Raw genomic sequence first — 144,179 nt, forward strand, 5'->3', positions numbered from 1 at the left:
ACAGCCATGGTCTGCCCCTGTACTGTACAAGGCAATACAAGTCACATTCCAAATGTCCACGTCAATGGTTGTATACGTCGGAATGAACAATGTTATCAACATGAAGATCAGACTAAAAGCTACGTATTTATAAAAGTGTTTTCCTGGTGACTTCTTTAAAGAATCAATCAGTCACGTTCTACTGACGTGTCTGCACACCTATGGTAACGCCACGTCACCAAGAAAACAAACATTAAACAGTTTAAGACGGTCTACATTCATATTAAATATCTTCTCTTTAGCATTCTAAATAAATCTTTCATTATCGCATACCATTTGGGACAATATGAACGTCACATTTCAACTACCAACGATACATATTCTTTCGTGATAGTCATTAGTCCCGGAGGACTGATTCCTATCTGACGAATATAGTCAAAACAGGCTATTGTAACATCGGCGTGGAAACTTAGATTCCAAATCCGTTGTTACAAATGACAAAAATTTGGACATGGATCACAATCATGCAGAAACACCAAGACGTGCTAACGATGTAGTGAACAGGGTCATGATGGGATTGAGAGTACAAAACATCCTAATTGTGTAAAATGTAATGGAGAACATTCGGCTTCCTCTAAACAGTGTCCTGTATTCCAAACTGAGCACAAAATCATTAAATTGAAGCAAGAAAAGAATATCTCTTTCCTTGAAGCTAAACGCCTGATACATGCAAGTCAGCCAAACGCTCTCCCTCTGAGGGTGAACTCATATTTTGGGAGTGATAGTGATAATGAGTGAGAGACAGAGAAATATATATCTGTCTGTCTGTCAATCTATCTATCTATCTATCTATCTATCTATCTATCTATCTATCTATCTATCTAGTACTCATTTACTAACGTTCCACCAAGCAAAAACTTCGAAGTTTACAGCGCATTCTAATTCAAATCCTCAAAGCAGAAAGTGCAGATATTTGGAGAATAGGGGTCCCTATGTTTCCAAGCATGTACTACTTGTTGGATTATTGCAACTCACTATTACAGATCCTTCTCGCCATTTTTGCACGTTTGCTTTCCTTCTGTTCCCAAAAAGGAAGCATTGGCAGCTGTGTTATGGTCAGAAAAAAAGACCAAAACTGATTGTGTAAGTTTCAATGATCTGGCGAAGGTTAAAGCAATTGATCCTCAGAAATAACATACGGATGCCAAGTGAGCCCAAGACATGACTAAAAGCGAAAGTAGAGCAATCAGTCAAAAGAAATTCCAAACCAAAAGCAGCTGATTGTTTCCAAGAATTTCAAAAGAACTGTTAGTGTTTTTACAGAATGTCTACTAATGTAACTATCATGAGATTTTGAATAAGCCACATCCATCCTCTACTTAGAACAATGTGTTTCGTTGATGAACCACACTGCAGGAGAAAAATAAGCAGTGTTTTGCCCCTTTAGATATTATGGGGCCTCAGCGACCCGTCGAGTCGGGTGAGGAATAATCACCCCAGACACTCTTTAAATTGTATGGGTCCTACATGACCCGCATCATCTGTTCCGTTATAATCAAATTAACGCCTAAATAACTTACTTACCACTTATCATTGACCAGTATCGTTTTGCTTACGCGTGCCCAACAAGTTTTTGCGGCACATGTATGAAATTTCATTGATTTTTGGGCAGTGGTTAATTAGACATCTTTCATTAAGTGTGTCTGAGTCGTGTACGAACCACATTCAACGGCGAAGGATAGTGTCCACCTCACTCCATCCCACCCCAACCCTCTTAATAAGAAAACTTAACTACGCCCCTGACAATTCTAACCCAGATCTTCATGGGTTGAAATGCTGGGAGTGTCGGATCACAGATCAACAATACGTTCACCTCGATACATGTGCATGTATAAACCCTAGAGTATAATACTCGTGTGGACGCTTTTACTACTTTGTGTATAGGTACACCAGGAGCACATATCCAAAATGTTTGGAGCAGGTGTCAAATGTAACTTTGAACAAACGCCAGAGAGAGGTCTAATCCTTCAGATATCTGTTCCACTGGATTTCCAACAATTTGGCAACGTGTGGTTGGCTTCTATTTAAAAATGAAAAAAAACCAGAGTTTAGGTACAGTTGTTTGGTTGGGGTTCAAGGTCAAACGAATAAAGCACGTGAGGCTTTATTCGACATCTTTACACCATTCACTGTCAGTATCACCATCAGATGCATTTGATACATATCATACCACCAAGCTGAAACTGTGTTTATCAGTGTTACAGTGTTATCGGTTACACGTTGTACGAGGTGCATTGTTATGCAATACATGTATTTAGGTAGAGTGCTGGGATGTACAAGAGAGGACCCTTGACATGGAGAATAATATAGAAAGATCTGCCTCAGCCCTTTATTTATGTGTATAGGACGTGTGGCAGTAAACTGAACATGGTCAATAGTTAGACTCGTCTTCCATTCCTCACACTTCTTGCATTACCGGAAGAAAACCTGAGGTTGATGAGGGTTGATTTGAAACAGATCTGTCTGCATGTCAACATGGCGTATCTGGTTATCTTGTTCTTGTGGCGCAGCTTGTGGGTTCCAGAACCTTGTTGCCCAGTCTTCTGTGTTACCGGTCACTGTGAGGCGCAACCATGGACACATTCTATTGATCACTCTCGTGGTAAATGTGGTCTGTCACCACCACACAATGGCCTGCTGTTTTGCCAGACGTCGAAAATATCGGGGATGACTGACTAAATATGTGGTAATTATCTTTTTTATGGATAATATATTCGAACCTCCATGAGTAATAATTAACTAATTTGATGTGATGTTCGTCCTTCAATAAATTTAGCAAACATTTCAGAATCTGCAACAAACCTGTGATGCACCCAGGCTCACTAAGTGAAGTTCATCAGCGAGGACAGTTGCTTTCATGTTGAATAGTGAGGGTGTATGTCTTGGCCTGTCTTTTGTAATTGTGTAGCATAAGCAATCACAGGCCCTCAAAGGATTGAAGATTTAAAAAATATTGTTTTTCAGAAGACTCCAAATACTTCCAAGCACAATACATCATAATTATGTATTGGACTGCGAAGCATTTCGAAAGTCAGTCCGGTGTCATCTCTTATTGTTATCTTGCAAAAAAAAAAAATCCTCCAAAAGACTCTCAGTAGCCTGAGATCTGCTGACCTTAAGTCGACAGTGTCAGTCGTTATTAAGTCTACTTGAGGCCACATAAGCAGTGCTCTGGTAATTTTTCAGAGTGTCAGCCCAAGGAGCAAAGCCCTGACAGATACCTGTCTCCGACCACTTCAGTCATTTGGAGTGAGTGATGAACATGGTTTTATGCAGATTTTAGCAATGTTCCAACAATATCACATGGGAAGACACAAGAAATGGGCTTCACACATTGTACCCATGTGGGGGACTCAACTGGATCTTCAGAGTGATGAGCAAATGGTTTAACCACTAGAGTACCCCACTGCCTCAAACGTTTTTAGCAGCCAGAAAGACTGCTTTTGGGGATAACGATGAACCATCTTATTCTCTTGACCAAAAAGGACAAAAAGAAACATCTATAGGGGATCAATTGAAATAAAATGTCCTGCAATATATAAAGCAAACGCAACACAATTAATCTTAAAATTTATTTCACATGTTAAGTACTGTTACAACTAATATTTGTATGTGTCTTTTTGTTGGAACATGTTTGACTTTCACCAGCTACACATCACAGTTTCTTCAGAAACTGGTGAATGGTACAAGTTTGCAGGCAAATTCATAATCTTCAACAAACTTTTTGAGTTTCTGCAAGATATGCTCTCAAAAGGTTCTGTTACTTTATGACAAAGTATCAGATGCAAGTTTAAGAAAAAACACTTTAATAAGTTACTGTTGAATATTTGGATGAAACTGAAAAGCTAAAATGACTATAGTTCACGATCATCATTCAGTAAGAAAATATGATGATTAATAAATGAAAAATAATGAATAGCATGCCAAATACAGTTACATGATCTGGAAATACTGATCATACTCACACTTGCTTGAATCAATATTATTTACATGAGTTGAACCAGCACATAGTCATGACATGAGCACAAACTGGGGAGCAGAACAATAAACTTGATAAAGAGGACAGAAGACAGCCAGCACTGGTTAAAAACACAATGTTTCTCTCCCATAATAGTGGCACTTGATAACATGTTGCACTGGAGTATGTTAAGGTCCATTACACGCATATCAACACAATGATAAACACACAGGCTGTACACACCATGGACTATCAGCTGTATCATGCCTCAGTATATACGTATCTACTTATCTATATATTAAAATCATACGGTCTTGCAAATGCACTTAGTTGTGGATCCAACCCTCTCGTTGGAAGGACTCTGAGAACATATTTCACAAACTACAGATGCACAAAACAGGTGTTTCTGCTATAGTGAAACCTGTTGGCACCAATGACTCTATGTTTGATCCCTGTAACTGTAAGCATTAGAACCATGACATATACGTCAGACTTACAATCTATTTCTTGAGCAGCATAGTGTAAGGCAGGCACCACCATGCCCTGCCACATGTGAAAAAGATGTATTATGTTACAAATAGCCAAGATATCATCTAATACTGAACCATATCTCAGAAATATGAATAAATGCACCATTATCAATATACATTACTACTGAGACAAATTTGCACAATTCCCAGTTCCATCATATATACAACAATGGTTTATCTGTGATGTCCCAATACAGTCTATAAGTCAGTGCTGGGTTGTTGTTTAACTTCCCGTGAGAAGTCATCCTTGAAGAAAATAAGTCACTAAAATTCCAGATCATGACAAAGACAACAAGGAACAACATATACATAAACAGATCAAGATATATCAATTGAATTGCTAAAAGCAAATTGACAATACTTGGAATATTTGATGTAGTCATTTGATGGCAACCAACATAAAATCATTGGTGGTATGAACTGCTAAGTCTGCATTACTGGTTTCATATTTTCACTCAAATGGAAAATGTACCTCCATGAAGGTGAAGTATAAAAGCAACACACACTCCTGATCAATGTCTAGAAAAGCAGAACTGTTTTATCTCTCTACCTACCTTGAAACCTCAAAATGTCACCCTTGAAACCTCAAATCTCTCTACTCCTGTCTGTTCTAAATACCACACACTGAGGCTGAACATATTTTTCCCTGAGATTACAACTGTGTAGCAGACTCCGCTTCAACAATCCATGCCTCCTACAATGAATCAGTCACAGAGGCACAACAATTCCTTCAATGAATCAGTCACAGAGGCACAACAATTCCTTCAATGAATCAGTCACAGAGGCACAACAATTCCTTCAATGAATCAGTCACAGAGGCACGACACTTCCTTCAATGAATCAGTCACAGAGGCACGACAATTCCTTCAATGAATCAGTCACAGAGGCACAACAATTCCTTCAATGAATCAGTCACAGAGGCACAACAATTCCATCAATGAATCAGTCACAGAGGCACAACACCTTCAATGAATCGGTCACAGGGGCACAACACCTTCAATAAATCGGTCACAGAGCCATAACAATTCCTTCAATGAATCAGTCACAGAGCACAACACCACCTTCAGTGAATCAGTCACAGAGGCACAATTCCAAGTTGTAGACACAGAACAGCATTCATTGATGAACAAATGTCAGAATTATCTGCCTACAGTCTATTTCCTGTGAAGAGAGAAAGATGATATGAAAATATAATATACTGGATTAAATCCTTAATATCTAATGCTTTTAACATTTACAGAATGCAAGTCTTGCCAAATACACTATGACGAATTAACACTTCTGTTGCTAGGCACTAAATAAGATACCTCTCCAAATATCTACTGCATGCCATTCTTGACAACTTCCCATTTGTGAGCATGACCATATTTCACATCCACATTAATAATCGAACCACATCAACTCACCTGGTAGGACAAAGAAAGTCATTACCAATAAGCTCAACTCATTTTCATATTGTTTCTTGAACACCAGTCAGGTGCACATTTGGCTGTGCTGTAAGGACAGTGGATGTGTTTATGTCATCTGCCAGGGATAACTGAGTGATAAGAATGCCAATCAAACAAATCATGATAACTGTGTGAGTGAATAAGACGCTGCACTCTACAATATTCCTGCTACATGGCAACGGTCTGTATATAATCAAGTCTGGACTAGACAATCCACTGATCAACAGTGTGAGCATCGATCTACCCAACTGTGATAGAATGACCAGCTTGGGGTCACGAACCTGAGATGCATCTTGCAGCTGCATACATCTGCAGCAGTATTCCTCTACAAGTCAAAGACATTCTAGTTTGAAGCTGTGGATGGTAGGCTGGCTTCAACACAGATGTTTGTGTAACATGTTGATCAAACTCAAGACAAACATACATCAATACCTGATTTTAGTGGTGTCATTGTAGGGGTTTTGTTCTCCTTCGTGTGTTGGAAGGCCTTAGAGGGGTCAAACTTGGGGCGGCACTGGGACTGGGAGAGTCTGTCTTCGCTTCGTCGCTCCAGCTGCCTTTTTTGTTTACGCACCTGCTCTCTCAACTGCACAACCTCCTACACAGCACAGAAGGCGTGACATAACTTTGAATAGGACATACTGCATCAGGGTTGGTACAGAATTGCAAGACCAAAATTTAAGGCTTTTTGAAGGCTTTTATGGGCAAAGTTAAGGCCAGTAGGACAAGCAATCATATAAGTAAACCTAATGCACATAAAGAAACAACTTCTGAGCACTGTGAGCGCCATACAACCCATGTAAAGAAAGGATTGCCATGCAAATCGAAATAGTGTTACACATTTCAGGATATTTTCTTATTGAAACAAAACCATTCTAACAATGATGTTAATTAGGCATGTAGAAATAAAAGAGTTAAGGAATGTGTACATCATATGAACTGTGTAAGATGTGACATTTTTCTTGTCTGTGACAGAGGTACTACGCTGGCTGGGTGTATGGAACTCTGGGTAGGAGTGTGATTACTGTGAAAACTGTGGAAATACACAAAGATTTCTTCCAAGGGAAGTAACTCCAAAACAATGTTGCATCAGACACACACACAAGAAAATAAACAACCGCTACGAAATTTACAGCTATTTCAAGGTTATTCTGTCTTTTTCCAAGACTTTTTAAAGCAAAATTAGATTTTCAAAACTTTTCAAGGCTAAGTGACCAAATTCCAGGCTTATGAAAGATTGTACGAACCCTGTTCATGTCAGCCAGCTTTTGTAGCTTGGTACATCATTAGACATTCATCCAGAGTTTATCAAGTGGGACATTCACAGAGGCAGAGAGGGCATGTATTTCCATACTACAGAAAACGATGTGTGAAATAATTACTTGAGTAACACTCCATAAGTAAAGAGTGATTGTTACAGTGATAATCAACCTGCTGTATACCAGTACAGACCTCAGGCGCAGGTCAGTCTAAGCAAGAGACTTGAAACCAGGTAAGGTGTAACACTTTAAGTGTACCTTCAAACACAGCATGACCTTTGTTTCTCAGCTATAAACAAATACCATACCCTTGGCAATAGATTTAGGCAATGTCCTTGGCCCACCTACACAAGCCCTTTGAACATCATAATGCACATACCATAACACGGACTAGATTAAATTCAGCACTGACATACATCTGTGCAATGAAGAGGACCAAACCTTTTTCAGGGAGTTGTTTTCCTCCTTGATCTTGACAATATGTTTGATCTTCTGTTTCTGATTCTGGTGGCCGAGCAGTTGAGCATACTCAGTACTGAGCTTGTTGATCTCCGCCTGGGCATTGGCACTACAACCTGACAGCAACAGGGTAACATGTTTCCATGTTTACAAAAGTCTTATTCAAACATCAACTTGATGCATCTGCCAACAGTATTTGATGGGCCATACAACAATGTTTTAATAATTCATGGAAACATCATTGATAAGATTTGTTCGTTCAAGGCTGCAATCGGCAATATGACAACAGCCTGTAAATGATTGAGCATGAGTCACACAATCCTGTGATTGATAGTGTGAACACTGATCCATGAAGCATGATCTCCTACAATAAGTCACAGAAGTGAACTGAAGATGTACTGGAGTGTATGATGGTGTAATGAAAGGTGTACCAGAGCTGAACTGAGGTGTGTGATGGCGTACTGAAAGGTGTACTGGGGTTTGTGATGGCTTACAGAAGGGTGTACTGGAGGTGTACCAGGGTGTGTGATGGTGTCCTGAAAGGTGTACTGAGGATGTCATGGTGTACAGAAGGGTGTACCGGAGGTGTATGATGGTGTACTGAAGGTGTGTGATGGTGTAATGAAGGGTGTATTGATGTGTATGATGGTGTACCAGAGGTGTACTGGGGGGTGTGATGGTGTACTGAAGGGTGTACCAGAGGGGTACTGGGGTTTATGATAGTGTACTGAAGGGTGTACCAGATGTGTACTGAGGTGTATGATGGTGTACTGGATGTGCACTAGGGTGTATCATGGTGTACTGAGGTGACAAGAAGAGGGCAGGGCCTCAGATAAAACATTTCCTGCATCTCCTACGATTACAAAGGAACCTATGTGGCCTGTTCCAAAAAACATCATAGTGTGACAAGCAACAGAGGGCTAGGGACCCATTGTAACCAGTCCCGCGACAGTGTCTTACCTAGTAAATACTGTCTCTCTGCTTCAAAGGCATCTATCTGATCAATAAAAGGTGCAACCTTCTCCTGGAGTTCCTCGTACAGTGTCTGCCACCTGGTAACATATCAGGGTCATGGTCAAGGTCATCAGCCACTGACAGCTCTAGCAGCTGCCTTTGCATTTCAGAAAAACATCAACCACAATGGTAAGCACTCTAGTTGGCATATAAATTGATTTTTCTCTTATTTAATGATACATTAGGATAAATAGCTCTCACAGTAAACTGTACACTGACTGACGGCCAGGAACAACAACTTTGATAGTATGTGGTTTACAGACAACGACTTACTTGTGTATTTCCTGTGTGAGAGCATCCGTGTCTGCTGTTGCCTCCTGCTCTTCAAACTGCTGCCTCAGCACTTCCACCTGCTGCTGATGCTGATCCTGCATTTGTTCCACATCCTGGGCGAGCAGGTTGTACTCCGACATGCACCTGCAACACATGAACAGTCACAGTCTACTTTCTTGTACTCTCCTACTCAGGATGTCATACCCGTCACTGAGAGCTTACTTCCCCCACTGTCAACAGCCTACTGTCATATTGTTAGTAGTACCCGTCCCCTCCTCGCTGAGAGCTTACTTCCCCCACTGCCAACAGCCTACTGTCATATTGTTAGTAGTACCCGTCCCCCTCCTTGCTGAGAGCTTACTTCTCCCACTGCCAACAGCCTACTGTCATATTGTTAGTAGTACCCGTCCCCCTCCTCGCTGAGAGCTTACTTCCCCCACTGTCAACAGCCTACTGTCATATTGTTAACAGTACCTGTCCCGCTCCTCGCTGAGAGCCTGCTGCTTCTCCTGTAGGGACTCCATTTTCTGGTCTTGCGCCAGCTTAACAGTCAACAAACTGGCAACTTCACTCTCTGCTGCCACCAACTTATTCCGCACCTCATTCAACGCCTGCGTTGACGTCACTTTGATGCTGAAACATCAACAGAATGAAAGAATCACTCTAAAGTCACCTAACAATAAATAATAATATGAGAAATTTGTGTAGCACCTTACATGACTTAACATAAAACCACTCTAAGGCACTTAACAGTTTTCAAAGGTGACAGTCTATTGCCAAGGGGTATAAACATTTTTAAATAGATGGGTTTTGACGTCCTTTCTGAAAAAGATGTATGAATCAGAGTCTCTGTTTGTGGCTGGTAGATTGTTCCAGAGAGTTGCTGCATCTGCCACCATATTTCACTGTTGTTTTGGGTACAGTGATGAGTGAAGCTATTTGGGACCACAGGGATTGTGTCAGTCGGTATGGTGTTATAAACTCCTGAATGTAACACAGAGCTGGCCCATGCAGCACCTTGTTTGCATATGTGAGCACCTTGTGCTGACATCGGAAGTGCGTGCGTGTGCGCGCGTGGTGTCAGGTTTTGCTTGACTCAATAGGCGCTGTTCCCTAGTATTAAACAACAGCAAGTTCATTGGACTGCATTGTTCTCTGAATGAGGACACGTGGCAGGTGTGACTGCTTGGTTGATGAATGGGTTAGGACTGGAAAACTCTCCAACATTCATAGACAGTACTAGTAAACAATTGCAAAATCCACATTTCAGCTATCACAAAGGAACACACTGCATTCAGAGTCAGCTTCCTTAAGGTAGGAGTGAGTCAGTGAGTCAAGTTGGCCTTGCCCTCTGGTGAGAACAGTTTGGCCAAACATGAGCTTTTAACCCATTAGGTATGGTTGACCCTTTATTAGTGTAAGCCATACAAATGGCAGAGACAAGCCACCTTGAGATGGTTTGCTTGTTCGCTGGCAGACCAGCTCTCCCCCTGCAATAACAGCAGAACAACTGTTTATCTTACAGGATATCAGCAGTTCGTTTGATATAAGCTCTGAGAGTTTTACGAACATCTAAGACGTGAGCACGTGAAAGAGAGGTACCGGACAGGGGAGGCTGCATGAGCGCAGGTAGCTTGATAGGTGCTGTAACATGAATAGTGGACAGAATCGGTCTAATACTGACTCTGTCTTTGTGAAAAACAGTCAGAGCAGGATCCACTGACATTGCATGAATGTTGCCTACCCAGTGATTGAAATAATTTTTCAACTCATCCTGACAGCCGGGCTGGTGGCCCATAAATGTTGCCTGCATATATTTTTAACTTACTTTTTTGCAATAACTTACAAAAACGCCGCCATTTTCTAACAAGTACAAGCGAGTAAGTATCACTCTCTTGGATTGGTTCTTATTGAACCACGTGACTACAGATATCCAATCATAGCGTAGCTTACTGAGCCAGCCAGTTTTAGTGTCCTATTGCTACCTTCAGTGGCTGAAGAGTTGTCCATGTATCATTATGGAATATACTCGTAGCTTTCATTCATCTTTCTTAAATCAAAATATGACATGACAATTAAAATGGAATGATCGTCCTGAGAGCGAACAGAAAGTAGGTCAATCTTAAAAATTTCAACCAGACAATCAGGCTGGTGGATAGAATTTCCAGGCAGCCAGACTCCAACCTTACGTGCCATGGGCAGTCGGACAGGCCAGTATTTCGATCACTGCGCCTTCCCGCCTGCCAGACGTTACCGCCTTCCAGGTTAACAGCTGGAGAGAAACACGACAGCTTGTGAAAAAGAGGACCGGACAGCCAGTCAAGTACGACTGACAAGTCCCACGGGGGACTAATCTGCTGGACAGTTGGACGGATCCTATCCACACCTGCTAGGAAGCGCTGAACAAGAGGATGCTGCCCCAAGAGAGCACCATCGACAGGAATATGAAATGCTGAAATAGTCAAGGAATAGACTCGCATAGTAGACACGGCTAAACTGGTCTCTAACTGAGACTGTAAAAATTCCAGTACTTCAACTAAAGTTGAAGGAAAGGGATCAAGAATCAGACTGTCGACACACCAGCGTGCATAACAGGCCCATCTATCCTCATACTAAACGTTTGTCGAATCCCTCCATGAAGCCAGAATTGTGTTTGCAACAGGTGCAGGAATTCTGCTCACTTGGAGGTGAATCCTGACAGTGGCCAAGCCACCCACTGAATCCTGGGATTCGGGTGCGACGCTTCGTTCTGAAAGGGTAATTGGACGGGAAACAGAGCCAGAAACCTCAGAATTACCGGAAACCAGCTTTGAGAAGACCAAAGCGGTGCAAGGAGTACTAACAGTCGAGCTGGATGGGTGGCAAGCTGCGAGAGGCGGGAACGCTCACAATACCCTGTCCATCCAATTGAGTTGGAAAGCGTCCAGTGTGATGGCCCTCAGATCCGGTATCCAAGAGCAGAACACTGGAATCTGGTTCGTCCCCACCAGAGGCAAACAGATCCACTTGGAACAACCCGAACAACTGGGAGATGTAGCATCCACTTGTGCGGGGCCAGGACACGTCGAGACAGTGCGTGTGCTCGAACATTGTCCACCCCTGGGAGATAAACGGGACACTCCTGCTCATTGAACTGGTCACACCACAGCAGAAACTGCCAAGCCTCTCGTAGGAGGGACGGACACACCGCACCGTGCTGTTTCAGGATATAGGGCATCGCCGTCTGGTTGTCCATCTCTAGACATGCCACACGGCCGCAAACCATCTCCCGAAGTGTTGGGACACTAATCGGACTGCTCTCAATTCTAGCACATTGATGTGCAGGATCGTTTCATTCTGTGACCACTGGCTCGAAACTGATTGACTGCCTAGTACGCCCCCCCTACCCTGTGAGGGAAGCATCTGTCTTGATTGAGAGATCTGGTGAGGGAATGTCCAGAGGCAAACCCCGGGATAAATTCCCTACCACTGTCCACCGCCATAAATGAGGAATTAACCACCACGGAGTGTGGAGAATAATCTCGTAACTCTGGGCATGAGCCAAAGCGTACTGAATGGGTCGCATCCTCAACCGCGCAACAATGTCCACCGTTGCCGCAATGTGGCTAGCAACTGGAGCCAAGTCCGGGGGGACTCGAGAAATTGTAGAATTGAATTTTGGAGATTTGATCCGGAGACAGGGAGACCAAGCCTTGTGCTGTTTCGAACCGTGCGTCTAAGAAGATCAGATCCTGTGTGGGAACTAGGTCTGATTTCTTGAGATTGATAATCCAGCCCATCTTGGTGAGAATACACATTACCGTGAATGTCGCATCTCGACTCAAGTGTGCAGCAAGTGCCCGAAGGAGCCAATCGTTCAGGTATGGATGCCAGCACCTGCCCTGTGACCTGGCCACTTGCGCTGGAATTAGCAAAAGTTTGAACACCCTCGGTGCCGTAGCAATGCTGAAGGGAAGCACCTGAAACTGATAGCATACCCCATCAAAGGAAAAGTGAAGGCACTTTCTGAAATCGGGATGCACAGGAACATGCAGGCACACGTCCTTGAGGTCGATGGACGTGAGCCAGTCGCCTCTTTCTACAGATGAGATCACTGACCGTAGCGTCTCCATCTTAAATGAAGGTACCTGCAACATACTGTTCAGGCCTTTTAGATTTAGAATAGACCTGAACCCTCCGTCCTTTTGGGTGACTAGGAAATAAGTAGAATAAAATCCCTCTTGCTCCTGTCCCCTCGGAACCACATCGATGGCCGCCTTGACCAGTAACGACTGGACCTCGGAGTGGAGCATCTCGGCTTTCTCCGGAGCAGCCGGCACTGGAGTGCAACAGATCCCGGAAAAGGGAGGTGGATCTCGCTTCCACAGCGGTAAGTGGCTCTCAATGAGTGTGGATAGGAGCCAAGGATTGGATGTAACCCATTCTGGCAAGAAGAGAGAAAGGCGGCCACCCACAGGAATGTGCGGCAGTATTCCGACTGCATGATTCAGGGTCCACAAGGGCTCTGGAGGACTTGTTACTGGGAAGCCGGGCCCGACTTCCCTTTCCTCGGAAAAGGCGCCGCAGCCTTGCCCCTACCTTTACATTTACACGCCTGCAATGGTTGCACCCATTTAGCAGTCTCTTTGGCCGGAGCCAAAGGATACGTGGAGGCAAGGACCGAGGACCGAGCGCGATATGAATGAGGCTGCTCCGACAAAGGCTTGGAATCCTTCAACATGGAAACAGCCTCTGCGGCCTCTCAGACTACAGTTGCCGCCCCTGGAGAGAGGGTAGACCCCATCCGGTAGGGCAACGCTAGTAGTGCTTGTTGGGTGGCCGTTGAACACTGCGCCACCGATAACCAAAGAAAATGAAGAGCCATTACCAAAGACATCATCTGGCACGCCAAGGACCTAATGGTGTCCCATGCCAAATGTGACTGCACCTCCATGAACTGCTTCGCGAGGGTAGAGGGGGCGCACTCCTCCTCATCCCAGCTACCATCCATGAGCTGACGCTGCAATACTGCAGTATATGCTGAGTGGACATTGACTTTTAAGCATTGTGGAATTGCTCCTCAAATGAGCGGTAAGCCGATTTGAGAGCCGTGAAGTTAGAATTAAAGGGTGACAACTGACACCCGTTTTGCCGAGGCCATGGAATTGCCTGAGGAACCCCCCAGGGCGACTGACACATAAATGCAGTTGTCAACTACTGGTATCTCCGATCCAGTTCTGGTAGATGGAAACGAGACTGAGAACCCGAGAGAATGGGGTTTACTATACTACCGACAGAAAATAAGGGAACCAAGAAATTGAATGTAGATGACTTTGACTGTGACAGGGTCCGTTATCTCCCAAACGCAACATCCAATGACAATGGAATTTCGCATAATGCATGCCCAGCATGTGCTACACATGCATACAGAAGTTAACTCCTGCAAATGTACTGGAGACGTCGCAATCGCTAATGCCTCCAAGGCAGTATCTCGGTGAAGCAAAAAATGGAGAAGTGTGGGGATGATAGCGGGGGGACATCATTATGTGAAGTTGCCCGGCAGATGGGTAAATCAAAAAGTGTAATTTCACGCCTGTGGGATTAGTACCGTCAAACGGGTGGGGTTGCAACGAGACCTGGGCGTGGTAGACCAAAATCAATGACACCACGACAGGATCGTCTCATTACGTTAATTGCTCTACGCGATAGGTTTAAATCAGCCCCTGCCATCAATAGAGAATTCCACACACTCCTCATAAAACCTCAACCGTTAAAAACCGACTCTATCAAGCTCGTCTGAAAGCAAGACGGCCTTTTAAGGGTGTCACCCTTTCAGCTCTCACTCATTTTCACTGCACTTTCGTTGCTTCTCTGCTGAATGGACGACCGTCCTCAATGACGACAGGTGCAAGGTAGACTGTGAGAATTACCTGCTCTTGGATGTTGGGGCCCCATGTGGGGGCCCTGTAGGGGTGGTCTCAAAAGACAAAAAAAAACCCAGAGTTTTTGTTTTGTAAAATATTTATTGAAAAATTGTTACAACTGTTTACTTTTTAACGCCTGTGCTTATAGCAATGGATTAATCTCTAGAGAGGATAATGTCACAGGGTGGCCTGTGTAGCAGTAGATTTATCTCCATTAAGGGCTTGGGCTGAAAATCCTATCTACTTATAGCTGTAAGAATGTAGAATATATAAACAGTGACCTTTGCCAACCAACTTAGAGTAAGTTGTACTCTTGTGAAAATGACATTTACTCAACCATTTGAACCAACGTCAGTAAATACTGAACTACTGAATAGTTTCCAGTCTCTCCACTAACCTCTGAACATCTTCTGTGAGCTTTGACTTCTCCGTCTGTAGTAACTGCACCTGGCGCTGAAGATCAGTGACAACTGACTTCATCTCCTCGCCCTCCTTCACAGCCTCTCTCAGTGAAGTCAGGTCTGCCTCGGTGGTCGTCTTGTACCTAAATCAGCACAAAAACCCAAGCACATCTAGAGGTTCTATCAGGAATTAGAAGAAGACAAATTTATTCCCAGGAAGTCATCACTGGTGAAAACAGGTTTTCAGCTTCATATCAGATATTTATTACACACGCCAGACAAACGCAACATGTAAGCCACACAGAAAAATGTTATATGACTTGCTGATAGGAGAGCTGAAATCCTAAATATGTTGCTTATTTTTAGGAACTTGGACAAACGTAAGTTATCTTGTGGAAACTTACACTTCAAATGTCTTTGAAAGTGATGTGTTTTCTGCTTGAGCAAGCGCCAGCTGAGATGTCAAGTCAGTCTTGAACTCGTCGAACAGTTTGCGTTCGCTGCGCGTTCTCTCCTCCAGGGCAGCAAATCTCTCACTGCTACAGGTGGTTTCAAACAGCTTCTCCTCTGACAACCTGGATGACACTTCATACATGACAATACAGACAAGCAACAAAGAGTTATAGGGTTCTGAAAATCATTTACTTTTCATGAAATGATGTAATTAAGTCTAAGTTGATAAAAGGTGGTATTGGTGGCAATGAAACAACTCTACTTTTATGGAGGTTTATTTGATCAATTGTTTTCAAAAAACTGTTTTGTCTCCACTGTTTTGACGTAGTAAAACAAATAACAGGAAATAAGAGACATGAGAAATAGTTGTACATTTTGGTAAATTGTTTACTATGTGATTAGGTGTGACCAATACTGGGACTTTGGGACTATTTCGAGACTGGTAACCGATGTACCCATATGAAATTACATGTTTCCCAAGGAAACTGTTCTTGTCACGTTTGAATGGAGATATTTGTAAGAGCACTTGGTTCCAAATGAAAATATGCGGTATCTTCAGTGAAACTTCATCAAATTTACCAAACACGGAGTCTTGACCGAGACTCTAGGTGACTTTTCCAGTCACATGTACTAAGTAAGAGCATGCTGAGGAGAATGTCATCCAGAACACATCCACCTCAGGTACAATTCTTTCCACACACAGATGTATACATCTAAAGATATATCAGTTCCATGGCCAGTCACATAAAATGGCCTCAGTGTACCTGTCCCTCTCCTCCTTGAGAGCCTGCTTCTCAGCCTCCAGCTTCTTGAGGATCTGCTGCTGACTGTTTTTCACCTCCCTCAGTTGGGTCACCTCCCTTTCAGCCTCCACTAGGTGGCCTTGCAACTCACCTTGCTTCTCCAACATGTCCGCCCTCAAGCTGTGGAACAAACCAAATTCATACAATCCTCAATCTATTACTGACACAAGTTCAATAACAAACATAGGAACAGACATATCTGCTGGTAGGAAAGGCACTTTCTGACTAAAATCACAGTAACATAATAAATAAAGGGAACAACAAAAAACAAAAAAGGTGACTTGTGACATGAATTGTCCAGTGAGCTTGTCAAGGTTACTGGGGCCATTGGTATTGGTGTGTAGGTGCTGATCACAAATTATCATGGAGGGTCCTTGGATGGGTGAACGTGTTTGGCAGCTTGACTCTTGACAGTCCCGCAACAAAGCACATGATAGATGTGGTCTCACCTTAGGCAAGTAAGTATGTCCAAACTTGTCTCTGTTCCCCATGTTGTATATAGAAGTGTCCAAAACAGAAGTGTAGTACACTGAAGCAATGTCTGCTATGTAAAGCTGTGTTGTCAATCTTCATGGATTGACTCATCCAGTAACACATTTCCCCATGTCTGCCCTAGATGCTAAACACCCACCTGTTGAGTGCCCTCTCTGTCTTCAGTAGTGTGTTCCTGGTGTCCTCGAGCTCAGTGGTTAGCTCGGCCTGGCTGGACTGTAGTGTGGACTGAGCCTGGGTCAGTGCGTTTCGGGCATTTCGTAGTTTCTCTTTCATGTCCTGCTCACCAATTTCCTTCTCCGTCTCTAGCCTGAAACACCAAGAAATCCTAGCTGATTCACCAAAAAAGTTCACCAGGTACTGCAGCTAATCCGACAACATGCTAATTCACCAGCTCCTGTAGTTACTATGACAACATACTGATTCACCAGCTACTGCAACTATAAAGACATCATACCAATTCACAAGCTCCTTTAGCTACTAAGACAAAATACCGATTTACCAACTCCTGTCGTTACTATGACAACACACTGATTTACCAACTCCAGCAGTTACTATGACAACATACCGATTCACAAACTACTGTAGTTACTATGGCAACATACCGATTCCCCAGCTACTGCAACTGAAAAGACATCATACCAAGTCACAAGCTCTTTTAGCTGATAAAACAAAATAACGATTCACCAACCCCTGTAGTTAATATGACAACACACCGATTCACCAACTCCAGTAGTTACTATGACAACATACCAATTCACAAGCTCCTGCAGTTACAAAGACAGCATACTGATTTACCAGCTACTGCCGCTTCTATGACAACATACCGATTCACCAGCTCCTGCAGGTCATTAGCCTGTTGCTGTGTATCCTGAAGCTTCTGGAGAAGGTCCTGTCTCGCATTTTCCCATTGTTCTTTTTCTTGCTCTCCTTCCTGACTGATGACAACAAGCTTCTCCTCATACTGCTGTCTCTCACTCTCCTTCTCCGCAGCCAACCTAAAGTGATAATCTCTACACTTGAAGCAGGGTTAGCAACAGACGGAGAGTTATAGCTGCTCTCTAGCTCACCACATCTCCCCAGTGACTCCCTGACACTTGAGTGACACCTAGCCCTATGGACACTTGAATGACACCTAGCCCCACTGACACTTGAGTGACACCTAGCCCTACGGACACTTTAGTCACACCTGGCCCAACAGACACTTCAGTCACACTGACCTGTGCTTGTCATAAAAGGCGGAAATACTTGTCGTAAGATGCGACTAACGGGATCGGGTGGACAGATTCGCTGACTTGGTTGACACGTCATTGGTTCCCAATTACGCAGATCGATCGATGCTCATGTTGTTGGTCACTGGGTTGTCTGGTCTAGACTCGTTTATTTACAGACTGCCGCCATATAGCTGGAATATTGCTGAGTGCGGCGTAAAACTAAACACACTCACTGCAGTCACACCTGGTCCTACAGACTACAGACACACCTAGATCAAAAGCCAAAATCTTATCAAAACACTTACTTTGCCACGTCCTCCATAGCTGCGTTGAGCTCCTCGGTGACCATGTTGAGGTTCTTCTTGTACTCTGTCAGCTGGGCCACAGTCTCAACCTTCTCAGCCTTCACAGTCCCCAGAGTCTGCTCCAGTTGGGTCAGCGTCTCCTCCCGGGCTGTGACCTCAGCCTCACTTCTCTCAGCCATGTTCTGCAGCTGTTGCTTCAGCTGCTCAACCTTATCACAGAGCTTGCTCTCAACCCCACGGTATTTCTCTTCAACTTCTTCCAACTTTACCCTTTCTTGCACAAGATGACTGTTGTGCTGCACCTTTAAATGTTCCAGCAGTTGTTCCTTTGCCTCCAGGCTGGCAGTAAGATCCTGCTTCTCAGCGTTCAGTTTGTCTACCTGGCTCAAGAGGTTGTGCTTCTCTTCCAACAACTGAGACTTCTCTTCCTCTAGTTTCTGTATTCGCTCCAGATAGAGCTCAACAGTTTTCTTGTGAGATCCTGTAACCTCAGAAAGCTGTGAACTCAGAGATGACTCTGATCTCTCCGTCTCTGATAACCGACTCTGTAGGGTCTCTATCTGAGATGTTTTTAAAGTAACCTGCTGTGAAAGGCTGTCAATTTTGTCTTGTGTTTGGTGAAGAAGAGCATTTTTTGCCTTGACATCTTCAGTTTTAGAATCCACCAGCACTTGAAGCTCCCTCAAGGAACATCTGGACTGGTCTAATTCAGCCATCATGTTCTCAGCAGTACCCTGAAAACATGGAGGCAGCATGTTCCAATGGTGGAAGTCTGGCCAAGCAATAAGTTTTATCATAACTCTGATGAATATATCTTAAAACTATAACAAGTCACATAGTACAGACTGACATGTCAGCCCTACCTTGGCCTTGTTGAGCGACTGTATGAGATCCTTGTTGGTCTTCTGACTTGTCTCACACTCCAACTGGACTTCCTGTAGACTGGATTTGGTCACCTGGAGCTCAGACACAGCTTTCTCGTACTCAGTCCTGTGGTGGCTCTGCTCCTCCGCTGTGGAGAACAAACCTAGGTGTGGTCATCAGCACCAAATACAATATCACAGCCACACTCAGACTAGTCGAGAACAAACAAGAAGTTATATGGATTATCTTGCTTGTCCATGTTATGTGACCCAGATGGTGGGCTGAAAGTCAAATATTCATCGCTGGATTTTCTGTTTAAGACTGGGTAAAGCAACTGGCATACAGCTGAAACATGTCGAAACAACATTACAAACATGTCCTGTATACATCACTCACCTAACGTCTGCTCCAAGATGTGATATTTCTCAGTCAGGTTGCGGATGTTTATGTTCATCATTTCCTCTCTTCTGAAAGGTAAAGAAGTTCCCATTGTGAAGACAACAGTGCACAAAAGGAATATGGTGCACAATAAGGAGTATGGTGCACAAATAAGGAATATGGTGCACCATAAAGAATATGGTGCACAATAAGGACCAATAAGGAATATGAGGCACAATAGTGAGAGTGAATGAGTGAGTGAGTTTAGTTTTACGCCGCACTCAGCAATATTACAGCTATATGGCGGTGGTCTGTAAATAATCGAGTCTGGACCAGACAATCCAGTGATCAACAACATGAGCATCGATCTGCGCAATTGGGAACCGATGACATGTGTCAACCAAGTCAGCGAGTCTGACCACCCGATCCCGTTAGTCGCCTCTTACGACAAGCTGAGTCGCCTTTTATGGCAAGCATGGGTTGCTGAAGGCCTATTCTACCCCGGGACCTTCACGGGTCATGAGGCACAATAAAGAATATGGAGCACAATAAGGAGTATCTGGCTCAATAAGGAATATGGTGCATAATAAGAAACAATAGTGAGTGAGTGAGTGAGTTTAGTTTTACGCCGCTTTTAGCAATATTCCAGCAATATCACGGAGGGGGACACCAGAAAATGGGCTTCACTCATTGTGCCCTTGTGGGGAATCGAACCCGGGTCTTCGGCGTGATGAGCGAACGCTTTAACCACAAGGCTATCCCACCGCCCCCCAAAAAGAAACAATAAGGAATATGGTGTATAATAAGGAATATGGTGCATAATAAGGAACAATAAGGAATATGGTGCACAAATAAGGAATATGGTGCACAATAAGGAACAATAAGGAACATGGTGCACAATAAGGAACAACAAGGAACATGGTGCACAAATAAGGAATATGGTGCACAATAAGGAATATGGTGCACAAATAAGGAATATGGTGCACAATTAAGACTATGGTGCACAAATAAGGATGGTGCAGAATAAGGACCAATAAGGTGCACAAAAAAGGAATATGGTGCACAATAAGGAACAATAAAGAATATGGTGCACAGTAAAGAATGTGGTGCATAATAAGGAACAATAAGGAATATGGTGCACAAATAAGGAATATGGTGCACAAATAAGGAATATGGTGCATAATAAGGAACAATAAGGAATATGGTGCACAAATAAGGAATATGGTGCACAAATAAGGAATATGGTGCACAATAAGGAATATGGTGCACAATAAGGAATGTGGTGCACAAATAAGGAATATGGTGCACAATAACGAATAATAAGGAATATGGTGCACAACTAAGGAACATGGTGCACAATAAGGAACATGGTGCACAATAAGGAACAATAACGGACATGGTGCACAGTAAGGTATGGTGGACATTTTCAGCATGTATTTCTAGAAAGACAAACTAATGCAGTCCATATTTATATTCAAATGAACTGTCGAAGAGATTTGGGGGATGCATTTGTCCAATGTTGGAAAACACACTATCACTCATTCATCTGACCCTGCTGTGGGATGGTGTATGGGACTCACTCTTCAAGCTGTTCTATCTTCTCCATGTGTGTTGCCAGCTCTGCATTCGATTCAAACGACTGTTGTTCATAGATTTCTTTCTCATCACTCAGTGCAAAAATCTCACCCTTGAGAAACCTACATAAAAGTAAGCGAGTCTTTTACTGCAAAGTAAATTTATTAGTTAATTCAGTAGACGACTGATCCCTGTTACTATATACATGCTGAATATCTGTAAACAAATACAGTGGAAGCTGTCTAATTCGGACACGACTTATTTACGAGGAATCCGAAATGGACTGTTGAGAGTCAAGAGTTAGCTCACTTGACCAGGAGATATGCATACACGGTACTTTTACCATGGTGTAACATGTTTTCGGGGTAATAGCGCAAAAGATGATCATAGACATTATTGCTATCAGTAGATTATCAAAACTGTAATTACGTCAATAAATATCACCTCATCTTGTAATTTAATGTATATAATTTACATATTTGTTAGAATGCTCTGTCGTCCGGTAGTTTCCAATGCAACACACATTTCGTGTCTAGTCCGCAAGCATGAACGCTAGAAGTGACGCTCCATGTTTTCATGTTACTCGCTATTTCGTGGGGTAACGCCCTTGTATGGAAGCGCATGTGATTCAATCTTCTCCACAGAAATCAACAAATACAACATATAATTGGTTCAGGCATTTTGTCACTGATGAGAAATTACTGGAGCATTGTCTTTCTATAACAAATTCGCATATCATCAAAATAACACCGAGTCATGTCAGCTTGCTGAACTTCTTTGTTAATTCCTTTTGTAAATTGTTATCATCACACCTGATAATCCGTCTGAAGTCGGTAATCAGCTAACTACAAAGCACTTCCGCTAATCCGAGTTAATTAGCAATGTTTTCATAATAAATTACCTTGAAGGGCACAGATTTCAGTCCGAAATCCGAGTTACATGAAGTCCGCATTAGTTACCCCATATGTAATGATAATTTAGTTAACTTTTGCTGGGACCAACAATTCGGTCTGAATTATATAGAAAACTGAGTTACTTAGGGTCCGAGTACGACAACTTCCACTGTATTCCATCTACAAGGACATCGACTTACTCATAGAAAATCGTTGAATCATAAAATATGACTTTCTTTCTAAACTTACAGTATAAAATAGGTCAGTGATAAAACACTTGCGGAAGGACATGTGAGTTTAACACAATTTCAAAAGTATATCATGGCCATAAGTCACATGTTTGGGGACATATTTCATGATGTTTCCTTAGAAACACAACTCACTGTTATTGCAAGCTGTCTTGCATGTTTCACATAATGTAGAGTACAGCTGTAGTACATTATGGTAAACTGAGTATACAGCTGTGGTATATTGTAGTGCAGTCACAGCACAGCTCTTGCATAGTGCGGATAAGTGACTGTACAGCTGTTGGATAGTGTCGTACAGTGACTGTCCTGCTGTAGTATATTGTTATACAGTGACTGTACAGCTACAGTATATAGTGGTAGAGTGAGAATACAGCTGTAGTATACTGTGATACAGTGACTGTACAGCTACAGTATATAGTGGTAGAGTGAGAATACAGCTGTAGTATACTGTGATACAGTGACTGTACAGCTACAGTATATTGTGGCACGGTGACTACAGCTATTGTGATACAGTGAGTGTACAGGTGAGTACAGTTTTGAGTACAGTACAGTACAGGTGTGATATAGTTTTCCGTACCTGATGGTGTCTTCACATTCCCACTGTTCCATCCGCAGACGACTCACTGTCAGCTGCAGGCCTTTGTTCTGGGCCCTCAGAGCGTCCCTGGCAACATCGCACAATTCATGGACCAAACATCACTGCTAAGTTAAATACTTCCAGTCATTCTTAGCATACAGAAAACTGAATCTTTGAGGATTTTGTTCCCTTGGGACTTGTTTTGTCCCTCTACATGACTGTGGTAAGCCTAGTTGTGTAGTGCTCACTGAGTAAGTTAGCCCTTTTTACTGTCGTCAGTACCATCAATAATTAAAAGGGGGAGTGAGACACACATGGTCTGGGTACCTGTATGTCTGCAGGGCCTCGCTGCAGGTCTTGGAACTCTCCATGTTCGCGTCCTTCCTCTGCAGATCCTCTGCCAACTGCTCCAACTTGGCCATCGCACCTTCGTACTTCTCCCGCATCCGCATTTTCATCTCATGCACCTTTCTCTCGGTGGTCACTCGGATCTCATTGAGGGACAGCTTGATTTTCTTTGAGAAAACATAGCCACTGTATTGTCAGCGATTCAAACATTATCTGTACATGTAGCATTATTCAATCTATATGACCACAGTCTGCAACGAAACCATCCAGACAATCCAACAGGTGATACTGAGCACCAACAGAGTATGGTGGCATTCAGAAGTAGCATGTGGTCCTGAGCAAAGCACTCAGCTCACAATCAGTTGAAGTTTAGCAATGTTGGACTTGGATGGGTGACCATGTTTGCAGCTTAACTCTTGAGAGTTTCTACTACGTCGGTCTTGGCCCACAACAAAACATGTGTGATACACGTGGTCTCACCTTGGGCAAGTGAGTTTGTTAAAAATTGCCTCTGTTCACCCAACAGGAAATGAGTACCTGGTGAAATAAGTCATGAGCCTATTAACCTTCTAACACCTAACAGGAAGCTTGGGTTATCCAGGTAATAATGATCAGAATGCGCGGTTTCAGCAGGATATCTAGACTGGAAAAGGCAGATTATAAATATTCTCATTGTTGTTATTATTATAATTACTATTCAGTTAAGTGTCCCAAGATCTGCATTAGATCAATTAAGCCACCCTATGCTGGTTTAAAGAAATGTTTCTGAAGTGTCAAACTGTGTGTTTTCAAGAACTGATGCATAAACTGCATACTGAGATAAACCAAATTCAGACAGGATAGATATCTCTGAAGCACTAAATGTGGCTATTATGTGTATTGCCTCTTGAGGAAATATACCATTTCAGCATGTGTAGGATGTAGGTTCTGGCATTACCTGTGTGTCATCTCTTGCCTTGTTGACCTTCTCAAGGAAGTCAAGCTCACCCTTTCCTTCTACCACCGATCTACGCTCTGAAACAAACACACCCTGACATTTAACAAATTCCATACCACATTTATTCCATTTTCATTTTTCTGGTAAATTAATCAATATGCAAATCTTAAATTCTTTTGAAACAGTAGTATCTGAGTGTGTATGGAAAGAGAATTAAAACTAGTTGTAAGAACAGTATCTTTCACAAACCCTTTGCATTTTCTGTAGAATCGTGATCTTTTTCATCCTCAAAGCTTCGCTCTGCAGAAAAGGTGAATAAGCATTTAACTATTAAAGCTTTCTTCAAATAGTGACAAACACATCAAATAGCTAGGAATAACACAGCAATTGTATGTAGAGATACAATTATTCATTAGCAAAGTGTAGAGAAAGTAACCCATTTCCGTTTTCTCTGAAATGACATCATCAAGTAATTCCATAATAAAAAAACTGTCACTGAACTTTTGGAAAAGATGTCAAGTGACCAGTAAAGCTTACAAATTTTGTCATCTGCAATGCTGCATTACACATCCATGTACACTATATGTGTTACTAATCATGACTTGAGAAATCCCAGTGGCTTGCCGAAATTGTCGTTGAGAAACTGCTCACAGGTATGTATGAAATCTACTGATATCAACATGGAATGAGATAAATCATCATAGGATTCCACAGTTTGTACACAAGTATTCACAAACATCACTGAAATCACTCAACAGTGTTGCTTCCAGGGTTGTTTTTATCTTACTTGAATCATAAGTTGATAGTGACACCCACCTAGTTCAGACACTTTGTTGTTGAGCTTGTCTGCCACACATGTCACCTCTCGGAGATCCCGCATCAGAAGGGAGACAGCCTCCTCCATATCATGTTTCAGGCCACTTATCTCCTTGTCTTTCTTCTCCAGCTTCTTCCTGGCATCTGTCAGTTCTGCCTGTAACTTTTCATCTTTCTTCTTGCTGGCTCCCTCCGCCACGGTCACCTACAGTTGACATAAGTCACCATGTGTTATGAACAACGCCTCACTACACCAGGACAAAGCAACACCTGCATGCCCAGTTCATCAGATAGTAGGAGAAGCATAACCAATCGCTTTCTAGACGTCCAATCAAAAAACTCCAATCTCATTCAACAAGATCCAAACAAGTGAGGACAGAAAGCCAACCCAACAATGGTTTTGAATCTAACCACCCCTGGAGAACCAAAACTGACATAATTTCTACCCTCACCAGACAAGTCATCTACTGCCAATCCTGCAGCAACCAAATATCTTCACTCCCTTTCCACTCAGCTGGACCACTTCTATTATACCTTATTCTTCAGTACAGAGTTGCTATGTGAAACAGACCATTTTCTTCAGTACAGAGTTGCTATGTGAAACAGACCTTATTCTTCAGCACAGAGTTGCTCTTGTTGACATCCTTTATGTCCTTCTCCAGCGTGGCCACCTTGGCCATGAGCGAAGTGCGGTCAGACTGGGCATGCTGGAGTCGCCCCTCCAACTTCTTCATGTCTTCCTCCTTGATTCCCAGCTGCTTGTTGAGATCTGTCTTGTCCTGCAGCAGCTTCCTCATCTGACAACAGTTACCATGGTTACTGCACTGTCTCCTTTCTGACATTTCAACAGGAGTTCAGACACTAGGAATTGTGAAGCATGTCTAACGGTGTACAAACATTAGGAACTCTGGCATCATGAGGTCAGCTATCAGGACCTATGGCAAGTACTGCCAAATAACAGCAGGAGTAACAGGCTTAGAGAAACCTCTATCATTCTGATACACTGAAATTTTGCATATTGTTTTTATTTCAAGATGGACCAAACTCAGTTCAAGTAATTTCATGACGTGCATCAATGGAGTGACTGAGTGAGTTTAGTTTTACGCTGCACTCAGCAATATTCCAGTCATATGGTGGTGGTATGTAACTAGTTGAGTCTGGACCAGAAAATCCAGTGATGAATAAAATGAGCATCGATCTGTGCAAGTAAGGAGCGATGGCATGTATCAACCAAGTCAGCGCGCCTGACCACCCGATCACGTTAGTCGCGTCTTACGACAAGCATGGGTTGCTGAAGGCCTATTCTACCCCGGGATCTTCACGGGGCTGCATCATCTTTTCTGACAGATATAAGTATAAGTAATTCAGCTAATCAAATTACTACTTATTCAAATATGGACACTTAGCATATTCAATGGCACACTGTGCATGCCAAAAAAACAGAAGTAATATCTGATACTATCTCCCAAAATACTGAGTCTGTTAACATCTGACTCACCTCTCGCTCGAGTTCCTTGATTTTACTCGACATCATCGTGTCCTCCAGAGATTTCCCCTTCTTCTCCTTCAGGGACTGGAAGCAGAGCGGTTACACTAGCAGCTGAAGTTATACTAACAATGCTAACAGCCAAGGCTATACTAACCATGCTAACAGCCAAGGCTTTACTAACAATGCTAACAGGGAGGGTTATACTAACAATGCTTACAGCCGAGGTTATACTAACAATGCTAACAGCCGAGGCTATACTAACAATGCTAACAGCCATGGCTATAGTAACCATGCTAACAGCCAAGGCTTTACTAACAATGCTAACAGCCAAGGCTATACTAACAATGCTAACAGCCAAGGCTATTCTAACAATGCTAACAGCCAAAGTTATACTAACAATGCTAACAGCCAAGGCTGTACTAACAATGCTAACAGCCAAGGCTATACTAACCATGCTAACAGCTGAAGCTATACTAACCATGCTAACAGCCAAGGCTATTCTAACAATGCTAACAGCCAAGGTTATACTAACCATGCTAACAGCTGAAGCTATACTAACAATGCTAACAGCCAAGGCTATATTAACCATGTCAACCATCCTAACAGCCAAGGCTATACCAACAATGGTAACAGCTGATGTTATACTAACAGGGCTCAGTTTGTGGACCTGAATTTAACCTGCATCAGGTGCATTGTGTACATGTTCACAGGAAAACACCTGACAAAAACAGGTTGCATCCTGGACCGATTACATTCATCAAAGGTGAAACATAGTTGCATATGCTAGTCTGCTTGTATAAAATCTTGGATCTCTTTTGACTGGTGTCATGTTTTAAACAGTCACCTATGCTGCAAGGTCCAATTCACAACTACTGTATCTTACAAGACAAGGGATGGATTTTCTTTCAGGAGCTTCATCCAAATAGATTTGCATCCAAATCGGCTGGTTGCAAATATATCCACTCATCCACAGCCTTTTAGAAAATTTCAAATAATTTAATGAATAACAAAAAAGCCTAAAAGTACACTGTATGAAAAATACTGTCACAAGAAAGACACAAAAATCTTGAGAGTATTGTGCATGAATCAGCAACTGTCAATGTATATAGAAACAACCTGAAAATATCTGGATTAGTCAAACCAGAGACAGAACACAACAGCAAGATGATGAAAGGAAGATACCAGACACACAACCAAAAACATGGTGCAGCTGACCTACTCTGTTCCAGGTCAAAGACTGGCGAAATGTTTCAGGGATATAAAATGTGATGTTAGTGATGATTTCACAGACTGGTAAGTTAATGACTTACTTCTGTGCTGTAAGCATGGGGCAGGGATTTCTTCCTAGGGGTGCTAGAGAACACACCTGGACCAGGATTGTTCCCTGCCAGCATGCTGACACCACTGATGATGCTGCAAGTACTGATGTCAAAGTCTGCTGGGCTGGGACCAAATTCTGTCAACAGAGTACAAAACACTGAAAGTCAGCAGATGCAGTCTGTGACATTGGCAAAGTTTAAAAAATTTTTTTTGTTTTCTAGTTCATTCAATGAAAGTGCTACACTGACTGTATACAATAGGGAGGAAGTTTTGATATTCACAAGAGTCACATATCTTTTCTCAAGGTTTGAACCAGAGAACAGCCAAAGTGTACAACCTTGGAGTGGTTTGGACTACAAACTGGAGAGGCGGGGGTGTTTTTGTTTTGTGACACTTACTGAACATAACGCCAACATTCAGTTGTCATAATCTCTATCACAGATAGGTAGGCATAAGAGCAACAGTTGAGTACATGAAGATGAAAAGGGCACTTATACTTTATAGGTGCAAACTTCAAAGACCCAAGGATCATCCTTAAATTCAAGCACTGATACTGACAAACCTTTAAAAATATATCAGCATGATCAGTGAGATTGGTAACAAATGACACTACAACATAGCATCTCAATCAAATTACACTGCTCATTTATGCATGTATGGATACAGCAGCAGCAATATGCCCTGTACAGAAGGTGATACTCATATGGTAATACACCCGGGACATCAACATCCAAATAGTTACTTACCTTTGTCGGTGTTGAACCGGTCCGATTTCACAAAGGCACCACCTTGTGAAGATTTCAGCTCTCTGGGGTCATACGCACCAACCGGAGGGGCACAGGCTGAAGGTTAATAAAAAATACTTAGAATGCTTAGGGACTTTATAGACAACTTTGATAAGAGTTTCAGTGATTCACTGCATTCAGACTTGATATAGACAAATGGTTGGGGAAGAAGGGGGAGATAAATTATTTTGGTTAATTTGTTACCAGTTTGTGTACAATTTCATATTAATCTGAAATACTGACCATTGGAAAAATCGTGGACCATTTATTGATATGAGAATAGTGTCACTGATAATATCATACACAAATTATTGTGATGAAATAAGGTTTAATTAAAAAACTCACACATTACTGAGTGAGTGAGTTTAGCTTAACGCAGCACTCAGCAATATTCCAGCTATTTGGCAGCGGTCTGCAAATAATTAAGTCTGGACCAGACAATCCAGTGATCAACAACATGAACATCAATCTGCCCAGTAGGGAACTGAACATGTATCACCAAGTCAGCGAGCATGAGCACCCAATCCCGTTAGTTGCATCTTATGACAAGCATTGTCGCTTTTGTGGCAAGCATGGGTTGCTGATGACCTATTCTACCCCACATCTTCACGGGTCCACATATCACTCAAAGTTACCTCTGTTAGTATTATTCATTTATGAGCTGCTTCTAAAATATCCTCAGCACACTGTTTTGTTATTAATCTGCACAAAAATATGTCAAACCACACCAGTGATGTAGGATGTGAAATACGATTTCTTTTTAACTTTGCATGTTTTCTAACGTGGGGGATTCAAACTACTGACATTCAGCTTATTGTGCAAATGATCTATTAACAGTTTTTGACAATAGGCACTATGTCTGGCTAGTCGACTAAAATAAATCGTGTATACATATTGGTTGAAAAAGTAATGAAGGTGTAAACTGTTTTAGTATTAGCAACCCACAGTCTCACAGTAAAGTATACATAAGAGCTTATTCACCTACTGTATGGCTGCACAGCTTATCAAGACATTAAGGGAAAGAGTTCTTTACGTTCCCCCAAATTCTTTCTTCCCAGATTAACAGAGGTAACACTCACTAAGTGGTTCAACCCTATATATACTTAATTTGTTGCATTACGTTTTGTGAATATTTCCAGTAAATATCAGTTTACAGATATTTAGGATGGGCTGAACAGGAGCAAGTCTTACAAGTATAGGCATGAACAGTTGGCCTATTTGAGCTCATTTCGTACATCTGAGGTTATCAAAATCATGTTCTTCTCAAGTTAGTTTGACACGCTGGTTTTTTTCAAATATAAATCTGAAAACTCCCACTTAATGAGACAATTGTGATCAGTAATCCCCTATTTCTCATGATGTGAACAGACCTAGATAGGCAGAAACATAGGGCACATAGTGTATACTCTGATATTAGTATACTTTGGCATTGTCACTTAATACTTTGGCATTGACTGCTTGGGGATTTGTTACAACGTATCACAAAAGTAATAGGTTTTGTAAAATACATGAGGGCATAATAATTATTACTTTGATCGGGATTCGATGCTGACAAAATTGAACCTTAGCTCTCTTAATTTTAAAGTGGCCTTTAGGTGTCAAGGTCTTTTTTTCTGGGTAGACTGGATGATCTGAATGAGAATGTGGTCCGTGGGGAATATACACACCTTTGACCTCGTTGAATCTTTTCAAACTTGCTTTTGAAAACGACATGTCGAATCGATTCCAGCAGGAATGCAACAGATTCTAAACAAAGAAGCCCATAGACACGTCCTACCACAACAAAAATGTTTTGAAGCAACCGCCGCGTTGCACAGGTGCGCTCCTGCCAATCAAATATCACGTCCGCTTATGAGATACTACTACCTTTCAAACAAATCTCAAACGTTTAAACAAACAACACGATGCTGTCCTATGTGTATACAAATATCATCATTTTTCCGTTCACATTCATGAAAATTTCGTATAGATTGTATCTTACTTTTTTCACGTTCACACAACACACAACACACACAATGTGCGTGTGTGTGAGCGTGTGTTAGACACGTATCCAACTTATCTTCAAAAAACTTGATATTCTAAATGTCTAATTGTACAAGAGCATTGCAAAATGCTCCAACTGAAGTACATCGGTTTAATTATTACCAAAGTTACATCATATAAATATCATCTGAAGTAGAAACCATAGATGTCTGTAAGTTAATTCGTCGTGAATTTTGTTACGTAGGTTATAACTCTGTCATGATTCCGAGTAAAGCCTCTTGCAATTTCGTTATTTCTTTTTCCTAAATTCAGAACCAGCCGGATCAACGAAGATTTAATCAAAACGTATCTAGTGTATGTCATGTGTATGCATATACAGCTACAGCTGATCCAAAACATTCTTTATTTTTCGGTGTAATCGGCTTTATTATGTTGGTGTCCATGACTAACATCATGTTTGATGCAACAGGCCGTGCAAAGGGAGACATCTACGTCCACGTCTACGAATCCACCGGTTTTCCACGTCTACGTACCAGTCTGGTCTACGAATTCACTGCAAGCCCGTGCAAATGCATTAACTGTTTTGGCTACACTCCATACTTCAGTGTAAACATTTTAGAAAATAGAATCAGAATTTCTTACGAAACGTCTCAACTGAAGCTCGTGTTTTTATCTTCTGATTTCGAATAGTTGATATGAATACTTATTCTCGATCTTGACGAGACATCGCGTTGGTTGGCGAAGCGGAAGTCAACAGAAGCTTTTGCCGAACGTAAACTTTTCTTAATTTGTCACTGCTGTTTGATAAACAAGGACAGCAACATGCCGGAACGTATGTTTATTTTTCACCTCAACATTGTTGGCATTTAGACATTGCATTCAAATAGAGGTTTTGTGTTTATGTAGTTGTAATGTTCCATGGAGTGGAAATGAAATGATCTTCACACTCCGAGTTCAGAGTTCCATCGGTTGCACGTTGGTTGTTGAAAATATAAAACTATTGCATATAAAACAGTACCCGTTTTGATACATTCACGCATTGAACTTGATCAACAGGTATAGTTATTCAAGTTATATTAGGCCCCCTCTGAAAGTAAACATAGCAATTTATCTTTGTCAACACTTTCACGTTACCGATTACTTGTCTTGCCTTCTCGTCATTGAGCCCTTATTGGTTCTCTTATGGTTAGGATCTGTACCAATACACTTTCTGAAGTACTGACTATGTAGTGTATGGACCAAAGTCAGATGTGAAAGGATCTTACAGTAAATACATAACTTGCACTTTCTTATGGATTGGTATTTAAATAATAGAAATGTGCACCACTGTACAGGCCCCAATAAGTAATGGAAGGAATTATTGCAAATTTGAAGGAATTGCATCTCAAATGTCCACTGAAGAAACATTTTGCAGTGATATCGGTAGTTTAGCGGTAATAACATAAAGACAAGCCCCCATAGGAGACAATGTCGGTAATACTTGAAACACGCTCGGCCATCTTCGGAGATTTCTCAGTTCCGTTCAGTGATTGAGTCGAGTGTGTTTCAAGTATTACCAGCACTGCTTCCGATAGGGGCGTCGTGTTTATGTTATTAGTATAATACCTCTAAACTACCAATATTGCTGCAATTGTTTTGCGAGTGGGCTCCGTTTGTTTACATTTGAGATGCAATTCCTTCAAATATGCCACAATTTCTTCAGTTACGTAGTGACGGGGGCCTGACTAGTTTTTAATACATATATCGCTAGATGAACATCATACGTTTTTGGATAGCAGTGTCTTGACAATGATTTGTGATGTTGTGTCACACAGATATTGTTAGTTGTTGAATTGTGTTGAGTATATGTTCACAAGTGTAATATTTATTTTATTTTATTTGAGAATCTTTAACTATAATATCATATTTGTAAAGTTTATTCTAAATCACATTCCACTTCATAATCTTAACTTTTAGGAATGTTTTGATTCTAATTCAACTTTTGGTTGTGGAATTTTGCGGGTGGTCTGTTTACCATTTTCACTGTCCCATATAACCTCTCTCCAATATGTGAGTACTTTATGCAGTCTAATGAACAACTAGTCCAGCATATAATTAGACAACTTCACACTATGCCAAGGTGTGCTCGACGTCTAGCAGACGAGTAAATTTTCTTTGACACACTGTGGGCTATACAGAGAGGTACAACAGTTTTAGGCAAAAATCCAGCCTATCGACTAGAACAGGTGAACGGATTGCTAACACATACACTCATTTTCAAAACAGCATACTTACCTCCACTAACATCCATTCACTTTATTATTTACCAGCCCTGATACGGAACCACCCTGGTTTTCACCGCTTGGCGGACATTTTGATTGGTGAACTAAAAAGTGGATTCGCACTAAAACAGTTAGCAATAAATTGACTGTGGTTGTGGGGAAATTAACTTAAGGCATTATTTCATCATTTGTAGACATTTCTGGATCCCATATATCATTGGACCATTCATTGAACTCTTAACATTACATTGATTACTCTAAAATAAAATGAATGACTTTAAGTAATTATTATTCGACACCATTATCTTAATGAGTGTGCATGTAGTATACATAATGGGTCTTACGAGATGATAGTTTTCACTTTCATGCACTTAGTAAAGTTGACATATTTCCAAATTAGGATTTTGTCACTGATTCATTCAATGGTCAGACCAATGAGAACACAGCTTACCAAATCGCGAAAGTGGACATGCGCACATACTTTTTGAACCTTTTATCTCGAAAAGGTTCGTACACGAACGATTCCGAATGCTATTTAGTGTGCGATCCCTTCCGGGTGATGCACACGGCGCACGTTACAACCATGACAACGGTGAGTAAACCGTCCCTGAAATGAGTGTTTTTGGCAATATTCAAGGGTGTCATCTTGCGGAAATATTGGCTAATGGTAACCATGTCAACAGAAGCCCCAAAGCGTATATACAGCTGGTCAAATAACTGTGTTATAAACAGATTTTTCTTTGTGGAGAGATCTGTATCGGTAACCTGAATATTTTGAAAGTCCCACAGATCCCTAAATAGTAGCCGTTGTTTGATTGGTTCAATCTATTTAATCGTCTCGCGTTTGATTGGACGGTTATAAGTAGCTCAAAGGTTACCTGACGCGACTTTCTACTAGGTTTTGTTAGACTCAGTGGTGGAGTGTAACGAAATTCAGTGGTTCATTTCCTCTACATTCTACATTTCTACACCATACAATTCCTATCCTTCAGTAATAAAGTGGCGCCATTACACAAGTTACATGATGCCAAAAGAAGACATATTCAACAAATCGGTGAATGTATTTCCAAGATAAGAAAAACTATATGACACACACTCTTGGGATTGTATTTCGTCAAGAATAATTTGATAGTGTTTCATATGCAAGCACATTCACTTCAAGTCCCTCTCCCTGAATGTTAACAGGGGAGGCCCAACAATCACAACAAAAAACAAACTATCACAACAAAAAATGTTTTTGATTACATTTAAGTAAATACAAGTCAGAGGTGGTTAAGTGGGGACACATTCTCTTCCCACAGAGGGAAGTTACAGGTGTAACCTCTGTGGAAAGAGAATGGCAGGGACATGGTACATGTAAGATGAAGACCACACCTCCAGTTTCACGAAACAACGTTAACATCATACGTTCACATCCATATATATAGCTCTATAAACATAATATCAAGTGCCAAGAATCATTTGTGCACTAATTACGCGTTACTCTACATTCTAAAATTCATATCCATACAGACAACTATCTAAACAGAATCACTAATTATAAGCATCACTGTTTGATGGAGGAAGGGTCGTATATTTACAGGTAACTTAGGGCTAGCTTATGGCTATAGGGGAGGGACATTATAGAAGTTAATGCAGGATGTCCACCAGATATTTAATAAAGTTAACTGAAATAATACGGCTCTTCCCCCATTCAAGGGACAGAAGTCTTGCTAAAATGTCGTATATTACAAATCATGTCAGTTTTCGAATAACTTTCCGGAAATATGTGTCAAACGTGTAAATGGCACACATTTTAATAGGTCACCAATAACCTTACATATTAGAAATGAGTGAGTGAGTGATAGAGTTCAGTTTTACTTCACGGTGTTCAGTGATATTCCAGGACTATCGATATGGGCGGCACCAGAAATGGACTTCAAAAATTGGATTAAACAATGTGTGTGCGTACGTGTGTGTGTATGTTTAGTTTGAGAGGATCTTCATCATACCGTTCAATAACTAATGTGAATGTTAAGAGACTTCTTACATGTGCCATGTTCGGATACACCTTACTGCGTGCATTAAGTCAGTATTAGTAATACCATGTCTTCTTTATGATTCTTCAGTTATTATGGACTTTACATATAATGTGTAACAAGAAATACAGAATCCCTCTTTGTGGCTGCTGTCTTTAAGTAACTTGGTACCCATACAAATATCATTCCAAACTTGAACTCATGTCTGGGAAAAAAAACTTTCACATTTGGATAATAAGAACACTGTGCACTCCTATCCAAAACTAAAAACATCTAGAAATGACATTGTGGGTCTCATGACATCTCGGAACCTGAAATGTACCGTCCACACACAATAATATATACTACTAACAGTTTGTTTCCTCTCCCGCCTACTGCAGAGCGTTATAGTCCATTTACATGGATTTCGCTTTTTTGGCAACCTCTCACTTACATATCCACAATGGCTGACAGTCAAGGGAGTATCTATGTTTCAAGACTTGTCAGAAATAAAATGAGTGTATTTTATTGGCGGTAAGTGTCCTGCTTTTATAATGAATGTTTGTTTTATCCAAATGTGGAAATATATCAGTCGATAGCTTGAGTTTTCAGTCTTGATTTTGTCTTAAACCATTCTGCTCAAATTTCTTGTGGAAAGGTGCGTCAAAGAAAATGCACTGGCCATATAAACTCGATGTAGGCCTTGAACAGCCACCCATTTACAACACCTATTAAAATCCAAATGAACTCATGTTCAGACCTGTTTGACTTGTCAACATATAAAGTTATCAATTTTTTAGTTATATATTTTACAGCTGCTCATGCAATAATTAGGATCACAATGGATGTCCTTAAATGTCCAAAGCCCCATAACAAAAAGACAACTTGTATATGTCAGGGTAGAGTCTCTACCAGTAGAGATTGCAATTAGAGTCTCCTTCAATCAATGTTTGTTTTTTGTAACTCAGCTGATAAACCCTCTTGTATCACTTACATGCACATTTTACATGACATGCAATACATTTGCCACTACAGACCTTAATTTATAATGTTGGATATTTACTCCAGACAGGAGAAATGCCAAATGGCGAGTAATTTTAGTGGTGTTTCCACTTGTTATTCCCCTTATAAATTCATTAACTGACCATCAAGTGAATGATGACAAATAACACGTGTATGTTTATACCATCAAATGCGAGTTACAGCAAGGAAGATGTAATCTCTGTGGCGCATGCAGCCTGAAAACACTTATGGGCTGAAACTGTTTTGAGGATACCAGTGGAACATCGTTGTTACATAAGAAATACACATTGGCATTTGCTGTGTACTTGTAAATGCTGTGTACTTGTGTAAATGGGTATAATCAGGTTTTTTTTACATAAGAAAATTTTCAGATTTCTCTGCCAATGGCAAACAAATGGCATGCTACGTGAATGTAGACATTATATTTTCACATGCCATGATTAACTAATGAGGTAAAAAACACAGAAATACGATCAAACTGGATCAGTCACTATACCATCCAGGTGTCAGAAAAAAACTACACTGTTGGGATATTTTGTTACAGTCAGACAAGGAATGCCATGAATATTTTAAAATAATGGCATGTGATGGGCATCTGGCCTCCTCACTTTTTAGGGTGAAGAAATTCTGCTAATGTGGACAGGAGCCCAGTCCCTGTGTTCAGCACGGCTGCTTGGTTTCGTAATTAGACCGTTGGTGAGAAACATTCGCTCAGCATCAGTGCCTTCTTAAAAGAACCCACGAATCCGTTGGTAGATGACCAGATGGTGGCCACACAAATACATGCAAACGCCTACTTGCGGGTACAGCAACATGCAGTAAGCATGGACAAAGTACTGTGACTATGTGACCCAGTCCACCCAGCTGTGAATGGGTACCTCATAAGGATGGGAAAGCCACATTAACTGGGTGCGCCTGGGAGTGGTACTATGTGCCGTTCTGATGGACATCCATTGATCATCCCTGCACCCTTTGCTATGTTTCTTGGATGATGCAAAATGTTTCTTGTTTCTTCTTATCAAACTGTGCTATGTGGTCATCCAGCTGTTTGTAAACCTCGGCCTTCTGTTTGTCCATTGTCCACTGGTCTGTTATGATCTCCTCAGCTGATAACTGGTTCATGCTCAAATATATTGGAAATTGACAATGCAGTGGAGACTCCGAGACTCTACAAGTAGGATTGGAGACTCAACCAGCAGAGACTCCGATTGCAATCTCTACAGGTAGAGACTCTGATCGCAATTTCTACTGGTAGAATCTCTGATTCCACCAAATTGCTGTCTCTACCTTGATGTATTGTAGATGTAATAGTTGTATTACTACTGAGACCTGTTTACACAAGAAATAACACTAGAGCATTGTTCATGCATTCTTTATACCATTGTTGTTACCCTTTTTCACATGTAGTTTACGTGCATACGTACAACAAAAAAACTACTTCTTTGATTTTCGTGATTGACAGCCAATGTCAGTAATAGCAAAGAGAAATCTGTACAGATCGAAAAGAAACATCAAAGAGAGTACCTTTTGTTGTGAAAAAGGAGTCTTTTGAAACCTTTTTTTTGTCTGTTTTTCACACAGACATGACAATCTGACAGGAAAAAATGTGAATATTTGCATAATCTGAATTGCAGACTGATGTATTGCCAAACAGATAAATATGTCATTTATTTATTATAGATATGTATGGTGTTTGTTTCAGGAGAGATGGAGGTGTTCTCCAATCCCCTCCCACCTGTCAATCACCAGCAAGATCCAGATGATGACGATGCCCACCCTCTCACAAATGAAGACTTCCGGAAGATGTTGATGACCCCTAGGGGTGCGTCATCAAGTTACACGGCCACAATCAACAAGGCAACGTAAGTTGTGAATATTTCTGTTAACAATCATGAACAATTTGTGAAAACACTGACCTGTTCCTTGTAGGAAGTTAACATAGGAGCAAGTGATCGCAGTGGTGTGTCATGAGAAAACAGGTTAACACATACATGTTTAATACTATCTATATACATGTATCAATTGCTGTCAAAACTCGGAAGTACCTGGTAGTATCATTATATATTGCCCATGCTGAGTTGATCAGCCATACTCTTGCTTTTTGTCTTCTTATGCTATGTTGAGAAATATAAATATTCGATCATGAGCTATTTTAACACAAAAACAACAGCAACACCAACAGAAAAAACAACTTGGAAGTTTTGGTTCAGCAGGAATGACCTTGAATGACAAAGTGGTGATCATGGGGAACTAGAAATATGTTTTGAAAGCACTGCTGAGGTGTCTGTTGCTGACTATGTATATATTACCATGGTTACAGGGCACTGAGGAAGGAGGAAGATGAGGATGAAGATCCTGCTACCAGGAGGCAGAAGAAGAAAAGGTTGGTATGCATCTTATGAAGATAACTGTTGCTAGTTTACATGTATTGAGTAATCCATCATATTTTCCTTATCCTGACTCATGCTTTTTTGCTTATCTCCTCTTCCTTCCAAACATTCAGTGAAATTTTGAATCCCTTCAAATTCCCTACAATCACTCACCTTGAGACACCTCCCTTTTCCTACCAAAAGCTCTCACATGACCACTGACACATGCCAAACCACACTCTCTCCTTAGTTGCCTGAGCGCCTGAATGCCTTTATTAATCTATATTTTTAACTTACCTTACCATAGGTCTTATGCATATTACCTCAAGCTTCGCTAGTAGAGATCAGACAGACGTTGATTCGCCATTCCCTGAATGGCTACCTCGTATAATCTACGGATGTAGTCACGGAAGTGACGTGATCTCCCTACTCGCGGGAAAGCGAGCCATCCCAAAATTCACTTTTACTTCTAGCGTTCGTCTGATCAGACGTGTTTGTTTCGCTCGGAGTTTTCTATTGTGTTGAATAAAGTTGTCGTTCAACAGGTAGGTATGTCTTGTTTCCCTAGGTGTGTGGTTAGTTAAATTGAATTTAACTTCACTTACCTTGCTACCTCGTGTTGTAAATGTTTCTTTTTTTTCTCACTTCGATGTGGGTTTTCCTGCGTTGTTTGTGAGGTGTCATGGCGGCCTTGGAGGTTCTTTATTCCGTCAGGAATACTTCCTCCATCTGTTCTGCTATTTTGTATGGTATTTCCTCCCGATTTTTGCCGTTTTTCATGTGTTTTTTTGTCCCACGTGGCATGTTTCACAGGTAGCCATGTTGGTTGCTAGCCGTCGCTGTCGCGAGCTTACAGGCGTACCCACTTTAGGTTGGGGGTGCGCTTTTGCTGCATTTTTTATGTAGGGGTGTTTTTCGTTTCTACCTCTAGCGTTATTGTTTTATTTCACGCTTCGGGTATGTTTTTATCTGTTGCAGTTAACTGTGTATGACTCGGCAGTTTTGTACTGTCTGCAAGGGGCAGAAGTCAGCCAAGGATCCCCACCCCTGGTGTCCGGATTGTGCATCGCAGACCTGTTCCCTTGACAGCCGCTGTCAGCATTGTACTAGTCTTTCTGTGGCGGATTTCAAGACCTTTTTAGCTGTCCGTAGAAAGAGGTTTACTCAGCGGAAGAGGAGAATGTCTTCCCCAGCTTCTTCTTTAGGTTCTTTACAGGACGACCCGGAGCTGCCTACCTTTACAGCACCAACGCCGACGTCTGGTTTGGAGCGCTCATCTACGACGCCGGTTCGATCGTCTCCGGAGCCACTTCGCTCGGACGCCTTTGTTGACTTATCCCGTCCGGACGCCTTAGCGCACCCAGAAGTTCAGAGGCTATTACGGTCTCTCCTGACGCCCAGCACTTCTACTAGAGAGCCAGCGCCGACCTCAGCTACTGTGCCAGCGCCCATGTCAGCGCCTGCCTTGATTCCCGAACTAATTTCAGCGTCAACGCCTACGCCTATGCCAGCACCGACACCTACGTCAGCGCCTATGCCCACGTCAGCGTCTACAGCCTTGATGGGGACACCTTCACTGGTTCCAATACCAGCACCTATACCTACGCCAGCGCTTGTTCAGACGCCGGCTCCTGTGCCTCCGCCAGCGCCTTACCGGATCCCCAGGATCTCTCACACGCTATCTAGAGAAGAGGTGCTACAACGTCAGCTAGACGAGGAGCGCGCTCGGCGCTTAGAAGCTGAGCGCTCGAGACGCAGATCATGGTCCAGATCTCCGAGGAATCGGCGCTCTCGTTCTCCTCATCATAGTCGGCGCCGGCGCTCGCGCTCATGCTCACGCTCTCCTAGACGACGGCGCTTCCGTTCGCGATCCAGATCTCCTCGGCGCTCTTCCAGAACCCGGCGTTCACGTTCACCAGAGGCCTCGCGAGTTTCACTGAAGGATTCTTCTACTCGGACGCCTTCTACCTCTTCCACCCAGCGGCGGGAATCGACTTCAGTCTCTTGGGAAGATTTGGAGGAGCAACACTTCTGCCCTGACTATGAAGAAGAGGCAGGTGTAGGCGAGGATGATGGCACCTATCTACCACTATCGGCAGTGTTTGAGTGGATTGCTGACAGGCTACCTGACTGTCCTTCTCCGTCAGTTGATCCTAATAATCCGGCGTCCATCCGTTTGTCCCCGGAACTACTAATTCCACCTCATCCTATGGTGGCGGAGGCAGTGTCTCTCCTGGACGAGGATTTTGCCAAGCTGTCTCTGAATCCTACGATCAAGGCGTCTAAGTCAAGGAAGTCGGATTACAAGATCCACAGCCTAGACTTCACAGATAATGGTGCAGCCCAGGACGACTCACTCAAGCGCTTGTCAAGTTCTTCACTCTCAGCTTATAAAGTGCAGGACTCCAAATTAGCAGCTATTGACACGGAACTCAAGCGTATGCTTAAACCCATTTCGGCGTTAGCCTCAGCTACTTCAGCGGCTGCAGCAGACCTATCAGAAGACAACGCCTCCAGGGTGGATCATCTCACGACGATCTTCCAGTGGCAGGGCAAAGTTCTTCATGACTTACTCGGTCACTTACGTGCAGCGTTGGCTATGACAACTTCGGTTCGCCGCTCCGGCTTCCTGGATACATGTAATTGGCAGGAGGAATTTAAGCGCCAATTACTTCGGGCTCCCTTCACTTCCAAGTTTCTGTTCGCCGACAAGATTCCAGATATTTACAAGTCGCACGCGGAATTAACGAACACTGAAGTCGCGCTGTCTACCTTTGAGGCGCTTGGTTCTGCCTTTCGTGGCAGAGCCAGAGGAAGTGGAAAGAAGCGCTATATTCCCAGGAGGGAATCCATCCGCTCCTCCTTTGGGAGGGGACGGGGCCGCACCAAGGATAATGACACTCAGCGGAAGCCCCAGGAGCGCAGCCGGGACACCCCCTCGATGCCAGGGCGAGGCAGAGGCAAGCGCCCCTACTCTGGTCGCTGAAGCCGTGGATGTCTCCGACTGGGACCTCCCACCCCCAGTCGTACCTGTCCATCCGACTCCAGTAGGTGGGAGACTAGGGATCTTCTGGCCCAACTGGTCATTCCTAGAGGATCCGTTTGTAAGCAAGATTCTGAAGTCCGGCTACAAACTACCATTGGTCGAGACTCCACCGCTGACATCTACTCCCCAGTCGCGGATATATCCTCAACACCAACTAGCTCTCCTAGAGTCCAATATCGACATTCTGTTATCCAAGAGAGCCATAGAGACAGTGCTGGAACCCCACCGCTCCCCGGGGTTCTACTCACCCATCTTCCTGGTGCCAAAGAAAGATTCCGACAAGATGCGCATGATTCACAACATGGCGGTCTTCAACAGACAGTATCTGGCCGACCCTCCTCATTTCCGAATGACGTCCCTAGAGCAGATTCGAGCCAAATTGTCTTCCGGGGCTTGGCTAGCCAGTCTGGACCTACAGGACGCTTACCTACATGTTCCCATACATCCGCGTCACAGGAAGTACCTGAGGTTCGTCTTCAACGGAATACACTACCAGTGGAGGGTGCTTCCGTTTGGCATTTCTACGGCCCCGTGGCTTTTCACACGCATCACGCTTCCGGTTACCAGGTTTCTTCATCTAAGGGGAGTGGACTTCGATCCATACATAGACGACTGCCTTCTCAACCACGGCAGTCCTCTACTGCTACGCAAACACTTGGACTTCTCCACCCGCCTGCTGCATCAACTGGGTTGGATGGTCAACACCAACAAGTCACATCTGGAACCAACTCAAGAACTGACCTTCATCGGGGGATTATTTTTAACAAAAGACAATCTTGTCAGGGTCCCTCCAGATCGATGGCTAAAGATTCTGGCGTTTGCGGATCGAGGTCTCTCTCAACCCATGACCCTCAGAGAGTGGCAGTCTCTGTTGGGTCTTTTGACATCGGCGCAGGATCTTACTCTCAGAGGGCGCCTTATGCTACGGCCCTTACAGAGGTTTCTGTCACCATTCATCCAGATGAACGACCTCAAGTCACGGGTTCTTCTACCTCCACATCTACATCAGTATCTCCGGTGGTGGATGGTAGAATCGAATGTCTGCGTCGGCGTCTGTTTGGAAGACTCCAGTCACGACCACGAGTTGTTCGTGGATGCGTCTCTACTAGGGTGGGGCGCCCATCTGGCGGGCCGAACGACCTCAGGGCTGTGGTCCGACGCCGAAAGGTTGTGGCACATCAACAACCTGGAATTGCAAGCCGTCATTCTAGCAGTTCGCCGCTGGCTACCGATTTTGTCCAACACCAAGCTCCTGGTGGCGTCGGACAACTCCACAGTCGTCTGGGTTATCCGGAATCAGGGCACGACCAGGTCCAAGCAACTTCTAGACCAGATGTTCGTGTTAGCAGATCTGCTAGACAGCAACAGGATCACAATCAGGGTTCGACACATACCCGGCTGCAAGAACATTCTGGCAGACGCGTTGTCGCGCCCAGGCAGACCTTCACCGACGGAATGGATGCTTCATCCAGACGTGTTTCGTCAGATTTGCCTTCGCCACGGGAGACCCTTGGTGGACCTCTTCGCCACCAGCTTCAACCATCAGCTACCAACTTACGTGTCTCCCGTACCGGATCCACAGGCTTGGGCAGTCGACGCTCTATCTCTGTCGTGGGAGGGTCTAGACGCGTACGCTTTTCCACCACCCGTTCTTCTCCCAGAAGTGATTGGCAAGATCAAGCAGACACAGAACCTGAGACTGCTTTTGGTCGCGCCCTGGTGGCCAGCCAGACCGTGGTTCCCCGATCTGCGACGCCTCGTCAGCGGAGATCCGGTTCAGCTTCCAGATTGGCCACACCTCCTTCGTCATCCGCACAGCCAACAACTCCATCCAGATCCGCTGAGATTCCATCTGCACGGCTGGACCATTTACAGAAGGCATTAAGGGCGAAAGGCTATTCCTTGCATGTGGCGAATGCCATAACCCGAGCTCATCGGACATCCACCAGATCCCTCTATGATGACAAGTGGCGCTCATTTGAAAGCTTTTGTGCTCAGAGATCACAGGATCCCATGACAGCTTCCCCACAGTTCGTGGCGAATTTTTTGATGTTTCTACGTAATTCCAAGCATCTCAAAGGGAGTACGTTGGGTACCTACTTGTCAGCATTGAACTCCGTCTTGGCGGTCAAGACGGATCGTCAGATTTCTAAAGTTCCAGAACTGGTTGCCCTGCTGAAGGCGTTCAAGTTGGAGGACCAGAAGGTCAAGTTCCGCCCTCCAGCTTGGGATCTGAATGTTGTTTTGCAACACTTGAGAGGCTCCCCATATGAGCCCCTAGAGGATGCTTCCTTCGAGCTGTTGTCCAGGAAGACGGTCTTCTTACTTGCCCTAGCTACGGCAGCTAGAGTTAGTGAGATTCATGCCCTGGATGTCACACAAGTGCGTTTTGAACAAGCTAGGCATGGTCGAGTCCACTTGGGATTGCTGTGGGACTTCATTGCCAAGAATCAGCTTCCCGGGCAACCAGATAGACGGTTCTCCATCCCGCCTTTATCGACCATCCTCGGACGACATGATACGGAGGAGGAGTTCCTGTGTCCAGTCAGGGCCCTTAGATATTACATCCAGAGGTCTGCCTTGAAGAGACATTCCCGAAAGAGACTGTTTATCCCTTTTTCTTCATCGTGCAAGGGGGAAGTTAATAGAAACACTATTGCTCTGTGGCTTCGTGCGACTATCCTGGCGGCGTACGATGCCAAGAAACTCCCCCATCCGACGGCGAACAACCCCCATGAAATTAGAGCCCTGGCGTCCACTATGGCCCTCCACAGGAACTGTACGGTGCCACGGATTATGGAGGGTTGTTTTTGGAAGTCGTCCACCGTTTTTGCCTCACACTACCTGAGGGACTTGGCTGTCGAGGACATGGAGGGGCTTCAGTCTTTTGGCCCGTTGGTGGTTGCACAGCAACTCACCCAGCCTTCCGCCCATTAGGTAATTGTGTTGTTCTTACCTTTGGTCTTAAGATTAACCTCACCCTCTGGGTGCGTCGGTTTCTCTTTGGAGTTCCCTTGGGTTATCCTTTGTCCTGTTTCCAGGTTTGCCCTGTGACGTTGGCATTGGTCTCCCGGGTCTCCTGTGCATGTGCTTGGTCTGCTGAAGATGTGAAGGTCCTCCGGAGTCCACACCACCGTCCTCTCTGTCGAAGCCATATGCATAAGACCTATGGTAAGGTAAGTTAAAAATTTATTAAAATCTAAATATTTTAGATATTTAAATACTTACCTTACCATAGGGCGGTGACTCCCTCCCAACGCTGGATGCTCCTCCCCACTTTGGACTCATCGGACCTTTCTTTCCTGCTGCCAGTAAAAGTGAATTTTGGGATGGCTCGCTTTCCCGCGAGTAGGGAGATCACGTCACTTCCGTGACTACATCCGTAGATTATACGAGGTAGCCATTCAGGGAATGGCGAATCAACGTCTGTCTGATCTCTACTAGCGAAGCTTGAGGTAATATGCATAAGACCTATGGTAAGGTAAGTATTTAAATATCTAAAATATTTAGATTTTAATAATATTCATCATTATTGAAACAAATATCATCAAAATTTTGTCAGTTATTAAATGTTTTTCACCTTGTTTCAGGTGATAGTTTGTGTATAGTCAACATTGCTGACATCAAATACAATGCTTGACTCACACCTGGGTTTTTCTGTTGTTGTAGTTTCATTTGATTATGCATTGATGTTGTAGTGGTTATACTGTTGTCATCCTATATGCATATGTTTGTACTCTGGCGTGGTGTTCACCTGTATTATTGAATCATAACATGTGATGTTTTGACTTTGTTTTTGTGCGCTGTTGCGTTTCCATTATGGTCACAGCATCTTGTGTCTCTGTCGTCTCAGTCAAAGTCAGCACCATCTTATGTGGCCACAGGGGTACCAACAGTCTTGCTGACATAGTAGCAGACGTCTCCAGTTACTTGAACTGCAGGTCTTCATGGAGTCCGCGCAGAGATCATTTGGTGCTGCTCAGACGTCAATGCAGCAGATCTCTACGGCCTTCATCGGGCTCACTGTTCCCTTTGAGGGTCACTTAACTAGGGGCATTATTGATCCAGAAGTAGGAGATGTCTACAGTCTTCATCAGGATCACTGCTCCCTTTGAGGGACAGTTAACAGAGGGCATCGTTGATCCAGCAGAGGATGATGTCTATGGTCTTATTGGGATCACTGTTCCCTTTGAGGGTCAGTTAGCCAGGGGTATCGTTGATCCAGCAGAAGGAGATGTCGACAGACAACCTGCTAGGGGTTGAAAACGCTACATTGTCTCCTAAGTCCAAAAATGAGATTGTGACAGCTGTCACTCAGGAGCGGTTTCATACCAACACTAACTCGACTGCGCGGACAACTTGGTAGACGTGATCACCCATCGGGTGTATCAAACTGTGGAAAAGAAACAGAAAGCAGAAGCAGATGTCTTACTGAGGCAATGTCGAAGATAGCAGTAGTCTGCGGGATGATGACAAGCGGTCTTATATGGCAACATCAGCAACCAACACTGAAGATTAACAGCAGGGTTCAGCGGTTCAGAAGGACAACACCTTGACATCACAACATGGAACACTTTATGAAGACGCTACAGGTAGATGTAGTTTTCTACCTGACCTACGACGTCATGTCACAAAGCTACCAAGTGGAAGATAAGAGGTTAGCTCAGCTTGACATAACAACCCAGAGGGAGTGGTTTGGGTTAAAAAGATCCAGTGTGATTAATGAGCCTCTGCTAATTGTCTAAGAGAATCCTAAGACGAACCTCCGCTAGGAGGGGAGCGGATGATCCTGTGGTGTTGGTGGGATCTGTCAGCTCTCCCAGGAATCGCAAGACTTGAAGGACTTCATGTTAATTAAGTCGATCCAGACCATGTATAGTAGGTATCAGCAATCATCTCAACTGCAGACACTAGAAGGTATTCTGTCTGAGGGGGTGCAGTATTGGCAGTATTGGAGAATATTACAAGATGAATACGTCATAGAAGTTTCATGAGAAGCTACAAGATCCAGTTGAATCTGCCAGTGAGTTCTGTAGATCATACATAAATATCAGGAGAGGGTTAGTTCTGTAGATCACACATAAATATCAAGTTATGTGAGTTATGTAAATCCAATGTATCCGTTGACCAAAAGGCCGTTGGTTTGCACATATACAGACTTACAGAGAAGCAAGTTGTAGAAACTATCAACATGTTACTACAGAAGCAGTTGTTGAAGTTCAAGATCAGTGTAATGCTTTTTATCTGGATGATGGTATACAGGCACATCAAGAAGCAGATCTACTCGAACAACAGCTGAAGATTATGATCTACCTATTGACTCAGTTGTGTTGGTTGGTGAATCATATGAAGTCGGAGTTGGAATTGTCTCAAGACTTGAAGTTCCTGGGCATCAGGTTTCTAACTACAGAGAATCGAGTTTTGGTTTCAGATGGAGAAACATACAGTCGTCCATACCAGAAGCCCTCAGCAGTCCTTTAAACCTCACAGCAAGGTAGCGTCTACAAGGTTTACTGAAGTCGGCACAGGATCTTACATGCAGAGAAAGACTGTAGTTAAGACCTGAAAGCAGTAATAGAAGAAGTTTTCCATTGGACAGCACAACTAAAGAATCAAGCCCTGATGATACACATGGACAACTCGATGGTGGCGTTTTACATCAATCTGCAAGGATCAGTGCCCCAACTGCAACTAACATTCCAGTTATTCGACATCATAGAAGATATCAACTTGAGGGTCAGGGCTTGCCTCATACCAGGGGCAATGATCATCCTAGCCAATGCCTTATCTAGACAGATACATCCATAGAGAAGATGCTTCATGCAGAAGCCTTCCAGTTGATAACAGAAACAGTCGGCTAGCACTAGCATGGGCTGTTGACGCCCTAGCCGTATCTTGGGAGTGTCTGAATGCTTATGCGTTCCCTCCATCGATCCTGTTACCAGAAGTACCACGCAGGATTGACCAGATGCAGATCCTGCAACTGATTTTGGTCACGCCTTACCGTTTTCAAGGCTTCTAAGAGAAACACAGTGAAACCTTGTTGCGCCTCCTAGATTGGCCGAACCTCCTCATCCATCCCCATACCAGGCAAAAGCACGGGAACACAGAAGTGTTCTGCTTACACGTATGGAACATATTAGATCCTGTTTACAGAGAAGATGGTTCCACACCAGAAATGGTATTTCTGCATGCCCTTGCAACTGCAAGTCTGAAATCCACTCCCAACAGTCGTACAAGATTTGAAGTTGGCAACCATGCTGCTGGGTCCAAATGACACACAGGGCTTGTCCTTGTGTCCGGTAAGAGCTCTGAACTTACGAAGAAGTGCTGTGAGAACAAGGACGTTGAAGTGTCTGTTTATCCCTTTGTCTCCCGCATTGTCTGTAGAAGTCTCACAGACGACTGTCTCCTTTTGGATCAGAGCAGTGATCCTAAGAGCATATGAAGCAGCCGGGTTAGAGCCCCCAAGAGCTTTGAACCCCCATGAAGTAAGAGCATTGGCCTCGACTCTGAGGCCCTCCATGGGAACTACTCGATCTCATCAAGTATGAAAGTATAGTGCAACAAATCAACGTTAAAGAAAATCTCACTTTGTCACGCAGACTCACTGATTCAGTGCCACCAGCAGAGAGCCCATGTAGCCCTGTTACAAGATAAGTCAGCGCATGAGTGAACTAAGATTCACTTTTGGTATAGTCCCCACCTTAACATCAGAACAAATTGGGCAGACTCAGTATGCTCAGATCTGTCATTGGAATTAGACTTTGTTCTCAGATAATTCCATCCAAACCTACTTACTTGAATTTGTGTAAAATGATGGATAAAAACTTCTGGTCCAAGTTTCATTGTGAGGGTTATGAAACCAGTTATCATTAGCGCAACATCTCACTGCTGCAAACAGCATGGAAGCTGAGGGTTAGATTTGAGTTGTTATGTGTAATGTATCAGGTTTCAACTATTGTGCCTAGCTTATATGTGAGGTGTCATGTTTCAGCTACTTTGCCAGGCTTATGTGTGAGGTGTCATGTTTCAGCCACTTTGCCAGGCTTATGTATGAGGTTGTCATGTTTCAGGTACTATGTCATGTGTATGTGCGAGGTGTCATGTTTCAGCTACTATGTCATGTTATGTATGAGGTGTCATGTTTCAGTTACTTTGCTACACACCTTATGTGTGAGGTGTCATGTTTCAGCTACTAAGTCATGTTTATGTATGAGGTTGTCATGTTTCAGCTACTATGTCATATTTATGTGTGAGGTGTCATGTTTCAGTCACTATGTCATTTTATGTATGAGGTTGTCATGTTTCAGCTACTATGTCATATTTATGTGTGAGGTGTCATGTTTCAGCTACTATGCCAAACTGAAGAGGATGGAGGAGGAGAGACAGAAGGAGCTAGCAGACAAATACAGAGACAGAGTGAGTTCTGTAGATCACACATAGATCCTGAGAGAGGATTATTTCTGTAGATCTCACATAAATACCAAGAGCGGGTGAGTTCTGTAGATTGCACACAAATACTAAGAGGGAGGTGAGTTCAGTAGTTCACACCTAAACAACAAAGAGAGGGCAAGGAGCGACCAAATTGGGCAACCTGTTTGCTGTGGGTTGCATCCCATGTCGGTGGAGGACGGTAGTCTGGTGGTTGAGGGCAGTAGGAGTCTGAACCGTGTTCCTGTTTGCTCAACACACCAATTTAGCTCTTATTTCACCTAGACGGGTGGTAGAATCGGCCCAGTTCTATCAATCAGCTGGTCACGCCAAGCCCTGTGTATGGACTTGTATGTCATTACACAAATTCAATTTGAAAAAGGTTTATTTTTGGACTTGGCACATTTGTTTGTGTGGACTTTTTATTTATAACTCCTCTTGCTCGCGTATATCATCCAAGTATCCTTGGCGCTGCAAGTTGGAGACCCACTTGTTTTTAGCATTGTCCTTGTGATACTTCGTGGTGGGTGGGGAGCTCGGATGATGAACCTTAAAACACTAACCATGGCTTGCAAAACCTGTATCACCAAGAAAAAAGGTCCTCTTGACACAGATCCTGATAATAATGAACTAAGACCGTCCACATCTATTGACTATTGGCTGAGTTTTATTGTACTTGAGACCGTTGACAAGACACCCTTGAAGTTGAACACTCTTTGCTGTTTCAAAAGGCATACAAGGCATAGCAGGAGATGTTAAAATCGTTAGACGTTTGCGTTCAGGCTCTCTTCTTATTGAATGCAGTAAGAGACAACAGGCAACTAACCTCCTGTCAACTAAATCTTTTGGCGTCATTCTCGTCTCAGTATCTGCCCACCGAACACACAACACCAGCAAAGGCATAGTGAGAGACCGAGACTGCCTTTTTGCTGATACGCTGGACATTGATATTGCCTCTGAAATGAAGGAACAAGCAGGGGTTCAAAAATCCCATCGCCCGACGCCCGGGACAAGGCAGATTTCATTTTGGGCGTATAAATAATGATATCTTACTTGCCCGTGGGCTACCTGGTAATTACTGCAATGCTTACGGTTCCAACAGGTAAATGTGAGACGATACGAGAGCAAAATGAGGGAACTTTCGCAATGATAATAAACTAGAGTTATCTTTCTTTGCTATTTATCCCTCCCCGATCGGGGCCTCGCAGTAAAGCTATTGGAAACCGAAGCGAGCATTTTTATAAATAACTGACCAATCACTGACAAGAGAGCCGACAGGCACGTTTGAGTGAACTGTCAGACCGCGGCTGAATAGCAGACGACTGCCTCCTCATGTTTTATGGAAAAAAACATGTCACAGAAACTGATGGACAGTTTTTTACAATCGGACACAGGGGTGAAAAGGAAGGCCTTGGGTGATGACACCGAAGCCGAGGTTTGCACCAAACAATCTAAAGATAAAAAATACGACAACGAGAAACGGTGTAGACAGTTTCAGAAGTCTTGGTGTTCAAAATGGCCGTGGTTACTTTACAACGAAGAAAAAGACATTATGACTTGTGAATATTGTGCGCGATTTCCGTCTGTATCCACGAGACATGGGGTAAAGAACACTTTTGTCAGTGGGTGTTCAAAATTCAGAGTAGAATATCTGAAAATCCATGACAGTTCAGCCGTTCATGCCGAGTGTTTGTCATATTATATTCATAGCGGTGAAACCGGTGATTTGGAGGTTGGGGCAAGCTGCGATAAAGTAGAGAGAGACGGGAAACTTTTGAAGTGTTTTAAAAACATGGACAAGAAGAATTACGATCAAATTGAGAAACTGTTTGTGACAGCATTTCTCATTGCCAGCAAAGGAAAACCACTAAGTGATTTTGCAATGCACTTAGACTTGCTTGACAGGGTTGGTGTGGACATAGGGCGTAATTACAGAAACATCGATGGTGCGAGCAAGTTTATTCAAGCAATTTCACATAGTTTGAAAAAAGACTTCCAATCAGATATTAATGAAGCAAACTATGTATCCATTCTTAGTGATGGGAGTACTGACTCGGCAATTCTTGAACAGGAAACTGTGTTTATTCGTTATGTAAGCCATGGTGTTCCAGTTTCATTCCATGCTGCAGTTGTAACTCTAGATCATGCTACTGCTGATGGGGTGTTGGATGGAATAAAAACTGCTCTTGAAATGAATGATATTAGTTATGAAAAGCTTGTATCACATGACTGTGAGGGGCCCAAACTAGTGTCTGCAAACTTTGATGGTGCATCTGTTATGATGGGTAACCGTTCTGGAGTTGCAGGAAAGATCACACGAGAAGCTCCTTACGTTGTACCTGTTCATTGTGTAGCACACAAGCTGGAATTGTCAGTGTTGGATGCAGTAAAGGGCCTGTTGCCATTGAAAACTTTTGAAGAGGTATTGAAACAGATAATTAAATTCTACCATAATAGCCCCAAAATGAGAAGAGAACTTAAAACTATTTCTCAGATCTTTGAAACAGATTTGGTTCATTTGAGTGATGTGAAAAATGTGAGATGGTTGGCTAGCAAAGAGAGAGCTGTAAGGGCTCTGAGGACAAGTCTTCATTCAGTGATACAACACTTTGAAACTGTTGCTACTGGGCGAACTGAACAGAGCTCTAAAGCAAAGGGCTGGCTTGCAAAAATAAAAACTGTGACTTTCATTAAGACTTTGTTTATTCTGTTGGATGTGCTCCCTTTACTCACTGAAGTATCTCTTGTGTTCCAAAAGGAGGACCTTCTTGTCACTACAGTGTCCCAGGAAATTGAAGGTGTTATGTTGAAACTTACCCAACTAAAGGTACAGCCAGAAACAGGAGAAAACCTGAAAGCCTTCATGGATCTCTACTCACCCCAAGATGGTACTTTTGATGGTGTGATTCAACTGATTGGACAATCAAAACATGTAAACTTCAAACAGGACATGTTCTTCAATTCACTCATTGATGGAATTGTGAGATATATTGACAAAAGGTTTGAATGTTTCAGTCAAGCTCCACTGAAATACTTCAAAGTACTAGACTACACAGAGTGGCCCACTGATAGGTGCAGTCTTTCAGTGTATGGGTGTGAGGAGATAGATGCCTTACTTGAACATTACCATCCACTATTCACAGATGAGGAGAAGACAAGAATCAAAGAAGAGTTCACCACTCTTAAAGGATACTTAAAGAACTGTAAAAAAACAGTGTATGATTGCTACTCAAACCTGCTATTTAGTAGACCCCAGTGTTTCAAGGTTTTCTTGAAAATTGTTGAACTTATGTTTACAATCAGCCCCTGCACCGCAATTTGTGAGAGGCTGTTCTCATCTATGAATCTTGTCAAATCCTCTCACAGATCAGTTCTCAGTCAAGATAACCTCAACAATATCCTGACAATTATGACACATGGGCCCAAGTCCCTCAAAGACTTCGACCCCAGGTCAGCAATCAAAGAGTGGACGACAGGCTGTAAAGGTACAAGACATGTCAAGGGGCATGGTCTTCACGAGCAAGCAGGCATATCTTTGCCATATCCACACTGTTTCAAGTCCACCACCAGTCCAGAGATGCATAAAGCCTTAGAGTAATCATACTGGTATTGATTTAAATTACGTTTCAACAATATGAGAGTCAGAGACTGTTCTGTATAAAAACAGTACCAATTATTACCTGTAAAGAGAGAAAAAAGACGTCCAAACAGTAAACAATAACATCAAATACCATGTTGATTTATTCTTTCACAATATCATCACAATTATGTCATAAACATCAGGGCAAGTGGAAAATTAGTCAGGGCAAGTTACTTTCTTGAAGTCACTTGCCCTGTGGCAAGTGGCTTTTAAAAAAAATTTTGAACCCCTGACAAGGTGTGCTATATGTAAAACATTTCACTACCCGGAAACACAATGAGATCCAACAAACAAACACCTATTTGTTTTCTGTCTCTACCCCGACTGCTCCTAAATCGATAAAGGCTGGTTACTGTGGAAACATATATATTCCAGATCCACTGAGATGTTTCAAGTGCCAAAAGTATGGGCATGGTGTAAATACTTGCACATTGTCTGTTGTGTGTGCTCACTGTGGTGAGAAGATACACACAACAGAAGATTGTGACAGTAGTTATAAGAAATGTACTAACTGTTCAGGAGACCATTCTTCTTTTTCAAAAGAATGTCCATTATGGAAGCAGCTCAAATTCTCAAATTCACCCAAAATATTAGTTTTTCTGAAGCAAAGCAACTTGTCCAGAGATCTGAATTAACAGAATCGTATGCTTCAAAAGCTAAGAAATCATCTGAGGCGATGAATAAAGCAACCAGATCAACTTCAAGCTGTCAACAGATTTGACGTGGGTGAACACTGATTCCCCACAGAGTTTTGCACCTGCAGTATCTCCCCACACTGCTGAGCCTCTTCCTGGCAAGTCTCAAGTCATCCAGAGTCAGATCATGATCATATTGCATCATATCAGTCTACCACAAGGTCTCAGTTGTTGTGTAACATACAACAAATTACTAAAGGCAAAAGTAAACCTAAGTCTGATTTTTCCCCAAAACAAAGTGGCAGAGCCCAAAAAGGGTCTGAAAATGAGATTAAACTTCACAACAAATATGGATCACTTGAGGACATGGACGTGTCCGAAAATGTCGATTCTAGGGCATACAGCTTGTCGCCCACCCAAAAAGTGTGGGGTAGGTCCCCAATAAATCCCCCCAAAAGATAGTTTACTCCTACAACATCGTACAGTGGAATTGCAGAGGACTAAGGCATAATTATAATGAGTCACAGTTATGGGTCCAGGATTGTACGCCGTCAGCAGTCTGTCTGCAGGAGACTTATTTAAGGCAGACAGATCCTTTGAGCTACATCATTTAAATGCTTATCATTGTTGCTCACCTCCACGTGATAGAGTCACTGGAGGATCTTCAATCCTAGTCAAACAGAGTGTTATCCATAGCCCAATTACACTCACTTCTGATCTTCATGCAGTTGCTGTCCGACTCACTTTAAATGTTATGTTCACATTATGCTCTTTGTATGTCTCACCGTCTACAGCTCTCCAGAAGACTGACTTTCAAAGCCTATACGATCAACTCCCCAAACCGTGTATTATTATGGGGGACTTGAGTGGCCACAACCCACTCTGGGGTGGTACAACTACTAATACTAAAGGTAAACTATTGGAAGAGTTCTGTTCAGATAACGATTTATGCTTATATAATGACAGTTCTAACACATATTTACATTCTGGTACGGGAACATATTCAGCTCTTGATCTATCAATTACAGACCCTAAACTATTGGGTGAATTTGAATGGTGAGTCCATGATGACCTTTGTGGGACTGACCATTTTCCAATGGTCTTAGCACCTGTAAACCCATCTGATACTACCCCATCTTTGAGATGGAACCTAAAAAAAGCTAACTGGAACTTACATCGAACTTTGTGTTGTAAAAGACTTAAACCTGACCTTCTTACAGATGTTCCTGATGCCATAAAGAATTTCTGTGATTAACTCAATAACATAGCTGACGAGTGTATCCCTAAATCTTCTGCAGTTCCACACATACGAAAACCATGGTTTACCGATGAGTGCAAACAGGCTATAAAGGCACGGAAGATAACTGATCGTTATTTCCGTCGCCATCCCATGGTCCATAACTTGAATAATTTCAATATTTTAAACGCTAAGGCACTGCGTACTTTCAAGCTCAGTAAGTGCCAATCTTGGCGCAGTTATGTGTCAAAAATAAACTCCCGAACACCGATATCAAAGGTATGGAATATGATCCAGAAAATAGAAGGTAAGGGCTCTCAAACTGGCAGTAAACATCTCAAAGCCGGGGACAAATTATTAACTAGTAAATCCGATATTGCAAATAAACTTGAAAACCTTTAGCCAAAGACTCTTCCTCATCGAATTATGTACCTCAATTCCAAAAATATAAAAAACAACAGGAAACAAAAACTATTAATATTAATTCAGATAATGGGGAAGACTACAATGAAATATTTTCTATTCATGAGCTTCATACTGCTCTGGAACAAGCTCACAATACTGCTACTGATAATGTACATTATCAGCTCCAGAAACACTTACTGAATCATGTTAAGAGATTTTCTTAAACATTTTTGATGATATTTGGATCTCTGGAAACTTTATTTCTTCATGCTGTGAAGCTATCGTCCCTATCCCTAAACCTGGACGGGATCATACCAATCCTTCGAACTATCAGCCTATTTTCCTTACCTGCTGCATTTGCAAAACCATGGCGCACATGATCCATAATCGACTTGTTTGGTACCTGGAAAGCAGTAACCAAATTACAGATATTCAATGTGGTTTCCACAAAAACAGAAGTACCGTTCATCACTTGTGCGTTTGGAATCATTTGTTAAAAACTCTCTAATTAATAAACAACGTGCAGTGTCTATCTTTTTTTATCTAGAAAAAGCATTTGACACAACCTGGGAATATGGCATCTTAAAAGATTTAAATGACTTTGGATTACAAGGTCGTTTACCTCAATTTATATCCAATCTTTTAAATGACAGTTTCAAGTCCGAGTGGGTTCTACCCTGTCTGATCATTACAATCAGGATCAGGGTGTCCCACAGGGCAGCATTTTGTCTGTCACCTTATTTAGCATGAAGATTAACAAATTGTTAACAGCTGAGGGGATGATGTAAATCCGACTAGGGTCCATGCAGGTAGCAAAGGCACTGTAAGTCCAATGGTCCCTAGTATGGTGATCTACCTTCAGTTGTTGGCAATCTATAGCCTGATTTTATATTGTATTGTCCGAATGGTGATATTATTTTTAACTTTCCATGCTAGTTTTAATGGATATTGTGATATTCTAGTTGTTTTACTGTCCTTCGTTGACAGGTTTTTATACTATACATATATTTCATTTCAGAATTAAATGTTCTCGTCACGATATGGCTGAGACATTGCTGATGTGACGCTAAACATTAACTCACTCACTCACTCTAAGCAAAGTAAATGCCATTCTTGGCCAATGTATGTATCAAAGATCAATGCTCGTGCGCCGATATCAAAAGTATGGAACATGATTCAGAAAATCAAGGGTAAGGGCACTAAATCCAGCATTCAACACCTTCAAGATGGTGATCAGCTACTGACTAACAAATCCGATATCGCAGATAAACTGGGTGAAACCCTCACCAAACACTCCTCTTCTTCAAATTATGTGCCTGAATTTCAGAAATATAAAAATCAGCCAGAAAAGAAAGCTATAAATTTCAGTTCAAATAATGGTGAAGATTATAGTGAAATATGCTCTATTCATGAGCTTCATACTGCTCTTGAACAAGCTCATGATGCTGCTACAGGAGCTGATTATATACATTATCAACTCCTGAAACACTTACCAGAATCTTGTTTAGAAACCCTATTAAATATATTTGATGACATTTGGACTTCGGGAAAATTTCCTTCTTCATGGCGAGATGCTATAGTAGTCCTAATCCCTAAACCTGGACGTGATCATACTGATCCTTCAAATTATCCACCAATTTCTGTCACAAACTGTGTTTGCAAAACCATGGAACGAATGATAAAGACTAATTTGGTACTTTAGAGACCAATAACTTCATAACAGATATTCAGTGTGGTTTTCGTAAAAACAGAAGTACCATTGATCACCATTGAATCATTTGTCAAAAACGCTATAATTAATAAACAACATGCAGTCTCTATATTTTTTGATTTGGAAAAAGCCTATAACACTACTTGGAAATGTGGCATTTTGAAAGATTTGCATGACTTTGGACTGCGAGGCTGATTGCCTCAATTTATTTCCAACTTTTTAAATGACAGACAATTTCAAGTCCGAATGGGTTCTACCCTGTCTGATCATTATAATCAGGATCAGGGTGTCCCACAAGGCAGTATTTTATCTGTCACTTTATTTAGCATTAAAATCAACAGTTTATCTAAGGTTTTAACTGATTCAGTTGATGGATCATTATTTGTGGATGATTTTAATATTTCTTGTCATGGGAGAAATATGCATGCTATTGAACAGCAACTGCAGTTATTTTTAAACAAAATAGATAAATGGTGTCTTGAAAACGGCTTTAAATTTTCTAAGGCAAAAACTAATTGCATACGTTGCAAATATAAACCACATAAAGACTCAGAACTCTTTTTCAATGACACTCCAAGGAGGCTAAGTTCTTAGGTCTGATTTTCGACTCACATTTAACTTTTCCTCCACATATCAAATCCCTAAAAACTAAATAGCTGAAGGCACTTGATTTATTGAAAGTCGTGTCTAATTCAAAGTGGGGAGGTGATCAAGCTACCCTTCTACACCTATACAGATCACTTGTCCGTTCGAAGCTTGATTATGGCTCCGTCGTATATATGGTGGAGCCTGCAAAAGCAACTTAAAACTATTAGATTCTGTCCATCATTGAGGTCTTAGACTTCGTCTTGGCTGCTTTCAAACTTCACCTGTTGAGCGAGGCTGATGAACCATCTCTTGAGCAGCGACACATAAAATTAGCTTTACAGTATGTCACAAAACTGTAATCCAGTGAGTCAGACCCTGCATATATCTGTGTTTTCAATCCTCTGTATGAGGATTTATACAATAAGAAATCATCTCTTGTTCCGCCTCTTGGTTTAAGAATAAAACCACTTATTTCTGCTGCCAGCATTGAGCTGGACAAGATAGCCCCTTCCCGTCTTCTTTCCAGAACAGTGTCTTCTAGATTACCGGATAATAGCTCTATTTTCACTGCTGAAGCAAATGCCATATTAACAGCTCTTACATATATTCAAAAACACCCTAAACATAAGCAGTATCTAATCTTTTCCGACTCTCTTTCTTGCCTTCAGGCTGTGAAAAATATTTCTTGAAAACATCCACTTTTAATAGAAATTATTGAATTGTATAATGATCTTACTAATGGCCAATACGACATTGTCTTCTTTTGGTTACCCAGCCATGTAGGAATCTCTGGTAACACATTGGCTGACCTTGCAGCACTCAACAAATCTGTGCCACCACTTCTTACTCGTTACAGTGATTATAAAGCCACCATTAGATCTTACATCCGTGATCTGCAAAAAAAGTGGGACTCCCAAGTAGGTATAAATAAATTACATGAAATAAAACCATATATTGGTTACACCTACTTGGGTTGTCAGTCCAGATTTGAAGAGGTTATTTACAACGATGTCGTATTGGCCATACAAGATATACTCATACATACCTGTTAAAAGGTGAGGATCCTCCATTTTGTATCCCTTTTGTGATGAGAGAGTCACGGTCAAGCATATTTTGCTTGACTTTGTTGAATTCTCCATCACAAGGAGATTGTCATCACAAGGCCTGATTGTATATTGTTTTGTCTGAATAGTGATATTAGTTTTAACTTTCCACGCTAGTTTTAATTCCATTTGTGATATTCAAGTTGTTTTACTGTCCTACATTGAAAGGTTTTTATAGTATCCATATATTTCATTTCAGAATTGAATGTTCTCGTCACGATATGGCAGAGATATTGCCGATGTGACATTAAATATAAACTCGCTCACTCACTCACTCCAGTGGTAGGGAGATAGGAAACGTGAGAAAAGGACTTTACTGAGGAGAAATTAGTGCAGAAATGAGTAGAGCAAATTATTCTTCCAAGAAGTCCAAAGCATCTTCTATGGAACAGAATATGGCTTTATGCAAACTGATGTGCGATGGTATTTTATTATAAAGGGCACTCCCATTTCTAAATTAGGCTTAGCTTCATTGTAAACGATAGCTTTCCTAAAACAGAATAATGACTTTTATGCTGAAAGTATTAAGGATGTAGCTGACATGGAGTCTCACTCTCACCATGAAAAGAAACATGTAGGAGGGGTTGTCTCAAAAGCAAAATCAGGATGGGTTAGGTCGAGCTGGGGAATAGAAATATAAGTTATTATGAATTAAACTGGGGAAATACACTTCATATGATAACAATTTACAAATAATATCCTGTCTTCTTGATCTCCGGGTGGTCATGCCACCTGTATATTTTGAGACATTTGATACAATGCTTTTCTATGGGTATCAGGTATCATAAAATATCTTATCACAAACTTTGTGACAGAAAGACACATAAGATGTTAATCAGTAGATGAGACATATTCAACACACATGAAAAACACCAAATATCTTAGAGACGACCCCTTGCGCCAGTAGGCAGTGCATGCATTTCGTGCCAGTTGAGTGGACTTACTGTGAACATACCTGGCCAACGGACCTAATAGCCATCTATAGTCTGGTCTATTGTTTTCGGCAGCCATTCATACTATTTTAAAGTTTTGCCTATGAAGTTTGTTTATGAGTAAACATGCTTTTCTGGATATCCTCTTATGCATCTCACTGAATACCCATTTGGGCTCAAGTGAAATTTTTCAACATATCCTATTTGCAGTTGCATAAATTTGAGGGATATAGAGTAACAGCCACAAAACAGGGTTTCTTTTCTATTTCCAACAGTACTTCAGTACCTACACTGAGGCTGTGTATGTTGCATAAGGGAGGTAACTCTTTGAGTACTAGATGTTTTTAAACATCCAGATCTGCAGTACCATGTACATAGTTCATTCAATTTTATGACACATTCATCTGTATATGTTGCAGTATATCTGAATGCTGGATGCAACCAGAATTGTTTCATAGCTCAATCGTCCTAGTTGAGAAATCTTCACCTAAAGCTCTGAATCTTTATATTAAGCTATTTGAAAAATTGATAATCTCTGTGTGAAGATTTTGAAAGATGCTGATATGAGCTTGTATTGATCTATCTCCTGGCAGGCACGGGAACGACGTGAAGGATCAAACAAGGACTATGCAGAAACAGAGATCATCAGCACCACAGCTGACTACCGAGCTGTGGCCCCTGATGCCAAGGCGTAAGTTGAAGCACTGCTTTACAGTGTCTACTGATAATCTATGTTCATTGTTGCTATGAGCATGTTAAATGTTTAGTAAGTAGTTTCATGTTGACTACCAAGCTGGAACTACCCAGCTGACCTGGAGTCAGTCTGTGAGAAAACTAGGCCTGACACAAGCAAACAGCAAATCCATTGTTATTAGCAATTGTATTCTAAAAATAAGTAAGTTGACAAAGATTACAAATCGAGATGTGTCCATGAAAGTACAAAACATAATCCTGTACAAATTCAAAGTTAGTACAGTATAAGATCAGTAAATATAGCAGTAAAGACCATGACATGTACTTTTACAGGGGAGAGAACTATGCTGAGCGTCGCAAACAGCTCATCCAGGAGTCTAAGTATCTGGGAGGTGACATGGAGCACACCCACTTGGTAAAGGGGCTGGACTACGCCCTGCTGGAGAAGGTAGAGACACTAACACACTGAAACACTCTTTGCATGCTGCAGACAGACAGAATCAGATCTCTCAACAACCTTCCCTCTCCTCCTCCTCCTCCGCCCTACCCCCACCCCTCCCCTCTTCTCACTTTCTCTCTGCCCCTTCCCTCTAATTAGATACAGTGTGACTCTTCCTAGTATCAGTTGCTTATCTAGGATATATGGACTGTATAATGAGCTGCACTTCATCACCAACTGACAGGTACGAGCAGAAATCACATCCAAAGAGAGAGAAGAGGAAGATGCCATGGAGAGTGCGGTGACCAGCACCACAGCACCTGCCGCCGCTGCTCAGGCCAACACAGCTGCCCCTGTACCTACCTCTGCACCAGCAGCGCCAGCGCCTGAACCCAAGAAGAAGTAGGTGTTCTTGACTATATTGTCCCTATGTTCTGTAGAATGCAGTTGACTGCTGGACCAACAGGGTGACACATGTCCATTTGTAAACTACATTTATAACCTACACCAAACTGGCAAATGTTACCATGCTTTAGATCCCTCCCTCTAGTTTATGTCAAGGATGCCTCCAGTCATTGGACAGTAGATTCCAGTGTCTTCCTGACATGAAACTGAAGTTGGTTGGTTGTTTTCAGAGAAGAAGAAGATCCAGAGAACCAGATGCAGTTCAAGACAAAAATGGGTAAGTTCTTGAACACCTCGTCTCCTTGAACCTTTTATCTCTGTACACACTTGTCTTCTTGCTATGGTATTTTCGGTCAACTTATTTTGAATTTGAGGTATCCCTTCCCTTTCATTTCATTTACATGTAGGTCTGCTATGTCTACAGCTGGACACAATATATCAGTATTTCATGGTGATGTTTGTCATGTGAACATTGTGCTTGGAGTTACCAGAGTCATCCATATCAGTTCTGACTAATGTTCTCAACACAATATCATCACTGAGACAATGTAACTTGGGTTAGTAGTCGTTAATGACAAAATCAATAAATTAATGAATGCAACTAAGAGTGCACCAGTGGATACTTGTGTCCTTACAAATCCTGCAGACTTGAATATGGGTATGAATCCTGGTCAGTACCAGGAATTGTGAAAGGAGGGAATCAGGGGATTCGATTGCAAAAGATATTGTCAGTGTGGTCGTAAGTCATTTTAAGCATTTGTGTGGTTTCAGTGACACTGAGCCACCACCACCTCCCACTCACCCAATCCCCCAATGTGAGTCATCCCAACCCAGATTGTCCACCACAGCGATACAGTGTGGAAAACTAGTAACTCCTAGCTCAACTGTGTTATTGGGTTAGATATGTGGTTAGATATGCTGTTGGATCACAACTTGTGTTGTCAACCTCTCTGGACCAACACATTATATCTTCTGAAGTGGCTTCATAATGTTCAGCTTGCTTGATATAAACTGGAACCTGTGATGTGTCTGAGATGGTGTTGCAGTTGACTCCAAGCTCAACATCTGGCCTCATGCTCAAGTCATGTAAATATCTTTCAGTCATGAGGCTAATGATGGCATACACATGAACAGAAGAACCTGCTGAAAAAGTTTATACATATTATGACTGAAGTAGTAAATGTAACGTTTTCGAGAGTTTCTTTCTGTTTCCAGCAAGGAATGTGTATCGTACAATCTTCAAAGCCCGACTCCCAGATAGGAATGAGTTGTTTCTGCCACGCCGGATGGCGTACGTCGTAGACTTGGAGGATGACTTTGCCGAGTCTGATGTGCCAACCACACTTATCAGAAGCAAAGCTGATTGTCCCAGTCTTGAAGTAAGTGCTAGACATAGAATCTATGTGATGCAATAGTATGTTGACCATGTTTACAGCTTTTACACTGACCATAGGGTGAGAGAGTTAACATATCAGTTGTGCACAGTGTTTTCTGGATGTATGTCATCAGACACCATCAAAGACAAACCTGAAGAAGTATTTCTGCTAATAATTGAATGCCTAGATAGCAACTAGATAGCAGAAATCTGTGAGCAGAATAGACTGCGAGTGTTGTATGCTGGTGAGAAATAGAGAAGTAAGTTGGGCGCAGGACTCACTTCATATCATGGCTATGGGTGATTTAGAAAATGTGGGGAGAGAATATTTTGTTAGATTTGTAACACACGTGCCTAACTGTACACATTTTCGTTGATGGGTCAGTTGGATGTACCATTTCAACACCCTTGTGGTTTAACAAAGGCTGACTTTTTTGTCAAGAGAGAAAAGCTTTTAAGGTTAGCGATGATGTCTTTTTGTGTCAAGGCATTGTTTCCCCACATTCAAGCATTACAAGTATTTGATTACTGCCTGATTGTGTGGACATTACTCCAGCAGTCCCCACAACAGCAACAATCACTTCCATTCCAGCTGTCCCTCAGGGACTCTACTGTTGTACTGGGGACACCCCAACTGTCCCATCTAGTTGTACTGGGAACACTTCAACTGTCCCTCAAAGACTCTGCTGTTGTACTGGGGACACCCCAACTGTCCCATCTAGTTGTACTGGGGACACTTCAACTGTCCCTCAAAGACTCTGCTGTTGTACTGGGGACACCCCAACTGTCCCATGTAGTTGTACTGGGGACACTCCAGCTGTCTCTCAAAGACTCTGCTGTTGTACTGGGGACACCCCAGCTGTCCCTCAGAGACTCTGCTGTTTTCCTGGGGACACTCTGCTGTCCCACAGGGACTTTGCTGTTGCACTGGGAACACTCCAGCTGTCCCACAGAGACTCTGCTGTTGTACTAGGGACACTCCAGCTGTCCCTCAGAGACTCTGCTGTTTTCCTGGGGACACTCTGCTGTCCCACAGGGACTTTGCTGTTGCACTGGGAACACTCCAGCTGTCCCACAGACTCTGCTGTTGTACTGGGGACACTCCAGCTGTCCCACAGAGACTCTGCTGTTGTACTGGGAACACTCTGCTGTCCCACATAGACTCTGCTGTTTTCCTGGGGACACTCCAGCTGTCCCACAGAGACTCTGCTGTTTTCCTGGGACACTCCAGCTGTCCCACAGAGACTCTGCTGTTGTACTGGGAACACTCTGCTGTCCCACAGAGACTCTGCTGTTGTACTGGGAACACTCCAGCTGTCCCACAGAGACTCTGCTGTTTTCCTGGGGACACTCTGCTGTCCCACAGGGACTTTGCTGTTGCACTGGGAACACTCCAGCTGTCCCACAGGAACTCTGCCGATGTACTGGGGACCCTCCAGCTGCCCCAAAGTGTCTCTGCTGTTGTACTGGGGACACTCCAGCTGTCCCACAGGGACACAACTGTTGTACTAGGGACACTCGCTGTCCCACACAGAATCTGCTACTTACTGGGGACACTTTAGCTGCCCCAAAGGGACCCTGTTGTTGTACTGGGAACACTCCAGCTGTTCCACACGGACTAAGCTCTTGTACTAGGGACCCTCCCACGATTACCGAACTTGAGCATCCCCTGTACAACAGTCAAGTCCCTTTGGAACAGCTGGAGCATCCCCAGTACAAAAGTCGGGTTCTTGTGGGACAGCTGGAGTCCCCAGTACAACAGTTCAATCTGACTTCATGTTAGTTTCTAATTAAAGAGGATTTGATATTTTTATAATTTTGAAAAATGTACTTCATCCTCACATTTTGAAATACCTTCTAAGTGTTTCTGATTAAATATTTACAGGCAACAACAACACTGACAACAAATGACATTGTGATTAACAAACTAACCCAGATCTTGTCGTACCTGCGACAAGGCAAGAGGGAGACCAAGAAACTCAAGAAGAAGGAGAAAGGTAGGAGGAGATATGAGTAATTTAGTTAGCTGATCACACCACATATTCTGTCATTTTACTGTTTCTCAGTATATTGTTAGAGAGCTGTCTGTAATATGACTTTTTACATCTGTCTGGAATCTTTGAATAAGACTGTAGAGTGGTGCTTCTTGTGTTGTAGGCAAGCAGAAGGAAGAGGACAAGCCAAAAGAAAAGCTGATTGGAGCAGATGACAGGTGAACCTCTCCATCTACATGACTCTAACATATATTATATTTGGGATTACACTTTCTTAGTAAACTACAGATTCCATTCCTTCTTTAGGGCTGAGTCCTATCCAGGATTCGAACCCACGCTCTCAGAATCAGGCACCTAATCACCAGCGCATGAAGTTGACTGCCTAACCTGCCTGGAAGTCACAGTGACAGAGTAGGTTAGGTGGTTGACTTCGTTTAATAGCACAGCGAGACAAGCCAGACTTACAGATAGCTGTACATCCATCTACATGACTCTAGGACGCTACATGATGTACTGCTGTCCCTACTGTCTCCTACAGTTACATGTGTATTGTAGTGCAGGGAGACAAGCCAGACTCACAAATAGGTGTACATCCATCTACATGACTCTAGGACGCTACATGATGTACTGCTGTCCCTACTGTCTCCTACAGTTACATGTGTATTGTAGTGCAGGGAGACAAGCCAGACTCACAGATAGGTGTACATCCATCTACATGACTCTAGGACGCTACATGATGTACTGCTGTCCCTACTGTCTCCTACAGTTACATGTGTATTGTAGTGCAGGGAGACAAGCCAGACTTACAGATAGCTGTACATCCATCTACATGACTCTAGGATGCTACGTGATGTACTGCCGTCCCCTTCTTTGAAACAGACATTTCCAAACTTTGATCAAAGCTACAACAAAAAAATTAAGTTTAATCATTACTGCACATATTCATTTAAACTTACAATCTATGTTTTCATTATTGAACAGTCTAAGTGGGAAGGTAAAAACATTGCTATAAACAGTATGAGTGTGAAAAGATGGTGACCAATCTGTCATGATTGCAGCATATATGGAGATATTGGTCAGTATGCTCCTCAAGTTGGGAAGTCAAAAGATAAGAAAGATCGCAAGGAGAGAGAGAGGGACAGACTTCCAGAGAGAGAAAGAGGGGATCGTGACCGTGAAAGAGGAAGGGATCGTGATCGTGACCACAGGGATAGAGATAGTCACAGAGACAGAGGGGACCGTGAGAGAGAATACCGAGATAGGGAACGGGACAGAAGGGACCGACATCGAGAACAGGATAGAGAGAGGGAACGAGAAAGGGAACGCGACAGGGACCGAGACAGGGAGGAGAAGAAAAAACGGTCCTACTTTGAGAAACCATCTGAAGAGGTATGTTTTGCATTGCCAGTGTTGGTTGTGGATCTTCATGAGTGATGGTGATGGAAGGAAGATGGTAGACTTAGCTGTGGTAACCTCGGTAAACTTACAGTCTAACATGAAACATTTATTGTTATATAACTTCTTTTTATTGTTAATACATTTGAGAATTAACTTTGGAACATTGTATCAAAATGAAGAGGCATGGTTGTCCATAAACTGTCACATGTATTCATGTTCATCCAAGCTTAAGATGCCTTTCAAGCATTTGACAGTCCGTTGTCCAGTGACGCCTAACCTTCCAGACTGTTGTTTTCACATTATGTATTCTTCATGTAAATGCGACATTTCTATGTTCACATCAATCTGGAGGTTTGTGTATCTAGATGTTCTGCTGAGGACAGTTTCTGGTCAGGTTATGCTACTGATGGAAATGGTTGTTGTTTCATGCACATTGTTTGCAACAGGAGGATTTCCGAGACAAGCCAACTGAGTCTGCCAAGGAACTTGTTAAAACCATCAATGACAGGTTTAAGGTGAGTGTTGTGTTGATGCCTTCCTGTAATGTTGAAAGATGTGGAACATGAGCTTACCTTCTCTGTTTTTGTCATGTTGTGTCACAGTACAGGGTGTTTCGAGAGCATGTGTCGAGACAGCGTTGTGGCACATTGTGTAAGTGTATGTTGAGAAAATCAGGGATTATATTTGTTGATTATCATGAAATTGATTGGATGAATTTGTATCTCAATACAGATCCAGCCATGTTGATACTAATTTCCTTCCTTGTTTCAGAGTTATGCCGACATGGAAGATGAGAAGCAGAAGTAAGTTGTTGGAGAAACAAGGTTCCATTCTGTCAACATACACAATGAGAGAAGTGACGACTTCGTCAAGTGGTGGGAGTTGAGACAGATAGACAAGCTCTGAGAGAGATTGTTTTATCATGTAGAAACAGGGTTTCTGGATGTCGATAGGAGACATCAGGCGATGAAATGTTTTGAGATATCATTCATACAAATGTGAATTGGTGCTTCACAAACTTGCCGAAGATAGTTACACTGTCATAGTAGGTAATGCAATGCAGTTCTTCTTGCTACAGGGCCAGTGAGAAAGCGGAGAAGGACCGTCTGAAGAAGCTGCAGTCTAAGATGGAAATAGACAGCTACGCCGAGTGTTACCCAGGGTGAGTAATGCAGCTGGTGTGTAGGAACACTTTGTGTGGTCACAAGTACAACAGACGCCCTATTGGACAGTCTATCTGTCCTCCACAACCCCCAATCAGTAGATTGATGTAAATCATGTACCAAAGGAAAAATTTATCACATGTCACATGTTTGTGTGGACAGTTGTTTACTTCAGGTTAGCTTAGTTAGTGAAACACCCAAAACCCATTTACGTCCACAGGTGAAACAGCTGGCATTATTTTCATAACACATAGAAAGTTGTGATTGCTTACCTAGTTTTAGTGATACAGTTAGTGTCTGTGTGCCGTACATGAGTAGGCAGACTACAGTAACAGTGTCCATGATTTGCCATCCACATGGTGATCTATGATAGAGTTGGGGTGTTGGTAGCCATGTGGATGTGCTGCCATGTTCTTCACTCACAATTGTAAAGCACATTGCATGTGAATATTGAGTACCCATATTCTTGTTTTAGGATGGTGGAAGCATTTGATGCAATTGATGAGTCGGATGACGAGGTTGACTACACCAAGATGGACCAGGGCAACAAGAAAGGCCCAATCGGCCGCTGGGACTTTGACACCCAGGAGGAATACAGCGATTACATGTCCAACAAGGAAGCCCTGCCCAAGTATGTGTCTTTCAAAGTTTAACATTATTAACTTAAATGTTTTAGTCATGACTCAAGTTCCACCTTAGGGAGTCTTGTTCAGAATGAGTTAGACACCCAATAATGTCTGCCAGGCAACAATTTGCTCATCTCACCAAAAACCTGGGTTAGATTTGCCACATAGGTGTCCCCTGCTGTGATATTCCTGCTAGCAGCAGGATAAATCTAGACTTACCACGTTACAAAGTTGTCAGGCTGGGTGTCTAGGTTAACTCCTCAAGTTCGAGATTTATTTAATCAACCTCAGAAAGTGTACATTATCCGACACCATTCTGTGTGATGACATACTCCAGGCCAGGGAATGGTTGTACAAAATAATAACAATAGACAAGAACTGGCTCCTTTTTGTAGTCTGCCCGGAGAGTGGAAGGTGGCGGGTTTACTTCCTCGACACATCCTACCAAAAGACCATCTAGGATTGGTTGGCTCAGAGTCAGTATAATATGTCTGAGTGGGGTATTCATGCTTAACTGTGCATTGGTATTTCAGCTTTAGTCTGGGCTAGTACAAGCAGCCACACATACAGATGCATGCACATCTTCATATGAGCGAAATAATCTTAAATACAATGTTAAGCCCCATTTCACCTCACCTCACCAGCTTTAGACAGGTGTTCCTCGACACTGGACAAGATATTCCCTGCCAAGTCCTGTCAGAACATGACACATGACTGAGTTACTGATCATGTACTGGTACTCATATTAAAGTGAGGACTTTATTGTGCTTTCAGAGCCGCCTTCCAGTATGGTGTTAAAATGGCTGATGGTCGCAGAACTCGGAGGACTGGTCCAAAGGATGAGAAAGCCAAGCTAGACCGTGAACTACAGCAAATAAACCGTATCATCCAGAAGAGGAAAGTGGCGGAGCCAGGGGACGGGGAGAAACGCATCAAGTACTGAAGTCACATGAGTTGTTGAGTACAGTGATGTCAGCAGGGTTGTAATATGTAAACTCATCCAGCTGCATTCTTACATGTGACATAGCTTGGCTGTTGTCATAGGAACACTTCAAGACATACAGATCTCTACTTGTGGAAGCAACTGAACCTCGTTGCAGTCAACATGGTTTGTGTGTTCTCTGAGAAAACATTGGAAATCTTGTCATTATCCGGTTAAGGGAAGTCACAGCTATTGTGGACAGGCTGGCTGCAGTCCCAAGATGTATTTAGAACAGCCTGATGACAAACATGTAATGGCAAATGTCAACAGAATTCAGAATTCCTTTGTCACATTTACCAATGAATCATGCTTTTACCTGACAAAAGGGAGACTGAATGAAATTGTCAGTGAGATCCATTCATGCTACCAAGCAGGTGGTGGGTATCTCACTGACTTTGTCCACTGACAGTGGTGATAGTTCCATGCTGGCGACACATTCCCTGCTACCACCATGGGGAGTAGATCAGCCTCCTCACACAGTGCTGCAGGTTTAACATTAAATTGTGTACACTTATACATGTCACCAGCTGCTATGCCTTGAATAAAACTTTAAGAATACAAGTCTTGTAGATTGTGTACCATATACATTGAATGACGTTGCATTTGTAGCTTGTCAGTTTGTTGCTTGCGAACATGCATCTATGTGGCTTTTGATCGTTTACATGATAATGTATAAGTAGTGTTTCTAGTTCATGCAGTAGTGGTAGGGCCAGACTAAGGAGTGTTTCTGACTGCTAATGTGATGCGGAGATGTTGAAGGTCTGAAAGGTGGGGCATTACCTTTGTGGTGGAGTTGCTTCCACACCTCTAATTCTTTTTCATAGAGATCGTCCTTGGGGTACATATATGCATTTTCTGCTGCCGGAAAATGTCACGTGACAGTTGTATCAATGTTTTAATAAAATATTGTACAATAAACAAAAAGTCTTTTTTGTTCATTATACGGCCCCTCACCACGTGGAGTCAACCCTCTGCCGCGCATGCGCAGGCAACCAGGTAAGCATCCAAGCCCGTATCATCATTCCTTCTGCTGTCACCGTGGTGTACGGACGTAAGATGGAAATTCTACAAAGTTCTCAAAGTTTACCTTACATATGTGAGGATGTCTCAGGAGTCTTCCTCTACTGTATGTATGGTTTATTCGTTCGTTACAAAGACAACAGAACGTTTTAAACATTCGAGTTACTTTGTTTGTCTGTGACTAGAGTTGTTTTATGGCGGCTTTCCTGTGGGTTACCCACATGTTGCTTTCCCGTGGCGGGAAGCCTGTGTCCCCGCAGGTTGGACTATTGCATCTTGTACCTACTAGTTCATGTTGCGGGCGTTCACATACTTTTCAATGTTTTTTCTGTGAACATTACGTTTAACGTAGATATGCTGTTGTGTTTGCCGTTAGTTTATGTCTTGCATTCTTGGCTTACAGGCGTTTACGGTGTGTGCGTCTTGCGGGTCGAATATACCCCCTCAAGACAAGCATTCTAAGTGCCTTCGTTGCCTAGAAGTGGCGGGACATGACCCTGACGCTTGTGAACTGTGCTTAGGTTTACCCCCCCGGGCACGTAAACGGAGGGCGGCTGATTTCTTTTTCTTCAAGGAATTGTGGAAGGGGAGCCGTCGGAGCTTACCCCGTCCAAGTGTAAACGGGCTGAGCATGATAAGCTGAAATCTAAGGGTAAAACTAAGGTTTCTTCCCCTTCCTCCGGGTTTGATATGGCATTAATCACACAGTTGTTCCAACAGCATATGGACTCGGTGAAGTCCCTCGTTCATGAGTCCGGCAGGAGTTCCTCACGCACTCTGGGCGGGGGACGGAGGGTCCCAGGGGCGGATCGCCGAGCTTGTCTCGCTCCGTTAGCCTCGAGGTGGCTGTTGACCCGTTGCCTTTGGCTTCGGGTCCGGACGCCTCGCCCCCAGAGAGGGAGGGTTCCCTCCCAGTCCCTATCTCGGTCTTGGCGCAGGGTCCGTTGAGGATTCCTGGGGTTCCGGTCCCTGCATCACCCCTCCCCATGAGAGCGGAGAACTCGGTACTGTCCGAGTTTCCTCCGGCGTCTCAGGACCGGGGTTCGGACGGCTTCTCTCCCCTGTCTCGCTCGCGCGTCCACCGGGTCGGGGCGTGGGTCCTCCTTTCGGGGGGACTCGGCCTCGGCTTCGGGCTCGGATGTTGAGGCGATGGATGTCGGGGAGGTTGAGGAGGCTGAGGGTGCTTTTCGTTTTTCCTCGCGGGAAGTGCATCAGAGAATAGCACAGATAATTCCCCAGGCCGCATTCCCGACTAGCCGTCCGGACTCGTCTCAGTTCCGCCTGCCGGGTGAGGCGTTTGCTCCTAGGCATACTCCCGTCGCTTGTGCAGGATGTGATGGATCCCCTCTTCGCTGGTACGAGGTTGCGCTTCGATCTGCCGGAGCTTGTCCGCCGTTACCAGCTGGGAGGCGACTCTCTCTATTCCTTGTGCCGGTGGTGGACGAGTGTGTGTATACTTTGGTCACCCTCTGGGGAGGCCCGGCTTCCTCGGGTGCAACTCCGGCTGCCAAACAGGGGCAGTTAGTTCCACCGTTTGCCCAGTCGGGAGCCCCTCTGCGGCAGGTTACCGGACCTACGAGGAGGTTTACGGGAGGTGCGGGTGGTGGTCCACACAGCCTGGGGACGTTTCCTTGCTGGCCCTTCCGTTTCGGCTGGGGGCGACGTTGTCGGCCGCTGGGCAGGAGTAGGAAGAGGAGCCGCGCCGCCAAGGGCAAGGGGAAGGAGCGGACCTCTGTGTCCGGCTCACAGCAGCCTTTTCGCAGGCGCGGGGGGTCTGCCCCGACTCCCTGCTAACTCCCTCCCTGTCACACCCTGCCTCATATCCCAGTGGGGGGTAGCCTCTCTCTCTTCCTACCCGAGCGGGGCAACACGAAATACTTGGGTGCTGTCCACCATTCGTGTTGTCCATCTACTGCTGTGGAAGCGAGGCCCGCCAGACTTTGTCAGCATAAGGCGCACTCCGGTGCCGGCCTGTCCGACCAAGGCGGGTATTCTGCGTGACGAGGTTCAGGCTTTGCTGGACAAGTCAGCGATAGAGCGTGTAACCCAGGGCGAGGAACAGGCGGGGTTTTACTCCACGTACTTCCTCGTTCCCAATATGACATATGTTGCATTTAACCACTTTCTAAATGGCATCGTGTAATCATAGCTTTCGGCCGTGGGAGCCGTGCCAATTTACACTCATCAGAGGGGTACACAAAGTACGCAGTCTAGACTACCAGTTGTCCGACTTTCATTTTTGTGGAAGTCACGGTGGCTGAGCGGGCTAGGCGGCTGACTTTGTGTGCTGGGGATTAGGTGCCTGACTCTGAGGGTGCGGGTTCGAATCCCGGATGGGACTCAACCGAAAAAAGTACTAGAATTTGTACTTTACTAAGAAAGTGAAATCCCAAATATGACATATGTTGCATTTGACCACTTTCTAAATGGCATCGTGTAATCATAGCTTTCGGCCGTGGGAGCCGTGCCAATTTACACTCATCAGAGGGGTACACAAAGTACGCAGTCTAGACTACCAGTTGTCCGACTTTCATTTTTGTGGAAGTCACGGTGGCTGAGCGGGCTAGGCGGCTGACTTTGTGTGCTGGGGATTAGGTGCCTGACTCTGAGGGTGCGGGTTCGAATCCCGGATGGGACTCAACCGAAAAAAGTACTAGAATTTGTACTTTACTAAGAAAGTGAAATCCCAAATATGACATATGTTGCATTTGACCACTTTCTAAATGGCATCGTGTAATCATAGCTTTCGGCCGTGGGAGCCGTGCCAATTTACACTCATCAGAGGGGTACACAAAGTACGCAGTCTAGACTACCAGTTGTCCGACTTTCATTTTTGTGGAAGTCGCGGTGGCTGAGCGGGCTAGGTGGCTGACTTTGTGTGCTGGGGATTAGGTGCCTGACTTTGAGGGTGCGGGTTCGAATCCCGGATGGGACTCAACCGAAAAAAGTACTAGAATTTGTACTTTACTAAGAAAGTGAAATCCCAAATATGACATATGTTGCATTTGACCACTTTCTAAATGGCATCGTGTAATCTTCCCACTCTCACCCAGCCTTCTACATCGGGGACCTCTGCTACGAGCACTCACCCGTTGGATGTCCGTAAGACCCCAAGGTCTATATCAAACGAACACAAGGTATCCGTACGGGTACCCATCAGCTTGAGGTTTGGCCGGTCGGTTCTCTCCAGTGGACAGTGTCCTGCCACCCTGACCGAGTGAGTCTTGGTTACTTGGCAGTCGATGCTGCTGACCTACTGTGTATTAATGCCTGTCTCCACTGTTGACATGTCAACCTGTGACTGCGATCTGACTAGATTTGTTGTCAGTCTTAATTGGGTTTTTCCCCTTTCGGTGCTCTCTATATGATTCACTATGTGGGCAGGGCGACTTTGACACTTTTTACAGTGCTCGCTTATCATGCTTAGCTCTGAGTCAGACTTGGTGCGGTTGCTCCCTGTTGGTTCTCTCCCATAATGCCTCTCGCGGAAGCTCATCAGGAGTTTGACACAGGTGAGTCTTTGTTGCATGTGTTAATTTTGGTAATTACGATCGCTAATAATTCCATACTGTACCAGAATTCCCTCCTCCCTAGCCTCCGGTCTTATTATGCATATGTTATGCATATGTACCCCAAGGACGATCTCTATGAAAAAGAATAAGACAAACCTGTAGAGGTTTTCAATTCTTTGAAGAGAATCGTCCTTGGGGTAGGGCCACCCACCTCCCCGCAATTCTGTTCCCAGATTTATATATCAGCAGAAGGAATGATGATACGGGCTTGGATGCTTACCTGGTTGCCTGCGCATGCGCAGCAGAGGGGTGACTCCACATGGTTAGGGGCCGTATAATGAACAAAAAAGACTTTTTGTTTATCGTACAATATTTTATTAAAACATTGATACAACTGTCACGTGACATTTTCCGGCAGCAGAAAATGCATATATGTACCCCAAGGACGATTCTCTTCAAAGAATTGGAAACCTCTACAGGTTTGTCTAAGTTTTTAATAAATAATAATAATAAGAAGAAGAAGAAGAAGAAGAAGAAGAATAACTAGGATTGCCTCAAAGGCAATACTGACGGTCTTCAGACTTCCTCCATACACCCATGGTGGCTATCTCCACTTGAACAGTTTCTTTTGGTGCCAGCTGGACTGTCCATTGCAGCATTTTATACATTAATTTGGTACTGAGTTAAAACTGCTGACATGAACCCAAATTCACAAACTCCAGAAAAAGAAACATTATGGCACAGTCACATACACAAACTTCTGGAAAGATTAGAGCCTGACATTTCCAGAAAACTAATTGTTTTTATTGTAGACCTAAGAACAGAGGCAACTGGGCAGATTGATGCTCATGCTGTTGATCACTAGACTGCAGCGTAAAACTGCACTCAGTCACTGTAACAGAATCGACTATTTCCTTAACCCTCGTGTATTTCTGTGAACATTCACTGGTAAGCCAGTGTAACGCAGGAATACTGCTGAATGCGGCGTAAAACAATATACAAACTACTGGAAAGATTAGATTCTGACATTTCCAAAATGCTAAATATTTTGACTAGACCTAAGGACAACAGAGTTACGACCTGTTAAAGACTCGACTGTTTCCTTGGCCATTAGAAACCCAGGAAGTGGGCAATGTTATCCGAGTTATCCAAGAAAAATGCCCAAATCCCCCCTTCTAAGTCTTTGTGGCATAATTAGTGACTTTTACATGACCATAATATGAAACAAAAATGTTCTCCAGTTAATCATCTACCGTTTGATACCTTCAAACATCAAATTCATTATGTTTTAATGACATGTTTAAAAACCTTAAAAACTGCGTTTTTAGAAAATTGACCAACTTTCGAGGGCGATAACTCCGAAGCTATTCAAGATATCAATATGTCTTTAATGAATATAAGTAGCCCGGGGTGTGCACTTTCGATCAACATATCAAACACTAGGGTACTGTTCACTGTTCAGGAGGAGGCAAAACTTGCGAATGATGTTGTCTACATTGGGTGAAAATTTGGTTAATTTATCTCTAACAGTTTTTGAGATATTCAGGGTGGAAGAAAATCACATTTTTGGGTTATCTGCCCTTACCGGAAGTCGGGATTTTTTGTTCATTGTATACCTTTCAGCATACTGGCTATCATCCCTGAACGTTTGATCGAAATCGGCCCAGTGGTTAGGTCAGGAGAGTTGGTACAATGTCCCCACAGACATGGGGCTGCATGTAGGAAAGACTGCTTGCTGAATGAAGCTAACCAGATCTTGGGGACAGTGAAAAAGCTTGTTTGGGGATGGAAGGGTTTTGGTTTGAATGTGGTGTGGTGTGATGTGATCAACCAGCTGCTGTTTCACCAATACTGCACCATAACATTCCTGGCTTGGTTCTCAATATTACAAAATATGTGGTCTTCTGGAAGCATCAGTTTTATTGCTGGTTTTCTGTACAATCAATATTTACATCTATATCACGTGGGACACACAGACTGTGAAATAAGACAGAAGAAAGACTGAAATAACAGAACAAAATGGTGCAGTAGCCAGTATATCACTCTTGTTTGTGACAGGTTATGTACATCCTGTTATACTGTGAAACACTAAACCATGTTTATCAACAGTCGAGGAGGATATACAAAACATGTATAATGTTAGAAGTATGAAGGAAACCAAAATGATGTGATGCCAGTTGTAAAGCCAGCAGCCTGGCTGTATGTTCCTGTTGTTTTGGCAATTAGTGTATGTGTTAGAGCTAAGATACAGACACTGCTTAGTACATTAATTAAGCAGGACTTCCATTCCACAAGTTTCACCATTCAGACTTTGGAATGTACAACATCCCTGAAATATTCAGGATGACATGCACTGCAGTTTTACCTGCGGTGACTAATGTAGTTATGATGTATATGAAAAGCAGCACCTGGGAACAACCACCGTAAGTATGTTTAGGAACAATACATTATGATGGTGGACAGTGACCAGAGTCGTGGGTGGGGTGATATTATTGGAGCAGTGATATTTCTGTTTGTTAGCTGTATATGAGAGGTGAGTCCAGGGTGACTGGCTGGAGAAGGTGTTTCACACCACAGATCAAGGAGGGTATGAAGTGGACATTTCTAGGATTTCACCCATCAAAAGTGGATTGTGAAACAAATAATGGAAGCAACTGTCCATAGCCTTACACCATTAAGCCACCAATGTCTTGTGACTGTGAATGTTCGGTTTTTTTACCCTCAATTCCTGTACATATTTACATTTACTTGATGTGAAGATCAAGCCATTCCTCATAAATCACAGACACAAGATGATCTGATTGACATATGTACAATGTGAGTGTAAATCTTGAGTCATAAATTACGATAAGTCATATTGAAAGACACCACAACCAGTTCAGATTTGACATTCACACTGCAATGTTTATGCAGTGAAAAGGCTCTCAAATCAAGCAAAATGCTACATGTTTCTCACATAGTGTTTTCAACAGTGCAAGACAATCTATGAGAGGTGAAAGCAGACCTTCAGTTACCTTTTCACATGTTCTACACACACCCCATCTACAGAAACCCTGTCCACTCTTTTACCATTTTACTCTTTTTCTAACATGGTGTATGTCTGTCATTCAGCATAATCAATTCATCTAGCCAGATCATTTATTCAGATGTTCCAGCTGAACGTGAATCTGCTTCATCCAGTCCAGGACTATATAACCCAGTGAGTAGGTTCAGGTCTGTAGGACAACATGATAATGCAGTTTTCACGACTGACGAGGCTCACTGTTTAAATACAGAGTATTCGTCATTACACGTCGACACAACCTACAGGTTCTTGGCAGTCAATGAAGAAGTGTTAAAGAGTGATTGATTCTGTGTATCTGTTCTCTCTGGAGGTGTTCTGGTGGTCTTTGTGTTACTGTCACGGAAACAGCATGTTTGTGGCAGTCTTGACTGCAGTTCATGCCAGCGGCGTAAACAGACTGGATCTATTGGCGTTGTGAAGCTTCCGCTTCTTCTTCAGTCCACCGCCTAGCATGGTGGAGTTGATAGAATCATTAGTGTCACTAGGCTCACTACCTCGCTTCTTCACAAGGGATGCTCTGATCTTCGGCTTCTCAAATTCATCTGAACTGCGTGCGGTGTTGTCACTGGACTCTATAGCCTGGAAGATCCTGCGGGACTTGCCTGTCTTCAGTTGTGGGACATCCACAGGCGTGTCTTCACTGTCCTTGGACTTGTCGTCATCAAAACTGAAGGTGCTGTTCAGTGACGATTGGGAAGTTGCCTGGCAACAGAAGATAAGGCATGACAGCATGTTTAAGATGTTTCATATTACACATTACTGTCAGTGACTTTTTATATCACAGTGCCCTGCATAGGCTGAGCCAGAAAACAGGTGCTTGATATCATGAACAACATCATGGATGAACAGTGTCCTACAGTCAAGAGGTCACAATGACATGTAATCAGCCAAACCTTCCCACCCAGTCTACTTAAGACACTTTTGATGGGAACTGTCGTTTCTAGGGCTGTGATGGAGTGAGTGAAACTTTAACAACTGGTCTACACAAATACCTACTCTCTACATTTAAGGATTGACTGTGTATTTCTTTCATTGCATTGAGGTATGAAACTAAAAACCAATGTGCAAACTGTATGAATCCATGTAGGATTGCGATTGCGATGCCATGAACTGATGTTCCAAAGTGCACAAGCTCTGGTCGAGGCGTTACGTTATTAACGTTCACGAAAATTTTTGAGTTGTTTGTTTATGTTAACCACAATTTATCACATCAATGTTTGTCCAAAGCTCATTAGGGTACGCCAATGCAAGGGACTTCCCTCGCCGTGTAAAGGTATTACCCGACATTCCTCAGGTCCAATACAAATTTAATTATATGTGAATGAATGAAAGCTTTTAGTTCTTTGCCAGCATTTCTTCAAATCAAAGTCAAACGTGATGAGATCCCCAAAGGTATATATCTTGAAAATTGTACCTTCTTTCCTTTTGGCTGTTTGGTTTGTTTAGTTTTCTTGGTCTTGGCCTTGTACAGGGGTGTTCTGGACCAGTCCTCGTCACTTGTGTCCGACTCCTGTTCAGGGTCATCATCCCATTCATCCATGAACTCATCATATGTGAGAGGCCCCTGGTTCTCTGCAGCCGCTGTTGACTTTTTCTGAAACATTAGACATCCTTGGTAAGACAATGCTCGATGTTCTTTACATAAGACACAACATGAGAGGCTCTATGAGACATCTGGTGAGAAGCTTTACTTGAGACACACCCGATCAGATGGTTATCACCCTTGTGTTTTACGTAAGCCAACCATTACATGGTTTACATGAGACATCCCCAGATATGACTTACCAGGTGTGATGCTTTAGAGGCAACACCATTACATTGTTTACATGAGACATCCCCAGATATGACTTACAAGGTGTGATGCTTTAGAGGCAACACCATTACATGGTTTACATGAGACAACCCCAGATATGACTTACCAGGTGTGATGCTTTAGAGGCAACACCATTACATGGTTTACATGAGACAACCCCAGATATGACTTAGAAGGTGTGATGCTTTAGAGGCAACACCATGACATGGTTTACATGAGACAACCCCAGATATGACTTACCAGGTGTGATGCTTTAGAGGCAACACCATGACATGGTTTACATGAGCTAGAGCATGTGGGACTTAATATGAGTCTCATTGAGACACCCTTGTTGAGACAATGTTGATGAGATGCTTTAAAGGAGACACATTAGGAGGTAGATTTATCTAGACTCTTAAATGTGAAAATCTTGAATGATACGAGGCTACTCTTGACTGACAATTCTGTTTCAACTGTATAAATATCATCAGTGGTGGGAAATATCCCCATTTTGTTCCTGCGGTAAGATGTGCACCAACTGCCTGATCTGGAATGCAGTCACTCACCTTCTGCCTGGTCTTGGGTTTGAGGACTGGGGTGAGGAAGGGGGAGGACCCAGGTTCCGATATGCTGGGCATGAGTGCCATGTGTTTTCCCTGGTACATGGCTCGGGTCAGTTGCTGCAGACAAGGAAACAATAATACATGCTGTAAACTGTGAGAATTCAGAAACATGAGGTTTTCTTGACTGCTATACTCTGGCTACCTACCTACATCCAGTACTTTAACCCTGTGATTCAGCCCCCATTGTTTGTAAACAGTTAATACAAACTAAATGAAGCTGCAAGTCTGCACCCAAACATCCTGTACATAGCACTGCACAATTATCAGCAAAGTCAATTACGAAACCATCGAGAGTCGCATACTATCAATGTATCAATGTTTTTTTTGTTTCTACCATCGATTCATTACTATTGGAGATGCCACAATGGCAATCTATAGATAATTCTGTGCCTAGTCTTTACCCAGCGATTCCGCCTTACTTTCGAAACCCAGGGATTCAGTCTCTATCAGATAACTGAAACAGCAGGACTAAGCAGCGATCATACACAAGATACCATATTGACCACTACTGAGATGGGTTTGTTTACTGAAGAGGTATATTCAGTATTCCGCCTCTAGGATGTGGAAGAAAAGTGGGTCGTGACAGTACAGCTAGAAATACTTCATGACACGATATACTAGGGTCATGACAGTACAGCTAGAAATACTTCACGACACGATATACTAGGGTCATGACAGTACAGCTAGAAATACTTAATGGCACAATATACCGGGGTCATGACAGTACAGTTAGAAATACTTCATGGCACAATATACTGGGGTCATGACAGTACAGCTAGAAATACTTCGTGGCACAATATACCGGGGTCATGACAGTACAGCTAGAAATACTTCATGGCACGATATACCGCGGTCGTGACAGTACAGCTAGAAATACTTGACATGATATACCAGGGTCATGACAGTACAGCTAGAAATACTTCATGACACGATACACCAGGATCGTGAAATACTTCACGCGAGAATGCACTACCTTCTTAAGTCCTTCATTTTCTTCAGTAACTTGTTGTAGCCTGTCGCTGAGCTCGCTGAGTGACTCGATTGTCTTTTCCTAGAACATCAGAACACTCTTACTGAAGGTGTGTATGAAAACATTGGTAACACATGCAAATTGTTGGCTAGAGGAATTCGTTTGCCACTTTGAACAGCATGTCACTGAACTGACTGACAAATGGCTCTCTGCACAGGAAAGAACATGCACTCTTCAAAGGAGCAAATAGGTGACCTGTTACCTGGAATTCTAGTCTCTCTCTTGTATCCTGATCAGCAGACATGTTGGCATCACTGGACACTGAGTTGAGTTTCTTCAGCAGGAACAGCACCTGTAACACAAAAACACCAGTACTGAACAACATGGAGACATTAGGCTCTGTGCTGATATCCATGCTCCATCGAACGGATCAACCAAGTCAAACTAAGAACACTGTACTTATCCACCCACCTTGAGCTCCCTTGTACGTATCCACCTACCTTATGCTCCCCCGTACTAATAACTCCATCCATTGCTCCCCCCTGTACATATCCACCCATCTCAGGCTCCCCTGTACTTATCCACCCACCTTATCCTCCCCTGTACTTATCCACCCACCTTATCCTCCCCTGTACTTATCCCTCCACCCAGTGCTCCCCTGTACTTATCCTCCTGTCTTATGCTCCCCCTGTACTTATCCACCCACCTTGGACTCATGCTCCCTCTGCAGAACAGTTATCTTTGACTCGAACTGGTTTTTCAGCTTGGTGATCTGGTCTTCCATGTGCTGGGCTGCTTGACTTGAGTCCTCGTTTGTTGCTTGAGCCTCCTTAAGCTCAGTCTTGGTGATGGAGATGTCAGCCTTTGCTGACACGGCCTAGAAGGGAAACATCATCAACCAAAAATGACCATTCACTGTAACCAAATATCAATGTTACAAAGGTCTGAGACGACACACACCAGTTCACAAAACATGATCCTCAAATACAGAGAGTTCCTGTAACAGCAGAGCAGCACAACTCAAAACCCTGTCATTGTGAAGATATCTGACTACATATTGAAAGTGTTTCAGTAAATACAATGGTGTGTGAGAACTAGCCAAATGAAGTGTAGATGTCACCTGTTCCAGCAGCCACTTAAGTCCACACTTGGCCTCCATCATAGTGTGCAGGGACTCCCATGCTGACTTCCCCTTGCTGTCTACAACACAACACACAATACAGTTATCTTACTGTAGCACAACATACTGTAGAGAAACAGCTGCCTTACTTTAACACAACACAGTGCAGTGACCTTACTGTAACACAACACACTGTACAGCTGCCTTACTGTAGCACAACACACTGTAGAGAAACAGAAGCCTTACTGCAACACACCACCTTACAGACAGCTGCCTTACTGTAACACAACAGACATAGCTCTCTAACACAAGACACAGTACAGAAGCCTTACTGTAGCCAACACACTGTAGAGAAACACACTGCACACACACAACACACTGTACAGCTACCTTACTGTAACACACCACATTGTACAGACAGCTGCCTTACTGTAACACACCACACACTACAACTGCTGCCTTACTGTAACACAACACACACTACAACTGCTGCCTTACTGTAACATAACACACCATACAGCAGCCTTACTGTAACATAACACACCATACAGCAGCCTTACTGTAACATAACATACTATACAGACACAGCTGTATTACTGTAACACAACACACAGTACAGTGGTGTTTCTGTAGCACAACACACTGTAGAGAAACAGCTGACTTACTGTAGCACAACACACTATGCAGACACAGGTGAATGACTGCAACACAACACACTGTACAGACAGCAGCCTCACAGAAGCACAACACTATACAGACACAGCTGCCTTACTGTAACACAACACAATGTACAGACACAGCTACCTTACTGTAAGACAACACACAGTACAGACACAGCTGACTTACTGTAACACAACACAGTACAGACACAGCTGCCCTACTGTAACAACACACTATACAGACACAGCTACCCAACTATAACACAAAACACTATACAGACAGCTACCTTACTGTAACACAACACAGTACAGACACAGCTGCCTTACTGTAACTCAACACACAGTACAGACGGATACCTTATGGTAACGCAACACACAGTACAGACACAGCTGCCTTACTGTAACACAACACACAGTACAGACACAGCTACCCTACTGTAACACAGCACAGACAGCTACCCCACTGTAACACAACACACAGTACAGACAGCTACCCTACTGTAACATAACACACAGTACAGACACAGCTGCCCTACTGTAAGACAACACAGTACAGACACAGCTACCCTACTGTAACACAACACACAGTACAGACAGCTACCTTACTGTAACACAACACATAGTATAGACACAGCTGCCCTACTGTAACACAACACAGTACAGACACAGCTGCCTTACTGTAACTCAACACACAGTACAGACAGATACCTTATGGTAACACAACACACAGTACAGACACAGCTGCCTTACTGTAACACAACACACTGTAGACACAGCTGCCCTACTGTAACACAACACACAGTACAGACACAGCTGCCCTACTGTAACACAACACATTATACAGACACAGCTACCTTACTGTAACATAGCACACAGTACAGACAGCTACCTTACTGTAACACAACACACAGTACAGACACAGCTACCTTACTGTAACACAACACACTGTAGACACAGCTGCCTTACTGTAACACAACACACAGTACAGACACAGCTACCTTACTGTAACACAACACACTGTACAGACACAGCTGCCTTACTGTAACACAACACTGTACAGACACAGCTGCCTTACTGTAACAGATAACTGTCAAACACTAATAAATACTAGTGAGAATTTCAGTTCATTCTGTGATTTATGCATGAGTTGGCCATTAAAGCATCTTGCTGACTGACAGTATACTTTAAGTTACACAAGCATATCTATTCTATGAAATATGTTACCAACTACTGTTTTAGATCACAAAAGGATATGAGAGTACAATGACACTATTCCACCAAGTAGAGCTCCACGATTTTTTTGTAGCTTTCATTCTTTTAGACAGAATTACAATGCTATAGCTCCAGGATGACTTTGTAGAGGACCCCTGCTACTATATACAGGACACTATATCCGTATATTTCCATATATATATATATATATATATATATATATATACATATATAACTATAAATCCAAGAAACAACCTACCTTGATCTGCATCAACAATCTTTTGTTGTAGATCTGAAATCTGGATGTTCCTGAAAACAGGTCTCAATAGTGAGATGACACTATCAGTGTGCTAAGATTATCTTTTGTTTGTCCAATCTTATAACAACACCATTTTAAACCCCAATACAAGACTTCTCTGCATAAAGATCCCATGACAACTTAGGGCAGTTGCAAATACACCAAAACCAGTTTGTCATACAAGTTTACTGTGGTGAGACAGATGATGCAGAACTCGAGTGTGGTCTTAGGCTAACGGTCAATGATTTGGGTATTTTGGAACTTTGTGTTTCATAAACATTCATAACTATTTGATAACTAAGGGTGTCACAGTGTTACAGTTACACCAAGTCCCAAGTCTGAGACCTTTTGGAAAAACACTCAACAGTCCAATACTCATTTAAACACTTAACAATCCAACACTTCTTAGACACTGAACAGTCTGATACCAAATGATACAGTCAACAATCTGATAGTCAAGCTCAGGTGTCAGCATAGTATTTTCTAAAACTATCACTTCAGACATGAAAAGTTTCTGATTTCTGAATTAATGGAGGCCTTGATTCTCTCCTGGGGCACATATGGGCAATTCTGCTGCAGTGTCACAAAGATAAATACCTCAACTCAATTTCTGTTTCCAGAGCCGTTATCTGTGAAATGACATTGTCTTGTTCAAAGCTCACATCCTCAGTGGACCCTTCTGAGTTGACCCAGGCCATTTTCTGCAATCAAACATGTAGGTGTCAGTAAAACTCTCTCAGTAATAATAATAATAATAACAATAACAAGGGTATTTATAATTCCACATCACTGAGGGACATGCTCAAAGCCCATATGACATCTATGCATATGCACAGGGCGGACAGTGGATACAGTTAGTGGCAGCGTTGGAAGAGATGCATTTTTAGTCCAGATTTAAACACAGATAGCGTAGGTGCACTCTTGAGGTTAAATGGAAGAGAGTTCCATAATGAGGCAGCTGCATGTGAGAAGGATTGAGAAGGATCCTGAGCCAGTGCAGTGACTTTAGAGCTGGGGAGATGTGAGAACGGAACTTAGTCCTGGTTATGATACGGGCAGCCCTATTCTGTATCCTCTGCAGTCTGTTCACCTGATCTCCTGATATTCCCACGAGTAAGCTGTTACAGTAATCCAGACGAGAAAGTATGAGCGATCTAGCCAGAGTGGCTGTGGTTTCAGCTGTAAGAAGATGACAGATTGATCCTATGTTTCTAAAATGAAAGTGACATACTTTGCAGAGATGGTCCACTTGCCTATTGTGACACACACAAATATCTCCACCATACCATGCCACTAAAAACAAGCTCTATTCACTACAGATCTACTCCACTATACCATGCCACTAAAAACAAGCTCTATTCACTACAGATCTACTTCACTATACCATGCCACTAAAAACAAGCTCTATTCACTACAGATCTACTCCACTATACCATGCCACTAAAAACAAGCTCTATTCAGAAAGGAGCACTACCACAAAATTCAGTCGAAGCCAAAGTTGTTGGGCACCAGTACCCCACCAGACTTATCTAACAGGAAACAGTGAATGATTCTATAATTCTGCTCCAGAAAAGAGCACTACTAATAAATTCACTCAAAGTCAAACATACTGCCATGAAAACGCTAAAACATTTTATTCAGAATTGCACCTGTACACCACCAGACATATCCATGTGCTAAGTTTGGATAAGAAATAGTGAATGGTTTTGAAGTTCTGCTCCAGAAAAGATCAATAAGCATGGAAGGACACATGGATGGATAGAGCTCATTTTAATTTCCGTCTTAAAACACATAATTAATGGCTTCATTCTTTATAGATAAACACTTGTGGTTTGTATATTGGTAGTCTTTTGAGTCTAAATGTTAATTTAGCAACATACTCACTTTCTTTGGGGGTGTATCATCCAGCTTGGCCTTGAGGTCGGCCAGCTGTGCAGCGAGTGTCTTGCGGCCAGCCAGCAGACTGTCCAGGTGATACTTGGCCTCTCGGATGCTGACCTGCACGTCCAGCTCCTGGCTGAGCCAAGCCTGTGACACACAACTTCATCATACATACCCGATGGACCATGAGGGTTTTACATGTACACAAGAATCTGTCACATCAACAAGGAACAGTGCTACACCACTGTAAATCACTTTGAATACAACATATTAAAAAATAGATGGCCCCTTTAAAACAGCTGTTGTCTGCACAACATCTCAATTAGTCTCCGCAATAAATACCGAAGACAAAGAATCACATAAAAAACAGACTGCTCCTTTTATCACTATAATCACTTACAAAGACCCCTCCCTTGACGGCCACACCCAGCCACTGACCCCTTTAGTAACAACATCCACATACAGACCTTTCCCTTCATCATCACATCCATCTAATGACCCCTCCCTTTATCACCTTTCCCTTAACAACCACACCCACTTACTGACCCCTTCCTTTATCACCACACTCACCTACTGACACAGGTACTCAAGCTATTACGAGGATTACATATTTTTTAAAAACTATAAAAATTTTGAGATGCGCTCCCCCCTACCCCGACTTGAAACACTTCAAAGTACAATACATCTAGGCAAGGCTGGACAATTCAGTGTACCCTACCTGGCTGCTTTGCCGATCGCTACGCTACCATCTCATGCAACCAATTAAAACTTTATCTAAACATAGTCATGAGCAACTGGCCTTTCGATCAACACTCATGACACCTATCAGTTCTTGTAATTTCTACAAGTTGATTGAAAGCTGATTTTGACCCTCAACTAAACGATCTTGACACAATTGGCAGACAATAGCAAGCGCCAACCAATGAGAGGGCTTGCTTTGGCCACATCCCCTTTATGTGGTTTTCTTCTATCACCACACCCACATACTGACCCTTCCCTAATCACTACACCCAGGCACTGACCTCTCCCTTTATCAAAATAACCACTTACCAATCCGTCCCTTGATGACCATACCCAGCCACTCTATTAACACACCCACCTACTCTCCCCTCTCCTAATCACCACACCCACCTACCGAAAGCCCCCATCACCACACCCACCTACTCTCCCCTCTCCTAATCACCACACCCACCTACCGAAAGCCCCTATCACCACACCCACCTACTCTCCCCTCTCCTAATCACCACACCCACCTACCGAAAGCCCCCATCACCATACCAACCTACTGACTCCTAATCGCCACATCAAGCCACTAACCCTGACTCTGTTGCCAATGCTGCTGCCATCACACTTGTTCAGCTGTTTACTCCTCTCCTCCATCACTGTCTTCTGTCGTGCCAGGGCATCCTTCAGCCTCCTGTTGGCTGCAGCTGCCTCCTCCGCCTTCCGTCGTAGGACAGTCTGTTGTTTCTCATGGTTCTTCTGCATCTTCTGGATCTCACACTGTCGCCTGCGGTCCTGGTGACAGACAGGTCATTTGATTACATACCAGAAGTACCAACAACCTTTTCTGAAACAATCTTTTGCAGAGTAAGTACAAGTCATTGTCAATCTAAGCCCATGCACTTAGATAAATAGACACACTGAATTTTGACCAAGATGCATGTGACACTGAGTACTCTACATCCTGATCCGGATTCCTACAACCCATCATGTGACCCAAATGACCCAGATACTATTGACCGATGTGACCAGTGTGACCTACCTTTTGCTGCAGCTGCAGGACCTCCTTATCTTTCTGCTGCTTCCACTTCCGGAATGATTCAGCATCCTCCTTGATCTGCTTCATAAGTTTAACTCGCTGTTGCTTCATGGCCTGCAGACACAACAGACACGCGTCATTAGACAGAGAGACTTCAGGAGGCAGACACCAACACAGACACGCGTGATTAAACAGAGATTATAGGGGAAAGACACCAACACAGACACGTCATTAGACAGAGAGACTTCAGGAGACAGACAACAAAACAGACATGCGTCATTAAACAGAGAGTCTTCAGGAGACAGACACCAACACAGGTGACGGAACAAATTTTATGGATGATCAACTTCTTTATTTTCACAATATCGACGTTTCGGTATGGATTCTTATACCGTTTTCAAGCATATGGGAGGACAAGGTGTAACAGTTTATATACAGGTACATGAGATATTGCTGAGGAGATTAACAATAACAACAACATAACTGAGGAGATGAGATAACACAAAACATCAAAGGATGTAACTTGAGTTGTTGACATAACCAGTAATTAGTGTGAAGCCAGGGGTTGGGGTGGGGGATTACAGTGTTGAGGAGACCAATTAATAGAGAATAGTGACAGAAGCCAGAGATTAATATTTCTTGATTAAAGTGTCGAATTGGTTAGGTAGAAATATACCCTGATCCCTGTTTATAGAAGGGCTGTATCTGCGTATGTGAATTGCTTCGGCCAATTTTCTCTGCTTGTACTCTGGAGAGTGTTTTGATAGTGTCCCAATTGGTCAGGAAATTTGGTAATGTGTTACGAAATGGCTGATTTTTTGTCTGCTTTGTTTGTTGATGTCTTGTGTTCTTCTAAAATGCCTCTAAAACAGTTTAGACACCAACACAGACGCATCACTAGACACACAGAGTGACTTCAGAAGACAGTCACCAACAGAGACACGTCATTAGACATAGGGAGACTTCAGTACAGATACACCAACAGTCATGTCAGTTGTCAGATCAACACCGGCATGTTGTCAAACACAGGGAGACTTCAGAAGACAGACACCAACACAGACAGACTGCAGACACACTATTAGACACAGGCACTTAAGAGAGTTCCTAGGAGGACAAATTAGTTCAATACACCAGGAAAGTGATCTATTGTAAACTATACAATGATCCAAGTGTATTACAAGCATTCAATGAAGGCCAGTAGTGTACTATACTCCGACTTGTGCTATATTTAGACTTACACTAGATTTAGAGAGATCAGTCTGGAAAGAGCAACAATCATCTGCCTTAGTGTGGAACTTTCAAGACTCTTTATGCTTCACATCTCACATTACATGTGAACCCACTAGATGACCAGCATTTTGTGTGATTAGTCCATAATTTGAATACTCTGGTGGGATTATTGTTACCATCCTTCTATTCATCACTACAATAACTGCCTTTGTATCATATTACATCCATTACATCTCATTTCTTTGCTGTTTGTTCATTCCATTTCTGTTTTTTTATTTGCAATTAACTTTCTAGTTTCAATTTGGCAATCAGCATAAACAATGATAAAGCACATATTGTACCTGGATGTCTGTGTTGAGCTTAAGAACCTGCTTGTCTGACTGCTCCTTCAACTTCACCATCTTACTCTGCTCCACCATCTTTTTCTTCAACTTCGCTATCTGTGTCTCCAACTCCTGCATTCGCCTCCGACGCTGCTCGCTGATCCTGGACATAGAATGCAGCACTAACAGAACACTTCCACGTACAGGCCTCCAGCACTAACAGAACACTTCCACGTACAGACACACAGATGTACAGGCCTCCAGCACTAACAGAACACTTCCACGTACAGGTCTCCAGCACTAACAGAACACTTCCACGTACAGACACACAGATGTACAGGCCTCCAGCACTAACAGAACACTTCCACGTACAGGCCTCCAGCACTAACAGAACACTTCCACGTACAGGCCTCCAGCACTAACAGAACACTTCCACGTACAGGCCTCCAGCACTAACAGAACACTTCCACGTACAGACACACAGATGTACAGGCCTCCAGCACTAACAGAACACTTCCACGTACAGGCCTCCAGCACTAACAGAACACTTCCACGTACAGGCCTCCAGCACTAACAGAACACTTCCACGTACAGGCCTCCAGCACTAACAGAACACTTCCACGTACAGGCCTCCAGCACTAACAGAACACTTCCACGTACAGACACACAGATGTACAGGCCTCCAGCACTAACAGAACACTTCCACGTACAGACACACAGATGTACAGGCCTCCAGCACTAACAGAACACTTCCACGTACAGACACACAGATGTACAGGCCTCCAGCACTAACAGAACACTTCCACGTACAGACACACAGATGTACAGGCCTCCAGCACTAACAGAACACTTCCACGTACAGACACACAGATGTACAGGCCTCCAGCACTTACACACAGATGTACAGGCCTCCAGCACTTACATAACACTTCCACTTAAGACACACAGTTATAAAGGACTCTAGCACTTACAGACACACAGCTGTACAGGCCTCCAGCACTTACACAGCATCTCCAGTTATAGAGACACAGCTGTACAGGCCTCCAGCACTTACAGATGCACAGCTGTACATGCCTCCAGCATGTACCGATACAGAGCAGTACAGGCCTCCAGCACTTACAGAGCACTTATCCTTACAGACACACAGCTGTACAGACCTGAACTTACAGAACACTTCCACATAGGCACTTACATTTCAGACACACAGCTGAACATATCATCAGCACATACAGCAGCACAGACAGTCAGCTGTACATACCATCGGCACATACAACAGCAGATACAGCTGTTCAGACCATCTGTACCTTCAACAGTAAATACAGCTGTTCAGACCATCTGTACTTACAGCAACATACATCTGACTGAATACAGAGCATCATCATATATCGTACCTGTAGTAGCACTGACTTTACCCTCCAAGCTACAGGACTTACTTGTTGGCTGCTGAGTTCATCTTGGCATCCATAAGGGCATGGGAGAGACTCTCCTTCTCTTTCTGCAGGTCTGAAATTTCTGTCTCCAGTTCCTTCATTGAGAGCTGGATCACAGAGCAGACAGATGTAGATGCAGGTTTAGAGTACATTGTTATAGGGCAGACCAATGGACACATGTCTAGAGCACATAGGACAGACAGAGACGTGTCTAGAATACATCATTATAGGACAGACATACACATGTCTTTATCACTGAACACCACAGTGTTCTGACATCCAGGCACGACCCTACACTGAAACATCATGGTGTTCCACTGACATTAGACCCAACTTTCACTGAACACCATGGTGTCCATTTACCTCTGGGACCTCTTCAACTGACCTCATAGTGTTTCTTCATGGTCTCCATCTTGCCATCATTGTCGGTCATCTGTGAGGCCAGCTCCTCCTTTTTGGCCAGGAGACGGTTCAGCTCCTGAAGCTCCCTGTTCATCTGAGCTTGCTTCAGCACATGTTGTGTGGAGATGGCACGGCTGTCTGGCGTCGATGGCAGAGGAGCTCCGTCATCATCCTGCCAGTGATAAAAGATGTGACAATGTCAACACAAACATACAATGAGGAAATAGCTGCAGTCTTACTGAGCAAACAGATCCTTCCATAATTGATAGCCTTAGAAAATATATCATAAAGGGATGGTGGCAGCATTCATAACAATTAGTTTGTACAAATCCATACAGTAGATCAAATATACGTGTGAAGACCAACCCACAAATGTTTGTCAAACTTCTAAGTATTGTCACTTGCTATTTTCAGGCATATGAGTACTAGTTCCCACTGAAGCAGCACACAATAGAATATTTCAAGTGGGAGTGGAATATCCAGTGAGCATCAGTGACATCTCCAGGATATACGTTCTGATAAATCTCTAATATACCCTAGATGCATCTACGGCCCAATAATTTCATCACCTCCCTTTGATGGCTCCTCATTTTCAAAGCAGAAAATCAGCTAAGCCACCTTTATGAACAAGCTTGCCAGTGTCAACAAAGATAGCAGTTGCAGCTGTGAAGGTTTGTTCACAGTGTGACTCACATTTTGGGGAAACAAATCGTCAGGTCCGAAAACTTTAAAATATATATGCAAGAACGCCTATTTCTTTCAGAGCTCCTCTGCATGATTTGTGTTGCCAAGTTTAATCTGTTAGATAATTTAAAAAGCGAAAGTGAGTTGTGAGTGGTATGCTCAACCTCCCAGTGTTGACACCTGATTGGAGAAAAAGCCTCCCAAGGCAGATAATAAAATCGGACCGAGCCATAGATGCATCCAAGGTATAGTGGAGATTCTTTCAAGATATGCCCTGGTGATATCGAGGATGTCCAGTGAGAAGAGGTGTACCATCAGCTGTAACATCTGCAAGAGGAACTAAATGGCCCCATTGTCACACCCAGCTGGAAGACAAACAGACACCTACCTCGGGCTCAAGGGGTTCATCAATCAAGTCATCACTTCGTTCCTCCTCTGACTGAAACACGGAAAAACAGAAATATGTGTAATATAAAAATAAAACCATACAGCAAAACTGTGCCTTTGTACTCAGTTCATGCCACATGTTAAAGCATCCCAGCCTTTAAACGAGCGACTCTCCTGACATTGTCTGCCTGTACATGTAAACAGAACTAAAAAACATAATATGGCATATCTGGGGTTGCGCTTTTTTTTTCAGTTGAGTCACATTTGGGATTCGAACCCGCACCCTTAGAGTCAGGCACCTAACTGCCAGCGCACAAAGTCAGACATATGGCATATGTTACACTTGACAACTTTCTAAATGGCATTGTGTAATCATAGCTTTCGGCTGTCGGAGCCATCCCAATTTACACTTATCAGAGGGGTACATAAAGTATGCAGTCTAGGCTACCAGTTGTCCATTTTTTTGAGGAAGTCGCTGTGGCCGAGGGGGCTCCAAATAATCAGTCCAAGAGACGCACAGCTGCTACTCACATCTGTCCTGACATTGTCTGCCAGTCTCCGTAGCTTCTCCAACTCCTCCTTCATCTGGGGGTTGCTGTCGGCATCGATGCTCTGACTCAGCAGCTCAAAGTCCACTCTGTGTAATGAGTAGAGAAACATTCCAAAACATCAGAATTATCTCAGAAAATAGAAATAGACATGAGCTAGTGTACTCCATCATTTACCCTTCTGTACAGAGAGAGAGAGAGAGGGACACTATGCTGTTGTGCTGAAACCCAAGAAAACTCTGAGCGACTGAGTTGATTTTGAGTTGATTTCTCCATGTCAGTTCTGACAAATGTGAGTGATATGGGGAGAAGATGTCAAGCTGGTGACTGACCACATTGGCAAGTACTGAATTCCTTAAAACAGGTGACATTATGTCCCATGAGGTTGTTTTTCAAAAACAGAGAGAGTCAGTTTCTGCTGAAAACAAAGTAATCAAAGTAGCACTTTTCTAGTAACTGTCAACGAGCCCCAAATGATGCAAGTTCCACCACTTTCACTGATAATGAATACAGTAATCCATAACTTATAGTCACATATTTGCGGGTTGAAACTGTTCATGTCATCATCACCACCAGTTACTGCTGTTGCTTACCCTGTGTGTGTCTTGAACTCCCGGAGTTTCGACCTCAGTTTGTCCCGGCTCAGCTCCAGCTTGATGGACCGTTCCAGGTTGATGGTGTTCTGATCCAAAGATGACTGGAGCTCCTTTGTCAGCTTCGAGTTCTCTTCCTGTGTCAGACATGGTCGAGTGAGTGAAGTGTGTAGTTCTGTACGTGTTAATTGGTTTTATTCGGTCTGCCAACACCTTGATACATGTTTGCACGCCATGTGCTTTCACTCGACTGCAGATACATCCGCCGGAAATAGGTGGTGCTCACTCTCACATCCAGTCATGTACCGATGCCTTGGAAGCATGTAAACTTCCGGTTTGAAGATACATTACGTGAATTAACAAAAAAATTCTGGTTTGGGGTTACATTATGCTAGTTAAAATATGGATCAGGGAGTTCAGCACTTATCTGCGGGTAGTATTGGCCAAGCAAACCAGTGACTAACACTGAAGGAAGGAATAATGCTCAGCACTGGATAAAAGAAATGAATTCCTCCAGTTTCAGATATGCCTACATCTACCCCGAAAAAACGTATTATCAAAATGCTGACACTGTCAAAGAGATACTTCGGTCAAGTGCATATTATTGTTATTATAATAGTATTATAAGGACTAAAACAAAAATCTCACCTCCAACAGTTTCATTTTTTCCAGCATGGTCTTGTATTCTGTGCTGCTGTTGACTGGGCTAGACAACAAAAACATAAGTATCTGTCACATACCAAGCAGTTCATGACAGCATCACAGTCAACAATTACTTCAGTGTTCAGATTTTCAGTTTTCTTTCACAAAAGACAACATAAAACTGAGTTTTACATGAAATATTGCAAATTTTCTTGACCCGTTTTATGACCTTGAAAACACACCTAGATTAATTATTTGAAAAGGCAATCAGAAAGGCATATGGCTGGTCTCTTGCCAAACGTCTCGAATTCAAGGAAATAACTGTACCACAACAATGCAACACACTGCTGTTGGAGAAGGCAATCAGAAAGACATACTGCTGGTCTTACCTTGACTCTTGTTTGACAGTTACAGTCACGTCCCCTGAACCACCCTGGATCATCTGGACCTGCAGTTGCTGGACCTGGAAATACACGTACAAGCCATAATGTCATCACCAGGACTAGGTGATAGTTGTCATTACATCCTCAGTGGGACCTGGAGCTGTCAGTCATGATGTCATCTCTAGGACCTTGTGGTGTAGGTCACATTGTCATAACAGGTACCTGAAGATGTCAGTCGTAATATCATCACCAGGACCTGAAGATGTCATGACTGTCATCACTGGGATCTGGTGGTGTAGGTTATACTGTCATCACTGGGACCTGCTGATGTACGTTATGTCATCACTGGGACCTGGTGGTGTAGGTTATACTGTCATCACTGGGACCTGGTGATGTTGGTCATCTTGTCATCACTAGACATGGTGGTGTAGGTGATAGTGTTATCACTAGGACCTGGATACATGGCCACTTGTCTGATGGAGGGCATGATACTAATTTCACAGTGTGGAGGTACTAGACATGTTCTCACCAGTGACTTGAGCCGCATGATCTCTTGCTGCTGGGGGTCGCGGTTGATGATGGGTTTGTTCTTGATCTTCCGGGCACGGTCTGCATACCTCAGTGTGTTGATGGTCTCTTCCATGTTGGAGTCAGCAGGGCTGATACAGGCAATCATCAGGGTGTGGCTGTTGCCGCCCAGCGAGTCTGGTGAACATGTGGTACATTATATCAGCTTCTTCACATGAACACTTTAGTCGTTTTCAGTTGTTCAGTTGACATGTTTTTTACATATTGTGTTGTTGTTAAACATCCAGTGCAATAATCAAATCTGGACCAGATGAATCAGTGATAAATATCATTAGCAATGCCCTGAGTCAATCCATTCAGCTGCAGCAATGTCAAGCAGACGCTACTGAGAGGCAAGAATTACCTCAGACCTCCACTACACAATCAAGTCTGGGATAGGAAAACCAAAGTTTTTGAGTTTTGCCCCAAACACCAGCTTCCAGCCGTTACAAACCTTGCAGCAGACGTGTGAGTTTGGCGTCTCGGTAAGGTATGTGGTTCCTCTTTTGACTGTCATCTCCCAGGGCACTGATCACATTCCCCAGGGCCAGCAGGCCGCGGTTTATGTTGATACCTGTGACACACATTTCACAATATAAATCTGTCCTTAAAGTGACTATATGGCCAAAAATTTTATGAAATAAATATTTGCCAGGGAACACTATGATCTGCGAACTCTTCACATCAGACAAGAAGGGTGCATGTAAATAGGAATGAAATAGAAAATGTAATTTTCTGAATAAAATTGATATTTTATACTTATCCTGACTCATGCATATAAGCCTAAAGTGTGCCTCTCACTATACATTTGGTCATCTCTTATTTTCCCAGAATAACCGCATTTGCGGTCTTTGCTTTGGAGTAAGACCGCTTCCAAGGTTTTAAGTAAGACCGCTCAAACGGTCAGCCGAACGACCATGCTTTATACTCTCTCCTTGTAAATCACCCAAAATGAGAATTATAGAAATTCAGTGTGCCTGTTATGGGCAGCTGGGAGGGCTTTCGTCATGAGTCAGGATAAGTATAATATTATTCAGAAAATTACACATTTTTCTTATCCTGACTCATGCTTATTGCTTACAGAATCCGATGGAAATGGCAGTGGGTCAGGCCACGCTGGATTCTGCTGGCTGTCAAAATTATGTCCAATACTTTTCCCCCCAACGGGAACTTGTAAACGGTGATGATTCGGTGCTGCCCTTCTAATATTCATTGTAGATTCTGGGGGATCACATCAAGTTGATCCCTGTCTTCAGTAGAAGGCTTCATTGACTGGAATGTGGTGGTGACATCGAAAGTAACTAGCGTCCTGCTAGTTTCTGATGCAACTAAATGTCAAGATATTGTAATCAAGACTAGTTGCGACCCTTCTTCATGTACAAGTATCTTCATTGCGAGTACAGGGTCATAATCACTCATGCTAGTCTGTTTAAGACATGCGCATGGACTGTCCACCATTATACTCTGCAGAGCGTCTGGCTTCCACAAGTCACATGATAAAATGGGTGAGTGAACTCAGCGCCTTCGGGGAACTGTTAGTTGCTGAGCAACAACAAGAAGCCCAAACTGATGAATGCCAGAGACATCCCCTGTGGCGATGTCTCATAGATAATGGTTGGCAAAGACCATCTTTGACTTCCAAAAGCAGCCCTCCATTATAGTTGATAGCAAGCAATTTCCATGTAGCGCTAGTGTAGAGGCCAAGGCCCTGAATTTGTGTGGGTTGTAGGCTCGTGGAGGTTCCAATCCTGCTGCTTCATAGGCTCTCAATATAACAGCTATGATCCACACTGAGATAGTGTTGCAGGATACTTCCGTGGGTGTCTCAGTAGATATAGGGATAAACAGGCGCTTGAAATGTTGCCTTCTAGACATGTGCGATATACTCTGACTGGACATAATGATAAATCTTGAGTATCATAAGGTCCCTTGATTGAAGATAATTGTCTATCCCATTGACCTGGCAGTTGATTTTTCACAATAAAATCTCATCGTAGACCAAGATGAGTTGTCTACTGGTGATTTGCATCACAGCTCGTGCAGTTAAATGAGTTTCCCATCCTTGCAGAGATACGCCTATGTAGAGATGGTTGCTGACTGCAGGCTCTACCATATAAGTCCCTGCACGATCACCAAAGTGAAAAAGGCTTCAGGCTGTCTGGGAGCGGAAGCTGACCTCTGTTGTTAAGATGAAGATTCAAGAACCGTTGTAACAGATGCAACTGTAGTCTTCCTCTTCTGGTCATATCTTGTGCTGACGTGATGAAACCCAGTAGACACTGCCATTGTCGAAGTGTCAACGGAGAGAGCAGAGTTTGCTTTATCGTGTCTTGAATCTTGACCCACCGGTCCTCTGGGATGACAATCTGATTCAATGTTGTGAAGAAATGAATCCTGAGGAACTTGAGATCTTGTTGAACTTCCAGTTCCAACTTTATGTGGTTTACTAACCACCCCAGTTGTGTTAGTAGCCTGATGGTGAAGTCTAACTGTAGTCTGAGTTGACTTTTCTCTTGATGTGCTTGTATGCCGTCGTCCAAATAAAAGGCACTAGGTGTAGATAGTTGACGATGGGCGTAGTTACCGGAGTAAATAGCCACAGGGGCAAAGTTATTCCAAACGTTAGGACCCTCCACTGCTTGTGCTGACCGTTGAAAAGGAAATGCAGATATTTCCTGGACTCTCGATGTTTGAGGATGTGCAGGTATGCATAATCTTCTGGACAGATAAGGAGTCTTAGTTGAGGAAGATGTACCATCTTGAAAAGCTCTGGTTTCTGAACGCACTTCCTGTTGAATTCCTTCATGTTGTATATGAGTCGAAATTTCTCTCTCGAATTCTTCTTGGGTACCAGGAAGATTGGGGAGCAGAAGCTGGGCATCAGACTCTGTGGCTGTATAACCTCTACTGCTCCTTTCTTCAACAGCGTTGCTATGGCATTGGTCAACTTGTCTAGTTGATGTGCTGCATAGACAATAGGAGTTGTGAGTGGCGGAGTAGTTCCCAGCAGGATCTTGTAGCCAACTCGCAGAATTTTCATTTCTTTGAGGATTTTCCAATTTTCATAATAAAGTTGAAGATGTCTACCTACTTGAGATGGTTGTATGGGAACGGCTAGGGGTGGAAGACTCCAGTCGTTCCAAGCCTGATCTTCAATATTTACTGCTTCTTCCAACCCTAGACGCACTGCTGGACATCTGGGGGCACTCCTCCGGGAGTGACAAAAATAAGATGACCTCTCTTCACGAGTGTTGAACGTCTTACCTCTTGCTCTTTGTACCCTGGAGAATTTGGACTTGTGGGTGTAATGTTGATTTGTCTGCTTAAGCACTGATGTCAGAGTGATAGACTTGATCATCATGACTTCTCTGGAGTCTTGAGCAACCATCCTTGCTGCTTCTTCGATCTTCCCATCAAAGAAAGTAGGCGCTGACCACAGAACTTGATATAGAGGCTTGGTAAAGTTCTCACTCCATGACACTGTAGACAGGAGACCTTGTCGACGAAGTAGATTCAGTCCCACAGTAGTAGAATCTAAGTGATCGGTCATAAATTGCTGATCCTTCTTCTGAGTTACCAGCGCTGACAGGATCATTCTTTCCTCCTCATTATCCGGATTGCTGAACTTTGCAATGAGAGTCTTGTTGATGGCTCTCGATCGAGCCAATCCAAAGAAGGTACACCTCGTAGTGGTGTCAAGCTGTGCAAGTCTCTTGTCCTCTACCTTGTAAGATTTATTGCAGGCTGGACTGATGATCTCATAAGGTTCATCGACGTCCGGTGCTCTGACGAAGGGCTCCATATAATGAAGAGGGATGCGGTGAACGTTGAATGACGGCACCTGTTGTAGTTGAAACTTGGTTGCTGACTTAAACACTGTACATAACATCTCAGGAATCGTAGATATTGGGGTTATCGGAGGGAATGTTAGTGAATCAATGTCATCATCCTTTATCATGTAAGTATTAGCTTCATTGGAGTCATTGGATGGTGAGGCTATGTCTAGTCCATTCGTGATCCACGATGTGACTTCAAAGTCCGAGAAGAGGGCTTCCTCAGATGACGACGCTCGGTAATGTCTATTTTCATCCCTCCATGCGTGTGAAGTATTTGTTACGTGTTGACAATCTCTCCTATGACAGTCCATGACTAAGGGGCATGATGACTGTTGACAATGCCTTCAATGAGCTGATGAGACTGAAGCAGACCTTCTGCGTTGACAAGCAGTCTCATGAGTGCACTCATGCAAGTGCGAATCCTCACTCCTGCGAGTGCAATCACGCGAGTGCGAATCCTCACTCCTGCAAGTTCACTCACTCGGAGTGGGTGGATCTCTCTCTCAACTGCGATGTGAAGAAGGGTACGCTGGTGACCATCTTCTCTCACGAGTGCGTGCATACAGCTCCTCTTCATTGTCCGGCGTAAGTGCAGATCTAGGTGACTGCTAATGCCGAGCTGCAATCGATGAAGACGATGGGTGCAGTCTTCTCTCTTCTTCAAAACGTCACTCTGTCAAACTCATAATTTGAGTTGCATGAAGCTGCCTGCGTGGAACTGCTGCTTTGCATGTAGCGACGCCGGAACTGTAAAGTTGTCTGCTGTGACTGACATTGCATTATCTGGCGATGTTCATCAGATTTGAGAGGCGCTGATGATGTCGTCAGGGTTGATATAGATGATGCCGGCCTATGGCTACGTTGGTTGATATCTACCTCATTGCGTAGGACCAACAGCGGCTAATCGAAGATAAGTCGTTAATGTAGAGGGACAATTTCTTCATCTAAGAATGAAGATTCTACAATGACTTGGAAGAAGATGACTTCGTCTTCGATGATTTAGACTTCTTCGACTGTGATGGCCCTGCTTCTGACAAAGATCTCTTCTGTGGTTTAGGGGACGACACGCCGGACCCCAGACACTGCCCCAGAGAAACGCCAGACATATCACTGGAATCAATCACAGCAGTCGTAGCTAAACAGTTACCTGAATTAAAATCACTTGTTTTAGACATGACTAATGCAAGCTGAGGTTGCCTGCCCCTAGCACGTCTGTAAACAGCGTATAGAGAGTAAATTCTGAATTAGACAAATCTGTACAAACTTTACGAGTATTATAAGAACATGTGGGTTTACACGCCAGACAAATTAAGTGAGGGTCGTAATCTACACTGTAGACACGATTTCATCAACTGAGACTAAGTCTCAGTTGAAGAAATACATGCTAAATAAAGACACAATAATCACAAATTTGATAAAATATAATGCATATACAAAGCAGAATTTTGCTTAAAAGACCAAAATAAAAGGAGAACTTATAGCACTATCATTAGCCCAGGTACGACCAGCCGCCCACGTCGGGCGATAAGGAAAGAGTGACAAGCATGGTCAGTCAGCTGACCGTTTGCACGGGAAAAGGGGAGGCTACACGTGGGCGAGTGTATTTTACTTCCGCTTCTTTTAGAAGGGAACTTCAAGGGATTTCAGGTATTCTACCTTCGCCAGGGAAGAGGAGATCAGCAATAAGCATGAGTCAGGATAAGGAAAAATTGCCATGCTATGCATAAAAAGACTTACCCACGACTCAGGGGAAAAAAAGTCCTATTGTGCAAAATCAATTTAAGAAAATATAGAATACACGGAATGCAGCTTTCAGTGACAAGTGACAGTACCTTCTCTAAGTCGCTCTCCTTCAGCATGCGTTCTCTTGATCCGCTCAGATCCTGCTAAGTCCACTAGGTGGAATTTAGCCTTGAAACAATCCTCTCTGAAACATACAATCACAATGCCAGGTGTTACACCAAGATGACTTTCGAAAACATGCAAACGTACAGAGTGAAAAGGAATTATCTGGCACATCTTAAAAGTGGAACTTTCTGTGAAATTGTGTACTTGACAGATCAGGAGAGCCACTAACGAAAGACTCTCAGGGGGCTCATTTCTGCCGTCACCTGATTCTGCAGCTCGCAAAAGCTTGATAACAGTTTATTAACTATACAGTGGAAACCTGATAAGTAAACTTTCAAGGGACTCGTCAAAATTGTTTACTTATCAGGTTTTTCACTTATCCAAACTTTTCAGTATCTGCAAATGAGAGAGTAACGGACAAGACTTGTAAGTAATATAACATGTTTTATTGCACTGGTCTACTCACTGATACTCCTAAGCTACATATAACAATGAACAACTCATCAGGGCTGGCCTCCAGTTGTCAGTGTATTGTAAACTGCTTACGCCAGAGCAAGCTGTACGTGGGATGTTTATTTACCTGGTGACTGACACATGTCCCTCATGTCGGATTATGTGGTGATCGCTAATTTAGTTATCAGGTCTTGTTTAGTCAGTAATTTACTTCCAGGGACCATGTAAAAACGTTTACTTAAGCGGTATTGTTTACTTATCCGATATGTTTAGTTAAGTGGTTTTTACTTAGCGGTTTCCACTGTATTTACATTTCCTGTTCAGTTCCATTTTGTACCCAAATTTGAAAAACTGATAAATTGTTTAGAAGTATTTAGTATCCTTGACTGGGGCTTGCTGCCTATATATCAAAGGTTGCAGTAAATGTTTTGGTGCAACAAATATACATGAGGTGATGTGGCTAAGCAATCTACTGTTGTAAGGTCCCTAAACAAGATTTTAACTAAACTGGATAGAATTATCATTAAAATGCCTACATGTTTACATCATTGCATAACGATGGGCCATTATAACGTGACGTCATAAGGAGCTCTGCTCTTGATGTTCAATCACCTATGGCTTGTTTGAACTCAGGTTCAATGGTGGCATTAAGTTTGACTCACATTCTTCACATGTACCTGTGCCATTATGCACTTTCTTGCCAGTGCCAACCTTAACCCCCTGGATGCCGAGTTTTTTTTCAGACGTACATTTTCATAAGGTTTGCAAGTTTTGCACTTGCGTGGTCCTGGATCAGCGTATGGCAATAAAATTGCACAGAAATGTAGAATATTTAATTTCCTATCCGTTGGTATAAATATAACTGCGGCTACCTCTGGGGTTTGAGAAATAGACACTGCTAAAAGTTGTCCAAAACTTTTGTGTGTGTTGAAAAACAGTAAATGATATGGTGTTGAACATGGTTATAGGTAGATACTGAAATCAGTTTCATGAAAAAATATCTGAATGATACGCAAAATATACATCACAATACTAAAAGTGCAATCAGAATGGTATGGGCATTGTGTTTACTCTTGTTCAACCGACCTTCACCTCAAAGAAATTGCCTAATATGTGCAACAATGTCGACGCCGGACATCACTACTGATGACTGATTTCTTTCAAAATGGCGGCTTCGCTGACAAGGGTACACAGGATTTTGCGAGAACGTTTTCCTTGATTCAGGAATCTTTCGTACATAAATGTGAGATGTAAGTAATCAGAAATATTCTGACTATCTGTGTATTGTTATATGTTTTTATCGTTTACATTGTAAATGACAGTAGAAGCCAGAAATACCGATAAGTACCGTTGTCATTCTGCATGATTTTGCATCAGTCATGGCGTCACGCTGCACTAAAAGTTTGACAGTTTCTTATGAATTACCAAATTATTTCACTGTATGTATTTTTAATTTGCTATTTCTTGCTATGATACATTTCCCCTGAATATACTAAGCCTATTGAGCCATCGTAAGCAATGATTAGACGGCTGGATGTTGGAAAATTTCCGAAATTGCTACATGGTGTAAAATTGGAATTTTTTCTTTGTTTACATTTAAGACAAACGCTGCCTTTCGAGCACAGCATTCGTTTTCATACCAATTAAATAAAATGGCAGCTGGTAGTATAGGCAAAGGTGAAGGTCAAATGTCATCACTCCCAACAGTGACCCCATCTGTTATGTGCTGTGTCATTTGTACACTTGTTAAAAGTGTCAGTGACTGCTGTCGTGTTGTTAGCAGAAAATACTTTAAAACCAATATGTCTTTTTGGTTTTTGTTTTTGTTTCTATCCATATTAGCTATAATAACGGCAATGCTATTTTTCCGGGCATTTGCAGAAACCTGAGGTATTTCATCAACTGTCCGACGAAGGACAGCAGTATCTCAATCAGGCAACAGGAGTTTCTGGGCCATCAAGATTCTATTTATAAAAGACTGTCTCCCCATGATTCTTTTGAAACAAGGTCAACTAAGACCTGACAAATATTGTTGACTGTCGTAGTGATATTTTATTCTCTGGTTCTGAATCATTTCCTACATTTTAAACCTTTCACAACAGATTACATACTAAAAATTATTTAATACAATTCAACGTTTAAGCTTAACTTCAAACTCTATTGTTTGAGTTTAGTTTTATGCTGCACTCAGCAATATTCCAGCTACATGGAGGCAGATTGTACAGTATGGTTCAAAATTATTGAGAATAGCTAAAGCATTTCATATCATTAAACGAGAACAAATCAGATAAAATTGAATGTATTGTAAAAGTGAACTGACCTTTTCATGTTGTGTAGGTAACAATTAAATATTTTATCAAGTCTCCTTGAGCTTCACGGCACAGTCTAAGACGGGTAGGCATACTTCCTATCAGAGAGGTTAGTGTCTCGTGAGTTATGCTGTCCCAGTATCGGACCACTTCTCTCTTCATGTCTTCAATTTTTGTCAACCCCTTTTGATTCACACATTCCTTCATCATCCCCCAAATGTTCTCAATGGGATTTAAGTCAGGACTATATGCAGGAAATGGTAATGCAGTCACATTTTTCTCCTGAAACCACTGCTTGGCATGTTTTGCGGTGTGTTTAGGATCATTATCTTGCTGCAAAATCCAGTCATTTCCATAAAACACATGTGCACTTGGAAGCAGAAAATTATCTACTATGTTAGTGTAGCGTTGACTTGTCAGATTTCCCTCAAACACACACAGCGGGGTCATTCCTAATAAGGATATCCCTCCCCATACATGAAACTTTGGGCTGTATTTAGGTCGTCGATACAACGGTGCTGACGCAGACTTTGTCCATATTTCCACATTATTGGGATATACCCATATTGAGCTTTCATCAGTAAAAATCACATTTTCCCAGTCAAAGTTTTCATGTGCCAAACACCACTCAACACGCCTGTCTTTATGTTCTTGTTTCATGAGAGGAGAAGGAATTCCAGTCTTTTTCTCCCATCCAAGATCAATCAAATTTCTTCTAACTGTAGATTTTGATACAACTGTTGATCCCCTTTCTATCATTTTAAACCTGATGTTGGAGATGCTTGCCCTTTGCTTTTTAGACGCTAAAATTCCCAGCCGGACGCGATCTGAGAAGTCCAATTTTCTGGGTCTCCCTCCTCCTTTCTGGTGCCCAAAATCCTTTCCCTCTTTAAAATTCTTCCTAATCCTATACACAGTAGAAAGAGGAGTTCCTGTTCTCTCTGCCAATGTATTTACATCATCTATTCCTTGATTACACAACTCAAAAATCAACCTTCTTTTATCTTCAGCAGACATTGTTGACAGTGCTGAGGAAAATGACGTCTGCTACAAATTCAGGGGAGGTAACTCTAATTGTACTATACTCAGTAGGCCAAGATGAGTTACCTCCCTTATACCATTACTTAGTTTTAAGTATCAGTGAATCAGTTGAGGTGTTAGGATAGCTCAAAGTAAGAAGAAAAATTCTCAATAATTATGAACCAGACTATAAATGCTAGTATTCAAGTCTGGACCAGACAATACAGTGATCAACAGTATGAGCATCGATCTGCACAACTGGGAACCATTGATATACGTCAACCAGGTCACCGAGCTTGACCACCCGATCCCATTAGTGGACTCACTAACACACAACAAGCATGCATTACTGAAGGTCAGTATTCTAACACAAACCTTCACGGGTAAAATTAAGATTACAAGGTATTATACTCCATAACTACTTACGGGTCATCTTTACTGACTCTGTCCACAGATATGGTGAAGATGGCATGAGATCTGCTGGAGGTGTTGTTCATGGCAGTGGACCCAGTGGTGCGTGAAGATGACCCTTGTGACAGACATTTCATAGTTTCTTCAAAGGACTTCACTTTTACTTCTCTTAAACCAGCTATCTGTAAACAAAAATATATTTCTTTATACAAACATGATTTTATTTCTATTTCTACAAATGAGGTCACACTACCATCTTATTGAAGATCTGACCATGGTCTACACGAGGTCACACTACCATCGTATTGAAAACCTGGCCATGGTCTACACACAAGGTCACACTACCATCTTATTGAAGATCAGACCATTGTCTACACATGAGGTCACACTACCATCTTATTGAAGACCTGACTATGATCTACACATGAGGTCACACTACCATCGTAATGAGGACATCGACATGAGGATATGGTCTACACATGAGGTCACACTACCATCTTATTGAAGATCTGACCCTGGTCTACACATAAGGTCACACTACTATCTTACTGAAGACCTGGGCCCACTGTATTCTTCAAACAGGAAAAATACACTTGCTGAGGTATGTGAAATTTGCGTAAAAAGTGTTTTTAACAAAAAGAAAAAATAATTATCGACAAAATAGAGTAAAGTAATTAACATACTGTGGATAAGCATTAAACAACAGACAACACACACAGAATAATATCACATTCATATTCCCCTGCCACGCATTTTCCACAACACTCCCACAGTCATGTCACCCTTTCATATCTTTACAAATCAAATGCTTGTGGGATATAGTTGGGATTTTACTCCAAATAACACTGACTAGATGACAAACTATGTTCCATTGACGCCACTGACAAATCATGGTACATTTAGGTGTTATATCATAAGGAAATTTATTTATTTGTAATGTTAATTTCTATGATTACTAGGTCAATAACTCAAGACCCAAATTTGTTAATGCATTTGTTTGAATTTTCAATATTTTCATAAAACATGATATTTCTGTGGTTGCAGTATCACATCCTTAGTTCATAGATCAAATTAGAATGTAGAAAAATTAGAGAATAAGCCGAGAGGTACGAGTGATTATTATATCATTTCCCTCTTCCATGTTATCAGTTCCTTCTTCCACGTTCTCTCATCTCCTTCAAAGATTTGTGTCTAAGAGTTTGAGTTTAAGAAATTTCTATCTCCAACGTTGAAGAGTTCAGTCTTAGTTAAGATTGAGATCTTAAATCCAGGTTACCTTAAGACTATCTTTGTGCAAGTGGAATAGGGTAATTGTATGGTGATTGTAAAGTTGATTGTAGGGGCCTAAGATTAATTGTAACTAAGATTGCTCTGTGCAAGTCTAGCCCTGGTCTACAGATGAGGTGTTCAGAACCATCTTACTGAAGCCCTGACCCTTGTCTACAGATGAGGTGTTCAGAACCATCTTATTGAAGATCTGATCCTGGTCTACAGATGGGGTGTTCAGAACCATCTTACTGAAGCCCTGACCCTTGTCTACAAATGAGGTGTTCAGAACCATCTTACTGAAGATCTGACCCTGGTCTACAAATGAGGTGTTCAGAACCATCTTACTGAAGATCTGACCCTGGTCTACAAATGAGGTGTTCAGAACCATCTTACTGAAGATCTGACCCTGGTCTACAGATGAGGTGTTCAGAACCATCTTACTGAAGATCTGACCCTGGGCTGACTTGCACAAAGTGATCTTAGCGCTACAATGATTGTAACTCCCATTCTTCAACATAGGCTTAAGACAGTCGTAGCGCTAAGATTGCTTTGTGCAAGTGGGCCCTGGTCTACAGATGGGGTGTTCAGAACCGTCTTACTGAAGATCTGACCCTGGTCTACCCATGAGATCACGCTACCATCATATTGAAGACCTGGCCATGGTCTACACATGAAGTGACCCTGGTCTAAAGATGGGGTGTCCAGAACCATCTTACTGAATTCCTGACCATGGTCTACACATGACGTCACACTACCATCTTATTGATGTCCTGACCCTGGACTACAGATGAGGTGTTCAGAACCATCTTACTGAAGTCCTGTTCATGCTCAGCAAGTGAGGTGTTCAGAACTATCTCACTGAAGTCACGTATCTAAATTGTGTAATCTGACCTTGTTCATCAACTATTAACTATTTATGACATTGTCGGTGTTAAACAATGGTTAATATATGAAAGTAACAAGAGGATGTAAGATGAACTTGCAGCAATTCCACCGTTAGCTTCTTCCCTAATGACGAGGCACTCTCTCTTGGAGGGATGGCAGAGAAGATCGTGCAGGTCCTCCTTGTGAATCTGAAAGATTTGGATAATGTGTAAATCAACAGTAGTTCCTGACTATGGCTACTGCTACAAAGTGAGAGTTCAGTAAACTGCTGTTCAGGACCCCGTTTCACAAAACTCTCGTAAGCCTAAGATCTCGTAACTTTTCTTGTATCATCCGTAGCTCCTATGTTACAGTATAGGAGGTACAATGGCTACGAGAAAACTTACGAGATCTTACGCTACGAGAGTTTTGTGAAACGGGGCCCTGACTAGTAATGTTTGGTAATAAATGACCACACATTATATATGATTAGATTTGAAAGATTAGCTATATTTTCAGCAAAAAATTGCACAAGTCAATACTATTTATTTATTAAAACAATGAGACTAAAATCTTTCTTCAAAACATGTTGAAACGTTATTTTAATGTGTTATTATGCATAAATGTTGTCTTCAAACATTTTCTGGAATGGCCAAAAGCCATGAATACACAATTTCATTTAGGAACTTTAGGTGGCCATTAGGCAAATTTATAAGGACCATGGATGCCAAAACTACATCTATGTCTAATTGACATACAAAACTGCCACAATAGCAAGAGGTAACCTACCTCTAGGTAAGACACTGAAATACTGAAGTCAGTTTCATCTTTCCTCTCATCGATCCCCTGGAAGAGTTCTCGCAGTACTCTTGGTATCACCCCCATCTGTTCTTCATCCTGTGTCAGAGACGCCTCATAACATCCTCCCATTGTAAAGGTCTTACCACTGCCCGTCTGACCATACGCCAACACTGTTGCATTGTAACCTGGAACAGAGATGAAAATTGATAATACTAGAGCCTTGCAGTCTGGTGTCATGGCCGTTCATGTGAGTGTGTTTGTGCATGTGAGTGATGGATGCAGGTTTGCAGGTTTCATCTACATGTATTTAGTTGTGAACTTAGAGCCAAGTCATAAACATGTAATGAGTTTCACACTTGCTTTAAAAGTTACCTCAGTGTTATAATGGTATTAAGTCTTGTGATTCTTGGATTTTGTTTATGTCTTCCCTGATCAATTGTTGAGTCATGTGGTATATGAAAATTTGACATACTCTGCCAGAATCACATCAAGATAAATTAATCAAGATATCTTATTGAGGCTCCTCATTCTTGCTATCAAATTTCACCAAAATACACTGTCAAAAGATACACTTATCAAATAGACTCTGAAAATTGGAATGTTTATCTCAGAGAGTTATGTAACTACAAACGTAAATTGTCTCATGGCATGTCAGCAATAGCCAAGCAAATCCTAGAGCCAAATAAATATTCAAGTCTGGCTACAAGTAGACTAACAACTAGTCTCTGAAATGGACATATTTTACTGAAAAAAAGTTCAGAGTAAAAAAATGTAACATAATGAAATGGACAAAGATATCAAAACTGCTGTCCCAAATCGAAATATTCTGTCTGCACTTTGAGTTTGAATGAAGTCACATGAACAAAAGAAAACTGTTTATTAGAAGTAGTAAGACAGAGCCATGTCTTCTGATTGAAAAGGTTAACAGGGAATGTTCCTCACACACAGTTTGTAGAAAATGTTCTCATGAAGTAACTCATTCAGACAATACTTTGTGCCGGCTTGTAAAATCCTTTGAAAAGACTGCCATCTATTTGTACCAGTCCTGTGCAACTGAAGTCACAAAACAACTGGGATCCGAAGACATTCTGAATCAAGGGACTCGCTCAGGGCGTCAGTTTTCCAGGAAAGAAGATCAGAAATCGTGGATTAAACCAATACATGTTGTTCCATGGTGAGAGGACAGGGCAGGAGTGTGGAGCCACAGGGAAGCTGTTGGGGGAGCCTCCCCATGAATTGTTACTAAACACCAGTGACAGCTAAAGATCAACTGATAATTACAAGCCATGGCTATGAATCCAGCAGATTGGGACAGACCCTGAAGCTAGTGGAATTCAGACTTGCCACATTTTCTATACTTGCATGGGTCTGTATGATAGACTAGGCTACAAGAAATCAGTGGGGAATGACAGAGCATTTACTTGTGCCATAGGAGCATGACACTACATCACTACAAGTCACTGGGGCAGACCAGCTATGTCTTTCATATTCAGTCTTAAGAAACCTGTGAAAGTCCTGGGGTAGAATAGGCCTTCAGCAACCCATTCTTGCCATAAAAGGTGACCACACTTGTCGTAAGAGGCGACTAACGGGATCAGGTGGTCAGGCTCGCTGACTTGGTTGACACATGTCATCGGTTCCCAATTGTGCAGATCGATGCTCATGTTGTTGGTCACTGGATTGTCTGGTCCAGGCCCCGATTTCTCGAAACAAACTTAAGTCTGAGTTTTGACTTAAGTTCAAGTTTTTGCTCAAATCTGAGAAAATGCAAGAACACCCATTTTCCAGAATGAAAGGAAATTGGTATCCAGCTCAAACATAGTAGACAATCTGAATTTGGGGGACAGATTTCTTTAGTTGTTTGAACTTTTTTAGTCTAAAAAATGCAATTGAGTTAAAATTTCAGCTGTTTCATATTGTCAAACTCAGTTTGAGATTTGAGTTAAAACTTAAGTTTGTTTCGAGAAATTGGGCCCTAACTGGATTATTTACAGACTGCCACCATATAGCTGGAATATTGCTGTGTGCGGCGTAAAACCAAACTCACTCAATCAGTCTTAAAGGGGCACTGATGCGGAGCGAATAATGTTTCTCGCCAACGGTCTAATTACGAAATCAAACCGCAAATTGGTCAGCGCCCGCTCCTTCGACCGTGACGGACAAAGGAACTGGGCTCCTGTCCATATTAGCAGAATTTCTTCACCTAAACAGTCGGGAGGCCGGATGCCCATCATATGCCATTTCTTTAAAAATATCCATGGTATTCCTTGTCTGATCGTAACCAAATATCCCAGCAGTGTAGTTCTTTTCGGATGCTTGGATGGTATAGTTACTGATCCAATTTGATCCTATTTCAGTGTTTTTAACCTGATATTTAATCATGTTACATGAAAATATGATGTCTACAGGCACGTAGCCATTTCTTTCAGTACGGAAGATTGCAAGGCTTTATATTTAGGTAATTCTGAGTGTTGGTTCAGCTGTGATAGCAACTATCTTACGAAAATTTTGGTAGCTATGGTAGCTACAATGGTTTATTATTTATGATAATAAAAACACACAGTTGATTTATTTGAATTCGTAAACAAAAAACGATGACTTTGCCTTTGGTAGAGAAATCTGAAAATTTTCTTACGTAAAAAACCCTTATTTCACCTATTTACCCAAGTACACAGCAAATGCCCGGGTGTATTCCTTATGTAACGAAATTCCGTTGGTATCCTCAAAACAGTTTCGGCCCAATAGTGTTTTCAGGCTCCATGCGACACAGAGATTACATCTTCCTTGCTGTAACTCGCGTTTGATGGTGTAAACCTACACGTGTTATTTGTCATCATTCTCTGGATGGTCAATTAATGAATTCATAACAGGTATAATTAGTAGTAACACCACTTTGGTTACTCAACAAAGGTTCCCATTTGGCATTTCTCCTGTCTGGAGTAAATACTCAACATTATAAATTAAGGTCTGTAATGGCAAATATATTGTATGTTATGTAATATGTGCATGTAAGTGATGCAAGAGGGTTTATCAGCTGAGTTACAAAAACAAACATCGATCAAAGGATTAACCGATAACACACTGATTGATTAATTACTTTTATCTTCTGGCAGATTTGTCAAAAGGCAGTGTGTGTAGATGACTACACCCTGTCGTAAAGTGTAAGTGCAAAAACAACATCCTCCCTTCAAAGAATTAACCACCCTTGCGTTGATTGATTGATTGCTCATTATTGGTTAACTAAATTACTTAGAATAGTGGACATCATACAGTTAGTTGCCAGGTGTGCTATCTTGGGAGACCAATGAGAGGTTTATCTGGTTTTCACCAACGAAAGACGTGAAACGATGTGTTACTTTTTCGCAAATGAGACAGTTGTAAGACACGCGACACAGAGCAGGATTACTCACCAGCTGCAGATGAATGGAATACGATTTCTTTTACGTGGATATTGATGGATACATTCCTGAACAAGGTAGTAGCCTGACATCGTTGCTATAACATTAGTCTGTTTTACATTCATTTTTTTTGCATTTTGTTTTAATTTATTTGTTGTAGCATTCAGCAGAATCTGTATGACAGAAAAAACACACTAGATCGCGTATGTGTGTGAAATAGGATCCACATTGGCATTCTATACAATGTATAAATGTTGCTGTTATGTTAGAAATTTACTATGAGTATAAGCAGATCGTGTGTTCTTTTATTAATTTTCAGAATCATACTAGTATGACAATAAACTAACTAGGGTTATGAGACAAAATATAGAGACGTTTTCCGTCCTAATAGTTTTTTTTACCATTTCTACCACGGGCAGATGATTAACCTTCAAAGTGTTTCATTTGTTTTCATAATACATTTGGAATGAAGTAAAAATGACTTCACCTCAGTTGATCTGTCTATAATTAAACTATCAACTGCGCTTACGGACTGCGCAGCAGAGGTCACGAACCAGTCACGAATTCTGGGATATCATCCGGGTACTCACGGGAGAAAAACAATAACAAAAGTTTACACCAGTCCACGGAAATTGCTCCGCATCAGTGCCCCTTTAAGAACAAACATAGCTAGGAGACTAAAACTCTATTCTTTCATATAAACACTTTATGAAGTGACTGAATACCTTTAAACAAACTGTCAAGCAATGGTTTCACTGAGTTCTCATAAACTTCACACTGGTAATCGGAGGGTTTGAAGACAAAGTCATAGGTGAAAGCACGATCACGGCCAATCACAATTTGGGGTTCATTCACGGTGAAGTTCACACACAGCTGGCATCCTTCACCTACTTCCTTCGGGATTAGGGGCCGACACCTAACTGCCACTCTCACCGGAATCACCTTGTCAGCCGGCATCTTGGAACAACCTCTAGTACTGTAGTAGATGTTCCCTGTGAAGCAATGCAGAAAATTTACACGTTGTGGTTACTGATTTCAAACGGGAGAATTATACTTTACCGGGCGCACTTTCTCAAATTAATTAGCACTTTCGAAAATATCGGTAAGGGTACCTGACCCTAACCCTAAGGATTGTCAAGGGTGCTGCGACCGGTAAATTGCATTCTACTAATTTTCTAGCCCAAGAACACATGATGCGTTAAACAGGTGCGGGTCAGTCACATCACCATCACAGATGGTAAAAGTGATTTCTTCTTGTTTATCAAAACACCCACAAACACTATAATATCCGAAAGTGCGTCCAGCGAGATCACCATTAAACAAATTCATTACTCCTTGAGTCCTGCCACTGTGCATGTAAACAGGTGAGTGAGTTACTCTGAGTAGATCAAGGCTGTGGTGAGTTCATACATCAGCTGGCATGACCTATTGTAGTTCAGCAAGCTAAACGTCGTGTTCCTGCCAAGGCATACGGCGTTTAGCTTGCTGAACTAGACCTATTGGGGGTCTACAGTGGGACATATTTCACAAATGGGTTATCCTCGATCGGTTACACGTAAAATAGGTACTGTTAGATCATATAATTAACAAAACAATATCAATATTCTTACCTAGCAATGTCAACAACAACACATGTAAATTGTGAAACCCGACGACTTTACGATTTGAAATGACCGCCAATGGGCGAGCTTGGCGATCGTCATGTTATTTGCGATTGGTCGACTTTTCACCAGCGCCACCTATCATATATGTAAATAAATGAGAGTGAAGTCCCTTGGTTATGGCCAGGGTGCTTGCGTGAAAGTTCTTTTGTTAAATTCGTTACTCTAGTTGCTGGTAAAGTATGTTTCCATGTACGATTGAATGATGAGAGCTATGAAAGATCCATTTGAACAACGGATGGCTTTTGGTATACACTATTACGAACATAACTTTTTTCCGTGACTTCAGACAAACGAACAATGGGGGCTTAAATATTCCATGAAGAGGAAAGGCGCCTAGGATTTCGTGGACTCCCCAGTGCTGATGTTTTGACAGTATTTGCAGTTAGTACGATGTCTTGTGGTTGAACACTGTATATTGTTCTTAATTGGGGGGATTTCCGTTATTTTTGTGAGTCGTCTAGTAATTGTTGTTTTGTTAATAATTCTAGCATATATGAATTAATAAATGTTATTTATGGCGAACGGGATGATCTCTTGCCTTGTTATCGGATGAATAGATTCAGGTGATATAATTTGTTTATAATGAAAATTAAGGGGGGATACGTGTGAAGGTCTTCGTCGAAAAAAAGAATGTTTTTCCTTGTTTTTCTTCTGAACGCTTTAGTTTACAGAAAAATGAACACTGAATATCTCATTTATGCAACTTGCATTTCATAGCATGATTACAAAAGTACATGTCATACATTAAATTAAGCATACAATATACATGAATATAAACATCCATACAGAAAAATTACTTTTAGTTCTTAAAGAGTCAGTTGAAACCAAAAAACAGATTAAGTTTTCTTGAAGTGGTTGTAAAGTTCTGTACTGATTTGATAGTAACATGATTTATAGATCGGGGTAATTCAAGGGTACCATACACAGCATCATCTATGTTAACTTATATCCATATCTGAAATCAAATAAATCATTTCTTACAGCATCATAGCCCATACTTGCCATAAAAGGTGACCATGCTTGTTGTAGGAGGCGACTAACAGGACCGGGTGGTCAGACTTATCGACACATGTCATCGGTTCCCAAATCCGCAGATCAATGCTCATGTTGTTGATCACTGGATTGTCTGGTCCAGACTGGATTATTTACAGACCGCCACCATATAGCTGGAATATTACTGAGTGCGGCATATAAAGTAAACTCACTCACTCACTCACTCACTCACTCTTTGCAGGGATAGTGAAGTTCTTATTATTATATTTCTATTCCCTTCCATGATTAATTGTTACCGGTAATCTATCCTGGATTACTAGCAGAAACCTGTGGACCATCCAACCTATGGATGCTGCAGATGAACCTGATCAAGTGTGTTTGATGATGACTGGTGATAGTCCAGTGTGGTTCTCTACATAGTATAACTTTAAATGTTGCGGCTCTCATTTCTGTTTACATCATAATTTCCAATACAAATATGTTCCATTTCGAATTTCACTAAAATAGTAATAATGAATAATTCTTATGTTGGTTTTTTTTCTCATTTTTCAGATCAGTGATAGTATGGGTTTGATCCCAGTAAATGTGTGAGACCCAGTTTGCTGAAAGCACGAACTGCAACAGTAATGGCTAATGGACGTGCCTCATCCTCCAACTGTCGTTACCCCAATCAAAAACATGAGTGTGAAATATGCCACAAAGTGTTTCATCGCAATGATATTTTCAGATGTCACATGAGGATACACTTAGGGATCAAACCCTACTCATGTGATGTATGTGGGAAGAGATTCTCTCACCATGGCAACCGTGATCAACATGCAGCAACTCATGGACCAGCAGCCTTTCAATGTGAGCTGTGTGGAAAGTCCTTGACCTCAAAGATCTATTTAAATCGACACATTAAAAAATATCACCCCACCCATTACACGCCATGTAAAAGAGGACAAGTAAAACCAGAAAGAAGAAACACAAGACAATTTTTTAAACAAACATTTCCAGATATGCCCAAACAAACAGAACCTCAAAATGTAGAGGGATCAGATGAGATCAAAATATACATCCCAGCAACATTTACTGAATCAGAAAGAGAAGATTCAAGTCTGGATTGTACAAGTCAGCCATATAATGGTGAAGGTGCTGTGTTTCAACTGCTGTGTAAATACTGTAGCCGGGAGTTCTCACAAAGGCACAAATATCAAATCCATATCATGGAACATGAACTGGAACAGTCTTGTAGTTTCTGTAACACATTATGTAGTAGTCCTGCTGAGAAACGGAAACATGAACTCTCCCATACTGAGGAAAAAGAATATAGTAACAGTCCAGGTCAACCCAGCACAGTTTCACCCCAACTCATTTCAACCAGGTTGTATCACCCCATTTAGAGGTTGTTGAACCCCAACCAAAACATATTTTTATCAGTTATAGACTCGTTTAAATATTTTATTCATCTATGTATGGTGTCGAAATGGTATGTTTAGATTGTTTGAATAACTACATCAGTTCATTTTGGCTGTGTTCCATTGGGTGACGTTCTTCAGTGACGAGAGCAAGTAGGTGCCTTGGACAGGTATGAACTTGTGGAGAGAGTTTTGATCCATTGTCCTGTTTCAATTGGTAGATAATGGTTTCAGATCCTGAAATTAAGTAGCACCTTCCAATTATCATAATGTAATTAATTCAAGAAGGTTTCATGTTTCAATTCAGAATTTTTAGAAGTGTCTGTGGATTGACTTCTTTCAGTCTGTTTTCAAGAAGTATTTTAAGACTGTTGTTATTTGGACATGCCAGTGTTGCCCACATGTAACTGATCCTAGTCACAAGTATTCTTAATACAGGAAGTCCACTTACAGCCAGATGTCTTGCAGCTTGTGTAGTCGTAGGATAATAACTAGGAGACAAAAGCTAGAAGCCTTTCCTGAAATGAGTTTTCAGCAAAACAGTAACATTTGTGATTTCAATTTCCAGCAGATATCTCCCCAGTTCCCCATAAACAATGAACGAGTAGGTGCTTTTTCTTAATGAGAGAGTTTCTTTACAAATTGTAAAGGAATATTTTCTACCCAGGAATTATTACAGAAACTCCATAATTCACTCCCATGAAGAAGAAAAGGGGCAATGAAATAATCATAACTGACAATCAGAAGACAAATCAAATAATCTATTAAAATGCATAGTCTTGGTGGCTATCTCACCTGATTCTTTTTTGTTAAGTTGACAACTAACATAGTAGCATTTACATGATTGTTTTGAAAACATTGCCTAATTAGGATTAACGTATTTAAGCATTAATACAATTCTCCATGTATACTCAATTAGTTGGGTGAAACAACTCTTAATGAGGGGTGAAACAGCACCTACAAAATGAAATGACTTAGGGTGAAATGAAAGAAACATATCTAAATATAAATCACCTCTAAAACCAGAAGAACATTCCTCTTCAAAGAAACCCTGTGAACTGCACCCTGTCCCAGTTCCAACAGGATTTTTTCTGCTGATGAGATGCATATGGTGGTAATTCCTTGTTACTCTTCCAGCAGTTCAAGTGCTTCAACAGACCAATATCTCTCTATGCCATTGTCATCAAAAAGCAAACTTTAGAATGAATGTGAACATATTTTGTCAGGGAATGTGAAAGTGGAATCCATACCTGATGACAATAATGCTGACAAATTTTGACCGACATGTTTGATATAACGGATATTCAATGTTCTAGTGGTGTATATAGGTGTGCACATGACTTCATTCAGTGTCATACCTTACTTTCCTATGTGACGACTCATCACATGCCCAGTACATCTGGTCACTTGGTCAGTTTTTATATCAGTTAGCCCAACTTTCCTGTTTCTCTGGCCCTTGCATCTAGTTTCCTGAGCACTGTCCAACATCAGTGTGAGTAAGTATACACGTTAGTCAATGCTGTCTGCTGTCTGCTGTCTGCTGTCAGCTGTCTGCTGTCTGCTGTCTGCTGTCTGCTGTCAGCTGTCTGCTGTGTTTTCTGGTTTTTGATATGCCAGACAACGTACATGTGCAGGTTTGTAACAGTTGGAGGAGGAAATGCATTCTTGCCTCTTGGAAGGAAGTATGTACTGAACAGATATGTGAGTGGCAGTTATCAGCCAGCTGGGAATTATCAAAGATTTTATACCACATGGACAAATAGGGATGTACTGTTGTAATAAATCTTTACTTTCTTGAATTCAAGGGTATTCTGATATTATATTCAGTGTAAAACAAAAACGTTTCTGACATGTTCTTCTGTTTTCAGTTTTATACAAATAACATCTATAGCAATAACTAGCAGTAACTCATCACACTTATCATGTTTTACAACTTGATGTCAAACATAATGTGTTGCCATCTCTCATGTCAAGAAAGCTGGCGTTTCATTGTTATATATAGATATACATATGGGTCTAAATGAAGCAACACCCATATTGTCTCAGACTTAGCAACTTTAGAGACCTGGTGCATAACAAGTGTCAAAGAGTTCCATACTGTATAAAATTTTGCAGTGAAAAGAAAGGTTTTGATGTGAAACATCACCATGGTTACAATGGCACGATGTTGTTTATTTGCAGATTGTACAGATTCAGAAAATGACATTATTGTATCTAAAAGCATTACAAATTTCACTTTTTCTGCACAGACCTAACTGTCAGTACCATGCACACATCTTGTTCTCTGAATTGAATCCCTGAATTCCATATGCAAAGCAATAGTCAATTCAGTGAGAGTGTGGACATATGGGACTGAGCTCTGGACTCACAGCTGGGCGTGGGATGCTTCTGTTGCAAAAACTGGGTGACAGCATGTGTTCTATCAGTCTTAGCATTGCCATCCAAAGATGAATCTTGTGACTTGGTTATCAAAATAGGGGACAACAGCCTTTTCAAGGTAGACTTGCTAACAGAGAGGCATAAAAAGGTAAAACTGAATGGTAATGAGGTCCATCTTGCAAGCCAAGGTTATGCATTACTATCAGGGATGAGAATTTTCCGGGAATCCCATGTATTTAATGGCACTGGTGTTGTTTGTGATATATGTTATATTGTTTCAATTAACATGACTCTGCTCAGGCCTAGCCTATTTTCCCCTTATTCACTCATACTCATTCATCCCTGCCATTCCATGATCGACTCTGCCAAAGTGAACCATTTCCTGGATATTGTGGGGAACCACAGCTGTGCTGCTGTCTCCAAACGTGTACGACCATCCATCATATACAACAAGAAACGATTCTCATCGGAAATCAAACTTTCTGCCAAATGCAATGTCCCAGCAAACATGTTGCTTATATAACACAAGTCTTGCAGATCTGTGAGCTGGTGGTAGTTTTATATTTTGGGACTTCTGGCTTTGTATCTTAGCTTTCAGCGGATTCCTGACAGTCATGCAGAAAATGTTCATCATTGGTAGCCATTTCTGCTTTCTGGATGTGCTTAAGTCTTATGAACTGCGCCTGACAGGTCTCAACAATGCTCTGTCCTCTCTTGTTGTCTTGCAGGTCGTGAAAGATCTTGAACATGATTGGTAGGGCTGTGTTTGTTCATGTGTCTTGAAATCATGGGAGGATTGCACCCATCTTCATATCCTATTTGAGGAACGTTCCTTCATTTCTCATGTCAGAAGATGCCACCCTGTAGGCTCTGACAATGTACAATGTGCCATGACAGTAATGGTTCTCAGTAAGATGCCACCCTGTAGGATCTGACAATGTACAATGTGCCATGATAGTGATGGTTCTCAGTAAGATGCCACCCTGTAGACTCTGACAATGTACAATGTGCCATGATAGTAATGGTTCTCAGTAAGATGCCACCCTGTAGACTCTGACAATGTACAATGTGCCATGATAGTGATGGTTCTCAGTAAGATGCCACCCTGTAGGCTCTGACAATGTACAATGTGCCATGACAGTAATGGTTCTCAGTAAGATGCCACCCAGTAGGCTCTGACAATGTACAATGTGCCATGGCAGTAATGGTTCTCAGTAAGATGCCACCCTGTAGGATCTGACAATGCGCCATGACAGTAATGGTTCTCAGTAAGATGCCACCCTGTAGGATCTGACAATGTACAATGTGCCATGACAGTAATGGTTCTCAGTAAGATGCCACCCTATAGGATCTGACAGTGTACAATGTGCCATGACAGTAATGGTTCTCAGTAAGATGCCACCCTGTAGGATCTGACAATGTGCCATGACAGTAATGGTTCTCTGTAAGATGCCACTCTGTAGGATCTGGCAATGTACAATGTGCCATGACAGTAATGGTTCTCAGTAAGATGTCACCCTATAGGATCTGACAGTGTGCCATGACAGTGATGGTCCTCAATCAGTCCAGTTTGAAAGGAGAGACTGAGACATGTTACAACGTCAAAATTGATTTCAATAATACTGGGCCATATTTCACAGGTATTATGTATTGTTGCACATTCATTGAATATCTCCACAAAAATTATCATGGCATTTCAGCAAGATGCGAAATGTAAATAAATCATTTAGAAATGCTGTTTTCTTAATTCACAGAAATATAGGTCTATAAATTAGGTGTTGCTTAATAAATCTTCATATGTATACGAGGGTTGGCTGAAAAGTTCTAAGCCTCACTGTGAAAAAAAGTTACAAAGTCCACGTTTGTAATTTATTTTTCTACATAGTCCCCTTCCAAGTTCACACGCTTTTGCCAGCGATGCTGCAAGGCCCGAATCCCGGTCAGGAAGAAATCTTCTTCAGCTACCCTAAATAAATCAGTCACAGCGGAAATGACGTCATCATTACTTGCAAAATGGCGACCGGCGAGTTCCTTTTTCATTTTGGGGAACAGGTGGAAGTCAGAAGGAGCCAAATCAGGTGAATAAGGAGGATAGTCAATGAGTTCAAAGCCACAATCGCGGATTGTTGACATGGCCGCCACCGATTTGTGAACAGGCGCATTGTCTTGGTGGAAGAGGACACCTTTAGCGATCATCCCTCGTCGTTTGGCTTTGATTGCTTCTCGCAACTGGTGCAGTAGATCAGCATAGTATCTGCCGTTGATAGTTTGACCTTTTTCAAGATAATCAATGACCAGAATACCCCTGGAATCCCAAAAGACTGATGCCATCACCTTTCCAGCTGAAGGAACAGACTTGGCTTTCTTCGGAGCTGGTGAATCAGGATGCTTCCACTGTTTTGACTAGTTTTGTTTCTGGTTGAAAGTGATGTATCCAGGTCTCATCCATGGTTACAAATCGTGCCACAAAATCATCGGGATCTGCTTCAAAACGACGCAAATTGTCAAGGGACGTCTGGAACCTGACACGTTTCTGTTCTGCTGTCAAGAGCTTTGGCACCCATCTTGCAGAAACTTTAGTCATTCCTAATTCGTTGGTGATAATATGGTCAACCCTCTCATGAGAGATGCCCACTACACTAGCAATATGTCGAGTAGTCAATCGTCGATCATCCATCAACATATCGAGCACTCGTGTGATGTTTTCTGAAGTGGTTGCTGTTGAAGGCCTTCCTGAGCGTGGGTCATCATCAAGGCTTTGTCTGCCACGCTTAAATTCTGCAGCCCACTTCTTTACTGTGGAAAATGAAGGAGCATCATCCCCTAGACTGGAGACCATGTCAGCATTTATTTGTGTTGGGGACATCCCTTTCTTTTGCAAGTACTTGATGACTGCCCTGTATTCAGTTTTGTCCATTTCTGATGATTTCAGAGGGTAGGTTTACCAAAAGAGCTGTAGTTGAGATAAAACTATTGGTACGTTTGTAGTTCTTGTGTCTCTGATTCACTAAATGATTGTCCTCATTGGTGGCAAACACCTGTCTCTACCTGGTGGGGAAAAACCACTCAGGCTGAGAACTTTTCAACCAACCCTCGCATATAAGCATCCACATATATTCTCGGTATTATAGTGTTCCAACCTGCTGCAGCACTCTTGTGGGGTTTTGTATGCTAATGCCTCATTTCCTCCTCCTCATGCATTGTTTTCTTTGAGTTTATGATTCTATGGTTCACATGTAATTTACAATAATTCAGCAAAGTTTACCTCATTTTATGTTTGACAAGACTCTGTCGTTGTTGGCGTGTACTTGTCCCGTGTGTGTCCTGCAATGTTGAGAGATGCCATGCTGGTATTAAGATGTCATGTGTGACGGGAACCCACATGTTCTCGCCATCAGTTTCCTCACGTTACATCTCTTCAAGGTCATTTAGTAAGGGAGGTTACTCATATTTTGCTCTACTGAGGTACCCTTTTTGATCTGTTACCTCAAGTGACTCTTGTCTAATGTCATCATGTTACCAGTGTCTATGTGTGAAATATATTTTAAAATGAACTAATGCAACTAACAGCAAGTTACGTTTATTTACCTTAAACGACTCGCTTGATGCGAATGCATTTCCCAAACGAGTAAGCAGGCTTTGCACCTACAAATATCTTTCCATTTATATTCATATGGTTCACACTCGAATGGTCGAATGTGCTAACGAATACACATCCAAAATGACGAAAAACAGTGGAGTGTGACAATGCTCAACGCTGCTCTAATAACATCCTAGTCGACTGCCTTAGAGTGAGTCAGTTTGGTTGTGCGCAGCTTTTAGGAATATTTGAGCAATATCACGGCAGAGAACACCAGAAACGGGATTCACACATTGTGGAAAATCGAACTTGGATCTTCATTGTGACAAGCGAACGCTTTAACCACTAGGCTACCCGACCGCCCGGACTGCCTTGGAGAACATAAAAGTGCGACTGCGAGAATGACTGCGTTAATCCGCTCTAGAGGACATGAGTATTAGTTTTATTGAAATAAAGGAATTTGAGTTAACTGGATTTGTCACATTTCGTTTTCAGTGATACAGATACAGACGGAAGTACAGGCGGTTTTGTATCCGACATTCGTCACATTTCATTCTCACAGATACACACGTACTATGTAAGTTACGTCCGTACCATATTTGATGTCAATATGGCAAATGCGCCCCAATAATCTAGGAGGCTGGCATCATCGTTTGGACATCGGAACAGAGTGGCCATAATCAGAGAGGCTGAATAACGTTTAGGCCATTTTGAAAAAAAATGTTTTAAAGAAGAGCTTAACAGAAGACTTCATCTTCTCAAGAACCAGCTTCAGAGACGTGAGTGAGTGAGTGAGTTTAGTTTTACGCCGCACTCAGCAATATTCCAGCTATGTGGCGGCGGTCTGTAAATAATCGAGTCTGGACCAGACAACAGTGATCAACAACATGAGCATCGATCTGCGCAACTGGGAACCGATGGCATGTGTCAACCAAGTCAGCGAGCCTGACCACCCGATCCCGTTAGTCGAAATGGCCACGACACAAATGTACTGAAAAACATGTTTTGTTTTCCTTCGAACACAATGTTGTTAACGCCTAATTATCTCCTTACGTAACTCCTGAAACATCAAATTTAAAATGTAAGTTTTGAGATCAGAATTGTTACAAGACAACTGTTGTGGGCAGAAAACAATGACTGCAGCTCAAAGTTGGTTTACCTGGTCTAGGTGCACTATCCATATTGTGAGGTGTGGTTAGAGGAACCAACCCTTTAAGTGGCACCAACCCAGCTTACTGCCATTGATCCAGACTGGTACTAGTTGCCGGTACCCGTACATGCCATCTCACTAGTAACCAATGTCGCCTGGCCCGATCTCACTTGACAGATGCACAAAAACCACGAAACCAATAGCACCTCGCTTGACCTCATTGACCGATTCACAGGGCCCACTAAACCAAAGTCTCAGATGGGCAATGCTCAGCATCCACTAAACCATTACAACCTCACCTCACATAGCCGATACACAGGGCCCACTAAACCAAAGCCTCAGATGGGCAATGCTCAGCATCCACTAAACCATTACAACCTCACCTCACATATGATTACCGCGACTTCCACGCCGTGGCTGAGCGAGCTAGGCGGCTGGCTGACTTTGTGTGCTGGCGATTAGGTGCCTGGTTCTGAGGGTGCGAGTTCAAATCCCGGATGGGACTCAACCAAAAAACTACCTGAACGTGTACTTTGTTTTTACTAAGAAAGTGTAATCCCAGGATCCACTAAACCAACACAACCTCACCTCACATAACCAATACACGGGATCCACAATACCAATACAACCTCACCTCACATAGCCGATACACAGGGTCCACTAAATCACTACGACCTCAACTCACACGGCCAATACAAGGGATCCACTTAACCAATACAACCTTACCTCACATAGCCGATACACAGGGTCCACTAAACCACTACGACCTCAACTCACACGGCCAATACAAGGGATCCACTTAACCAATACAACCTTATCTCAAATAGTCAATACACGGGATCCACTATTCCAACACAACCTCATTTCACATAGCCAATACACAGGATCCACTAAACCAATACAACCTCACCTCACACAGCCAATGCACGGGATCCACTATACAAATACAATGTCGGAGGCAGTACTGGTTTAGGGGACCATGTGTAGCGGCCATGCGGCCATGGTATTAGTGAAGTTGACCGTGAGAAGTCGATGGCGTGTAATGAAACTGTGTTGTTTACAATTGACAAATATTTTACCTTTAAAGACATGGCAGTCGTCAGACGTGATTCGCACCCACGCATTTGACGCAAAAACGTCAAGCAACTATAGCACGCCCCATTATTGTGACATTCGCTCTATCTGATGATAAGGTCCGAGCACTGAAATCAAGACCAGTCCCTATAGGGAATGGACTTGAAATTTGAAAAACTTGAAAATGGACTTGATGACACGACAGAGGAAAGCAGTTACAAGCCCCTATTGAAAACAGTAAATTCGGTTACTTTAGGAAAGGAGAACTCATAACGATAGATCGTGAAGAGTCCATGCATAGTCAGGTTCAAAATACGTTATTCGACTCGTCGCTGCTAAGACGAGCAACTGGTGTCCAACGCAATCTGTGACGTCTGTGTTCGGGGTTCAGTACCTGTCCTTTGAAGGGTCTGTAGGCTCTGATACCTGCTGCTCGAAGATGTCTCGACACCGTGTACCGACCAACATGGTTGTCAAGGAATGTCGCAGCTGATGACGTTACCGTCGGGAAAGGGTTTCTCATGGTCTAACGTCCACAAATACCGGTCTTCAGCCGGTGTTGTCACTCGCGTTTTCCCACTTTTTTATCTGTCCTGTGTCAGTCTGTAACGCTGCAGCAGTCTAGAGACAGTCAAACGGTGCAGTCGAAGGTTCTTGAAACGTTGACTTGTCGACCCCATCCAGAGCAGGTACCTATGGCTGCCTCGCGCTCAGCTGCTGGTAGTCGTGGCATATCTGTACGTGGTTATTTTTTGGCATGTGTAACCTGTCCACACACTAACTCTTATACCCTTAGAACATGTAAAACCCTGACATAGGAATAAACTCATGGTTTATACAAGTTACCACTCCGACATTTTATTCACGACCTGCGCGTGAATTTCACTGTATCAAATTGTTACTTTGGGGCGACGTGTTTCAAAAAATATTTCCTTAATATTTGAGAAATGGTAACTTTTGATATAATCTTTCTTTGTTCACATATAATCTGTATTTTCTTTTGTTCACATGTAATCTGTATTTTCTTTTGTTCACATAAAATTTGTATTTTATTTTGTTCACATATCTGTATTTTCTTTTGTTCACATATAATCTGTATTTTCTTTTGTTTACATATAATCTGTATTTTATTTTGTTCACATATAATATGTATTTTCTTTTGTTCACATATAATCTGTATTTTCTTTTGTTCACATATAATCTGTATTTTCTTTTGTTTACATATAATCTGTATTTTATTTTGTTCACATATAATATGTATTTTCTTTTGTTCACATATAATCTGTATTTTCTTTTGTTCACATATAATCTGTATTTTCTTTGGCCGGTCAGTTTATACTCATGAAACCTTGTTCGGAAATTGTTGGTCATGAAGACTGAAGCTGATGTTTTTCTTAATATTTCAGATTCTGTTGGTATTAAGGTGGATTATTTTGTTAGCCTGGCGTATATATTCGCATACATTTTATCTTTTATCACAGTTTTCTGACATATTACCAGGGGAAACATTACTTTAAACTTCCCAAGTCGCGGATTTCCAGATCCGGTTCAAGTGAGGACTTGTTCAACGAAACATTAATTGATGATTTCCGTCTTGGGGTATCCTGATGATGTTCATTTATCGTCTGTGGGACATTGTCACACGTTGTCATATTTTCAACAGGTCAAACACAGATTAACAGCTTCAGATATGAAGAATGATTTCGTATTTCTGATGGTTGATAAATGAAGTCATAATGGCTGTTCTGAAGACCAGTGACACAGAAATTACTTCAATCATATATTCTGTTTATATCTCCTAATCTAATCTGCATTTATGTTGTTTTTTTTTTAAATTGTACTGCTCTACCGCCAACGGAGTCAAAAGTCATTCTTCAGCAGCGAAACGTGCCACATCTCCTCTTGTCATGTAAACTTTGTATGGTAGCCTGACTGTGTTTTCCATGTGCGTAAACAATCGCAAGGGATGTGAAATATCCACATATGGAAATATGTGTCGTAATACGAGAGTGTGAATAAAGATCCGCTTGAATGCACGAAACTGGCTAGATTTCTGACGAACGCTGTAAATTCACAGCCAGCCAGCTGCAGGCCGAAGGACTGGTAAATGTTTTAGAAAATGTTATCATACAGCTGAGTAAATTCACTATATCTTAAAATATGTCTTTCAAATTGAGTGTTACATTTAGACTTGATAATTACTCTTTGAACATGGAACTATCGTATGTATGACTGGTTGCAGGTATGACTGGTTGACGACAAGCAGGTGAACCTCTTGACTCTGAATCGGAGTCGGATTTCTCTGAAAATGACTGTTAGACTGTAGATGCGTGTCTCGGGTTCATTAAATTATCTGTCGTAGCTAAAATTGAAGTACATGTATCACATGCAAACAATAACTGAATCAGTCTCTATTTTCTTTGGATTGTCTGGTCTGGTTAAACTATTTTTTTTGCTGGAAACCGTTTGAATCTACAGTCGTCACACATCCCTGGTATTTCATTGAACAGCTAATACAAAGCAAGTCCTGTAGAGCCATAAATATTCATATCATATTTATGTTTGTTTGTGTGATTAATATGCCCCATTATTAATTAATGAATATTCCAAAACATTAACAGGCAATCTTTGCCGCTCGCTATTCCAAACTGTTATAGCTCCGTGTCACGTGACCAGCAACATTCCAACTGCATGGAGCGGTTGCAAACAATAACTGAATCAGTCTCTTCAGTCCTTAAATAAAATAAAGTTGACTGTTTTATTATAATCTTAAACGACCTTAAATTACTGTTAAATTGCTGCTTTTATACTATGTTGCCATTTTCTTTGTCCTGCCATTGAATCTCTACAGTTACTGACATTCCTTCACAGTAGTGTGTAACTTAAAGTTTGAATAAGGGATACATTTCAAATGGTGTTTAATTTGTTGGTCCAACACCAAATTCATTTGCGTACGGATTTTCGCGTTTTGGCTGGGTTCATTATACACCGATCGATACTCAGAGTATCAGTCACGGGTTTCCCTAGCCTTTACAGCGAAATTTAGAACGGTAGGTAAAACCACATTGCAGCGTAACACAGCAGTGTGTATAGGTATGGTCAGGGGTCAGTACAGTTTTTTTTTGGAAAGGAGGCGGAGTGCGTGTAGGGGAATACAGAATAAAATATTAATGAAAAAGATTGCTTACAGTCATAAAATGTTTCATCAATGATGACAGTAGGAATAATTGTGCCTAATTATACAGAAATCGTAAAAGTTGAATTCATTTACTGTTTGAGGAAGTTAAATTTACGAAATTTATCTAAACTGAATAAAATCAACATACGTGGGTGTCTGTGATTATTGGTGTTAATGTAAAAAAAATGTGGGGTTTTGAATTTGAAACACACAGTAAACGTTCCGTAAACATAGTAGGATACCGTGTGATTACGAAAACGAGGACACCAAGTGTGTTTACTTTGTCGCCGAGGTAGTTATCGGACTTCGGCACTTTCCGTACCAGTCCGAAATGTGACGGAGTCTTACCAACCAATCAAATTACCTCCCTTTCCGCGTACCTTGCTTAATGGCGAGAACACAGGTCAATAACGACGCTTCAACTACTTTTGTTCCAGATTTTGCTGCAGGTAATAGGTGTTCCAAGTGGGACAAATATGTTGCAATATTTTTTTGAATACTAAATATTGTGATTGCGCTTGTATTTAGCTGCATTAATAACCCGGAAGCGCGCACTGGGCGGGATTTCCATTTTCCTAGCCATTTTGTGTTGTGGCGTCGATATTTTCGTTCGTGTGCAAAACACTGTAAATCTCCCACTTCGGGCTTTTCGTCATTACTTGCAGAAAATACGTCTATTATAACTTTCACTTCGTTGTAAATGTGTGAAATATCATGTGAAAAAAGGCGAAATTAGTACCCTGGCGTCGTGAGGCTGTTTTTACTGAGATCTGAATCTTTTGCGATCCGGGAAATGGGAACTTCATTTGAAATTCGGCATCCATCTTGATTTTCTGAAACCATTCGTAAAATCATTAGGGTGTGCAAGTACGTCATTTTCTTGCACTAACAGGTGATGTATACATTCTGTGTTCGGAAGAGCACGGAACAATGATACTACTGAGTGCGAGTATCGATTTCTGACACGTTGGTTACACGAGAGCTTATCAATTTCAACAGTAAATTACCGAGGCCTGCCCAGTCATGATTTTACTTGCTCCCCTTTGGATTTTGACGGTTTTACACTCATAAAATCAACAATTGGTTCATCGCATGCCATAAAATCACTCTTATTTTATATTTCTCATGATTTAACCCCAAAATGTAAAGTTTAACGTTTGTGGAGGGAAGAGAAGGGTGACCAATATGAACGTTGTTCGTGGTGAAGCCACGAGTGGATGTAGGTCTCGCTTTCAACGTTTTATCATTATAGTTTGTTGCAATGTAGTGGTCTTGCACATTACTTTACAAGCAGTAGGAACCAGAAAACACACACACTTGTAACTATTATCTGCTGTTATTCACACTTCTATTTGGAAGTTCAAAAATCAAAGTCAATGTTTATTTTCAGTTGTACAAAGAAGAGTAATGCATTAAAGCACAGGGGCTTATATTGCTTAGAAAGAGTGTGAGAAAGGCATATGGGTGTTTAGACCTACCCTAGTACCATATAAAAGGAAAGGGATCTAACAACGAAAACACCGCCTCCTCAATCCAATATTTCACTTCGTAAAATATTTTAAGGCCCTGTCATGCTAAAATCGTGGATCACCCAATGCAAGGAAAACTCATCTTCTAAGTTCGTTTATTAATTCCAGCCACGTTGACAGCATCTGTGGAGGGCTAGATTCGATTCTACAGGGCTGAAAACTACATACCATTTCCTCAACAGTAAGCAGGCATTTTTTTCAAAATCATTGGCAGTCATACTCACTTGTTGGCCATAGATGACCATGACATTCAAGTGACATGAGCAGTGTATTGGTAAGAATAATCTAAGAGGTTAATGTTTACCGATATTATTTCCTGAAAAGGAATCAATATGAAATACATTTTTACAAGCTCTAAAATTTTTCTTAGATTTTACTGTCAGGTATATCATCCAAAATAGAAAGTGTTGGAAAATTACATACTTTGCTCCCATTTGTAAATGAACAGACTCTTACAGCACATTATATTTTCCTCAAATTAAATGTCATGAAGTTTGAGTTGATCACCTCAGATTACTTGAATATCAAGGCTATCTATTGTTGACAAGTCAGTGTCTGCTGATGATTTTGTGAAAAAAAATGACTGCTTACAGTCAAGGAAATGATATGTACTAGCTAGCGACCAGGTGTAGCCCAGTTTTAGCAGTCTTAACGATTTTAACTTTATCTTGAGGATAGATTAGCTATTTACCAACATTTCTTGCTTATTTACAGTTGCTGATCATGTTTCCCTGAAACACGGTTATCAGAAAGTGCGATAGTGTTTAGTGTGCTTTCCCAACAACTAACAAGACAAGTTACCAGATTTTCTGAATTTTTGATGTTATTCACCAGATATGACAAAAATTTGGTCATAAAACAACTGTGTTTCAAACCTTGACATATTGAAGAAATTTCATAATTGGATTTTGTTTTTAATAAATTCAAAAGAACAAACCTTGCTCTCATTGTGAATGTTGATGTATGCTGACATAAGCTGACGTGAACATTGAGATGTCACTGCCTTTTTCAGTAGTAGTTTGCAATTTTGGTAATGTTTGTTTTCTTTGGGAGAAAAGTAAAGATTAAAATGAAAACTGACAGTTACATTTTGTCAGTATCATCTGCAGAGTGTCTATTGAGTCCATGAAACAGGGACAGAGATGTAGGTCTATTCCGAGTTTTGTGATTGAGTGTTGGTGATATGGGTATGCGAAGACAAATTAAAATCTGCACTCTCTGTGAACTGAACTGTAATGTCAGATTCACAACATATAGTCAGAATGATTTTCATTCAATTTTCATCATTTATGACATTTCGTGTCAACACGCTAATGGTCACGTGACATCCCCTCCTACATGTTTGAGTCTAGTCTTCCGAGGGGATTCATGTTTGTAATGTCAGTGGAATACAATGGAATACTATGGATGTACAATTCGAGCTGTCTGTGCAAGTGCTACAGCTAGGTGTTGGCTATAACTGGTATGCGATGCTAACTTGTTGCTCGCCAGTAGATGGTTCTATAAGTTGGTAGACCTGTGGAATGCTGCTACGATCAAATCTAGCCCTACATAGGTGCTGTCAGCGTAGCTGGAATTCTTAAACGAATATATAAGGTGAGTTTTTGCAGTCTTGGGTGAACCATGATCTTGGCGTGAAAGTGCAGGAGCATGTTTGTACCCACGGTGTGAAGTTAAGGTCTCCCAATCAAAAGCAACCATTGTATCCATAGAATTTCCACTACATTCTGGTGAAATGAGGCTGTGGTGGCTGGCATTGCATTGATGTCAGTACAGATTGTTACTTAAAAGAACCTGTCAAGATTCGTGTTCATTTGAATGAGGTGCGGGTTCGAATCCTGGATGGGACTCAACCAAACAAGTTCTAGAATTTGTACTGTACTAAGAGAGTGTAATCCCAAATATAACATGTTACATTTGAACACTTTCTCAATGTCAATGTGTAATCATTATGTTTTGTTGGATGTAACTACAAAATAGAGAGGTGATAGTCAACTTCCTGCAAGTTTCTCCTGTCCAGTTTATGTGAAGAGTGTCATTTTTTTTTTCTGGCGGAGTCTCAATCTTGGTTGGAGCCATATCAAGAACAACACAAGAAAAAATTAATTCTTTGGAATTATATTTCATTTTGTTGTTCATTCCAAACATATATTACAATAACGACATCCTATGCCAAGATGATTAAGGATGGATCATGAGGTAGAGTCAGATCTTGTCAACATGACTGATCAGCAGGAACTTTTCTCCATGGGATGTTTCATGGCAATAGTGGAAAGAGCTAGTGTTGACCAGATACGGTTTGGATGACATAGGATGAGTGAAAGACTTTGGGGTTGTAAACTTGATTTTTCCCCCAGGGATATAGTATTAGGCTATGTTGGTCTGTACGAATTGGAATATATCCAAGAAAGCCCACGCAAGTCTAGAAAATGTGGCAAGTCTAGATTTCCATGCCTTCAGGGTCTGTACCAATCTGCGGAATTCATAGCCAGTACATGGCTAGTAATTATCAGTTGATCTCTGGCTGTCACTCGTGTTTAGCATAAGTTCATGGGAAGGCTCCCCCACAGCTCCCCCCACACGTGGCAAAGACCTGCCCCGTCCTCTCACTGCGAGGCAACGTGTCTGGTTTTATCCTAGATTCCTGATCTTCCTTCCTCCCTCCCTCGACTCAAAATGTTTACTTTAGACTAACTACTCTCTGAAATGAACATATTTTACTGAAAAGAGGTCATAGTATAAAATTATAATAACATAATAAAATGGAGACTGAGACTTTCTTCACTTTCAGAAGCTAAGGGAATCTAGGTTTGCCACATTTTCTAGGCTTGCATGGGGCTTCCTTGGATATATTTGCTTCAGGATCTGTACAACAGACTGTTTTTGGATCTCAGTTGTTTTGTGACCTCAGTTCCACACGACTGGTACAAATCGATGGCAGTCTTTTCAACGGGTTTTACAAGATGGCACAAAGTATTGTCCTTAAGAGTGACCTCACATGAACATTTTCTACACACTGTGTGTTGAACATTTCCTGTTACCTGTTACTTGTAAAACATTTAAATCAGAAGACATGGCTCTGTCTTACTACTTCCAATAAACAGTTTTCTCCTGTTCCATGTGATTTCAATCAAACTGCCGTATATTATGCAGACAGAATATTTTGATTTGGGAGATTTGTACGGTAGACGCGAAAAACGGGAGATAGTGTTAGCCAGTCAGATCCCCGGACCTTGAACTAGGTTGTCAAAACTAGGTCCGGGGATCTGATTGGCTGACACTATTGTGTACAAAACACACCCACCCATGTGAAGTTTCAGTTGGCATTATTAACCAATCAGATTCCCGAAGGTCATAGATCATGTCGCTGATGATCTAGTTTTGTATACTTCTGGCACGGCAACTCAGTCTTTGGCGATTTAATAAAAAACAACAAGTGCATCCCCTCGGAAGCTCTGTGTACATGTTTCCCACACACATCAGAAATGTGGACAGAAGCTTCTGATACTCATGAAACTTTAAAATAAGATATATTCAATGACGAGTGCGAAATTGTTCTGTTTTCGATCACGTCGCTGTGATTTGGTGATGCACCTTTATAGTTTATACAGTAAGGGGGTTGGATAGTAAACCAGGACTTAGTTTATCAATCTTTCAGACCCATGGTGGGCGACTGTGCATGCATCATATTTATGGTATGTCTTTACATGTAAACGTGGGAAACAATCAATTTATTTTTGTGTTACTGTTGTCTTTCAGATCACAAGTAGGTGTGGACGGTTGAGACAGTCAGGAGATAGCCAGACCAAAGAGATTTAGACAGTCTATTTGCCTTAAGGTAAAACTTACTTTAGAAGATAAAAGATGGCTGTAGACTTATATATGGGTTGTATTATATTATAAACAGTTTTTCAAAGGATAACATTGATATCAGCATTTGATGTGAAGAAACAAATGTCGAGGCTCTTATTGTACGAGTGCAGTACTAAGGTATTATTCACAGAACTCTTAAAGAACTCACTTGATTTTATAGTCAGACTGATATTTTGAAACACTAACTGTCTGTTAAAGTATTTGATGTTGTTTTATGACGAGTTTGTTGTTAACATGTGAAGACATGAACAGTAGATGCAGTTTGAACGATAACTCACAAACTTGAATTTCCAGTCAAAATGTCTGCAGAGGAGGTAGAAGTGGAGCCTGTCAACAGAGAAGAAAAGTTGCTGCAGAAAACAGATGTACAGAATACAGCACATTCTCAAGGAGATGATCCTTCCAAAACTCCTCCCAGAGCAGAAGGTTCAATGTCGCCAAGAAGATCAGCTCGCGGTTCTCCTAGGGGTCGGTCACCACGTAGGTCACCAAAAGGACGGTTAGAGGAGAATGAGATTGAGATCAGGGTCGAGGTCCATGATGATGACAGTCATCAAATGAATGAGAGTGAAGAAGAGGAAGAGTTTGGTCAGTCAAGAGAACTTGAGGAACTCATCAGGAAGAGATCAGAGGAGGGCTTTTATATGGATGATGATGAGGAGGATGAGGAGGATGATTTTGATGAAGATGAGATACTGGAAGGTGAAGTTAAAGACCCTGGTGGAGATAAGGATGGGTTGAAGGAAGGTGAGGAGGAAACCACTGTGGAAGAGGTGGAGGAGGAAACCACTGTGGAAGAAGTGGAGGAGGAAACCACTGTGGAAGAAGTGGAGGAGGAGGAAGATCAGGAGAAGGCTGTGAGTGAGGAAGCAGGAGAGAAAGGGGTGAGTGAGGAAGCAGGAGAGAAAGGGGAAGAAATGCAAGAGGGAGACATGGATGTGGAGGATGAAGATAAATCGGATGATGAGGAATCAGACAAGACAATTTTGAAGGGGAGAGGCAGGCCAAAAAGGGCATCTAAAGGTGATGTTGAAGAAACTATTTCCAAGTTAGGAAAGATGAAGACCAAGAGTCCAGTGAAGAAATTTGTTTGGGGTGATGATGAAGATGAAGAGGTATCGATGGAGAAGACTACTAAAGGAAAGACAGCTAAACAAACTAAGATTGCACCGATAAAGATTGTAAAGAAAGGAAAGGCACCTGCGGCCAAGGACTCAAAGGTAGCTGCAAACAAAACTGTGAAAGAATCAAAAGCAGCCTCATCTAAAAGGAAAGGGACAACATCCAGGGGTAGTGCTAAGCCATCTGGTGCCAGATCAGTTGTAGCTAAGCAGTCAGCTGCTAAACCAACACAAGCTAAGCAGTCTGCTGCCAAATCATCTAAGCCTGCTCAAAAACCCAAATCAACGCCAAAGAAAAGAGGGCGTAAACCTGTTTCCCAGTCAGATGTTGCTTTGGTTGTTATAGATACTTCTAAAGAAAATGAAGAGATGGAGGAAGAAGAGAAAAATGGAGATAAAGAAGCACATGACGATGATTTGGAGTATAGTGTGCAAGTGAATGAAGCTGATGAGTTAGATGAGGATGATGATGAAGGCCCCCCTGTGTTGGAACCAATGGTGACAAAGTCTGCTGGGAAGAAGACTCAAGCTGCTAATGTGGAATCTAGTGCCATACAACCAAGGACTGCCCTGCAAATGAATAATATCCAGGTACGTGAGAAGGCTAAAGAACAAGTACCAAAAGGACATGAAAAACCTAAAGAACAAGCATCAGAAAAAGACATAGTAATGTCTGAGAATGAAGATGAACCAGTATCAAAGGATCCTTATCTCTTTGAAGAAATGAACAAAACCGGTCCTGACCAGCCAATGAAAGTGTCAAAAGGAAAGAAACGTGACTCATTGATTCCATCTGGAAAAATCAAGGTCTACAAATGTGAATACTGTGACAAGGGGTTTATTAAGTTTCAAGGACTGGTAAAACATAGGCGGGTCCACACTGGTGAGAGGCCTTATAAATGTGAGACCTGTGGCAAGGGCTTTACACAATCCCAAAATCTTATCATCCATCGTAGAATCCATACTGGTGAGCGTCCATACAAATGTACACTCTGTGGAAAGACATTCTCCCAGCTTAATAGTGTCATCAACCACACTCGGGGCCACACTGGAGAGAAGCCCTATGCCTGTCCACTTTGTGATCGCTGCTTCCCGAACTCCACTGATGTTAAGCGGCACATGAGAGTGCACACTGGAGAGAAGCCCTACAAATGCAGCCACTGTGACAAAGCATTTGCCAAGTCATTCGATGTGAAGAGACATGAGCGCACCCACACTGGTGACAAGCCTCACAAATGTCAGCTGTGTGGCAGAGGTTTTGCCCAGTCTGCTAACATGCTGAGACATGTGAGAACCCATGTGTTGAAGTGTGAGACGTGTGACATGGTTTTCACCCTGCATGAGGAGCTGTTGGAGCATGTAAAAACTCATGGCGAGACCATGCCTTACAACTGCAACCAGTGTGATAGAGGATTCATGAGACTACAGCACTTGAAGACCCACATCAAGAAACATTCGAACACCAAAGAATTCTCATGTGACGAGTGCGGGAAGAGTTTTAGTAAAAAGCAAAATCTGGTGAAGCATCTCCAGAATCATTCAGATGACAAGCCCTTTGACTGTCAAGTGTGTGGGAAGAGTTTCTCTAGTGTACAGAACCTGAAGGCCCACATACGTATTCACACAGGGGACAAGATGTTCTCATGCAATGTGTGTAAAAAGGAGTTTGTGAAGAAGGCAGATTTAGTCCGACATGAGCGTGTCCATTCAGGGGAGAAACCATTTGTGTGTGTTATTTGTGAAATGGCCTTTTCCCAGTCCCACCACCTCAAGAAGCATTACACTAAGCATAATCTGGAGGAGTTGGAAGGGGTGGACACTTCTCTGCTGGAAGACTCTCAGAATGGGGCTGTGGTTGTTGTGGCTGCTCAAGGAGGTGAGATGGAGAAAATGACAATAGTCAAGGCTACAGAAGGCGCTGAAGTAGAGGAGGAGGAAGAACAAGAAGAGGAGGAGGAAGAAGAAGTGACCCCAAGCCCAGTGAAGAAAGGGAAGAAAGCTAAACCAGCTGAAGTGGAAAAGGCCAATAATAAGAATGGCAGAGCTTCTTCACGTTTAAAAACAACAAAGAAACCTGCAGGTAAAAAGCTTGAGGTTAAACTTACTGAAGTTAGCAAGAAGCGAAAGCAGAATAATGACAGTGGGAAGACCGAAGTACCACAGAAGAAGGTGAGAGGAAGACCTAAAGAAGGCAGTGCAGAAGCAGAGAATGGTGAAGAGGCAATGGATGTGGAAGCTGATGCTGAGAATTCTGTAGAGACAGAGGAAGAAGATGTAGAGACACCTAAAAAACCCAAGCTGAAGAAAGGTGGCATTGTTAAAGGAAAAGCTAAAATCAACCAGGCTGCTAAAAATGAAGCTGTAAAAAGTCATTTTGCTAAAAACCTGGCTCTGCGGCGAATATCCACTGAAAGTGAAACTCAGACTGCAACTCCATCTAAAGACTCTGTTGAAACACAGACCTTTGGAACTCAAACTGGACGGAAAGATGATTTGAAAGGGGTGCGTATCCTCACAGCCACACCAAGGTCTATTTGTGGAGAGAACGATGAATGAAGGAGGACTTGCATGCAAGTAACTATGAAGATGTTATGCACAGGTATACATGCCCAAGTATAGTTCTCTGTAAAGTTGTATAAAACAATGTGGAAAGTCATTCAAACCAGTGCTGAAGTCTGCATGCATGGATGCCAGACTGCATTTACCTGAATCGTCTTGAACCTTTGTACTCTATATGATACATAGTGTATTTATGTGAAGGAGAGCTTACTATGAGAAACTTTTGTCCAGGCGTGAGATTCTGAAGTTTGAGTGAATGTATTTTTGTAGTATGGTGTACAGGAGATGAGTTCGTAATCATATGTTGATTCAAACCTGACTTTAAAGGGAAAGTCATCAGAGGTTAGTCTTGGGGAAATTGATACACAATTCTACTATCCTTCATATAATTCCAGATGACCTAAGCTGTTTTTGTTTTGAAATTGTATCATGTATCAGGTTCATGTTTTGGTTATGTGTCATAATTTTGAGGGCAGTTTAATTGTAAATGGCAGTTTGGTTTTATGTTTTTACATCTATGTTACTGAAAATTTATGGATAATCTGCATCATGATAGTTTTAGTCCTTCACTTACATCTTGAGTGAAATATGGATGAGATGTTTTGTTATTTTTGTCAGCAACTTCATTTGACTAAAGCATGGCACTTACATCTTAATCATGGTGATACACTTGATAAGTAGGTCAAGAACATTTGACAGTCTGAGGGTTTCTGATTTGCAAGCTGACATCTGAAAATATTTCTTAGTATGAATTGAAATTCCAGGAACTTGCACATATGATTATGAGTATGACAAATGCAGCATTGAAGTGAGTGGTCAAAGGGAGACAACTCACCAGTTACATCTATGTTTACGATGCAGAGGTTTCCTGTCCATGTGTATTCAGTTGGGTATCCTTTTTGAACAGTTTTGGGGTCTTTGAATATTATCAACTTTGTGTAAAGAAGAGTAAGTCTTACTCTTTTTTGTGGTAGAACTTACCATTTTTATCTTGAAAGTTGAAAGTTGTTCACTGTGGTAATATAATGTGTGGTTTAAGTGCCTTTTGCATCCCATTAACATCAAATAGATACACTATCATAGACATGGTCATGGTGGAAGAAATATTTTGATTTGTGAATTTATCATGTATTTTTTGTCATAAGTGTTCAATTCTATTTAGTTAGAAGAGAAAACTGATGACAGGGTTCAAAATAGTGAGCCATGTCAGCTTTATACATTAATACTTCACTGTGCCAGTTTCATGTTGAGCCTTCCTTGTGAGATGAGTAACAGTAGAATTCATATGCATCAGGTTTTGAAATCAGAAACTAAGCACTTATGTAGGGTTTTACATGTGAATTACCCAAACTAGTGAACATAATGTTATTAAAATCTTGTACATTGTACTTCTCTGTACAATTTTATCTCCATGTAACTTCCTCTTGATCATTATTGATCTGCTGCTTCAGTGATGGGATATAAAATATTTTCCTGGATCAGACAGTCCAGTGATCATTAGCATAAACATCAATCTACACGGTTAGGAGTCATTAGTATTATAATGAAGTAAGTGTGCACTACCAAGGATTTGTGACTCAAACTGGAGTTTGGGGTATGTTGTCACAACTTCAGCAGACAGGAGTGGTATGTGTATGACCCTCTGTGTGCTTCCAGGACATGGCACTCTCTCACTCCCTCACTTGCATATTCATGTTTTCTATGCCTGTATTAGTGAGAAGGAAATATCTGTGCCATTCATGACAAAACATTCCGTGTACACATGGCAACATTTCAGGATGACTCTTCAGTTGTCCATTTTTCTCTTCTTACTACATGCGTACCTTTTGGCAAAAATTGCTTTGAAAATCATGTCATCCCATTCTGTCCTCACGATTATTGTAAAATTGATGGCAATGTTTAGCAGCAAGCCATCCCTGAACTCCAGTCTGTGGGTTCAAGGTAGTTAAGATTACTGAATGAATGGATATTCCAGCATGATACAAGGCATAAATCTGGCCAAGATGGCCATAGTTAATATAGGTGTGCCCTCCACACATGTGCTTGTGAGTCCCAGCAGGGTGATGCTTGAATAATTGCAGGATGCTGGATACATTACTGTACTTTAAAACAAACCTGTGTTTCAAGGGTGGAAAGCACCCATTGGTTGACATCCCAGTCCAGTGTCTTTTTTGTTTTGTTTCTTTTCTTTTGTCAGGCAAGCATATTTGTATATCATGCTGCACCGGTGTCCAGTTGACTTCCCAACGTTGATTATGTTGTATGTTTAAGAAGCCAACAAGAAAATCAGCCGGTATAGTGGAAAAGTTATCAGGGCAAGTGGGATTCCTTGTGCCTCTGCAGCAAAGTACACTAGCAATTTTGAAGTTATATTCACCCTTGTATCTATTGTTAGTATAGTCAGAATGGTGCCGACAGTTTAGCAATAATATCATGAATTCAGTTTTACATGTTCTTAATAACAAAATAATATGAATTCATTTATCCAACAGTTTCCACCTTTCATATTTTCAAGTTTTCTATTGCCTTATTGTATGAATTTTTGCACAACATTTGTACATAATATGCATTTTGATATGCCTTATGATATGTGGTATTGTATACAGATGGTAAAAGTGTAAATATGATGTGCTGTCTAAATGAAATGTTGCTTGACTTCTGCTTTGATGTAACCAGTTACGATAAATCACAAGTGAGAATTTGTTTTCTGGTAGCTGTAAAACATTGAAACGTAAACTATGAGTATTGAAATCATTCAGAAACTGGTTACCAAGTTCAAATGGTAACTATGGCAGGTCACTTGCCCTGTCACCTTCACATGTCTGATACTCACACATCCCTTACACACAGACCAAATTTTGAATCAGATTACAGAAGGTGATTCTTGTATAAACTGAGTGAATATATATATACACACATGTATCTGCATTGATGGGGTATACTGAACTAGGGTATCAAATATATTTGAGTAGGAACCCCTTGCTTTGTCTGGATCATCCATCTCAGGTTTAGAGATTAATCATGATTATGATGCCAGAAATCCATTCACATACAGCAGAATGCCCGGATGTAATTTAAAGATGCTTCGAAGTTTTGTTTAGTGTCCCCTGATCAAACTTCACAATTTATTTAGACTTATTCAGAGACTGCTATTCGGACCCAAGTCTGCAGGCAATGTAATTGAAGTTGGAATAATACATTCCACAGTGCATTTAGTTACTAAATATCAAGTAAATCCTTGGAGTTTTTTTTCACTGCCAGCTGACCCATAAGAAGGAACAAGTTTTGTGTAATAGTGCATTGAATGCATTCTCATAGTACAGTCACTGAGTTGGAAGTCAAATTTGATCAGAAGTTCTCCTCAAATCCATGCCTAAGGCACCTCTGTTTGAATGCTAGATGAAATGCCTAGTGTTTCCATGACTGCTCTGTGTGTAAGTATGTGTGTGTATTTAAGAAACCAATGTTATTGATCAAAGATGGTGTAAATTGTTTAACGGAATTGCTTCGATCAATGTATGAAAGAAGTGTTTAGACTGAATTTTCATTAACTTTCCATTTTCTGGCATTGAAAACTAAAGTGAGAGGGAGGTTTATTGTGATGTTGCAGTCCACGATGCTGTTGTCAATGCCACCAATCTCCCTGAGGTCATTAAGACATTGATAGCTGCTTCACTTATCACCCTCAGTATTACACACAGAGGAAGTTCGTTGGTTATATTAATGATAACAACAGTATGTTGTGTACATTATTCTTTATTGTGCAAATTGTGGTGTAAATTGTGGGAGGTGATGTTCAGTGTCATTGTTAGAGGGAGGGATATACTTTTTACTATGAGATGTTTGCATGGACATATATGCTCTGCTTGCTATGTGGTATTCCATGCATTCTTATCAGTTTTGTTTATCATTTGATAAATACATTTTTTTCTAATTATTTTTGTCATAAATCATGAAATGTGACTTGTGATTGTACAAATAAATGATAAATTTATCTTTTTCTGGTTTTATATACTCTGTATATTCTCACGATTCTTCTTCATGCTTGTGTGTCACTGGTAGTTGATCATTTGTCCATGCGGAGATGTGGGGAGAATAGATAGATAGTTTGTCCCCTCTGGAATTATTGGACAAAACACATACCCAGCATGTCATATCTGTTTGAAGAATTATTGAACAGAGCAGGTACCCCTCATGGCCTCCTTATCATATCTGTTTGCAGCAATTTTGAACAGAAGAGGCATCCTGCTTGTCATATCTGTCTGCAGAATTATTGGACAGGTACCCTGCTTGCCATATTCGTCTGCAGAATTATTGGACAGAACACGTACCCATCATGTCACATCTGTCTGCAGAATTACTGGACAGAACAAGTGTCCTCCTTGTCATATCTGCAGCATTTTTCAACAGAATAGGTATCCTGCTTGTCATATCTGTCTGGATAATTATTGGACAGAACAGGTGCCCTGCTTGCCATATCTGCAGAATTATCGAAAAGAATAGGTTTCCTGCTTGTCATGTCTGTCCGCAGAATTATTGGACAGAACAGGTATGCTGTATGTCATATCTGACTGCAGAATTATGGCACTGAATAGACAGAAATTTTGTTTATCATTTTGGACAGAAGAAGCACCAATATCTTGCTATTTGACTTTGTAGATTTGCCAGGAGGGAATAGGTATTATGTTTGCCATGTTTGACTGTAGACTTGTCAGGACAGATGATACCTATATTGCCATGTTTGACTCTTTTGAATTCCCAGGACGGAATAGCTACTGTTACGGTTAATGATTTGCCGTGAATGTAAGAGATCCCCTTTGAACCAGCAAAATATAACACAGACAAGTCTAAAATATTCAATAATAAATCGAGCAAACAGTGAGCAAGTTACCATGAATCACAATACAGATTTCTAGTAAAATGCAGTTGAGTTACATGTCTAAGGGAGTGGGTCACAAATATCAAACATTAACTCACCAGAGTCTGGGCATTTTCAGTAAGATCTAATATGCTAAATGGGGGATTTGGGGTACGAATAGGTGACCCTTTAGAATCATTGTTCCTCGGGATACTGAATAGCGTTTGTTATGCAGACAGCAAGTGAGGTCGAACAACAAACTTTGTTAAAACTCTCACTCCATTATGGATAAACCACCATCCCGACCGTACAATTTATGAACACTTTTAGATATAATCTGCCTGAAAAATAAACAGCAAAACGTTTACATCATTGCATAGGGGATATCTACAAAATGCGGTATAACCAGTTTGTTCGCGCAACCCGTGGTCTGCACGTGCGCTTTTCGCACTTGCCGTCTTACGAGGAACACATGGTTCATACAAACGATATCATTCTTCACAGAGATCTTTCGTAGCCGAGCTGATCAAACCGCTAAGCGTACAATCGCCAATCAAAAGAGCTATATTTTGTACTTTGGCTTACCTCCCTCGAAACGAAGCAGCCGCGATACCGAACCCAGTCAGAGCCGGTGGGTGTGCACTCAAGTGTAACAAAGCTTTTTCATTGGTCACTGGTTCATTTGCCGATACGCTTAGCCGGCTCTTTCTTTAAGTCTTATAAGCCCGATAGGTATTATTGTCAGTGATTGAAGTTGTGCCTTGCATATTGTCATTAGCAGACAGACAGGCAGGCATATTGCGTTTTCTCTGTGTCTGCTTATCACAATCAACAGTTTTTTCATGTAACGAATAGATTATTTACTTGTTTGTGTACACAGCCAAGATTAGACTACTGCTCACAACCCCCTGCTTCAGTATAGTACAGTACAGATGTGGGCCAATGACCCCTGGTACAACATTGGTTGGTCCATCATGGATAAGTATTACATACTTTACTAAAGCATGCCTGGCATATAAGGACTGGTGAATATATAATGTTCTGTTTTTGTCAACTAATGTCTCCTTAAGCGGCATGAGCATATTAAGTTCAAACAGGTACGAATAATCGTGGTGTTCCTTGGCCATATAGCATTGACATAGATTATCAAAAACTGTGCAGATCAGTAAAAAGTGAAATTCTGCCTCAGTATGACCACCGCTAAAGACTTTACAAATTCTTTCATTCCTTTATACAGTGAACTAACTGCTATCGTCGATAGCTAAATACACGCAAATGTGTTACAGAGATGTTCAAGAGGTATAGGGTACTGCACTTGACAATATCGTATGTAACTTTCTAATAACAGATGTTTGGTTAGAAGACATAAGTATATCAAATCTTGTGACAACAGAATATTTCTAATATTTCTAATATTTCTTTACAGTGTGTCATTGCCCTACATTATCAAAACTGTACAGATCAACAAAACCACAGTTACAGAGACTCTGTCCTCTGTACATGGACATATCTGTCTCCTTCAGTGAAACTGAATTCATATATGTGTGTCATAAGGGTGTAAATGAGGTATGAAATAGTTCACTTTGCCATGACATATCTGAGCTGCGAGTCATAGTAAATAAAACAGGCTAAATTTCTAACTACTGTTGTTTGGTTAGAGGACATAAATATATTACGTTTTGATACAGTAGTATATTCATAATATTTCTTGGCAATATATCGTTGACGTAGCTTGCTCAAAACTACAGATCAATGGGAAATCATATTCTGTCTAAATATGGCCACAGTTACAATTTTTACAGTGTATCATTCCTTGGTACATTGATAGCTACCTTCCTCAGTGGCTGGAGAATGTGACCTACAGTGAAATTTAGCAAATGTTAGTCGAAACTTAGTGAATTGTTGCAACTCAAAATTTTTAAGGTTTTTTTCATCCCATTTTTTCAACTTTAAAGGTTGAACTGGAATTTTTGATGATTTGTTTCGGTAAGTGCATACCGAAAGGCATCAGAATCTGCAAAGCTGTTTTACGTTGCATGTGACCTTTAACAATGCACATCCCGGGTATTTACAATGCACATCTCTGGCTATGTACTATTTTATTGTTAAAATTGTTTTAATGGTGTGAGTTCCTGTATTTTAGCGGCAAGTCAACGGCCTTAAGTTACCGCTCGTCTTGTTAATTAGAGTTATCTCCCATTGACCCAATTCTTGTCGTCCTAGCGTTTTAAAAGGCTGTACGCATTACTGTGCACATCTCTGGTTATATATATTATGAACCGAAATTAATGAGAATTTAAAAGATAATTTTTTTATTGTTTCTAGTCATTACTCACGTATCAAATGTGAATATTAACAGAACTTAACTCCAGATTCAAAGACAGATGGACAGTTAGTACTTTGTCAGATCACAATGGGCAGCAATGCTCGCTTCATTGCGACTGTGAATAGTGGTGAAGAAGTGGTCAACGAAGTTAAAAAGTCCATGCTGTCCCAATATCGGACCACCTCTTCTTTTATTTCAGCAATATTTGTCATATTTTTCCTATTGACACTTTCCTCCATAAGGCTCCAAACATTTGAATTGGATTTAGATCAGGACTATCGGTTTAGCCAATCTGTTAATGCCATATTTTGGCCCGAAACCGGGCCTGTGAATGCCTTGAACGATGCTGGGGGTCATTGTCCAGCTGGAAAATCCAAACATTCCAATAGAACACGTGGGCAGATGGAAGTAAGTGTCCCTCGAGAATATCTGTGTACCCCTAATTGTTCATATTCCCTTCAAATACACAGAAGGCGTTGTCCTTAATACGGCTATGCCACCCAAGACGTTAAATGTCGGACTGTACTTTTGGCGCTGATGCAAAGGTTTTTCAGTTTGTTTGATCCAGAAATTTTGTGTATTAGGAAACAGCTGCTCCTTGGTGCTCAGTGCCATGTCCATTTGCAAATATCTTTTCAAAACACGATAAGCAGTGGGCAAAGGGATGCCTGTTCTACTGGAAACCACTTTAGTTGATCTGATGTCCTTATTATAATACTCTAAAATCAACTTCCTATTCTCTAAGTCATCCATACTGAGTATCACTGAAAATATCTTCTGCTAGCAAGTAATCGAAGGGTATAACTCTTCACAAACTAATGAAAAAAGATTATCGGAGTTGTCTCTCTGAATGAAACCAAGCACTTGATAGCTGGTCAAGGTTGTTTATTACTAGGAATCCAATTAAACATATATTCCTAAACTTCTCATGAATTCCTTGTCATACTACGGTGTAACCATATGATGCGATGTTAAAGAGAGACGACCCGCTATACCCGCTATACCCGCTATACGAGAAGTCCAGAAATTGCGTGTTTGTTGGGATGTTATGTAATCGCTATACCCGCTATACGAGAAGTCCAGAAATTGCGTGTTTGTTGGGATGTTATGTAATCGCTATACCCGCTATACGAGAAGTCCAGAAATTGCGTGTTTGTTGGGATGTTATGTAATCGCTATACCCGCTATACGAGAAGTCCAGAAATTGCGTGTTTGTTGGGATGTTATGTAATCGCTATACCCGCTATACGAGAAGTCCAGAAATTGCGTGTTTGTTGGGATGTTATGTAATCGCTATACCCGCTATACGAGAAGTCCAGAAATTGCGTGTTTGTTGGGATGTTATGTAATCGCTATACCCGCTATACGAGAAGTCCAGAAATTGCGTGTTTGTTGGGATGTTATGTAATCGCTATACCCGCTATACGAGAAGTCCAGAAATTGCGTGTTTGTTGGGATGTTATGTAATCGCTATACCCGCTATACGAGAAGTCCAGAAATTGCGTGTTTGTTGGGATGTTATGTAATCGCTATACCCGCTATACGAGAAGTCCAGAAATTGCGTGTTTGTTGGGATGTTATGTAATACTCATGAGTATGTCCAGTAATACAGCTGGTAATCCTCTTACTGCTTGCCAGGCCAGACGCGGAACTGGAATCTCGTTACTGGGAAGATTACCTTTGTTTGTGGTAATTGTAAACTGTTACAATCGTGTATGACTGGCTTTAGATGCAATATGCTGCTGCATAATCAAGTAACATGTGATCGCACAGCTACACTGTATCGACCAGGTTTCGATACCACTCGTGTTGTAGAACTTTGAGTTGCACATACTGTTTATGTGAGTGTATTGCATGTGTATTAATAGCGTGTAAAATTCATCTCGGACGGTAAATTTCAAGAGTAGCTTGTCCGGTGGTCTGGTAGTTTTTTAAACTTTTTTTTTTCACCCCCAGCAATTCTGAAGGACGTTATTGTGTTTCAGCGGCATCCAACTACACATGATGACGTCCTTTGTTCCTGCTGCTGAGAAACAATGACAATGACTATGCTGACATCTTGATTGTGAGGCAAAAAGTGCGACATATTTCTAGCTCCTAAACCAGGCCACTGCAGCTGAGCATTGACGTTACAATACGTACATGCAGTAAATGTATTCAGAAACCGGATTTCTCTCTTGTTTATTGTTGATACCGGAAGGTCGGTGGTGGACATTTCAGGGTGGGGTTGTCGTACACTGCCTGATGCTGAGACCCGTGTCCTTCTTTTCAGTGTGATGTGCCATTAATACCTGCCACTTACTAACACGTATAAACCGCCCCTAATCCATAAATGTACAGAATTGTACAGCGTCCGTCCATGGAAATAAGATGTGGTATGAATATTTATTTATTCAAGCGCGACCATAATGATCATGTGTGTGAAGGTCTCAAGGCACGTACACCAACTGGAAGAAATGACAACCCAGTACTCAGGTCCACTCAGTGAATATTTCGTGTGTGACTCTCGTATGTGAAAAGCCAGAGGTGTACGTGTCTGTGTGTGGAGAAGTAAATAAGTTAGTTTCTCATCTGCTCAGTTTATTCGTCTGGCTGTTAATGGTGCTATTACGAACTGTTGTTATACAGGAAGGGGTGTTCTCGTCGATCAGACCAAGATCAACCTGATTACATCAACACATTCCCTCATGAAATAACTATTAGTCTTCATGTAAACGTGAAAACTGATAAACCTGCGGTAGTTCAAACTATTTGTGCCCAATCTTTGAAATGAGAGCGATTCTACCACAATGCCATTTGCAACATTGATTTCGAGACAATTACTTCCTAACAACCTTGCGCGATAATCATATTCGTATCCTTCTCATGCTCGAACCCGCGTTTCTTAAACATACACCATGATCAGTTCCAATTGAAGAACAGTTCCAAGATAGCTTGGTAAATCCAACCATTCCCCGGACTAAA

At 41.9% G+C, this 144,179-nt stretch overlaps 5 protein-coding genes and 1 long non-coding RNA gene across 9 annotated transcripts; 4 read left to right on the forward strand and 2 right to left on the reverse strand.

The window, feature by feature from the left end:
* Positions 1-3,597: 3,597 nt before the first annotated feature.
* Positions 3,598-30,634, reverse strand: LOC137274685 (hyaluronan mediated motility receptor-like). Its single transcript, XM_067808026.1, has 25 exons — positions 30,449-30,634; positions 28,743-28,838; positions 27,987-28,132; positions 26,686-26,760; positions 25,796-25,984; positions 25,188-25,392; positions 24,621-24,671; positions 24,372-24,448; positions 23,414-23,601; positions 23,087-23,173; positions 21,374-21,490; positions 19,812-19,882; positions 19,415-19,563; positions 18,552-19,285; positions 17,860-18,030; positions 17,172-17,342; positions 16,502-16,660; positions 15,689-15,859; positions 15,281-15,427; positions 9,455-9,613; positions 8,981-9,124; positions 8,654-8,745; positions 7,676-7,809; positions 6,408-6,573; positions 3,598-5,688 (listed from the first exon to the last, which is right to left on the reverse strand). Exons 1-25 carry the CDS (start codon positions 30,492-30,494, stop codon positions 5,675-5,677), a joined length of 3,759 nt encoding a protein of 1,252 aa, XP_067664127.1. The 5' UTR covers positions 30,495-30,634; the 3' UTR covers positions 3,598-5,674.
* An 833-nt stretch (positions 30,635-31,467) lies between these two features.
* Positions 31,468-68,781, forward strand: LOC137274686 (protein Red-like). The gene is made up of 17 exons (XM_067808027.1): positions 31,468-31,596; positions 37,748-37,907; positions 38,366-38,428; positions 48,813-48,882; positions 59,739-59,836; positions 60,172-60,286; positions 60,522-60,679; positions 60,913-60,959; positions 61,898-62,061; positions 63,943-64,054; positions 64,215-64,269; positions 65,110-65,440; positions 65,896-65,964; positions 66,221-66,252; positions 66,528-66,611; positions 67,088-67,243; positions 68,013-68,781. The coding sequence occupies exons 1-17, from the start codon at positions 31,587-31,589 to the stop codon at positions 68,179-68,181; spliced, it is 1,893 nt and encodes a 630-aa protein (XP_067664128.1). The 5' UTR covers positions 31,468-31,586; the 3' UTR covers positions 68,182-68,781.
* A 3,814-nt stretch (positions 68,782-72,595) lies between these two features.
* On the forward strand, positions 72,596-90,698 carry LOC137274688 (uncharacterized). Its single transcript, XR_010956191.1, has 2 exons — positions 72,596-72,752; positions 89,933-90,698. It is a non-coding gene; the product is annotated as an uncharacterized lncRNA (long non-coding RNA).
* LOC137274687 (chromosome-associated kinesin KIF4A-like) lies at positions 73,390-111,272 on the reverse strand. The gene is made up of 28 exons (XM_067808028.1): positions 111,142-111,272; positions 110,257-110,523; positions 106,122-106,318; positions 105,452-105,541; positions 103,215-103,381; positions 98,991-99,085; positions 93,777-93,896; positions 93,285-93,460; positions 92,762-92,835; positions 92,379-92,436; positions 91,731-91,867; positions 91,121-91,226; positions 90,591-90,641; positions 89,502-89,690; positions 89,120-89,223; positions 87,705-87,849; positions 86,137-86,247; positions 85,689-85,889; positions 84,375-84,518; positions 83,088-83,191; positions 82,452-82,501; positions 80,322-80,401; positions 79,908-80,078; positions 79,464-79,553; positions 79,205-79,282; positions 78,175-78,288; positions 77,231-77,410; positions 73,390-76,518 (listed from the first exon to the last, which is right to left on the reverse strand). Exons 2-28 carry the CDS (start codon positions 110,486-110,488, stop codon positions 76,192-76,194), a joined length of 3,591 nt encoding a protein of 1,196 aa, XP_067664129.1. The 5' UTR covers positions 110,489-110,523; positions 111,142-111,272; the 3' UTR covers positions 73,390-76,191.
* Positions 111,273-111,291: 19 nt separating this feature from the next.
* Positions 111,292-115,387, forward strand: LOC137274690 (zinc finger protein 616-like). 2 transcript variants are annotated; one of them, XM_067808029.1, is made up of 2 exons: positions 111,292-111,576; positions 112,741-115,387. In XM_067808029.1, the coding sequence occupies exon 2, from the start codon at positions 112,815-112,817 to the stop codon at positions 113,571-113,573; it is 759 nt and encodes a 252-aa protein (XP_067664130.1). In that variant the 5' UTR covers positions 111,292-111,576; positions 112,741-112,814; the 3' UTR covers positions 113,574-115,387. The 2 variants fall into 2 exon arrangements, with proteins under 2 accessions (XP_067664130.1, XP_067664131.1); XM_067808030.1 differs by having other exon boundaries at positions 111,293-111,367.
* A 9,827-nt stretch (positions 115,388-125,214) lies between these two features.
* On the forward strand, positions 125,215-138,027 carry LOC137274691 (uncharacterized). Of its 3 annotated transcripts, none has more exons than XM_067808031.1 (3): positions 125,215-125,398; positions 130,238-130,316; positions 130,646-138,027. In XM_067808031.1, exon 3 carries the CDS (start codon positions 130,651-130,653, stop codon positions 134,026-134,028), a length of 3,378 nt encoding a protein of 1,125 aa, XP_067664132.1. In that variant the 5' UTR covers positions 125,215-125,398; positions 130,238-130,316; positions 130,646-130,650; the 3' UTR covers positions 134,029-138,027. The 3 variants fall into 3 exon arrangements, with proteins under 3 accessions (XP_067664132.1, XP_067664133.1, XP_067664134.1); XM_067808032.1 differs by lacking the exon at positions 125,215-125,398 and adding an exon at positions 125,562-125,841; XM_067808033.1 differs by lacking the exon at positions 125,215-125,398 and adding an exon at positions 128,019-128,074.
* The last annotated feature ends 6,152 nt before the right edge of the window (positions 138,028-144,179 follow it).

The sequence above is a fragment of the Haliotis asinina genome, chromosome 2, assembly GCF_037392515.1.
Source record: "Haliotis asinina isolate JCU_RB_2024 chromosome 2, JCU_Hal_asi_v2, whole genome shotgun sequence".
Taxonomy (NCBI): Eukaryota; Metazoa; Mollusca; class Gastropoda; order Lepetellida; family Haliotidae; genus Haliotis; species Haliotis asinina.

What these genes read in the sequence shown, in the direction of transcription:
- LOC137274685 (XM_067808026.1), bottom strand. Translation starts at nt 30,494, where the DNA reads ATGTCGTTTTCAAAAGCAAGTTTGAAAAGATTCAACGAGGTCAAAG. An exon ending in CTGCAGGAGCTGGTGAATCG is followed by an intron (nt 17,343 to 17,859) that starts GTATGTTGTCAT and finishes TTGGTGTTTCAG; the next exon opens with GCTAGAGACGGAGAAGGAAA. An exon ending in CTCACACAGGAAATACACAA is followed by an intron (nt 8,746 to 8,980) that starts GTAAGTCGTTGT and finishes ATATGTTACCAG; the next exon opens with GTGGCAGACACTGTACGAGG.
- LOC137274686 (XM_067808027.1), top strand. An exon ending in GCAGTTCAAGACAAAAATGG is followed by an intron (nt 60,960 to 61,897) that starts GTAAGTTCTTGA and finishes TTCTGTTTCCAG; the next exon opens with CAAGGAATGTGTATCGTACA. An exon ending in CCATCAATGACAGGTTTAAG is followed by an intron (nt 65,965 to 66,220) that starts GTGAGTGTTGTG and finishes TCCTTGTTTCAG; the next exon opens with AGTTATGCCGACATGGAAGA.
- LOC137274687 (XM_067808028.1), bottom strand. Translation starts at nt 110,488, where the DNA reads ATGCCGGCTGACAAGGTGATTCCGGTGAGAGTGGCAGTTAGGTGTCGG. An exon ending in AGGAGAGCGACTTAGAGAAG is followed by an intron (nt 93,897 to 98,990) that starts GTACTGTCACTT and finishes TGTGTGTCACAG; the next exon opens with GTATCAACATAAACCGCGGC. An exon ending in GATTGTTGATGCAGATCAAG is followed by an intron (nt 80,402 to 82,451) that starts GTAGGTTGTTTC and finishes GTTGTGTTGTAG; the next exon opens with ACAGCAAGGGGAAGTCAGCA.
- LOC137274690 (XM_067808029.1), top strand. Translation starts at nt 112,815, where the DNA reads ATGGCTAATGGACGTGCCTCATCCTCCAACTGTCGTTACCCCAATCAA.
- LOC137274691 (XM_067808031.1), top strand. Translation starts at nt 130,651, where the DNA reads ATGTCTGCAGAGGAGGTAGAAGTGGAGCCTGTCAACAGAGAAGAAAAG.